The following is a 144,179-nucleotide window of genomic DNA, read 5'->3' on the forward strand; positions in this document are numbered from 1 at the left end:
AAACTGAGAGAGGAAGGGACCCAAGACACAGTGATCAGCCAACTCCAGACCAGTGTGGAGGAGTGGTCCAGTGGGGTGGAGTACTCGTGCTCTGCCCAACAACCTTCTTCACCCTCATCAGTGTCAGCGCGGACAAAAAGTACCAAAGGTGGACAAGAGACCAGCGATTAAATGGCCAACGTTTGTTACCCGGGTAAAACTGTTTGACATTTCCATTGTTTGCTCGTCTATTCCAGTGGAGACAAAAAGTCCCAAGGTCAGACTGCTGCCTCCACCACACGAAGGGACCAAGAGTAGGAACACGGCCACCCTCGAGTGTGTGGTCTCTGGATTCTACCTGGACCTCATAAATGCCACCTGGGAGAAAGACGGCTCCCTGATCTCCTCCAACACCAGTGCTATACCGACTGCTCTGGAGCAGGGGGGTACTTTCAGTGCCAACCACTTCCTGACTGTGAGTACAGAGGAGTGGAAGAAAGGCTCAGTCTTCAGCTGTACAGTGTCTCATCCCCCCTCCAACACCAGTGTCAGCCGGGAGGTGAAAAGCATTCAAGGTACGGTGCTGGGATTCACTCCGATGTTGACATCCTCGGTCACTGCCACTAACTAGAGCCAAGGAAGTTCTTCAGTGAATGACAGGTGTGGCATTGTTGTGCTTGTGTGAGTGAATTAATAACCCAGAGGAATTGGGTTCTGAAACAATTATATTTCCTTCACGGCTTCACAGGTTCTTCCAAAACACGAACACAAGATCTGTCCGTCCATTGTTGAAGGCTCTCAGGGCCTCTCCGGACCATCTCAGATTGATGGCATGTGTGAGAGTGCAGCACTCCTTCAGTACTAGCACCAGGAACTATCACTTCACTTTGTTCCCAAGCCTCTCGAGAATGGCTTGAATACACAAGCTTTTGTGACAGTGCGGGATTTTAATTTTAGATTAAAAGTAAAAACAGGAAAAAAGTTGTTGTTATCAGTAGAAGTGATAATGAAACTGAAAATCAAATAAAAACTAACAGATTCACTGATGTCCTTTTCTGAAGCACACCCAACTTCCTCCCTTTTTACCCTAATTCTTCAGTCCCACACCAAACTCTTCACTGCCCTCTGATGGACCTGGTGATTCACTCAGTGGAACAGAGCAAGAAATGCTGGCCTTGTCAGTGAGGGAACGATGAATCACTATTTGGACACCAGCATCTCAGAAAGTTGAAGCAAGTCTGCCTGTCAGCCGAACTGGAGGAACAGGATGATGACCACCTTATGTGAGCAGCTTCTCAGTGATTTCAGGGTCACCCGGGAGATGGACGGAAGTGAAGGAGAGGATGGGTGAAGACTCGGGACTCATGAGGAGCAGGGATAAAGACATCTTCAGATGACGAAAGGTCCTGGGGCAGATTTGGAGAGTGGGGTTGAGTACTTGTGTTTGTAAAAATGTTTGCCAACACTGGAGAAGAGGTCCATCAGGAAGTCCCAGGGTAAGTCAGGATGGAGCTTGGTAGAAGCCTGTGAGCAATGGGGTGATGTGCAACCATCTGCTGGCAAGTTATCCAACATTCTGCAGAACTGCTTATGCACCATTTGTGCTCAAGTGACTGCAGCCGTGACACCAGTTCTGATCCAATTTGCAGTGTTTCATGTTTTTCACTGAAGATCAAACACAAGCAGCTTTATTGTTGGGTCGGAGATTAGATGTTATTTCCGGAAGGGTGATTCTCTGCACATTTTCCTCCTCACATCTCTGTGTCGTTTGTCACACTGGGTGTCTGGAGGACTATAATCACTAGACTTTCTTTTTTTCAGATATTCGTTCAAGGAATGTGGGCTTTGCAGGCTGAGCCAACATTTAATTGCCCATTCCTTGTTGCCCTTGACAAGGTGGTGGTGAGCTGCCTTCATGAAGCATGGCAATCCTTGAGGTGTGGGCATCCTTCTGGCTTTCCAGTCGTTTATTACAACTGAATGGCTTATTGGGACTTTTCAGAGTCAACCACATCGCTGTGTCTGGAATCACGTGCTGGCCAGGCCAGATAAGGATGGCAGATTTCTTCCTTGACAGAAGGAAGATTTCCTCCCCTTCCAACAATCGATAATGGTTTTCATGGTCATCCTTTAATTCCAGAATTGGAATTTGAATTTATCACCATCTGCCATGGTGGGATTCAAACCCACTTCCCCAGTACTGTGCCCCGGGTATCTAGATTGTTAATCCAGTGATAATACCACTGCGCTACCCTCTCCCTGATGGAGATATCCCAGTTCCACTGGAGCAGGCATTGAGGAATGTAACTGGACACCAGACAGTTGTTGAGTTCTGGCAACCCAGAGAGCTACACGGTACTCAGCCAGGGAGAGAACCAGTGTTAAAGCAGCGGTGCAGAGTACACCTGTGATGCCACCTCAAATGTTATCACTTTCTCTCTCCGCAATTGTTCTCAGACCTGCTGATCACTTTCTGCAATTTCTCTTTTATTTCTGAAAGAGAAAAGCCTTTATTTTTAGATGTGATAGTGATATAAAAGTTGCTGAGGTCTGTGCAAGAGCAGAGTATTCAAGGTAAACATCAGATGAATAAAAGAGTCTATTCCCAGTAGACTCGTGCTCAAGGCTACCCTCCCCACCGGATGAGATGGAGATGTGTCAGTCACTGGGTTCTCTGCAGCAGAGATTTCCACGGACAGGGTGGCCAACAACACCACTGGCCAACCACCAATTGATGGTTGAACCTATAACAGTGTGGTTTACCTCACCATGACATCACCCTCACTTCAACAATCAAAATTAAGTCCAATATCATCAACTGAGAATGAAAATATATTCCATGATCAAATCCATATCAAATATCATTGACCAGCATTTCTGAGATCCTGTATTCCTGTTAAAACTTGCTTGTGTCGGGTCTGATCCTGTTTGAAATCTGTGTGGGCTCCATGAGAAGTTAAATGTGTGTATACGTCAGTGTAACCAATGAAAGTTCAATAAAGAAGATGCAGAAAGGTTTCGGCTGTCAGTGTTCCTTGCCGGTATGTTTGGGCAGACAGTAAATGAGTGACTTGCACAAGGGGTGGGAGGTGTTGCCTGGTTGGAAGGAACAGGTGACCTTGGAACAATGGTTTCTGGTCTGTCTCTCACTGTATACATTTATAAACATTTATGCACATACAGTATGTGTGTGTTATAGTTTCCACTGTCCAAATGATAGAACATTCCTGATCAACCTAACTGGTCAATGGTTAAAAAAATTCAAAGTTAATGGACAGGGAAAAGTATTTTGATCAACTTTGTGAAAGTATTTGGTGACGTCCTTCAGAAAGTGGAGAGATACAGAAAGAAGGGGCAATGGGTGGGCAGTTGCCTTCATGTTATTGGGGTGTTGTTGACCTTCATGAAACATCTGCAGGAAACTAACAGTCTGACTCTCTCTATTGTTTCAGAATCCTGCACAGACTTGACAGGGGAGGAGGGGAAGGAAGAACTGGGAGACTTGGATGGAGATGACAATGTGCTGGCAGTTGCTGCCTTTGCCATTCTGTTCGTTATCAGTTTCCTCTACAGCACCTTCGTCACCATTGTCAAGGTAACCAAATGACCAACAACAGGGATATCCCATGAAGCCCACACTTTCACCTTCCATTTCTCACTACATTGTGTCCTCGGACTCTGGGATCCCAACTACAGCACAATCAACAGACGATGCAGTCTGGGGCCCTGGGACTTTGAACCTTTCCTCTTTACTCCTGTCCTCTGGGCCTTGATACAGCAAAAGGTTTCAGAATGTGACTGGGTATCTGGGGCAAGGAAATCAAACAAGAGTTGTATTTAGTGAACAACAGGGTACTCAGGACCCAAAACAGGAGCCCAACTGCAGGATCTCTCTGAGGCCACAAGTGGTATCCACACTGTCCTTTAGGGGTGACCTCAGAGGATAATGACAGACCACCTGTCCATGGGGGTCCATCTCCCAGAACGAGGACAGACTGCATGTTATTTGGTTTCCCTGTCCTTACAGGTTATAGTCTGTGCTGCACCTCGGCACATGCAATATCCTACTCTCCTGTCTATACTTCAGGTTCAGCAGTGACCAGCAGATACACGGCCCACATTTAGTCAAGAAATCCCCGTGTGGCCTGCTGATGTTTGGAAATGGATTCTGTCTCTCACTCACTCAGCAATCCCAGGCTACTGCACTGCAACTGCTCATTTCAGGAGATAAACCTCCAAATGCACTGGGGATGCTGGAGGGGAAATAGGGGGACAGAGGGGGGTAGGTGGGAGGGAGGGACAGGAGAGGACGTCACAGTGGGAACATGTCAGGGTTTGTGACACTGGAGGGAGGGGGATTCAGGAGGGGGAGAGGAAGGCAGGGGTAATGTTTGGGAATGGGGAGCAGGGGATGGCAGTGTGGTCAGTGAAGGAGGAGAGGGGAGTGAGGATGGGGGTATTGATATTGCGGAGCATGAAGGTTACCTGGGGAGGGGGAGTGTGAGGAGGGTGGGCTCGGGGTCTTGCTGTGTCATATTTTGTAAATCAGATGTTGTGGAAATCATTGCCTGTAGCTTATTTTTCAGTTTTCCGCTGGAGTGTATGTCTTGATTTGAAGTTAGATGCAATAAAACCAAAGAAAAGAAGGAAATGAAATGATTTGAGTTGATAAGACTGAGGAAGCCATTCAGCCCATCTTAGTTCTCTCACCACTGCAGCAACCTCACCTGCCTCAAAATCCAACAAGTTGGTAATGCATCCCAGGACAAATATTGGAGAGATTTCCAGCCTGTAATGTGCGAGTGCAGCCCCACCCTTACTGCTCATGGTCATAAGAGATTCCCACAGTGGGAATACAAGGGGCGATGCTCCCCAAGAAAGATATCGAGGAAAACATGGAGGCTCATTGCAGGAGTTTCTCAGAAGCCTGTTCTACATCCTGGAGCCAGATATTGGTGGAATGTTACACAATGTGTGTCTCAATCCCATATTTAAAGGTATTATCCTGCTCTCCACACTCCACATCCCATAAAGCTGTGGGGAAAATACACCCGATACTGGGTAAAACACACCAAGAGTAGAATACATGGACAGGTACTGGGTTAATGCAAACCAAGAATAGAATAGGATACAACAGATATTTGGGTGATACTCTGCTCGTATCAGGTGCTTGTGTGTAAGTCCAAGGGGCAGACATTGGAGGAAGACACACCAGGAATGGACATTTGGGGAAAACTCTGAAGGTCGAGACAGTGGGAAATACCCCCAGAATCAGATGTTGCGCTTAATTATCAACCTCATGCATGAGAGAACACTACAGAGCTCAGGAACGCATGATCAATCTTAGGGAAGGTTCTGATTCCCATGTACGAGAAGCAAGTTATACAAGAAACAAAGTTATTTGGGAGAACCCCAGGATCAGATTCCCAAACCCACCTCTGAGGGAATGCCCCAAGTTCAGATATTTGGCAAAGTATACCTGGATAAGATTTGAGAGACTGCACCCAAAATTACATAGTGGGGGAGATTCCCAGTGCCCATAACCCAGAATGCAGAGCAGGTAGTGAGGAACATGGCCCTGGTTCAGATACTGGGGGAATGTATCGTAGGAACCAGTGATGGGTGAATATGACTTGGGTCCAGATCTTGGGGAGATTACCTGTCCCACGTATAAGCAGGCCTGACCAGTAAAATTTTTTGCAGAGTGATTCCCAATGCCATATCTGAGGGAATTCTACCCACATCCAGTTATACAAAGGAAACAACTTGTCAATAGAATTTCCTTGGAAACAAGTCAATACAATATCATGACATAAGTCAAATAAAACATATTGTGAATCTGTCGTGAAGTATTATAACATTGAATCAATTACATTTCAGTTTAGTTAAAACTCACACCCAATCCTGTGGGATCCATCTATAAAAACAATGTAGTGGTAGATCAGTCATAACACAACATGACAGTGGGTGACATTTAGTTATTCATTCATGGGATGTGGATCAGACCAGCATTTCTTTCCCATCCCCAACTGCTCTTGAACCAGGTGGATTACTGGGCCATTTCACAGTGCAGTTAAGGATCAGCTACATTACTGTGGGCCTGGACTCCAGCTACATTACTGTGGCCAGACCAGGTAAAGTCACCAGATTTCCTTCCCTCTGTCAGTCATGTGTTTAGACACCAATCCATTTCTCAAACTCACAACTACTGACACAGGCCTTTAATTCCACAGACTTCATGAACTGACTTTAAACTCCCCAGCTGCCGTGCTGCTGTGATTTGAACTCACATATCCAGATCATGAACCCAGCTTCACACTTCCATCCAGCAACTCAAACATTGTACCAGTGTATCCCAACTGAATCATCAGGCAGAGAGACCAACAACACAGTCCAGTGTTTATATCCAGCAAAGAATACCCGTCCCACTCACATTGTCTGCCATTCTACAACACCTTCATTCAATCTCCTTCCTCGTGCTCCCTCTTTCTCTCTCCTGCTCCATACACTCAGCTTCCTTCTGATTCCTCTGCCTTCCACTTCATGACACACTTCTCCCTTCTGTACCATTAGTCCTTTCCTTTCTCCTGCTTGATAACACATCTCTCCCCTTGTACTCTCTCTCTCTCTCTCTCTCACGACACCATGACAACTTCCTTCCATCTTTCACAGCAGCGTGGTGACAGCAGCCAACAAACAACGTGTGTCACTCAGCAACCAGTCTCCCTCCCACCCTCCTGTTTCAGCCATCTCCAAACCCAGGATGTACAATAAATGAGGACCTTACCTTGCTACTGGCCTCTGCTCCCCGCCAGAAATGTCGGCTCCCCACACTGGCCTGCCATCTCCTTCTTTCCCTCCGTGAGTAAGTGCCGCCAGTCCTCCAGTATATTTTACACACTTCACTGCTCACAGATAACAGCTTTGACTTCTGCTTCCTGTTTGTGTCTCTGCTTCTCTCCTCTCAGCCAATGGCTCAGACAGTCTGTTTGTACAAAGTGCAGCCAGCTGGTCAGAGGCAGCTTCTGACCCTGTGCCCTGTGGGGTGGGAGGGAGAAAGGAGGCAGCAAATTGAAGGGTTTGAAAAGTCTGGAAAGGAGGTTGGAGAAGGTGGGAGGAGAGAGAGAGAACTGGTAGGGATAAAGCAAGGAAGGGCATTTGCGGGGAGGAGAAAGGGGAGGGGAAGGAGGGAGGGAGCACGGAGTGAGAGGGAGAGAAGGGGAAAGGAAGCAGCGTAGCAGGATGAGTCTCTGCCACCCCAAAGGCCAAGGTACCGACCCAATATCTGAATCCAGGCCACACTCCTCACCACCTGCTCTGCACTCTGTGTTATGGGCACTGGGAACCTCCCCCCGCATGTGAGCATGTGATCCAGGTATACAAAGACTGAAGCAGGGGGCATTCCCTCAGAGATGGACTGAGAATTGTCCCTTTGAATCTTATCCTGGGGGTTTGCCCAAATGACTGATCATACCCGGATGGAGGAGTTCTCTCACACATGGGAATCGATCCCATATTCCCGAGTATTTCATGACAGATGACACGAACACAGCCGGTATCACAGGCAGTGAAGAAATATATCAACAATTTCAGTGGGATCTTGAACAGCTGGGGAAGTGGGCCGAGGAATGGCAAATGCAGTTTAATTCAGACTAGGATGTCTCTGAGCAGTTGCACAACATTCTCAAGGGGGAGGGGGAGCAGCCAGAAGTGGTTGTGCACATTGGCACAAATGACACAGGTAGAGGATCAAATATGCAGGGAGATTGCAGAAAGTAGCAAGAATAATTGTCCTCCAACCAATGGTGGCAAGCAGGAGGGGCGGGGTGGTGCAGATCTCCAATCAATAGTGGCAGGCGGACGGTGTGTTCCTCCAACCAATGGTGAAAGGCGGGCGGGAGGACCCCGTGGTCCTCCAACCAGTGACAGCAGGTGTTGGTTCATTGTGTCTGCCAGCCCTTTTCTCTGGTGGTTCCCCTTCTCCCCCTGCCTTCTACTGAGAGCCGGTGGTGGAAAGAGCCTTTGCATGTTTGACATCCCTGAACTCTAGGAAGTGCCACATTGCTGCATGAAGGACAATTTCCATTCCAGGTGCACTATATTCCCGTCACATCAATAGGCTCGCAAATTCAGCCAGTTTCTTTCCTTCAGAATGCTTCAGTCAGTCGCAGTGTAATGTTAAATTGTACTGAATGCTGTGCCCAGCAATTGCGATTGTAGATATTTATTTCTTAAAACAGTACAGCACAGGAACAGGCCCTTCGGCCCAACCTGTTGTGTCCAGTTAAGCTCATGACACCACATTTCTTCTGCCTGCAAATGGTCCAAATCCCTCCATTCTCTGCATATTGATATGCCTGTCGAAGATCCTCTTAAACAACTCTGTCGGATCTGCATCCACCACCACCCCTGGCAGTGCATTCCAGGCACCCACCACTCCATGTAAATAAAACTTGCTCCCACCCCCACATTTCCTTTGAATTTTTCCCCTCTCACCTTAAATGCATTCCCGCTGAACATGTCGATGTTGTCAAGTTTAAAACAGTAAAATATTATTCCACCTGTAGCCAAAAGAGCAAAGTGCAGCCTGATCAGGTTCCCTGAAATGTAAATAAAGTAGTTTTAACCTTCTGTGCATTTCAGAGTTGTTCTGTGGAGGGCCAGAGGGGAAGGTCCACAGCCGGGAGGGTGGAGGGAGGACGGGAGTCAGCTGCCTTGGAGTGGGGATGGATGACGGGGGACTACAGACACTGAGCCCACTGTGTGCAGATGAAGCTTCAAACTGCCTGAAGATCTGTCCAGTCCAAGCTCAGGAAAACGAAGCTACAGCGGATCTTCATCTTTCCTCGGGAGGTTCAGGCTGGCCTGGGGCAACAACCTCGCAGCCCCTCAGCGCAGTGTCCTTCAGAGCAGCTGCCATTCATCACAGATTGACAATTCGGGCAGGTCATTTAAGATGACAGACGGGACTCACAGCAAATTACTCGATGGACTGTGATTCCTGAAAGGTGATGAGGAGACGCTCCGCAGACGCCTCACTGACAAATGTGCCTGTCATCTGTTATCTTTGATTGATATTTATCGACAGTACTGTGCATGGTTTTAGTTCCCCCTCCACCCATTCAATGGCATTACCATCACTGAATGCTCCACTGTCAATATCCTGGGTGTTATCATTGACCAGAAACTGAACGGGAGTTGCCTTGTACACAATGAGCAAGACACAACAGCAGGTCAGAGGCTGGGAATCTGCGAGGAGTAACTCACCTCCCAACTCCCAAAAGCCTGCCCACCATCTACAGAGTTCAAGTCAGCAGTCTGATCGAGAACTCTCCACAGGCCTGGAAAAGTGCAGCTTCAACAACACTCGAGAAGCTCGACACCATCCAGGACGCAGCAGCTCGCTTGACGGGCACCCCATCCACAACTGTTCACTCACTCCACCACTGATGCACAGCAGCAGCAGTTTGTACCATCCACAGGATGCACTGCAACAACTCACCAAGACTCCTTAGACAGCACCTTCCAAACCTTGCTTCTATAACCGCTCCCTCTCCGTCTTCTGCCCAAGCCGTGCTCCCTGTCTCTCACTGTACAGACTGGGGGAATGGTGCTGGGGCCAGTTGTGGAGGAGCTGCTGTGGGACTGTGGGGAGCTCAGTTCTCAGGATGAACTGGGCTGGTCATCTCTGAAGTGGGGTCCTGGGGAAGGGAGTCACACACAGAGACAAACCCTCAGTGGGGAAGGGGAGAGTTGGCCTCACTCGTCAGCCAGTGCTGAGGCCCTGATATCCCCATCAAGTTCCAAGGAGACATTAAACCCAGGCACTGGAGGGACACAGGAGACTTACATGAAGCAAACGGCCTTTATTACTTTGTGAAACCTGGTGTTACAGCCTCTTCTGATGGACGGTCTCGTAGTCCATACCCCAGTGCACGCACGCCGTCTCCCTGACCCCTGAACTCGGCAACAGCCCCCCGCCCACCTTCCCCAACCTCAGCTTGAAGATGTGGCCACTGAACCCTGAAGTTTCACATTACTAGACCCCTTGACCTCAGCCCACCAGGTGTTACAGGGTGGTCCACAGATCGGGGAAGCAGTGCTTTAACCACTGTCCCAACCCACTGACCCCCGCCGTGAGGTCAGGACACGACGTCCCTCAGGGCAGCCCGCAGCTCGGGGAGAGGAAATGATAGCAGCTGTCCAGGGTCCACTGGGGTACCACCCACTTCCCCTCCAGCAGCATCACCCAGTAGGACCTGGACCAGAGCACCAGGCACAGGGAGGGAAGATGGTTGCCCCAGGACATCCGCCAGCACCCCCACAGACTTCCCATTGATGCTGCGGCCAGGGGACACCCCGTTCAGTGCCCCACGCACTCAGTCACCCTCCAGAACATGCAGCAGGATCACAGTCAGGTCATCAATGTGGATCCACAGGACCTCCCAGGCCCAGCCAGAAGTGCCATAGCATCTGCTTCAGTCCTCCTCCATCCTTCCCCAGGACCACCCGTGGGAAACAGAGAAAGGGGGTTAGAGGGGGAATGTACAGACACACCTTGGGGGACAGAGTGAGGGGGTTAGAGGGGTCATAGAGCAATGCAGCACAGATACAGGCCCTGCGGCAAAATGAGTCATGCCCACCACATTATCCACCTGGCTAGTCCCAATTTCCTGCATTCAGCCCACATCCCTCCAGGTTCATCCCATCCATGTATTTTTCAAATAAAATTAAAATAAAATTTAAAAAATCCAAAATAACATTTTGCCTGTAGCACCTTCTACGATTGTTTTTCCCAGCCTTCTATGATAATTCTCCCTTATTATCCACCATAGAAAGCATCCTATCTGGATGTATCACGGCTTGGTACAGCAACTGCTCTGCCCAGGACCACAAGAACTGCAGAGAGTTGTGGACACAGCCCAGAGCATCACGGGCACCAGCCTCCCCTCTTTGGACTCTGTCTTTACCTCTGGTTGTCTTGGTGTAGCAGCCAGCTTATTCAAAGACCCCACCCACCTGGGACATTCTCTCTTCTCTCCTCTTCCATCTGGTGGAAGATACAGGAGCCTGAGGGAACGTACCACCAGGCTCGAGAACAGTTTCTACCCCACTGCGATAAGACTACTGAACCGTTCCCTCATAAAATGAGATGAACTCTTACCTGCCAATCTACCTTGTTGTGACCTTGCACCTTACTGCACTGCACTTTCTCTGTAGCTGTGACGCTTTACTCTGTACTGTTATTGTTTTTACCTGTACTACATCAATGCACTTTGTACTAACTCAATAGAATGGTCTGCAGCACCGGCTGCCCAAGCTCTTTCCAACCACCTGGAACGTCACCATGTGTTCGAACCCAACGGCCGGAGCGCGGGCGGGAAGAGCGGCAGCTGTGATTGGACGATCGGCCAGCACGTGGGGGCAGCCGTTGGAGCCGCGCGTTCGAAATGCAACAGTCGGAGCTCGAGGGAGGGGCCGAGCGCGCGGCAACGGCTGAAAGATCGGGAGGGGAGCGGGAGAAAGCGGGGCTCCGATTGGTGGACGGGTGAGCATGTGAGCGGAGGAGGCATCGGCAGGAGGAAGGAGGCGCCGGCCCTGAGCTGTGGTGTCCGGGAGCCCGCGGTTGGCGACTGGAGGAGGCCGAGGGACGGGGTCCCTGGGCCGGGGGAACCTCAAAGGCCAACGGGACAAGACGCTGCAGGGTAAGGGGAGAGGCAGGGCCGGGGAACCTGTCAGTTTGCTGGTGTGTGGAACCAGCACAGACTGCGGGCCGAACTGGAGCGGGGAAAGAGGAAACCCACAAGATGAGGGTGAGCCGGAGACACGGGGGCTGCAGATGCGGGAATGTGGAGCAATAGACAACCTGCTGGAGAAACTCAGCGGGTCAGGCAGCGTGTGTGGGGAGAGAGAAACTGGGTTAATGTTGCATGTTGGTGAATGTTCTTCATCGGGGCTGGACAGTTCTGTCACAAACTGGAATGGCTGGTTATCTGAGATTGTTGAGGACGTCTCTGAGCCCCAGGGCTGTAATGTGCCTCATTGGGAGATGTGATGTCCTCCCTTAGGCTTCATTGGAACACATTGGGATGTCAGAGTGAGAACGGTCAGAGTGGGGCGGTGAATTCAGGTGAGAGGAAAGTGGAATCTGTAGAAAAGGAGGAGTTCTTGAAAGCAGCCACTGGGTCTGTGGTTTCCCCGGTGTGGGAGAGTCCAAGTCCTGAGCAGGGGACCAAGTACAGTAAATGGAAGATGCACAAATGAATCACTGCTTCACCTGAAAGGAGCCCTTGGATCTCTCAGAGTTGGGATGTTTGATCTCCTGCAGTGAGAAGGGCAGCGGATGTTGTACGGTCACAGTTGATCAATGCAGAAGATTGAAATGGGGAGTTGTGGAGGAACTGAGCCTTTGGAAGGTTACATGGGAGGGGAGGGAAGATTTGTCTGGTAATGACATTGCATTGAAGGTGGTGGAAATTACAGAGAATTGCATTGAATGTGGGTGCTTGTGGGTTTGATGATGAGTGGGAGGGAACAGTGGAGTGAGAGCGGGAGTGCTGTAAATGGAAGAGATGTGGTTGAGAGTTTGGTCAACTGTGGTGGAGGAGAAGCCACGATTAAGGGGAAAAGGACACCTTGAAAGCACTGATGTGAAGGTAATATCAGAGGAGATGCGAGATCCAAGAAAACAATGTAAGAGAGTCCTTTCAGCAAGTGGATCAGAAACATGTGAATCTGATTCAATGGTTGAGTGGACACTAGGTTGTTTATTCTGTGTGTGTCACTAGGACAAAGGTTGGGCTCTGAATGAATGGTGGTTAACTTTAAGGGTTCTAGACAGATAGACGGAGCCACGCTGTGATTGAACGAATGGTGGGACTTTGATGTCATTGGTGGGGGTGAGTTTCTTGATAATGATGGGATAGTGTCATAGAGCGTGTGGTGTGCATGGTCGGTGGTGAGTCTGTTTGGATGGTGCGTGAAGTGGGGGTGAGGCATTGGGTAGTCAGTGTGGTGCAGGGAGGACTCTGGAGGGTGGTGTTGGGAGAGGTTCTGATTGTTTGACACATGGACTAGGGGTGCAAATCTTGGTGGGCAGGGTTGGGAGAGGTGATTGTATGACTGTAGAGGTGGACTAGTGTGGCCTGTGAATAGCTGGTAAGGCTGGTGATGGGGCTCTGATTAGATGGTGGGTGGCCAGACATCAAGAGAGTTCATCTGATGATTTGTGATGTTACTGTGAGCATCTGTGAATTGGCAGCCTGAAGCCTTCGCCAAGGCAGCCCACAACCAGCCCACCAAAGCCAATCACTAACAACACACATTTGTTCCCAGTGTGGTGTCCATTCATTTCAAACTCTTGGTGGAAAGTTAACTCCAGGTGAGGGTCTCAACTGTCAATCCCCAATCCCAGTTCATCCCCCACCTTGTTTCCAACCAGAATTCCTCTTGTTTTTCTTTCCAGTTCTGTTAACTCAGTCCATACAATGTGATATTGCCTGACTGTTTCTGTAATTCACCCATCAGTTCTTTAGATTTTCAGGACATTGGTAATAGAAACTTCTTTCTCTTCCTCTAACTAAATGAGTCTGTCAGGCTATTCATCAGTGGCACTGCAGGATAATTTGTCACATGTCTTTGACCATCAGGCTGTGGAAATAACCAGCTTGGTCAAACCACTGCTTTCTCAGGATTGCAAACGGACTTTGGACCTCCATTGCCTGTCAGCTCTGGAGTTCATGGACTTCCTCTTCAGGACTCTCTCCATCAGGACAGGAGAGGGGGTTCTCTCCTGATTACCAGGACACCTTCACTGATGTTCACAGTGTAGCTGGACCTGTCCTCAGTGGGTGTCTTTGTACGTTGTATGTCTGTGTTCCTTTGGCTGAACTCTGGACAAAATGACAGTTGAATGCCCCATGTTTTCCCAGTTAATATTATTCACAATAATTTAAAATAATTTGAAGCACTGTAGTTGTGATATTGCACCAGTAGCAGAGACACTGATTCAGAGCCCACCATAACCGAGGAGAATTTGCTTTAGTTCGTTAAAGTAACCTGGAATTCAAACACTGCTAGTTGAGAAGATCAGTGATGTGCTACCACTGGATTGTTGTAATCTATCAGGTTCACTGCCCTTTAGGGAGGGAAAATTGCCATTCCTTCCTGCTCTGGTCCTACACAAGACTTCAGAAACAAAGCTGTATGTTTGACTGTGAACTACTCTAGTTGTCCTGAGGTTGAGAAAGATGTTGTAAAAATACAAGTTCATTCTTTTTACTGCAACTGTTCTCCTCTATTCAGACCTCTTGTCCATTCCTGGGTCTTCTACACCCCTCCAATGGCAGCCATACCTTCAGCCTTCCAAGCTGTCAGCATTGGAGTCCTCACCCAGAATCCTTCTGTGTCTCTGTTTCTCCCACCTCTGAAAAGCTGTTCCATAAAACACACATCTTTAACCAAGATTGGGATCAGCTGAACAAACACCTGGATATGGTGAGAGACAGATGTTGCCTCCATTCGTCTGCATTTACAATCCCACTGCTGAGAGCTGCTTCAGTTAGTCAGGAATGATGGCACCAATTGGCCTGTCAGTGTGAAGGCTTTGGAGGTCGTTTGTGGAGGAAGACAAATCGTACAGAGAGAGAGATAAACAGAGAATAGATGCAGAATGTGGATATGAAAAGAGTGATAAACATAGAACAATTACAGCACAATTCAGGCCCTTCGGCCCACAAAGCTATGCCGAACATGTCCCTACCCTAGAAATTACTGGGCTTACCCATAGCCCTCTATTTTACTCAGCTCCACATGCCTGTCTAACAATCTCTTGAAAGACCCTATCGTATCAGCCTCCACCACCATTTCTGGCAGCCCATTCCACACACTCACCACTCTCTGAGTGAAAAACTTACCCCTGACATCTCCCCTATATCTACTCCCCAGCACCTTAAACTTGTCCTCTTGTGGCCACAAATTCAGCCCTGGGGAAAAGCCTCTTTCTACCTACCCTATCAATACCTCTCATCATCTTGTACACCTCTATCAGGTCCCCCCTCATCCGCCGTCTCTCCAAGGAGAAAGGGCTGAGTTCCCTCAACCTACTTTCATAAGGCATGCTCCGCATTCCAGGCAGCATCCTTGTAAATCTCCTCTGCACCCTCTCTATGGCTTCCACATCCTTCCTGTAGTGAGGCGACCAGAACTGAGCACAATACTCCAAGTGGGGTCTGACCAGGGTCCTATATAGCTGCAACAATACCTCTCGGCTCCTAAATTCAATTCCCTGATTGATGAAGGACAATACACCATATGCCTTCTTAACCAGAGTCAACCTGCGCAGCCGCTTTGAGCGTCCTATGGACTCTGACCCCAAGATCCCTCTGATCCTCCACACTGCCAAGAGTCCTACCATTAAGGCTATATTCCGCCAACATTTTTGACCTACCAAAATGAACCACTTCACACTTATCTGGGTTGAACTGCATCTGCCACTTCTCAGCCCAACTCTGCATCGTTTCTATATCCCTCTGTAACCTCTGGCAGCCCTCCAAACTATCCACAACACCCCCAACCTTCGTGTCATCCGCAAACTTACTAACCCTCCCCTCCACTTCCTCATCCAGGTCATTTATAAAAATCACAAATAGTAAGGGTCCCAGTACAGATCCCTGAGGTACACCACAGGTCACCGACCTCCACTCAGAATATGACCCCTCAACAACCACTCTTTGCCTTCTGTGGGCCAGCCAGTTCTGGATCCACACTGCAATGTCCCCTTGGATCCCATGTCTCCTCACCTTCTCCATAAGCCTCGCATGGGGTACCTTATCAAACGCCTTGCTGAAATCCATATACACTACATCTACTGCTCTCCCTTCATCGATGTGCTTAGTCACATCCTCAAAAAATTCAATCAGGCTCGTAAAGCAGGACCTGCCCTTAACAAAGCCATGCTGACTATTCCTAATCATATTATACCTCTTCAAATGTTCATAAATCCTGCCTGTCAGGATCTTCTCCATCAGCTTACCAACCACTGAGGTAAGACTCACCGGTCTATAATTTCCTGGGCTATCCCTACTCCCCTTCTTGAATAAGGGAACAACATCCACAACCCTCCAATCTTCCAGAACCTCTCCCGTCTCCATGGACGATGCAAAGATCATCGTCAGAGGCTCCGCAATCTCCTCCCCCGCCTCCCAGAGCAACCTGGGGTACATCTCATCCGGTCCCTGCAACTTATCTAACTTGATGCTTTCCAAAAGGTTCAGCACCACCTCTTTTCTAATATCTATATGCTCAAGCTTTTCAGGCCGCTGCAAGTCCCCACTACAATCCCCCAGATCTTTTTCCGTGGTGAATACTGACATAAAGTATTCATTAAGTACCTCCGCTATTTCTTCCGGATCCGTACACACTTTCCCACTGCTGCACTTGATAGGCCCTATCCTTTCACATCTCATCCTCTTACTCACCAGATGCCTCACCAGAAGATTTACCAGATCCTGATCCCACCCACCCTCTTCAGCTGACTGTCAGTCATCAGTAAAGCAATGGCGGCTGCCATCTGTGGTGCTATAAAATGGGACCTGCTCATAAATGAACTGCTCACCGATGCTCAGCTTGAGTTTCCTCAGGACCACTCAGTTCCAGTTCTCAATGGGGCTTTGTTCCCAGCATGGACGATAAAGGCAGAAATGTAGAGATGAGACGAGACCCAGCACAGTCTGTACATCGGTGAGACCAAGTGCAGACTCAGTGACCGCTTTGCCGAGCAGCTACGCTCCATCCTCCGATGGCCATTTCGAAGTCCCTGATGCAAGCCATTTTTATTCCCCTCGCCATTCCCACTTGTCTGTCCTCAGTCTCCTCCACTGCCAGAGGCCCAATGCAAGCGAGAGGAACAGCAGCTCATATTCTGCCAGCATAGTCTACAACCTGACAGCATGAACACTGAATTCTCCAAATTCAGGTAACCTGCTCTCCTTCTCTCTCCACCTGGTCTACCCAGTTCCTCCTAAACACATCCAACCAGCACCCCCGCACCCCCAGCCCCTAATCACCCTGTAATCACCCCTCCTTCCGCTACTCCAACTGCCCATTGTCTGCACACTCTTCTCACTGGGTCCCCCGACCCCACCGTTCCCATCTGCCCACCCACCTCCCTTATTTGGCTCCACCTTCCTTTCGTACTGGATTCCATCATCTGCGGCCTGCTGTTGCTTCCACCTATCACCTCCCGGCCCCTGTTGCTGTCTTCACTCTGCCCTCCTCCATCTGCTGATCACCACTCCTTCCCTGGATCCACTTGTTGATGACCAATTCTTGCTGCACCCCTTACCCTTGCCTCTTTATCCTGGCTGTCTCCCCTCGACTCTTATAATCCTATCCCCAAGAATCTTCTCCCATAATTTCCCTGCCACTGATGTGAGGCTCACCTGCCTGTAATTTGCTGAATAATCCCAATGCCCTTCTTAAACCAAGGAACAACATTGGCTATTCTCCAGTCCTCTGGGACCCCACCTGTCATTAAAGAGGATAAAAAGATCATCTGTTCTCGCCCACCCATCCCCCTCACCTCTTTATACTGGCAATCTCCCCTCTACTCTTTTAGTCCAGATGAAGGACTCGACCAAAAATGTCAACTGCCCATTTCCCTCCACAACGTCAAACTTGGACCATTTCCAACACCTCTCTCTCCTTTCTTGATGTCTCTGTCTCTATCTCAAGAGACAGTTATGACAAACCCACTGACTCCCACAGCTACCAAGACTGCACATCCTCCCATCCTGTCTCTTGTCAGGATGCAATTCATTTCTCTCAGTTTCTCCACCTCTGCAGCGTCAGTTCTCGAGATGTCTTCCTTTTTGAGAAAAAAGGGCTTCCTCCCCATTGCCACACGGTGGTTGGTGGAGCCCTTACCCACATCTCCTCCATTTCCCACACCTGCTCTCACTCCAGCTCCCCCCAGACAGAGCAGGGAGAGAGTTCCCTTGGTCCTTTGGATTTCACCTCACTTGCCTCCACATCCAGCAATTCATTCTTCGACATGTTGAACAGTTACAACAGGATCCCACCACTAGTAACATCTTCCCCTCCCCACCCCTGTTTGCTTTCCGGAGGGACCACTCCCTCCGCGATTCCCCGGTTTGCTTCTACCTCCCCCTCCCAGGCATTTTCCCTGCAATCGGAGATGGCATCACATCTGTCCTTCCATCTCCTCCCTCACCACCATCCAAAGACATAAACAGCCTTTCCAGATGAGGCAGAGATTTACACGCACCTCCTCCAGTGTTGTCCATTGCATTCAGTGCTCTAAATGTGGCATCCTCTACGTCAGTGAGACCAAATGCCGACTCAGTGACCGGTTTAACAAACACCTGCACTTCATCTGCCGTGGCCATCTGGAGCTCCCACTTGCAAGTTATTTTAATTCCCCTCCCCGTTCCCACTCCAACCCGTCTGTGCTTGGCCTCATTCACTGCCAGTGTGAGGCCAAACGCAAACTGGAGGATCAGCGCCTCATATTCCACCTGGGTAATCTGCAACCCAATGGTAGGAATGCTGAAATCTCCAATTTCAGGTAAGCTTCTCCCACTCTGTCCCTCCTATCTCCTCCTGATCTACCCAGGTCCTCTCTCTCATTCTTCTTTCAAACACCGCACCTCACCCCCCCCCCCCAACCCACCAGCCCCCTATCATCAAGTTTCTTCCCCTCCCCCACCTGCTCCATTTGCCCAACACCCTCATACTGTTCCCACTGGGTCCCCCCACCCCTTCCCCCACCACCCAACTGTTCCCATCTGCCCACTCCACCTCCCTTATTTGGTTCCATGCTCCACCTTCCTTTCCATTATCTACAGCCCTTCATTGCCTCCATCCATCACCTCTCAGCCTCTGTTGCTATTTCCACCCTTCCCTCTCCCATCTGCCAATCAACCACTGCTCACCTGGATCCACCCACCACTTGCCAGCTCATGCACCATCTCTCCAGCTCTCGCTCTCTGCTCTTTATACTAGCTATCTCTCTTTCAGTCCAGATGAAGGTTCTCAACCTAAAACATTTGACTGTCCATTTCTCTCATAAGATGCTGCTCGACCTGTTGAGTTCCTCCAGCAGCTCATTTTTTTGCTCCAGATTCTGGCATCTGCAGCCACATGTGTCTCCGTACAAAGATCATTGATGGGGTGTGGGTGTCACAGACAAAGTTGGCAAAGATTGCCCACCCCCTTGACCCAGCAACCTGCTCTGTTCAAGGTCATTTCAGAGACACAGTAAACAGAGAAGCCATATTGCTGTAGATGTGGGGTCACATAGCGATCAGGCTGGGTAAGGGCATCTTTCTCCCAAAACTTGATGCTCATATTTCTCGGACAAGCTCTTCATTCCAGGATTATTTAATTTACTGAATTTGAATTCCCGGCTGCCTTGGATGGATTCAACATTTGCCTCTGGATCACTGGTCCAGGAACAGATCCACAAACCAGTCCAACTCACTCAACCCATCTCATTATCCTATTCCCTCCCACCCCCAACATTTCAGCACCTTTTACCATTTCCCTCCCCCACCATCTGAGCCTCTCTCATTGACCGAGCCCTGACCATTTAACCTCATTACACCATCATACTTCCAAACATTTCACCCTTCCCTGCATCGGACCCCCTGCTATTCAACCTCATCTTGATTTCTTAACCAACTGCCAGCCTTCAGCTCCATCTTAGCTGCTTCCTCCCCTGCCATTTTACCTCTTGGTGTCTCTGGAGGCTGATCTGTGATATAATTTCAAAGTGAATTGAGGGAAGATGCAGTGGGAATCCTCACGCTCTGCAATAGGTGGGGCACGAGCTGCTTTATGGAACAGCAGGTGGTTAGTTTGAGAGCTGGTGCACTCCTTTCACCATTTACAATGAGCTTCTTCGTACTTCTGAGAAAAGCTCTCCTCGTTCTCTCCCAAATATGAGTGACCAAGGACCAGAGATTCCCATGTTGAGGGAATATTCCACATTTTTAAAAGGCTTTGAGAACGTTCTTGAATTGCTTCCTCTGTCCACTTTCGAACCACTTGCAGTGAAGGAGCTGAGAGTGACTGCGAGTCTGGTATCAGGAAAGTAAATAATGTGGTCGGCTATTGCAGCCCTCTGAGTGTAATTAGAACCTCAGTGCTATCATGAAATTTGGTTGTTGTCCTGGGGAGGTGATGCTGAGGTTGGTTCACTTACCCTGTCTGTGAACTTGAAGGCTTTTGCAGGGACAGCATTGGTGGTATCTGTCCAATAAGATGCCTGCTGAAGGAAGTCAGTGTCTCAGGAATGTACAGGAGGGGGCAGATCACTGCTGACTGGTAAACCATGAGCTTTGAGCTGGGTTTGGAAGGTCGAGATGTTCAAACACTGATTTGGAGTTTCATCATCAATTCTCTGAGGAAGCTCCTAAGGTTTGGGAAGTGGTCCATGTTTTCCAGAGTCTCGTCATGGACCTCCATTGCTAAGTGCTATAATTGTGCAGCAAGGCAAGTTGGGAGAGGACCTATGTTTTGGGAATGGTTGTTGCAAGACCATTCATACATTTCAGTGATGCTGACTTGGAGCTTGGCCCCTGAACCTGCATATACAGAAGCATTGTCTGTGTACAGTAGCTCACTGGATGAGGTTAGTGTGGACATTCGCTCTGTTGTGAAGGTGATGTGCATTACGGAATTTCCCTGTTGTTGTGCGGATCAGCTCCACTGCAGCAGGATACTCCAGTGTTCAGAAGAATTATATGGATAACCAGTTGCCATGGGTCACTAACCAGGATCCTCGTGACTTGAAGGTTTTATCCTGCACCAGATGTTGGCATTGCCACCAAGGCCGGCAATTTCCTTGTCCATTTGTAATTGTCTTTGAGCCAATTGGATGGAAAGACTTTGGTATCTTGCAATAATAACCTGCAACCAGCAGGGATCAGAGGAACCTCCAACAACTGAGGCTTCAGTCAAACTGGCTGCTGTAAGAGTAACCGACAGCCACTGGGTGTCAGTGTAACAGTGCCATGCGCTTGAAAGTCTGACCTGATTTGATTTTCCAAAATGCAACATCTCTCACTTATCTAAATTAAACTCCATTTACTGTTCCTCACTGCACTTACTCAGCTAATCAAGATCCCCCTGTAATTTTTGATAACCACCTTCACTGTACACTATACCACTTATTTTACTGGTCTCGTGCACAGTGTCATCAGCAAACTTAATAACCATGCCTTGTACTTTCTTATTGCAATTGTTGATATAGATGGCAAACTACAAAGGGCCCAGCACTGACCCCTAAGGAACATCACTTGTCACGGGCTTCCACTCTGAGAAACAACCTTCCACCGTCACTCTCTGCTTTCTACAGTCAAGCCAATTCTGTATCCAATTCACCAGCTGTCCCTAGATTCCATGCAATCGTACCTTCCTGAGCAGATTACATTGTGGAACCTTATCAAAGGTCTTACCGAAGTCCATACAGACCATGTCCACTGCCCTGCCCTCATCGACCTTCTAGGTCAAGTCATCAAAAAATTCAATTACATTCGTAAGACATAATTTCACACACAAAGCCATGTGGACTACCCCTAATCAATCCTTGTCTTTCCAGATGCATGTACGTCTTGCATTGAGCATCGAACTTTACAGCACAGTCCAGGCCCTTCGCCCTTGATGTTGTGCCGACATTTTATCCTGCTCTAAGATCTATCTAACCCTTCCCTCCCACATGGCTCTCCATTTTTCTATCATTGATGTGGCTATCTAACAGTCTCTTAAATGTCCCTGATGCATCTACTCCCACAATCTCTGTCGGCAGTGCATTCCATTCACCTACCACTCTGTGTCTAAGAAGAAAAAAAAATTGCCTCTGACATCCCCCTTATACATTCCTCCAATCACCTTAAAATTATGCCACCTCGTATTAGCCATTTTCACCCTGGGAAAAAGTCTCTGACTGTCCACTTGATCCATGTCTCCTACCATCTTGTACACCTCGATCAAGTCACCTCTCTTCCTCCTCTCCAAAGAGAAATGCCCTAGCTCACTGAACCTATCCTCATAAAACGTGCTCTCCAATCCAGGCGGCATCCTGATAAATCTCCTCTGCACCCTCTCTTAAGCTTCCACATCCATCCTACAATGAGGCAACCAGAACTGGACACAATACTCCACGTGTGGTCTAGCCAGAGTTCTATAGAGTTGCAGTATTACCTCCTGGCTCTTGAACTCAATACCCCAACTAATGAAGGCCAACACACCATACGTCTTCTTAAGAACCCTATTGACCTGCGTGGCAACCTTGAGGGATCTATGGTCATGGACCACAAGATCCCTCTGTTCCTCCACACTGCTAGGAGTCCTGCCATGAACCTTGTATTCTGCCGTCAAATCCGATCTTCCAATGTGTATCACTTCACACTTTTCCAGGTTGAACTCCATCTGCCACTTCTCAGCCCAGGTCTGCATCCTATCAATGTCCTGTTGCAACCTACAGCAACCTTCATGTCATCAGCAAACTTACGAAGCCACCCTTCCACATCCTCATCCAAGTCATTTATAAAAATCACAAAGGGCAGGGGTCCCAGAACAGATCCCTGCGGAACACCACTGGTCACGGACCTCCAGGCAGAATACACTCCATCTACCACCACACTCTGTCTTCTATGGCATGCTATGTCATCGCCGGAAGCACGGCGACACTTGCGGGCTGCCCCCAGAACACTACGCAGAAAGATGTATTTCACTGTGTGTTTCATGTGACTATCTTATCCATGGGTGAGCCGATTCTGATCCCTCAGAATCCTCGCCAGCAACTTGCCTCCCATTTACTGATCTATAGTTCCCAGGTTTTTCTTTGCAGCCCTTCTGAAATAAAGGCCCAAAATTTGCTGCCCTCCAGTCTACCGGCACCTTATCTGTGGCTAACGATGATGCAAATATCAGTGTAAGTGAGGAGTAGAATCTTAGGGGGGAGTCAGGTGGAGACAATTAATGAAAATGTGGGGAGAATTAAAATAATGGGATGAACGTAGTTAATGGTTGGTGCAGGCTCACTGGGCTGAAGGGCCTGTTTCTGTCCTCTGTCACTTAGGGAACAGTGCAGACAGGGAAGAGAAGCCCTTGTAAGTGTTCCTGCGGCTAACTATGGAAAGAGGTTAGTGTGACCCCACTCAGCTAAACAGAACAGGAGAGAAGGCAGCAGAGACTGGGATGGACAAATATTTAAAACCCTTTTGACGACTCAAGTAGACTCGGATAAACTTTGTCACCGTCACATAAAATGTAATGGTGTCTTTTTTCAGGGGAATTGTTTATTTCTGCAAAGCAAATGTTATGGGGCAACAGGGCCTGTATGAATTTATTCACATGGGCTCCTGGTCAGGGTGGAGAGTCAACGTAATAGTGAGATGGGATGTCTTCCTGCTACTGGATTTGTTCAGTAAATCTCTAACTTCCTCAGCTCTGGTGAACGGCACTGACTTGAAATATTAGTTTGTTTCTCTCTGCACAGACACTGCCTGTTCTGTATTTCCATGAGGTTTGATTTCTGACTTGCAACATGTGCAGTTATGTTTGTATCGGTGGTGATTTCATTCTACCTGTTGGAGCCCAGGTGCCAATTTGGACTGAAGCTAATTTGACAGAAAGGATTTGTTACCTTGCAATAATAACCTGCAACCACTGGGGATCAGAGGAACCTCCAAATATTGAGGCTTCAGTCAAACTGGCTGCTGTATTAGTCACTGACACCACTGGGTGTCAGTGTAACAGCCAGAGAGAGAGGGGCTGCTGGAGGGTGTGGGTGAGGCAGTGCACAGGAGGATTCCACTGCACCAGGAGGTCCTGAGACTGCAGGAGCTCTTCAGATAAATATGTCGCATTGGAAGTGACAGACAGGGAAAGGGCAGGGTATTAACTCACCAGTTAGTAACTCACTGACAGGGCAGAGCTTTACAACAGGATGTAACGGACATTTTCTACTCTTCTTGTTTCCTCTCGTTGTGTTTTTCTGACAGTGCATCATTATTTTTCCCACTCTTTCTCTCTCCTTTTCTCTTTCTGTTTCTCCTTCAGTTCTTCCAATTCCATCTCCATTCTTCTCTTGGTCAGGCACTTTCTTGGTCTCTGTTTCTCTCTTTCTCTCACTTTCTCTCTCTCTTTCTTGGTCTCTCTTTCCTTCAGTCTCTCTTCTGCTTTACCTTCTCCCTTTCAGGCTCACTATATCTGACCCATTCTCTCTCTCCATCTTGTTCTTTCTCCTCTCCCCATCACTTTCTCCAACCCAGCCTGACTCTCTCTCCTTCTCCCCTCCCTCTGTGCTGTGTTCCCCTGTTTAAAGCTGTCAGGGATTGAAAACCTGCCCTTCTCCCTTGCCTGTCATGTCATTTTATTTCATACCCTTTGGATGTGATTTCCTTCAAATCTGAGGGGGAATGCAGACCTGAATCACAGTGATTTCTGTTCTTCCCACACACTGCTGCCTCGCTGTGCTCTGATTTTGTTTTCTGCTCTCTTGCATATTGTAATACTGAAAGAGACTTTCTTGTGACTCAGCCCTTGTTCATCATCAAGGACTATTGTGGCTCATTTGTGTCCATGGTTGGCCTGCAGTGCAAAATAATTGGACAGTTTCACCTGACAGCAACTTCTTGCATTTACAGATGGGCTTTAATATAGCAAATCATCACAAGGTGTTTCACAGCATAAATCAAATGCCAGGACACAGAAGGAGATGGAGTGGCAGGTGAGCAACAATCTGGTCAAAAAGGAGTCTGGAGGCAATACCATAATCTAACAGGATGAAATGCTGAAATGGTTTGGACCACAACTTACTGACTCATTGAGAAGTCTGACTCAGTGATGAAAGAGTGAAGGGCACGGAAATGATGTCTGTAATATGGATTTCAAGGGGAAGAGCAAGATACAGTTTAAAGTTAATGAGAATGAATCTTTAGACTGTTGAGGAAGTTCCTCAAAACAGTAATTGACAGTAGACTGGATTCCCATATGGAGCAGGGTGAGAGGAAAGTCAGGACTCGTTTTAGAATGAATTCATGGCAAAAGTCAGGAAAGTTCAAGGTCTTGCATCTATGGATTTAAGAGTGAATGTCAAATATACCCTCAGCTCTATCACCAGTCCTACACTGCAACTGAGTTTGTGTTGATTTTTCCAGCTTGTCTGTTGGATAAGTAGATCAGCACTTAAACCTGAGAATATAAAATTTCTCAAACAACAAGTCAGTACCCTTTCTGCACCTTCCTGGGAACAGTTAATTGCAGGTTCTGTGCGATCTATCCATTTCACCTTCCCAGAGTTGACCCAGAATTTAAAGAGACTCAAATCCAGTTACAGTGAAATTATTTTATTCAAGATGAACCCAAAAATCTAAAAGCAAGTTACTGACACAAGGCTGTTACAGGAATAAAATTATACACATTTCACTGTCCAGATGCCAGAAAGAAAGGTTTTGCAGATGTCTATCCTCGCAGACCTCATCAGCAGACAACCTTTCATCTTCCCTTGGATTACATTTTATTGATTCTCTTCGAATACCCAAGCTTGTAATCCCTTAATCTGCAGGGCCTGTGAACTTCCAGGCCAATCATAACCCCCAGCTCCCACAGTGATCCACAGCTGATTGTGGTCTGTGATTCTGCTTCAGTCTTAACCTTGATTCACCAAGCAACCTTGGTTCTCATCAGCAAACATTAGCTTGACCATGTTATACAGGGATCCTGCTCATTGCCTTTTGTAATGTTGACAAGGCAGTCCTTGCAACTTTTTGTTTGTCCTTATTTTCTGCTTTAATGCTGCCAATTTCCAACTATCTGATCACCTTAACTGCAGTCATCAGGGTGCAGTTCTGCGATCAGTTTGAGCAGACACACAATAAGCTGTTGGTGGGAGACTCACAACTGCTTCAGAACCTAAAATGCAGGTGTACTTGCATGTGAACTGCTCACTCCCACTACATAATCAATCAATCAGTAACAGTCAATCATCATCACTGTGAGCCTGTTTCTTACACGTGGTTAATGTTCTGAAATGAGAAGAGGATCTTGCTATCTGTGGATCATTTGCCCATTGGTTTCGATTTCTTCTGTCCCATTTGGTTTGGTAAACGTGAACCTGTTGGTTGGTGCAAAGCACAACATTAGAATTGTATTTCCATACGTAAAGAAGTGTTTATTCTATTTAGTAACAGGGCTCCACTGGGAGGGCCCCCTGCTCAAATTAAACCTGCCTGTGAAACCTGAGAGGAAGTGTAAGGAGAAGGACTGAGTCTTAATGTTATCGCAGAGTTTCAGACATCTGTCAGATATCAATAACAAATGGTTACTGAGCTTCAAGTGAACATAGAACAGTGCAGCACATGAACAAGCCCTTCAGTCCATGATGTCTGTGCCAACTATGATGACAAGTTAATCTAAACCTATCTGCCTGCACACGATCCGTGTCCCTCCATCACCGGAATGTTCATGTCCCTGTCTAAGTGCCTCTAAAATGCCACCATTGTGTCTGCTTCCACCAGGACCCATGGCAGTGTGTTCCAGGCACCAACCACTCTCTGTGAAAATAAAACATACCCCACATATTTCCTTTAAACTTTCCACCTCTCACTTTAAAACTCTCTCTTCTACCATCTTACATTTCTGCCCTGGGATAAAGACTCTGCCTGTCTGTCCTATCTGTGCCTCTCATCATTTTATAAACTTCTATCACGTGACCCCTCAGCCTCCGACACTCCAGAAAAACAATCCAAGTTTGTCCAACCTCTCCTTGTAGCTAATACTCTCTAATCCAGGCAACGCACTGGTGAACCTCTTCTGGACCCTCTCCAAGGCCTCCACCTCTTTCTTGTAATGGGGCAACCAGAACTGAGAGATCATGAAGTTCCACCCAGGTTAATGCAAATGTGAAAACCTGTGTTTTCCTTTGGACAAAAAGCAATCTCTGCACTCCTCCTACTCAGTCCCATGACATTCTCTTGGCAGGGTCACTGTCTCCTTGATGCTGTAATGTACTGGATGCAACATTGGGGCTCTTTTCTGTGGAAACAGAAGGAAATTTTGACTTCATTAGTGACAGAAGTGGAAGGTTTAGATGCTCAAATTAACCCTGTATAAAAGGTTCATGAGAAGGTTGAAGGGGAAGGCATATTTCCACCTCCAAGATGATGAAAATATTTGATAGGGTGGAGGAAAAAGATGTTTCAGTCTGCAGGGGGACTAAAACCAGTGTAAATAATCACCAATAATCCCATCTGGATAATTCTTTATCCAGAGAGTGGGGAGAATGTGGAACTCTGCCACAGAAGTGAATGTGGGGAAAGGGAACAGAAGGAGACGTTAACCCAGTTGGACGATGATGGAGCGGCTGCAGGCTCCTGTGGACAATAAACACTGGAATGAAATAGCTGCTCTGAATCTGCTCCTGTGCCGTATGTTCAATGTAAGTCTGTGTAGTGCCAGAGTCACAGGGAGGAACAACATCAGTTCCCGTCTTCCTCTCCCACCCTCCTCCATCTTTTCCCGTCTTTCTCTCTCCTCCCTTCACCAGCTCTTTGCACATCCATGTTGTTTCTCTCTCATTTCCTCTTCCCCCCCATCACCACCTCCTCTCTTCCTCCCCCTTTCCATTCCCTCCCACTTCATGTCTCTTGTGCTCTGACTCCTTCACTCTCTCTGCATGTTCCCTCTCTTTATTTTTCCTTCATTTTTCTCTCCATCACCCACTCCCAAACTCTCTCTCAGGAGCTGCTGTTTCCCAGCGGCAGCAGTTGGCTCCCAGACCTGTGACCTGCGGTCTGGTATGTCAGATCATCAGGCTCGGGTAACTTCTGCCTTATGTCTCAGCTCAGAATGGGAGACAGAGCTGGAAAGGGACAGTCAGCTGTGAGATTTTTATCTGACAGCCATAAACCCAGATAGTTTTAGAACCATAGAACCATAAAACAATACAGCACAGTACAGGCCCTTCGGTCCACCATGTTGTGCCGACCATCTAACCACACCTAAGCCTATCTAACCTCTTCCTCCCACATATCCCTCTGTTTGAAGTTCCTCCATATGCTTATCTAACAATCTTTTGAACTTGACCAATGTATCAGCCTCCACCACCACCCCAGGCAGTGCATTCCATGCACCAACTACTCTCTGGGTAAAAAAAACCTCCCTCTGACATCTCCTTTGAACTTCCCACCCATTATCTTATAGCCATGCCCTCTTGTAAGAGACACTGGCTGTCCACTCTATCTATTCCTTTTAATATTTTGTATACCTCTATCAAGTCTCCTCTCGTCCTCCTCCTCTCCAGTGAGTAAAGTCCTAGCTCCTTTAGTCTCTCCACATAATCCATACTCTCCAATCCAGGCAGCATCCTGGTAAATCTCCTCTGCACCCTCTCCAACGCCTCCACTTCCTTCCTATAATGAATAATGAGGCGACCAGAACTGGACACAGTACTCTAAGGGTGGTCTAACCAGAGTTTTGTAAAGCTGCATCATCACTTTGCGGCTCTTAAACTCGATCCCACGACTTATGAAAGCTAACATCCCATAAGCTTTCTTAACTACCCTATCCACCTGTGAGGCAACTTTCAGTGATCTGTGGGATGAACCCCCAGATCCTTCTGCTCCTCCACACTGCCCAGAATCTTGCCATTAACCTTGTACTCTGCCTCTGGAGTTAGTCCTTCCAAAGTGTCCCACCTCACACTTCTCCAGATTGAACTCCATCTGCCACTTGTCAGCCCAGCTCTGCATCCTCTCAATATCCCTCTGTAAGCTTTGACAGCCCTCCACACTGTCCACAACACCACCTATCTTTGTTGTCTGCAAACTTGCTAAACCACCCACCCACCCCCTCATCTAAGTCATTAATAAATATCACAAAAAGTAGAGGTCCTAGAACTGATCCTTGTGGGACACCACTAGTCACAGCCCTCCAATCCGAATGCACTCCCTCCACCACAACCCTCTGCTTCCTACAGGCAAGCCAATTCTGAATCAACATGGCCAAGTCCCCCTGGATCCCTTGGCCTCTGACCTTCTGAAGAAGCCTACCATGTGGAACCTTGTCAAATGCCTTACTAAAATCCATGTAGACCACATCTACTGCACTACCCTCATCAATCTTCCTGGTCACCTTCTCAAAGAACCCTATCAAGGCTCATGAGGCAAAATCTTCCCTTCACAAAGCCATGCTGGCTGTCCCTAATTAGTCCATGTTTCTCCAAATGCTCATAGATCCTATCTCTTAGAATCCTTTCTAACAGCTTACCCACCACAGATGTAAGGCTCACTGGCTGGTAATTCTCTGGACTATCCCTACTACCTTTTTTGAATAAGGGGACAACATTTGCCACCCTCCAATCCTCCGGTACCATTCCTGTGGAAAACGAGGACTTAAAGATCCTAGCTAATGGTTCAGCAATCTCCTCCCTCACCTCACGCAGCAGCCTGGGGAATAATCCATCAGGCCCCGGGGACTTATCGGTCCTAATATTTTCTAACAGCTCCAACACATCCTCTCTCTTGATATCTACATGCCCTACAACATTACCCTTACCAACATTGTCCTCAGTTTCATCAAGAACCCTCTCCTTGGTGAATACTGAAGAGAAGTATTCATTGAGAACCTCACCCACTTCCATAGCTTCCAGGCACATCTTCCCACCTTTAATCGGACCTACCTTTACTCTAGCCATCAGTTTTAAACAAACTTTAATGAATACGGGCAACTGGTAGGTGTAGGCATGTTTGTCTGAAAGGTTTCAGCTGTGACGACAAGCATAAGGAGGGAAACTGCCCAGAGTAACAGAGGTTGTTGTTTGGTGAGCTCTTGTTTCAATTGAGCTGTTGTTTCAACTGTGACAAAGGACTGACACAGATTCCATAAGGGAAAGACCAATCCTATTGGACAGAGAGGAAAGGTGGAAAGTTTGCTTTGTGTTCAGAGACCACTGGCAGGTTTGGCATTTGATCCTATGGATGAATTTGAACCAAAGGTCCCAATGTTCATCAGTTACTGGGGAACACAGGGATACAAAGTGGTGGACATTATGCTGCTATGCAATAGAGCTCTGAATACATCACATCTGGGGCACTTGCTGTTATTCTGGGCATCACCACTCAGGACGACGTACTGTCCTCGTGGGGGGTGGCCCAGGGCCAGCAGAGTGGTGCTGGGAATGGAGACACAAGAAATTCTGTAGATGCTGGAATCTGGAGCAATATACAGAAAGTGCTGGAGGAACTCAGCAGGTCAGGCAGCATCTATGGAGGGAAATAAACAGTTGATGTTACAGGCCGAGACCCTTCGTCAGGACTGGAAAGGACGAGAGCAGACCCCAGAATAAGAAGGTGGGAAGGGGAGGACCACACGTAAGCAGGGGTAGGTGTGTTCAGGTGATAGGCGAGTCCAAGTGAGAGGGGAAGGTAGGTGGGTGGGGGAGGGGGGAAGATGTAATAAGCTGAGAGGTGATGGGTAGAAGAGGCAAAGGGCTGAAGAAAAAGGAATCTGGTAGGAGAGGGCAGTGGACCATGGAATAAAGGAATTTGGGGGGGGGGGGTGGTTGGGTGGGAGGGAGAACAAGAAAGAGTGGGGTTACCGGAAGTTAGAGAAATCGATGTTGAGGCCATCAGGTTGGAGACTCCCAAGGCGGAACATGAGGTGTTGTTCCTCCAACCTCTGTCTGGCCTCAATATGGCAGTAGAGGAGGCCATGGATCGACGTCAGTCTGGGAGTGGGATGTGGAATTGAGGTGGGTGGCCACCGGGAGGTCCTGGCTGTTGTGGCAGACAGAGCAAGGGTGCTCGACTGGGACTGGTACGGTTAGAACATTAGGTCTGGTCTTGTGTTCCCTGAAGTGTGGAAAATTAAAGGCTGGTGTAATTGGGGAGTTTAAAATCATTGAAGAGCGCAGAAGAGTAACAGAGAGAATCTGTTATCTCTCCTGTGGATTTCAGAGCCAGGATATTCAGGGCACTGGAAATCAGGAACTCTCTTGGAAAACTGCCAAGGCTGGAGTCAGTTGAAAATTTCTACATTGATAGTATTTTGTTAGATTTATTCAAGGATGTGGAGCCAAGGTGGGTAAATGGAGCTCAGATGCAGGTCTGCATCAGTGGGAATAGACTGGAGGGCTGAACAACCTCCTGACACTCGATGCATGGGACAGATTTGAACAGAATCTCTGTGAGCAGCTGCTGATTTACCAAAAGCACATTTCATATTTTCATTGTTGACGGGTGTGTGAAACTGTGCCGTGATCTGGGGTCTATTTTCTTCTCAGACTTCCTGAGATGGCAGCTTGACTTAATCTGAACAGGGGGCCTCCCAGAGGGAACAGACTTACTATAAAGAATAAGCAGCAACTTGAGGTATGGAAATGTGTTTCTGATTTCAGGACCAACACCAAGAAACAATTCTTGTGTTACCGAAAAGGGGACTGACTATTGGGACTAGAAGTCTGAAGGGAGAAGGGGGTAAAGACACATGCGCCATTCAAACATGGAGAACATCTGTCTTTGAGGGAGATAAAGTGCTGCCTTGAACTGAATCAAATTATTAGGTTCAACTGGGAAGAAAACAGATGTGTCTCAGATTTATGGTGTTGCGTAATTATGCTGAAAACAGGAAAATTTGTGTTCTGACCTGATCCCACTGAACTGGGCATACCAGCTGAACTGTTCCAGTACAGATACAACACTGACACCTACACAATAATCTGAAACATTGCCCAAGTATGCCCCATTCTCAAAGAACCAGACAATTCTAATCAGTTAATTAGTGCCCAACCAGTCCACTCAATCTTCTGTAAAGTAATGGAAGCCATAATCAACAGTATTGACAATTGGCACTGACTCACCAAATAACCTAATCACCAGTGACCAGTTTAGATTTTGCTGGGACCACTTGGTTCGTCACCTTGTCACAGCCTTGCTCCAAGCATGGATCAAAGAGCTGAATTCCAGAGATGAGGTCACACTGTCCGCCTTTGACAACAAAGCAGCATTTGAATGAGTTTGGCATCAAGGTGCCCTGGTAAACTGCTCATTGGGTATCAATGGGTAAACACTCCAATGGTTGGAGTCATGCCTCACACAAAGGAAGATAGTTTGGTTGCAGGGTCTATCATCCCAACCCCAGGATATCACAGGACAACACAGATCACTGTAGCCCAATAGACAAAGAGTTTTGTGTTAGATTTTAAAATCCTGCTTTTCCGTGATGAATTGAACTTTGTGCTGGTGCATTGAAGACGATGGGGAATTTCATCACTGACCTCTGGCTCTGCTGAGAGGTGAGTCCTGAGTTATGGAAAACAGCTCACATTTTCTAGGTTCATGTTTTTACTGCCTTCTTATCAGAAAGTTTCACAGCAAGACCCAGGAAAATCTCCTTCCACAGCCTGTGGGCTTTCTACACTGTCCCAGTCTCAACCCAGCCATTTAATTTCCTTCCACATTCCATGTGCACTCTCCCTTACTGTGGAATCTCTCCTTTTATGTTATCTGCTCGGCCTTAGAGGGAACATAGAACAGTACAGCACAGGCATGAGACCTTAGGCCCACCGTGTCTGAACCGACCATGATGCCAATTTAAACCAACACCATCTTCCTGCACATGGTCCCATCGCTCTATTTGCTGCCTGTTTACAGACCTCCATTCAGAATGAAACCCCTCCACCATTACCCTCTGTCTTCTATGATCAAGTAAGTTTGAATATAACCTACCAAGTCATTCTGGATCCCAAGATCTCTGAGAGCAGCCAAACATATCTGTACAGTGATATCTGTGCACTGACTGGTGTCTCACAGTCCCTCTCCCTCAGTGGGGATATCTGTGCATTGACCGGTGTCCCTCAGTCCCTCTCTCTCTCAGGGGGATATCTGTACACTGACTGGTGCCTCTCAGTCCCTCTCTGGGTGTTTCCGTTTACACAGGCGGTTCAACAGTGAAGTTCCTGAATGGAGCAGAATGTGACAGATCTTTAGTCCAGATCTGATCACTGCCGCTGACCTGCCCCCTTGTTGTGGAGACAAACATCTTTTGGAGAATTGAAATCGCTGCTGGGGGAGGGGACAGGAAGCTGCGCCTCGGGTTTCAGTGGGTGGCGGCCTGTTCAAGCCGCGGCTCCTCTCTCACCCACAGCCCACGTCCCTACAGCGCTCACTGCGGCTCCCGACAAAGCCGGCCCGAGCTGAAGCCGCCGATTTCTGGAGTGTCCGAGTCTGGCTCAGTGCACAGGGCGATGGGGGTCGCTCCTTATCTCTGTCTCCTTCTGTCCTGTCTGGCAGGTGGGTGTCCCCGCCGCTTGTGCCCCACCCGGGGCCCGGCTGCTTCTCGAAGGCTCTGTGACCCTCTGCCCGTGGAACTGTTTATTAAAGTCCGCTCTTTTTTATTGACAGGTGTGCGGTCCGACGTCGTGCTGACACAGCCCGCCTCAGCGGTGGTAAAGCCCGGGGCGTCCCACAGACTGACCTGTGAGGTCAGTGGGTTCGATCTCAGCAGCTACTACATGCATTGGGTGAAGCAGGTCTCCGGGAGAGGGCTGGAGTGGCTGGTGCAGTATTACTCCGAAAGTAGCAACAATTACGCGCCTGGAGTCCAAGACCGGTTCACCGCTTCCAAGGACCGCAGCAACTTTTATTTGCAAATGAACGACCTGAGACTGGACGACACGGCCACCTATTACTGTGCGAGAGATATTGCTGGGAGGGGGTATGGAGCACGGCGGTGGGGAGCTGAACACAAACTGGTGCCGACAAGTGAGCGTCTGCAGCGCAGCCTGTCTCCAGCGACTCCGCATTGCTGCTTCCCAGAGTCAAACACCTGAGGCCTGACTCGGACGGCTGGGGGCAAATGTCCATTTCTGGGCAATGAAAAGCCCAAAAAGAGGCGATTGTGTTTCTGGGCGACGGCGGGGGCCGGTGTCCGCAGACAGGACAACGGCAAAAATGCCTCTTTATTCCCACTGCCGGAAGAGAGCAGCGCGGAGTTTGGGAGGGAAACACAGGGAGCGGCTGCTCCCGGTCCGGACACGGTTCATGTTGACACTTTGCTGGGATTGTTGGATGTGACGGACAAGTGAAGTTACTGCATTGGGACAGTGGGGAGACGCAGCAGTGTGACTATCTTGAATACTGGGGGAAAGGAACGTCGCTGACGGTGACTTCAGGTAAAACCAATTCTCAATGCCATCCTCACCCATTTGTATTTCATTAATTTACGGTATTGGCGAATTCGGTGATTCGCCTGAAATCGGTGAGATATTTGGAGCAATGACATGAATCTCCCCGAGACGGGCGCTTTCTCCAGAGTCAGAACGTCCCCAGGAACAGTCCAACGGTACATCCCCCACCCCACCAGTGACCCGTCCACAGCCCGGGAACAGGCTGCAGGGGAATGGGGTTGGATCTTGTCCTCAGGTTTTGGCTGTGCCTCGACACCAGCCGATGAACCCTGTGTGGTGAGTGAGCTCAGTGTTTGGTTCATGTCTGGGTTCTGATACTCAGCGCCAACTGAACCCACGTTCAGGGGGCTAAGCGTTTCAGTGCAGTTTAACGTGTTTCCTGTCAATGACAACAATGGATCTTTTCAGGGTCAAGTTACTGGGTCAGGTTTTACTGTCCGCTGCTTCATGTTGAAGGTAATTGGATAAGACATAGTCTGAGGGAATGGTCTGCAAATGTATGATCTGTTTGATGGCTCAATATCCGCAGGGTACAGGTGGGTGTCAGTCCCGTCCTGGAATGTCTGGGGTGAGGCCCGTCCCAGGATACAGCACAGTATCAGGCAGCACTGAGTGCACATTGAGAATATCCCAGGATTAATTGATGGGATTAAGCGTTTCGTTTTATTCCCTGGTGGGTGGTGGGGAGGTGGGGTTCAGTGAGAGAAGTTTGGATTTGAGAAGGCAGCGGGGGGAGTGGTGCCGGAAAGGTAAGGCAGGGAATTGAAGGCACAATTACTTCATACATTGCAGGCAGCCTTGCATTGGTGGGTGGGGTGGGGAGGGAAACATTCAGAGTCAATAATGGGGAATAGGGGAGCATTGAAGGGAACGTTTGTTGATGCAGCAGCTGTGATCTGGAACACACTGCCTGAATGATGGTGGTAGCCGACTGAAGACTGACTGCAGAGAGAGAACAGGAGGAGATCCTGCTTTTCTGGGGATACAGGGAAAGAGCAGAGGGAGCGATGGGTTCATTGGGTTTGCTCAACTAAAGGGAAGCACAGATACAATTGGATGAATGGCCTCGTTCTGTGCTCTGTCATTCAATGGAATATTATTGATTTCGTAAATCTGGCAAATGCTTCCTCAAAGAGATCCCATCAAGTACCCCAGAGCACACAGAGCACGAGTTAAATGCAGAATAAAGCTCCCCCTACTGTCCTGTCAGCTATGGATTTGATACAAAGTTCCTTCTGCACTGTCCCATCACAAGTTACTCACAGAGTGAGGCTCCCTCGACACTATCCTGTGACACACTCCCAGGGCATGGGTTAGACAGAGTGAAGTTTCTGCTCCACTGTCCTGTTACATCCTCCCAGGGCAGGGACAGTGTGTCAGACACAGAGTAAAGTTCTCTCTACATTGCTCTGTCAAACACTCCCAGGCTAAATGCTTCAGAACACAGGAGATTGTTTAGATTGGAAAACAACTTGATGCCATTTAATTCAAAGACAAAAGTTCAATACAATGATTCATTTGAACAAAGGAATATGTTACATGTGGTCCAAACTGTGGGTTTGGCACAACAGTTTTTCTTTGTTTTCTGTTGCATTTCAACACTTGGATCCTTAGTAACTCAATATTTTATCCATCATTATGAATTCACTGACAGCTCGTAGTTTAGCTTCCAAGTCAAGTTGCTTGATATTTCTGTTGTTAGCTTTACTGTTCAAAAGAACTGCTTATTCTCAGTTCACAGATGGAGCAACTGCTCTAATTTCTTGCTCTCCTCCGTCACCCGACTGTATGTTTAACAGGCATTTTCCTACATTAACCAGTGTTGCTTGTGGTTCAGTGAAGGGAGCTGTGAGAATCTCTGTGAAGTACTCAGGGACACCATGAAATGTGCCCTGTAAATGTCAGCACAATGAAGTACTTTCACAGTACAGCCCTGTTGTAGAGAAGGGAACACAGAACATTACAGCACAGTACAAGCCCTTCGGCCCACAATGTTGCGCTGACCATTTAGCCTACTCTAAGATCAATCTAACCATTCCCTCCCACATGCCCCTCCATTTTTCTATCATCCACCTGACTATCTAAGAGTCTCTTAAATGTCCCTGATGTATCTGCCTTCAACAGCACCCCCGGCAGCACATTCCATGCACCCACCACACTCTGTGTAAGGAAAAAAAACTTGCCTCTGATATCCCCACTGTACTTTCCTCCAGTCACCTTAAAATTATGCCCCCCCCCCCCCCCCCCATGTTGGCCATTTCTGCCCTGGGGAAAAGTCTCTGGCTGTCCATTCGCTCTATGCCTCTCATCATCTTGTACACCTCTCAGGTCACCTCTCACCCTCCTTTGCTCCAAAGAGAAAAGCCTGAGCTCACTCAACCTATCCTTGTAAGACATGCTCTCCAATGCAGGCAGCATCCTGTTAAATCCCCTCTGCACCTTTTCCAAAGCTTCTGAATCCTTGCGATAGTGAGGTGACCAGAACTGAACACAATACTCAAAGTGTTGTCTAACCAGGGTTTTATGGAGCTGCAATGTTACCTCACGGCTCTTGAACTGAATCCCCTGACTAATGAAGGCCAACACACCATACGCCTCCTGAACAAACCTATCAACGTGTGACAACTTTGAGGGATCTATGGACTTGGACCCCAAGTTCCCTCTGTTCCTCAACACTGCAAAGAATCCTGCCATTCACCTTATATTCTGCCTTCAAATTCAACCTTTCAAAGTGAATCACTACACACGTTTCTGGCTTGAACTCCATCTGCCACTTCTCAGCCCAGCTTTGCATCCTATCAATGTCCTGTTGTAACCCTGGACAACCTTTTACACAATCCACAACACAACTGACCTTTGTGTTATCTGAAAAATTCCTAACCCACCCTTCTACTCCCTCATCCAAGTCATTTATGAAAATCACAAAGAGCGGGGGTCCCAGAACAGATCCCTGTGGAACACCACTGGTCACCAACATCCAGGCAGAATACACTTCATCTACAACCACACTCTGCCTTCTATGGGCAAGACAGTTCCAAATCCACACGGCCAAGTTTCCGTGGATCCCATGCCTCTGAACCTTCTGAATGAGCCTCTCATTGGGAACCTAATCATGCGCCTTACTAAAGTCCCTATACACCACATCCACTGCTGTATCCTCATCAATGTGTTTTCTCAGATCCTCAAATAATTCCATCAGGCTGGTGAGGCACGAATCACCCCTCAAAGGCATGCTGACTATCCCGAATCAGACGATGCTTCTCCAAATGCTCATAAATCCTGTCCCGAAGAATCTTTTCCAATAATTTGCCCACCACTGAGGTAAGACTCACTGGTCTATAATTCCCAGGGTTATTATTACTCCCTTTCTTGAATAATGGAATAACATTTGTCACCCTCCCACCATGTGGCACTACTCCTGTGGCTAGTGAGGATGCAAAGATAATCGCCATGGGCTCAGAAGTCTCTTCCCTCACTTCCCGTAGTATCCTGGGATATATCCCGTCCAGCCCCAGGGACATATCTCTCCAAGTGTTTTTCAAAGCTTCCAGCTCATCCCCCTTCTTAACATTGACCTGTTTTAGCTCATCAGCCTGTTTCACTGCTGCCCCTTGGGGAAGGAGATCTGCCATCCTTACCCAGTCGAGCCTATTTAAGACTCCTGACCCACCGATGTGGTTGACTCCAAATGCCCTCTGAATGGCAGCTCTGACAGATAATACATGCTGACTTTACTGGCAATGCCCAGATCCCAAAAGATGAATAAATAAACATCACCCACCTGTGGTACACTTATGACGGCCTGATTTTACTCTGTACTGAGTCTAACCTGAGCTGCTGATTCACCAGTGAGCATTTTGTACAAATACCCAAGTGTAATTTCATCCCCAGGTTCTTCTTTCAGAAAATCCAGCTCCCTGCCGACCCACCCAGCTCCCTGCCGACCCACCCAGCTCCCTGCCGACCCACCCAGCTCCTGTTCCCCCTTCACCCCAGCTCCCTGCTGACACTTTGGGTGTTTTCCAAAGACCCTGATCCACCTCCTGCCCACCATTGGGAACACTGATCCAGATGGAACTGTACTTACCACCTGCTGGCCCCAGGATGTAAACTATCCTCAGCTGCAGATCTCACTGACCGACATTAATGTGCCTCAGCAGCTCAGGGAACATCTGTGAGGAGAGAAAGAGAGTTAAAGTTTCACGTCCATGACCTTTCATCAAATACTTTCAGTCAGTTTTCTGGCAACCACACTGTTTCTAGTTTTATTTTGCTGGATTTGTTTTGTAAAAAATCTGCTTTTCATTTGACTTCCACACCCCATAACATCCCAAAGCCTTTCCCTGCCCAGCAAGTACTTCTGTAGTGCAGTCACTTTGTACACAGGGGGACTCAACATCCAACTTGTCTGCATCTTGGTCCCACAAACTGAACCAGAAAATGAACAGATGGTCTGTTTGGGTGATGTTGGGAGGGAATGGTCACTCTGGGTCTGCAGTTCCCAAAGCTCTCCACCACTGGGGACCCCTCATCTGAATTCTGACTCTGCGGTAGATGGGTAGATAGACATTGGTTGGTTGAAGGCCGTCCAGATGGTCCCAGGTCTTTGGTCCAGCAATTCCCCTGTTGTCAGGGGTTAATGTTGATGAAGAGCAGCAAAGTTCCTCAGACCACTGCTGACCATCCCTTTCCTGAGCAGCTGAGTACCCAGGACGCTGAGGATATTGTGGGACGAATGGTGCTGGCTGTGGCTGGCAGTTCCAAAGGGAACCACCAGTGTTCAGCCACTTACACTGGAGTCAGTCCTGGACCTCCACAGACCCACTGTACCCCGGAATTTACTGAACGGCAGATGCCGCCGGGCCTGTCACCACACTCCACCACATGGAGCCAGGTCCTGCTGGACTTCCCAGGATTACACTGGGGAATCCACCTCAATGATTCCCTCCCAGGCCGGACCTGGCAAAGGATCACAGTCCCCATTCATGTGACTGGGGACTGTGGGCCTGCAGAGTCGGGAAGACAATTAGTTCTGAATGACTTCTGGGCAACTATTGTGTTTTTAGTGCACTACAGATTTTTTATTTTAAACAAAACACACTAAAATATTATTTGTTGCAGGAATTTAAATCAAATATGTTTAAGACATTTAAAACCTGTTAAACTGCATGACAGCTTTGACACAAGACAACCTCCACCCCAGGTTTACCTTGTGTCAAGGTGTTCTGAGCTCAGAGATCCTGCCTGAGGCTACTCAGTGCTGAGGCCTCGATACACCTTGCCGCAGGCCTCCAGCATCCAGAAGCCCAGTGAGGTCCCACCTTTCCCTGTGCAGCAGTGTGGGAAGAGTCCCAGCAGCAGGTTGGAACCAGCACCATTCAGCCCGGTGTGTGGATATGGTCCAGCTGGCACCGTGCCCTGTGCTTCCTGTCCTGTGACACTTCACCCACAGCACAGGTCGGTTTGTCCCGCTGTTTGACAGAAGTTGTCTTCCCAACGGGCAGTCTGAGATCAGCATTTCACTGGTTGTTTCAGGCATAGTCTGAAAGGAATTAGAAAGGGACAATTTCTCTGCTCTGCCTGACCTTCTGTTAGCCTGAATCACCTGTGTTTACTCAGGAATGCAAATGTTCTGAGTGAACAATCCTGACAGTGTCACCTGGAAGAGGTTCTTAAACATGTAGCTGTAATTATTGACCAGTTCAATCATGCCCATTGCTATTTGCTTGTTTTATATCTTCTACTTGAAACCAAGATTTCAACATTTTATCTCCTTCCTCCCATGGAAGTTGTTGTGAAGTAAATATTTCATTATTTTGTTCTATTGCTGATTGAAATCCTGACCTTCCCACCACTTTTTCTCCAAATTTTGAATTTGCTGCCCTTCCAAAAGCAGAATATATCTCAGTGTGTGTGTGGCTGCTGACCATCTGACTGTTGGACAACAGAGCCCTCACCTACTACAATTCAAACTGTCTGATGTCTACTTTCCTGCCAGTCTCCTGCTCCCAGGGTCCCTGCATGTTCTTGTCTGTCCACACATTCTGATTGGGTGATTTAACCTCATCCATGATCAACAAGCTGCCATCGGCAGAGTCTATCACAAGGTAAATGACATCACGTCAGTGGGCCAGAACAAGCTGCGCACACAACACTGCTCAAGGTAATTCTGACAACTGGTGAAACCACATCCCCTTGACTTATCCACCTGTCCAAGCTGTCAATATACTGAACAGTCAAAAACTATTCAAATCTATCGAACTATTAAGATTAAAATTATGTAAACAAAAGCACTTCAACATTTAGAAATATCTGAAGTAATTTAATTGAACTTGATACTTGCTAAGTCAACAGTCCTTCATTTCCAGTGAAATGAATTGAGAAGCAGCTCTTTCGAGTAGATTTTGCACCTTCAGTGGTTGGGAATTGCCGTAACCTGCATTTCCTCTCCGGGCTCATCAGTCAGTGAAAATATCATCTAAATCTAACCGCATTTTGAGATTTCTGCATCTGCTCAGGAATCTCATCCTTACTGTCAGTTGTGTCGGCCAACACTTTCCCACATAGTCTGGGCTCCTGTATTTCCACAGTTCCTCTGTCCGTTCTTACCCACGTTACCATTCCCTCCTGGTTGGCCTGTAATTTACACAGGCTCTGTGGGGTTGAAATTCTTCCTCAGTTACACACGTTAAACGTGTGATGCAGTGTCAGCTGCATAGTGTGGTCAGTTCAGTTGGATTTCAGAAGCAGAGTCCATTACACAGACACCACTATATCACACATGTGGTCCAGGAGACAAGGTACAGGTATCCACAGCAGTTTTACTTCAGCGTTCTAACCAACATCACCACCGAACTGATCATAATTATTTGAATAAGTTTACTGCTAAATTCTTCCTTTTTCTGTAAACTCCACTGATCTGATACGAACAGTCCATTTCTTTGTCTAATTTCAGAAGCCTCTCCACCACCCACCACCCCTGAACACCTCCCTCCAGATCAGCTCCCGGACACAGAATCACACAGAGACCGCAGGCCCATCGTGCCCCTGCCAGCGGGACGACAATTTAAACTTTACCCCACTCCTCCTGCACTTCCCCCTCCACCCTGCAGCTGTCCCCTCTCCAAGTAAAATCCAATTCCCTTCTGAATGTGACGAAAGAATCTGCTTCCACTGCTCCCTAACCATCGTCTTCCAGATCTGAACAAACCTTTGCAGATAAAACAAAATAATTTCCTCCTGTCCATCTGTTCTTCCTTCCCATTTATTCTAGAATTGTGGTTCCCAAACCTCGTGCCAGTGGAACCAGTTCCAGCCCATCCACTCCTGCTGACGGGAAGTGGTGTCGGCCATTCTGTTCCCTGTGCCTGCTTCACCAAACAATTAGATCACGGATGGTCTGCACATCAGCCCCACTGACCCAGCTCTCTGCCTTATCACTGCAGAATGTGGCACACTGCTTGGCAGGCCAGGGTTACACATCCAGCCCTACCACTCACAGATCCCTCCACTATGGGGTCCTCCATGTCAACAGTAAATCAACAACATTGTGGAGAGGGCTGGTATTGGGGGACTTGCCCTGGATGTTGGGGGAATGGAGTCCACCGACACTGTGGCCAGTCATGTAATCAGAGATATCGTCATATGTTACATACAGCTCGACCTCCAAAGCTCATCCCCGTTGTTCCATCCCCGGAGGTTCTCCACAGTCAAACAACTGCTGTCCTGGGCTGTGCGATATCTGGATTCTATCCTGACAACATTAAGGTTTCCTGGGAAAAAGCTGGATCTACTCGAGCAGGCATCGTTCTCGCTTCCACTTCAACAACTGATGGCGGATTTCAAACAGTCACTTACCTGACCGTCCCTGTGCAGGAATGGATCAGCAAACAGGAATATACTTGTGAAGTGACCCACACACCTTCTGGTTTCAGAGAGAAGGTCAACATGAGGTATCAAGAGGGTGAGTGGTTTCTGAAGGAACGTTAATTTACTTACAGTGTTAAACTACCTCACTGCTAGTCCCACCCAATTCCTGTCCCTAATGTCAGTTCCTGTTGAGTATTTTCTGAGATCGCATTTTATTGACAGCACAGTGGGTAAATGTCGCACAGCCTTGCAACTATCTTGAAGTCCCACTGGTTCCCCACGAAATAAGTTACCTAATAGTTGATTTTGCTTTCCCAGTCAAAGGTTGTAAGCAGAGAGGAACAACCCACCCTTTAAACAACCCTGATTTCATTCCAATGTACAGTTTGTACAGAGTGAGATTCAGTGCAAGTCTATGCTGAAGTTGTGAAGCCAGCTGACACCAGAGCTTGTCTGGTTTGTAAGTTTTCTATTTCTCATCTGCAGAATTGTCTGTCTTTATCCAAAATCCCTCCACTGAAGAGATTTGGATCAACAAGACGGCTACTCTGGTGTGCATGGTTGTGGGTGCTGATCTGAGCCAGGTCCAAATCTACTGGCAGGTGAGCAAGAGGGAGAAAATTAAAGGAGATGTGACCAAAAAACTGAGAGAGGAAGGGACCCAAGACACAGTGATCAGCCAACTCCAGACCAGTGTGGAGGAGTGGTCCAGTGGTGTGGAGTACATGTGCTCTGCCCAACAACCTTCTTCATCCTCAGCAGTGTCAGCGCGGACAAAAAGTACCAAAGGTGGGCAAGAGACCAGCGATTAAATGGCCAATGTTAGTTACCTGGGTAAAACTGTTTTACATTTCCATTGTTTGCTCATCTGTTCCAGTGGAGACAAAAAGTCCCAAGGTCAGACTGCTGCCTCCACCACACGAAGGGACCAAGAGTAGGAACATGGCCACCCTCGAGTGTGTGGTCTCTGGATTCTACCCGGACCACATAAGCGTCACCTGGGAGAAAGACGGCTCCCTGATCTCCTCCAACACCAGTGCTACACCGACTGCTCTGGAGCAGGGGGGCACTTTCAGTGCCAGCCACTTCCTGACTGTGAGTACAGAGGAGTGGAAGAAAGGCTCAGTCTTCAGCTGTACAGTGTCTCATCCCCCCTCCAACACCAGAGTCAGCCAGGAGGTGAAAAGCATTCAAGGTACGGTGCTGGGATTCACTCCAATGTTGACATCCTGTGCAAACTAGGGCCAAGCAAGTTCAACACTGAATGACAGGCGTGGCATTGTTGTGCTTGTGTGAGTGCATTTATAACCCAGAGGCTCAGAATAGGAAACAATTATATTGACTTAGGTGCTTTCACAACTTTAGGTTCATCCAAAGCACCTGAATAACCAGGTCACAGAGGAGGCCAACACTAAAACTTCGTGGTGACAGAATGGATCAGTTCACTGTTTGGGCATCTGTGCAGCATGTCAGACAGACAGCATGTCTGAGGGTGCAGCAGTCCCTCAGTAGGAGCATCAGGAATGTTGGCCTTGACTCTAAATTGTGCTTGTCAAAAAAAATGTTAGAGAATACGAGAGGCAGGGTCATGGGAGATTGGAAAGTCAACATCAGGATGTCCAAACTGGAGGGATCCCAGGCTCAGTCCGATCACAGATGAGAGACCTCAATGATTCAGCAGGCCCAATGTCACAAATGGATCGACAGTCCCAAACAGGCACCGAGACAAGAAGAATTCAGGAAATGTTTTCTTTGGTCAGAAACTGCATCTCTCATTGCATTTCACAGCTCTGAGATCGCATTTTATTGACAGCACAGCAGCTAAATGTCGCACAGCCTTGCAACTATCTTGAAGTCCCACTGGTTCCCCACGAAATGAGTTACCTGATGTTTGATTTTCCTTTTCCAGTCAAAGGTTGTAAGCAGAGAGGAACAACCCACCCTTTAAACAACCCTGATTTCATTTCAATGTACAGTTTTGTACAGAGTGAGATTCAGTGCAAGTCTATGCTGAAGTTGTGAAGCCAGCTGAAACCAGATATTGTCCGCTTTGTAAGTTTTCTATTTCTCATCTGCAGAATTGTCTGTCTTTATCCAAAATCCCTCCACTGAAGAGATTTGGATCAACAAGACGGCTACTCTGGTGTGCATGGTTGTTGGTGCTGATCTGAGCCAGGTCCAAATCTACTGGCAGGTGAGTGAGAGGGAGAAAATTAAAGGAGATGTGACCAAAAAACTGAGAGAGGAAGGGACCCAAGACACAGTGATCAGCCAACTCCAGACCAGTGTGGAGGAGTGGTCCAGTGGTGTGGAGTACGTGTGCTCTGCCCAACAACCTTCTTCATCCTCAGCAGTGTCAGCGCGGACAAAAAGTACCAAAGGTGGGCATGAGACCAGCGATTAAATGGCCAACGTTAGTTACCTGGGTAAAACTGTTTTACATTTCCATTGTTTGCTCATCTATTCCAGTGGAGACAAAAAGTCCCAAGGTCAGACTGCTGCCTCCACCACACGAAGGGACCAAGAGTAGGAACATGGCCACCCTCGAGTGTGTGGTCTCTGGATTCTACCCGGACCACATAAGTGTCACCTGGGAGAAAGATGGCTCCCTGATCTCCTCCAACACCAGTGCTACACCGACTGCTCTGGAGCAGGGAGGCACTTTCAGTGCCAGCCACTTCCTGACTGTGAGTACAGAGGAGTGGAAGAAAGGCTCAGTCTTCAGCTGTACAGTGTCTCATCCCCCCTCCAACGCCAGAGTCAGCCAGAAGGTGAAAATCATTCAAGGTACGGTGCTGGGATTCACTCCAATGTTGATATCCTGTGCAAACTAGGGCCAAGCAAGTTCAACACTGAATGACAGGTGTGGCATTGTTGTGCTTGTGTGAGTGAATTAATCACCCAGAGGCTCAGACTAGGAAACAATTATATTGACTCAGGTGCTTTCACAGCTTCAGGGTCTTCCAAAACACCTGAATGACCAGGTCACAGAGGAAGCCAACACTAAAGCTTCGTGGTCACATGATGGATTAATTCACTGTTTGGGCATCTGTGCATCATGTCAGGTGCAGCAATCCCTCAGTAGGAGCATCAGGAATGTTGGCCTTGACTCTAAATTGTGCTTGTCAGAAGAAATGTCAGAGATTGCGAGAGGCAGGATCATGGGAGATTGGAAAGTCAACATCAGGATTTTCAAACTGGAAGAATCCCAGGCTCAGTCTGATCAGAGATGAGAGACCTCAATGATTCAGCAGGCCCAATGTCACAAATGGATCTACAGTCCCAAACAGGCACCGAGACAAGAAGAATTCAGGAAATATTTTCTTTGGTCAGAAACTGCATCTCTCATTGCATTTTACAGCTCTGAGATCGCATTTTATTGACAGTACAGCAGCTAAATGTCACACAGTCACATTTCAGTCTTCTGCTTTTGCACTTTGAATCAACTCTTTCCATCAGTAACTCCAACACCATCTACTGGACAGGGAAGGTGCACGATTGGGTCTCCTATCTGTTCACTCACACAGTTTTAGTTCTATCTGTGAGCAGTGACAAGAAAAATGAGACGGTGAGCAAAACACACGTCCCATCCTTCACACCATCTGGAGAAAATCTCCCTTTTCACTGTCTTCTCAATGTTCATTACTTAAAAAGCATCTCTGCAATTTCCTATTTGATTGCTTCTCCACAGTCTGTTTCCTGAGAGCCTGTTCTGTAGGTTGTCCACTCATGAAACATAGCTGCCCTGGATTATTTTTGAACTGACCCCCAACCCTTGCGTGAATGTTGTGATTTTGTGTTCTGATCCTGGACCAGGTGAAGTAGTTTATCATGGTTTGCATAACCTCATCCTTCTAGGATGCCAGATACAGAGGACAGAGATTGGGAATATGTGGGGCTCCCATTTTCCCAGCACAGGAGGGGAGGTGAAAGTGTCTAACACTCAAATCTATGTATCTTCCATTTCCAGGTCGAAAATGTCCCAGCTCTTGTTCAGAGTGTGTGCCAATGTTCTTGCAACAGACTAATCTCAATGCGACATTTTCAGATGGTTCTACCCGACAGTATCATTGTTGGGCAGGAAAGTGTGAAATAAAGTGATTGGCTGTGGATGGAATTCGTCATAGAGTTTTATTACAATCCATTTACTGGATTCCAGTCCAACCTCTGGTATCCATTGGGATTGAAGTGTAACAGAGAGAGAAGAAAACACCTGATTCAAACTGCCTCCCTCTCCCCTCCACACCTCATCTACACACTCATTCATTTGTGGACATTGCTGCTTCAGTGTGACTCAGATCTCAGTTCCAGTTCCCTTGGTCAGCAAGAACTGGAACTTATTTCTCACTAAGTGCCTGTGAGGCAGGAGGTTATGAAGGTGAACGGGGCTGAATTGACAAATTGGCTCAGTGAAAGGATGGGTGACCCTTTGATAAAGATTGGGCTACAACAAATTGGTGAGACAAGACACGGGGTCTAACCCGTGTCCTGTCCACTCCGACAAGTTTTGGCAGTAAAATCTGGATCTCACAAAGTGCAAAAATTCCATTAACCTACCTCCCAGACACTGACTTCAGTCCAAGAGAGAATGTCAGTGATCACAAGGAATGTCACTAAGGAGACTGCTTTGTTAGAATCACCCAAGGATTAACAGAATAATAGGCTTCTAGTGGAATAATATCAGCGTTTTGTAATAAGGAGAGCTCTCCTGACTCTGTCAGGTTTTGAGGGGGTTCGCCTCACCAGGGACTGTTGAACATCACGACTATTGTCACTGATATGGAACGGGACTAAGCACTTTGCGAAAGGCAAATGTTTAACATGACAATGCTGATCAAACCAAGATTGACAAAAGCAAGAGCCTACAGTGCAGACCTAGGTTTACACATTACACACTGCAACAATGATCATCCAGACTAGTTCCATGCACTTTCTATTTTTAAAAGGAAATTGCTCACGATCTTGTATCAAGAAAGAGGGGTTAAGAAATATACAACATCACACGTTGTCAAATGATACATCCCCTGTCAGACAGGCACAGTGTGCATTACATCTGCTCTAAATTCAATCAAAGGCATTGACTCACAGTCACATTAAAGATTTCAACACTGACACAAACACAATCACCATCCACAATAAGTGTCAGAGAGCAAAAATACCCATGTGGCCCAAAGTGACCAAGTGTGTAAGTGGGGTACACAATGTGCTGAGAGCTGCGATGTAACTGAGCGGATGGTGGTGCTGCAGGAGACAAGAGACAGTGCAGACCACATGCGATGAGTTAGTGAATCACTCTCCTCCTAGCCCAATGGTTCTGAAATAAAACAGGGGAAAGTGCATCGAATGCAGAAAATAATCCCAACCTGTGGCAAGAGGGAGACTTCTGTCACTTCTCTGGATTCCTGGTTTGCTCTGTTGTTGCTGGAGAACAAGTCACCTACTCCTTCCTTTTAAATGGTTCCTTTCAAATGCTCAGACACTTCAGCAACTTCATTGGAGCACAATCACACGAAACTGACACAAACCCAGGGGACAGGTGCCCCAAAGCTTGGACAGAGAGATGTTTTATTCATTCATCATCTCATGTCCATCACCGATTGCTCTGGAATTGAGGGGCTTGCTGGGCCATTTCTGATGGCGGTTCAGATTCAGCCGTATTGCTGCAGGTCTGGAGTCACATATCAGCCAGACCAGATGTGGATGACAGATTTCCTCCCCTGAAGAACAACAGTGAACTGCATGGGTTTTATGACAGTACAAAATCTTCCACAGTCCCCACCACCAATGTGAGCTTTTTACTCCAGAATGCATTTATTAATTGAATTTAAATTTTCAGCTGTCAGGTGGGATTTGAACTCCATCACCAGATCATCAGCCCAGCAACTTATGGATACACTCTTACCAGAGCTGCTCATTGCAAGCAGGAGAGACTGGGGTCTGCTGTGGAAGTTTACCGAGTGAGCTTCAGTGTTTGTAAGCAAGACTGCTAAATACACAGCCACCAACAGAAGGAGTGCAGATATATGAGTGACCAGAGTTGGAAGGATGCAAACTTTACTGAAGGTTGTGTGGGAGGTGAAGGTTGCAGAGATGGGGAAGGCCACGGTCAGAGTAAGACTGGAACGTCGGGATGTGAGTTTTTAAAGTGTGTGAATCCCAGGCTCAGCCCAGATAGAGAAAAGGATTCTCATTGATTCACAGTGCTCAGTGTTACTCATCAATGCTACAGGGGCTCCAAGCAGTGTCTCTGCTAAGGAACCTTCATGCTTCTCTCTCTCACAGGAACTAAACGTTGCTCAGCCTTACTGTAAACTTATTGGTCACAGTCATTGGAAAGGGATTCAAAACCTTGTTGGCACGTCTTTTGTTCTGATTTTATTTTCACAGTCAAAACTTGCAGCAATATGTGAAACCCTGGGTGTTTCTGTCATTCTGTTTCCAGTAAATACAGCTGTAAAGTACTGATGATCCGTCCTGACCAAAGATAAGCAATAGGAAAGTCTGCAGTAAGATTCTGAGCTTTTCCATTTTCAATCCACAGAATTGTCTGTCTTTATTCAAAACCCTGGCATTGAAGAGATGTGGCTCAACAACACCGCTGTCCTGAAGTGCACGATTATCTGTACTGATCCGAGCAAGGTCCACATCTCTTGGGAGGTGAGCGGGAAGGACAGAACTAAAGAAGCTGTGACCCGACCACCGGAGAGGGAAGGGATCCGAAACACAGTGATCAGTGAACTCCAGACTAGTGTGGAGGAGTGGTTCAGTGGGGTGGAGTATGTGTGCTCCGCCCAACGACCTTCTTCACCCTCAGCAGTGTCAGCGCGGACAAAAAGTACCAAAGGTGGGCAAAAGATCAATGATTAAATGGCCAACGTTACTTACTTGAGTAAAAGTGTTTTACTAGTCTGTTGTTTGTTTGCTCGTCTATTCCAGTGGAGACAAAGGGTCCTGAGGTCAGACTGCTGCCTCCACCACAGGAAGAGACCAAGAATCGGAGCACGGCCACCCTCGAGTGTGTGGTCTCTGGATTCTACCCCGACCGCGTCAGCGTCACCTGGGAGAAAGGCAACTCCTTGATCACCTCCAACACCAGCGCTACACTGACTGCTCTGGAGCAGGGGGGCACTTTTAGTGCCAGCTACTTCCTGACCGTGAGCTTACAGGAGTGGAAGTCAGACTCAGTCTTCAGCTGCACAGTGACACATCCCCCCTCCAACACCCGTATCAAGAAGCAAGTGAAGAACATCCAAGGTAGGGACTGGGACTCACCCCATAATTGAAATTGTTTGCTTTGCACTATAAACTCTGCCAGACAAGGTCAACACTGAAACATGGTGCAGCCCTGTTGTGGTTATGTGAGTGAAATGTTAATCTAGAAGCCTGGCCAGAGAAATAATTGCATCTCTGAAAATATTTTCATAATTTCAGGACAGTCCAAACCGTTTCACTGGACAGGCGCCCTGGAGAGCCCTGAATTTTAAAATATAAAGCAAATGTGCTGGAATATTTTTCACCCAAAACGCTAACTCTGTTCGCTGAAACTCTAGTCAGCTGCATCTGGAGTTTTGCATTCAGTTCTGGTTGCCCCATTACAGGAAGGATGTGGAGGCTGTGGAGAGGGCGCAAAAGAGGTTTACCAGGATGCTGTCTGGATTAGAGGGCATGTGCTATAAGGAAAGGTTGGACAAACTTGGGTTGTTCTCCCAGTGTCGGAGGCTGAGGGGAGACCTGATAGAAGTTTATAAGATTATGAGAGGCATAGATAGAGTAGACAGCTGGTATATTTTTCTCAAGGTCAAAATGCCTAATACCAGATAGAGGGCATGCATTTAAGGTGAGAGGGGGTAAGTTCAAAGGAAATGTGCAGGGCAGGTTTTATACACAATGAGTGGTGGGTGCCGGGAATGCACGGGCAGGGGTCGTAGTGGAGGCAAATACGATCGAGGTGTTCAAGAGGCTCTTCGACAGGCACATGAATGTACAGAGAATAGAGGGATGTGGACATTGTGTAGGCAGAAGGGATTAGTTTATTTAGGCATTTAATTACTACTTTAATTAGTTCAGCACAGCATTGTGGGCCGAAGGGCCTGTTCCTGTGCTGTGCTGTTCCATGTTCTAATCGAGAATGAATGCATTTAAACGTCAGTGACAAAAACTAAATATTTCTGATGTTTAAATTTTGAAATATTGAGGAAAAGTGCTGGAATAGTTTTCACCTGAAACATTAGTTGTGTATCCCTCTCCACAGACACAGACTGAAATGCTGGGAAATTTCTGTATTTGTATTAATAGCTGTTTAAGTGTAAACACTGGAAAAATAATGTAAGAGCCAAACTTGTTCATGTACATTCCTTCGGGGTGTTTACCCTGTCTGCTCAATAGGGGAGCTTCATTCCTTCACCAATGTAGATAACTCTCAGCTGATCTTGATGGGACCGGCAAAGCATTCACTGGAAGCTGAGCAAGAAATGTCGGTCCTGTCAGTGACGCACTCGTCCACTGGGAAATGGTGAAATAATAATTGTGACGTTTCTCCCAGATGAATGTTCAGATACCCGCCCCTCAGTCACTTTAAGCAAACCTTCCTTCGAAGAGATCTGGACGAACAGGACGGCAACCATTCTGTGTAAGGTGGTTCACACTGATTTACAGGGATTCAGGGTAACCTGGCAGGTGGACGGAAGGAGGAGAGAAGATGGGGTGAGGACTCAGGGTCCACACAGCGACAGAGGTGAAGACACGATCACCAGCAGACTGACAGTCCCTGCTGCAGAGTGGGACAGTGGGGCTGAGTACTTGTGTCGGGTGGAGGACAAGAGTTTGCCAACGCCGGAGAAGAGATCCATCAAGAAGGACACAGGTACGTGTGGACAGAGCTCGGTGTGAGTCTGATCTTCACAAATGGACAGATTTATCACCTTCCAGCACTGTGATAGACCGACAGAAAATGAGCAGCAGTGGGTCACTGGGCCCCTCCATCCTCCTCAGCCATTCAAATATCGTCTTGGCTGATCATCCAAATTCAGTCCCCTGTTCCTGTTTTCTCTCCATATCCTTTGATCCCTTCACCCGAAGAAATATATACAACTCACTCTTGAATATATTTAATGATGAGGCTTCAACTGCTTTCTGTGGGAGAGAATTCCACAGGTTCTCACTCCCTCTCACACCGACACAGCTCAGACTGCCAGCCCTGGTCCTGGATTCCCCCACCATCCCCCAACATTCTTCCTCCATCCAGTCTGTCCAATCCTGGTAAGAATTTGACAGGTTTCTATGGGATTCCCTCTCATTCTTCTAAACTCCAGTGAATGCCCAGTACAGTTTGTCAGAGAGTGTGAGGGACCAAAAGAAGATTGAACCCCCCTGATTAACCACATCAGTAAAATCCAAATCCTCACAGCAGCCTCACCCAAAACCACACTGGCTCCTGTGTGGTGAGTTCCTGTGATGGGGTAGAAGGAGAGGGATTTGCAGCTTTCACGGGATGAGGTTGAGACTGGGTCAAGTCAGCGACTGGAAGGGCAGGGAGGTTGAGGCACAGACTGAAGGGGAGATAGAACAGACAGCACAGGATGACACAAGTCCAGGGGCTGAGTTCCACTTTCTGTCGAGTCTCTGTGTTCAGTGGCTCCCGTTGATTCAACTGAATAGACTAACCTCACTGGAAACTATAAAATGCACCAGATTCAAGATTTCCACTCCGCCAATCCCAACAATGAGCAGAAAGGGAAAAGCCTTTAGTTTCAGCTAAAGCGAAGTCCCTCAAAATGCAGACGTTGAGCATGTTGGTATAAGAGCAGAATGTGTTGCATTGGGAATTATTGAAACATTCAGTCTAACTGAGGTTCTCTCTGTTTCCCAGGTGGTGTTGTGACTCATCCTCACATCTACCTCCTCCCCCCTTCATCGGATGAGGTAGAGACAGATCAGACGGTAACCTTGATGTGCCTGGTCACCAACTTCTCTCCTGCAGAGATCTACGTGGCCTGGATGGCCAATGACACCCTTCTGAAGACAGGGTTCGTGAACCAGCCGGTGACCAAGGACACCAGAAACGGCTGGAACACAATGACCAGTCAGTTGAAGGTTTCTCCAAAGGACTGGAATAGTGGCACCACTTTCTCCTGTGTGGTGGGACATGAGTCGATCACAACCAGTCTGTTCCGAAGTATCAATAAATCTCACAGCAAACCCTCCCTGGTCAATCTCTCACTTGTTCTGACTGATAGTTTTAAATCTTGTGTATAAGACCGCATGATTCAATCAATAAAACTCTTGTTAGTTTTATGATTATTAACTGTCACGGAGGATAGTTTAACTCATTAAAGCATGATCAAAATCTGGACCTTTGAAAATAATTAAGAACAAAATTTGAATCAAGAATCAAATTAAGCTACAAACATGATTCACCACAAATCTCAGAGCTTCTGGGTCCCGTTTCAGACCTTTCCCTGCCATGTTCAAATGGATTTCAACACTGTGTGGGATTGCACGAGGTATTAAATCTTTGTATGTGTCAATGTACTGATCCAAGTTCAATAAATGTGACATGAAAACGTTTGGTTTGTGAGTGTCCCTTGTTGGTGTGGGTTTAGGAGACAGGAAATGAGTAACTTTGGACATGAGGTGTGCTAGGTGATGCACACTCAGGGAGAAATAAGTGTGTTTTGATCAATGGTGTCCCAAACCTTCCGACATTGGGTGTTTTCACACCATCACTGGATCTGTTGTCGACTGATGGACAGAGATTGTTTGTGATCATTAGCCAACAACCCCATTATCACTGCATCACGTGACAGAAGGTGAACGGATTGCACCATGGTCTTTCCGAGTCTAACTGTCACAATGTACTCCAAGCAAGCTCCCACATAGCAAATCGGATCTGGTCAGATCTTCCGTGTTTAGCTGCTCGTTGCATGATAAATATTGGCTGAGAACTCCGAGGAGAACTCTCATATCCCTCTTCCAGTTGTGTCAGGGTTTGACTGAGATCTACTTGATAAGCCCTTGCTTAAACCCTCATCTCAATGACAGCACCTCAAATGGTGGATCTGACCTCTGGAGTGTTGGTCTTGATTATCGGTGCAAGGCCCTGGAGAGAAATTCGAACCCACAACCTCTGACCAAGAGGTGACATTGCGAACCACTGAGCCACACATGACATCTGTGTCAAACAAGGGGGATCACTGTCCTCGGTCAGCTTGCTGCTGCTCACCAGGTCCGCACGTGTGAGGCTGAATAAAAGAAATGTCTCAGTGTTGGGAACTGTTCTAATCCAGTGGCACAGTTAAACCTTTGTCTCTCAGGACTGTCAGACAGTGACAGAGGCTGGACAGTCTGGGTCTGTATTCCTTGGAGTTTAGAAAAATGAGGGATGTCTTTACTCAAACATACAAGATCGTAAAGGGGCATGAGAGGGTAGATGTTGAGATGTTTTCACCAGTGAGAGAGTCACAAACAAGGACACATAGTTACAAAGTCAGGGGCCGGTCATTTGAAACTGAGGTGTGGAGAAATTTCTTCCCTCAGAGGGGGTGAATCTCTGCAATTCTCAGCCTCAGAGAATGGTGGAGGCCAGATCATTCCATATATTTAAGGTGGAGAAAGATAAACATTTGAATTCAGGGCTTTGGAGAAGAGGCACAGAAGAGAAGTTGAGGCCAGCACAGATCAGCCATGATCATACTGAATGGCAGGGCAGGTTTGAGCTACCTGGTGATCTGCTCCTGCTCCCATTTTCTTTTGTTCTTGTCAGACGAGTGGAGACAGAGACGGAGAGAATTGCAAACGGAGACAAAAGATGAAATGGGAAAGAAACAGACAGAGAGAGAAATAGTGTGTGAATGGATCAAACAGGGAAGGCAGTAGGACAAACTGAGAGGCTAAAGCAGGGAGAGACAGAGACAGAGGGAGGCCTTCTAATGATTTACTGGCCTCAGTGCTCCTCCACTGGGACCTCAGCCCTCACTGTATCTCCAGAATGTCACTGATACTCGGTGCAGAGTGCAGAATGCTGTTACGTGGTTCACAATCTAAACAGGGTTGTGACGAACATTCGGCTGAAATCCTAATGCGCTGTTTGTGCTCAAGTGACTGCAGCTGCGACACCAGTTCTGATCCAGTTCACTGAAGGTCCAACACAAGCAGCTTTATTGTTGGGTCAGAGATTAGATGTTATATCTGGAGGGGTGATTGAGGACACACTTTCCTCCAGCTTTCCACTTAACATCTCTCCTTGGCATTGATCACGTGGAATATCCAGAGGACTATATCAGCCAGCCTTTATATTGGTGAGTTCCATTGGAGCAAGCATTGTGGAATGTGACTGGAGAGCACACACAAAATTTGTCCAGTCCCAATGAGAGGTTAAATGTATGTCAGTGTCACCAATCAAAGAAAATATGAAACGGTCAGGGTTGTGAGTGTTCCACAATGCCGGTGTGTTTTGGGAGACTTTAAATGAGTACCTTGGGACATGAGGTGTGGTAGGTGATGCAGACTCAGGAGAAATAGGTGGCTTTGGATCTACGGTGGCCAACACCTTCCACCAGTGGGTGTCCCCACACCGTGCCTGGATCTGCTGTAGACTAATGTACAGAGATGATTTGCAATCATTCGTCGACAACTCCATTATCACTGTGTCGTCTGACAGTCAGGGTGACAGAAGGTGAACGGATTGGACCTCGGTCTTTCCGAGTCCACCTGTCACAATGTACTTGAAGTAACTCCCACTAAGCCAACCAGAAATGGCCACATCTTGTGTGTTCAGCTAGATTGGGAATTGGCAGAATGACAGGAGACAGACAGAAGAGATGATGGGTGGGTACTGAATCCAGCAGGATGTGATGATGAACAGTATCCTGCAACGATCTTTGTTGACATTATAACTATTAACTGACCTTATTATCGACATAGATCATGGGATGCAAAGCTATTTCTCTGAGCTTCCAGCAACAGTAAAGCAGGTGCCATTGTAAGAAGTGTGGCAGGAAGGTTTAAAGTGTCAGGGTGGCAATAGATGAAGTGAACGGGACAACTGCAGCAAAGTGAGATCATTGATGGGGGCAGGTCCGAGGGGCCAGGAGGTCTCCTCCAGCTCCTGTTGTCTTCTGCATAAAACAAAACGCTGGAGGAACTCAGCAGGTCAGGCGTCATCGGTGGAGGGCACTGGACAGTCGATTTTTCAGGTCAAGACCCATCACCTGGACCGAAAGGTGGAGGGGATGTAGCCAGTATAAAGAGGTGAGGGGAAGGGGGGCAGCAAGAGCTGGCAAGTGATAGGGGGATCCAGGTGATGAGGGCTGATCAGCAAATGGAGGAGGAAGAGTGGAAATAGCGACAGAGGCTTGGAGGTGAGAGGTGGAGGTGACAAAGGGCTGTTGATGATGGAATCTGATGGGAAAGGAAGGTGGGACATGGAACAAAATGAGGGAGGTGGGGAGGGCAGGTGGGAACAGTAGGGGGAGTGTGTGGGTGATGGGCAGATGGATTGGGTGGAGAGGGGAAAGGAGCAGGGTGATGGGGGCTGGGGGTGTGATGGGTGCAGGAGGAGGGAGAGAAGGGACAGGGGACGAGCAGGTTGCATGGAATTAGAGACGTCAGTGTTTGATGTTCAATACTGAAATCTCCAATTTCAGGTAACCTGATCCTCCTCTGTCCCTTTTCCCTCTCCTCCTGATCTCCCCAGTTCCTGCTAAACCCATCCCAGCCACCCCATCATCCTGTTTCTTCCCCCTCCTCCACCCCTCATCTGCCCATCACCCACACACTCCCCCTACTGTTCCCACCTGCCCTCCCCACCTCCCTCATTTTGTTCCATGTCCCACCTTCCTTTCCCATCGGATTCCATCATCAACAGCCCTTTGTCACCTCCACCTCTCACCTCCAAGCCTCTGTCGCTATTTCCAATCTTCCTCCTCCATTTGCCGATCAGCCCTCATCACCTGGATCTACCTTTCACTTGCCAGCTCTTGCTGCCCCCCTTCCCCTCACCTCGATCTCCCCTCTATCAGACCAGATGAAGGGCTCGACCCCACCCACCGACTGTCCATTACCCTCCACAGATGCTGCCTGACCTGCTGAGTTCCTCCAGCATCTTGATCTTGCTTCAGATTCCAGCCTCTGCAGTCTCTTGTGTCCCTATTTTCCTGTGTTCTTGTTTTCTTATGACCCGCAGATTAGGGTTTGCATCAGGAGCAAAACCTATAACGGTTCCATTTTCCTGCCTCCCAATCACTGAGTTCAGTCAATGATAGAAATTTGGTATTCTCAAGTTCAGGTCGGTGTTTGGATAAATTCCACCCTAAGGTTTACAAAATTAAACACTGCTTTTGGATTAGCACTGCAGCACAGGGCTGAACTCTTGGCAATCTTCAACATCAGGGCACTGCTGACTGAACCCAAATTCACAAATCATTGCCCAAACTCTGATCAAACTTTACCAATCTATGACTGCAGAATGTTGCTGTGCTCTGTTTCCCCAGTATGTTTGAAAGACATTGGCCACAAATTTGTTCAGATGTCAGTGGAAAGAAATAGAGAACACTGTAAGTTTATTGAAGAAAGGGACCTGTCAACAGGCCCTCAGCTCAACCTGTAGCCGAAGCAGTTCACTCCTGTTACCTTTGTACGATTCAGTCTTAAAACGAAGACAGGCACCCTCTCCACACAAGTCTTGGAGAGTGAGATCAGTCAATGTGGACCAGAGTGAATGTGTGTGTGGATGGTGCACAGAACATGCAGTGAGCTGAGGGGTATCTGAAGTGACGATGGTGCTTTACAAGGCAGGTGACAGTGTAAAATACATGTGATAATTGATCAAACCTTCTGTTCCTCATCCAACGATGGCATGTGCTATGAGGAGAGGTTGGATAACTTGGTTGTTCTCTCTGGAGCGGCGGAGGCTGAGGGGAGATCAGAGGATTATGAGAGACATAGAGAGAGTAGACAGCCAGTATCTTCTCCCCAGGGTTGAAATGTCTAATACCAGAGGGCATGTATTTAAGGTGATAGGGGGTCAGTTCAAAGGAGATGTGCAGGGCAAGGTTTTCACACAGAGAGTGGTGGGGGCCTGGAATGCGCTGCCTGGGGTGGTGGTGGAGGCAGATTTCAATAGGGGCATTCAAGAAGCTCTCAGATAGGCACATGAATGTGAGGGAAGTGATAGGATATGGACATTGTGTAGGCAGAAGGGATTAGTTTAGTTGGACATTTTATTACAAATGTAATTGCTTTGGCACAACATTGTGGGCTGAAGGGCCTGTTCCTGTACTGTACTGTTCTATGCTCCATGATTCAGGTTTGAAAGTTGGGGGAAAATGCCTCTCTGCAGAAGTAATTGCAACCTTGAGAAAATGGTTGTGACAACCTTCAGATAATATTCTACGTCCTGTGTTTTGCGCGGCCATTGCAAATGACCTTTCCTTGCCTGGTGATCAGCAACAAGTTCCTATCAATTAGTTCCTTCGCAAAAATTAAACACACCGAGTACTTCACTGGAACATTGACAGACAAAGCTGTCAACAAGCCAGGGGACAGGTGCTCACAAACCTGGTCAAAGATATTTGATTCATTCAAAGTGTTTGGACCTCAGTGGCAAGGCCAGCATTACATGCCCATCCCAAAATGTACTTGAGGTCAGGGCTTGCTGGGCCATTTCTGAGAGCAGTCACAAGTGGGTGTGGAGTCACATATGGACCAGAGCAGGGATGGATGGCAGATTTCCTTCTATCAAGGACGTCAGTGATCCAGTTGGTTTGAACAATGTAGTCTTCTTGTTGTCAGTGTTATTGACACTGGATTTATTGCAGAATTGGTTTCACTGAATTTGAATTCTCAGCTGCCTTGTTAGGATGTAAACTCGTGTCTCCAGGCCAGTCGCTGAACCAATATGCTACCTTACCACATGTGATTGTTTCAGGGAGCAGCTTGAAGGAGAACAGAGGGGATTTACCACTGAGGTTTAGTGAGTGACTTCCAGTGCTTGTGACCGACGTTACAGAGAAGGCACAGTCACCGGTCACAGGAGTCCTGTTCACTGAGGGACAACAGCGGGAGGAGTGTAATATTCTCTGAATATTCTTGTTTTGTTGGTGGAAGTTACAAAGATGAAGAGAGGCAGGGTCATGGGAGATTGGAAATTCTGCATCAGGATGTTCAAATGGGAGGAATCCCAGGCTCAGTCTGAACAGAGATGAGATCCCTCAATGATTCAGCAGGCCAAATGTCACAAATGGATCGACAGTCCCACACAGGCACCCAGACAAGAAGAATTCAGGAAATGTTTTCTTTCGTCAGCAACTGCATCTCTGATTACATTTCACAGCTCTGAGATCGCATTTTATTGACAGCACAGCAGCTAAATGTCACACAGCCTTGCAACTATCTTGAAGTACCACTGGTTCCCCACGAAATGAGTTACCTGATGTTTGATTTTACTTTCCCAGTCAAAGGCTGTAAGCAGACAGGAACAACCCACACTTTAAACAATCCTGATTTCATTCCAATGTACAGTTTGTACAGAGTGAGATTCAGTGCAAGTCTATGCTGGTTGTGAAGCCAGCTGACACCAGAGCTTGTCCGCTTTGTAAGTTTTCTATTTCTCATCTGCAGAATTGGCTGCCTTTGTCCAAAATCCCTCCACTGAAGAGATTTGGATCAACAAGACGGCTACTCTGGTGTGCATGGTTGTGGGTGCTGATCTGAGCCAGATCCAAATCTACTGGCAGGTGAGCGAGAGGGAGAAAATTAAAGGAAATGTGACCAAAAAACTGAGAGAGGAAGGGACCCAAGACACAGTGATCAGCCAACTCCAGATCAGTGTGGAGGAGTGGTCCAGTGGGGTGGAGTACGTGTGCTCTGCCCAACAACCTTCTTCATCCTCAGCAGTGTCAGCGCGGACAAAAAGTACCAAAGGTGGGCAAGTGACCAGCGATTAAATGGCCAACGTTAGTTACCTGGGTAAAACTGTTTATATTTCCATTGTTTGCTCGTCTATTCCAGTGGAGACAAGAAGTCCCAAGGTCAGACTGCTGCCTCCACCACATGAAGGGACCGAGAGTAGGAACATGGCCACCCTCGAGTGTGTGGTCTCTGGATTCTACCCGGACCTCATAAACGTCACCTGGGAGAAAGACGGCTCCCTGATCTCCTCCAACACCAGTGCTACACCGACTGCTCTGGAGCAGGGGGGCACTTTCATTGCCAGCCACTTCCTGACTGTGAGTACAGAGGAGTGGAAGAAAGGCTCAATCTTCAGCTGTACAGTGTCTCATCCCCCCTCCAACACCAGTATCAGCCGGGAGGTGAAAAGCATTCAAGGTACGGTGCTGGGATTCACTCCAATTTTGACATCCTGTGCAAACTAGGGCCAAGCAAGTTCAACACTGAATGACAGTTGTGGCATTGTTGTGCTTGTTTGAGTGAATTAATCACCCAGAGGCTCAGACTAGGAAACAATTATATTGACTTAGGTGCTTTCACAACTTCAGGTTCTTCCAAAACACCTGAATGACCAGGTCACAGAGGAGGCCAACACTAAAACTTCGTGGTGACAGAATGGATCAGTTCACTGTTTGGGCATCTGTGCAGCATGTCACATAGGCAACATGTCTGAGAGTGCAGCAGTCCCTCAGGAGGAGCATCAGGAATGTTGGCTTGACTCTAAAATTCTGCTTGTCAGAAGAAATGTCAGAGATTGCGAGAGGCAGGATCATGGGAGATTTGAAGTCAGCACCAGGATGTTCAAACTGGAGGAATCCCAGGCTCAGTCCGATCAGAGATGAGAGACCTCAATGATCCAGCAGGCCCAATGTCACAAATGGATAGACAGTCCCACACAGGCACCCAGACCAGAAGAATTCAGGTAATGTTTTCTTTGGTCAGAAACTGCATCTCTCATTGCATTTCACTGCTCTGAGATCGCAATTTGTTGACAACACAGCAGCTAAATGTCGCACAGCCTTGCAACTATCTTGAAGTCCCACGAAATAAGTTACCTGATGTTTGATTTTGCTTTCCCAGTCAAAGGTTGTAAGCAGAGAGGAACAACCCACCCTTTAAACAACCCTGATTTCATTCCAATGTTCAATTTGTACAGAGTGAGATTCAGTGCAAGTCTATGCTGAAGTTGTGAAGCCAGTTGACACCAGAGCTTGTCCGCTTTGTAAGTTTTCTATTTCTCATCTGCAGAATTGTCTGTCTTTATCCAAAATCCCTCCACTGAAGAGATTTGGATCAACAAGACAGCTACTCTGGTGTGCATGGTTGTGGGTGCTGATCTGAGCCAGGTACAAATCTACTGGCAGGTGAGCGAGAGGGAGAAAATTAAAGGAAATGTGACCAAAAAACTGAGAGAGGAAGGGACCCAAGACACAGTGATCAGCCAACTCCAGACCAGTGTGGAGGAGTGGTCCAGTGGGGTGGAGTACGTGTGCTCTGCCCAACAACCTTCTTCATCCTCAGCAGTGTCAGCGCGGACAAAAAGTACCAAAGGTGGGCAAGAGACCAGCGATTAAATGGCCAACGTTAGTTACCCGGGTAAAACTGTTTGACATTTCCATTGTTTGCTCATCTGTTCCAGTGGAGACAAAAAGTCCCAAGGTCAGACTGCTGCCTCCACCACATGAAGGGACCAAGAGTAGGAACATGGCCACCCTCGAGTGTGTGGTCTCTGGATTCTACCCAGACCACATAAGCGTCACCTGGGAGAAAGACGGCTCCCTGATCTCCTCCAACACCCGTGCTACACCGACTGCTCTGGAGCAGGGGGGCACTTTCAGTGCCAGCCACTTCCTAACTGTGAGTACAGAGGAGTGGAAGAAAGGCTCAGTCTTCAGCTGTACAGTGTCTCATCCCCCCTCAAACACCAGTGTCAGCCAGGAGGTGAAAAGCATTCAAGGTACGGTGCTGGGATTCACTCCAATGTTGACATCTTGTGCAAACTGGGGCCAAGCAAGTTCTTCAGTGAAAGACAGGTGTGGCATTGTTGTGCTCGTGTGAGTGAATTAATCACCCAGAGGCTCAGACTAGGAAACAATTATATTGATTTAGGTGCTTTCACAACTTCAGGTTCTTCTGAAACACCTGAATAACCAGGTCACAGAGGAGGCAACAATAAAACTTCGTGGTGACAGGATGGATCAGTTCACTGTTTGGGCATCTGTGCAGCATTTCAGACAAACAGCATGTCTGGGGGTGCAGCACTCCCTCAGTAGGAGCATCAGGAATGTTGGCCATGACTCGAAAATTGTGCTTGTCAGAAGAAATGTCAGAGATTGCGAGAGGCAGGTTCATGGGAGATTTGAAAGTCAGCATCAGGATGTTCAAAATGGAGGAATCCCAGGTTCATTCCGATCAGAGATGAGAGACCTCAATGAGCCAGCAGGCCCAATGTCACAAGTGGATCGACAGTCCCACACAGGCACCCAGACCAGAAGAATTCAGGAAATGTTTTCTTTGGTCAGAAACTGCATCTCTCATTGCATTTCACAGCTTTGAGATCGCAATTTGTTAACAACACAGCTGCTAAATGTCGCACAGCTTTCCAATATTCTTGAAGTTCCACGAAATAAGTTACCTGATGTTTGATTTTGCTTTCCCAGTCAATGGTTGTAAGCAGAGAGGAACAACCCACCCTTTAAACAACCCTGATTTCAATCCAATGTTTAGTTTGTCCAGAGTGAGATTCAGTGCAAGTCTATGCTGAAGTTGTGAAGCCAGCTGACACCAGAGCTTGTCCACTTTGTAAGTTTTCTATTTCTCATCTGCAGAATTGGCTGTCTTTATCCAAAATCCCTCCACTGAAGAGATTTGGATCAAAAAGACCGCTCCTCTGGTGTGCATGGTTGTGGGTGCTGATCTGAACCAGGTCCAAATCTACTGGCAGGTGAGTGAGAGGGAGAAAATTAAAGGAAATGTGACCAAAAAACTGAGAGAGGAAGGGACCCAAGACACAGTGATCAGCCAACTCCAGACCAGTGTGGAGGAGTGGTCCAGTGGGGTGGAGTACACGTGCTCTGCCCAACAACCTTCTTCATCCTCAGCAGTGACAGCACGGACAAAAAGTACCAAAGGTGGGCAAGGGACCAGCGATTAAATGGCCAACGTTAGTTACCTGGGTAAAACTGTTTTACATTTCCATTGTTTGCTCGTCTATTCCAGTGGGGACAAAAAGTCCCAAGGTCAGACTGCTGCCTCCACCACACGAAGGGACCCAGAGTAGGAACACGGCCACCCTCGAGTGTGTGGTCTTTGGATTCTACCCGGACCTCATAAACATCACCTGGGAGAAAGACAGCTCCCTGATCTCCTCCAACACCAGTGCTACACCGACTGCTCTGGAGCAGGGGGGCACTTTCAGTGCCAGCCACTACCTGACTGTGAGTACAGAAGAGTGGAAGAAAGGCTCAGTCTTCAGCTGTACAGTGTCTCATCCCCCCTCAAACACCAGTGTCAGCCGGGAGGTGAAAAGCATTCAAGGTACGGTGCTGGGATTCACTCCAATGTTGACATCCTGTGCAAACTAGGGCCAAGCAAGTTCAACACTGGATGAGAGGTGTGGAATTGTTGTGCTTGTGTGAGTGAATTAATAACTCAGAGGCATCGGGTTCTGAAACAATTAGATTTCCTTCACAGCTTCAGGTTCTTCCAAAACATGAACACAAGGTCTGTCCGTCCATTGTTAAAGGCTCTCAGGGCCTCTGTGTACCATCTCAGATTGATGGCATGTGTGAGAGTGCAGCACTCCCTCAGTACAAGCACCAGGAACTGTGACTTCACTCTGTTCCCAAGCTTCTGATGTGACAGTGCGGAATTTTAATTTTAGATTACAAAATAAAAACAGGTTAAAAGTTGTTGTTATCAGTAGAAGTGATAATGAAACTGATAATCACATAAAACCTAACTGGTTCACTGATGTCCTTTTGTGAAGCACACCCACCTTCCAAACTCTTCACTGCCCTCTGATGGACCTGACGATTCATTCAGTGCAGCAGAGCCAGAAATGCCGGCCTTGTCAGTGAGGGAACGATGAATCAATGTTTGGACACCAGCATCTCAGAAACTTGAAGCAAGTCTGCCTGTCAGCAGAACTGGAGGAACAGGATGATGACCACCTTATGTGAGCAGCTTCTCAGTGATTTAGAGCAGTTCAGGGTCACCCGCGAGTTGGACAGAAGTGAAGGAGAGGATGGGTGAAGACTCGGAACTCACGAGGAACACGGATAAAGACATCTTCAGATGACGAAAGGTCCTGGGGCAGATTTGGAGAGTGGGGTTGAGTACTTGTGTATGTACATTTGTTTTCCAACACAGGAGAAGAGGTCCATCAGGAAGTCCCAGGGTAAGTCAGAATGCAGCTTGGTGCAAGCCTGTGAGCAATGGGGTGATGTGTAACCATCTGGTGGCAAGTTATCCAACATTCTGCAGAACTGCTTATGCACCAGGTGTGCTCAATTGACTGCAGCCGTGACACCAGTTCTGATCCAATTTGCAGTGTTTCCTCCTAAAATCTCTCTGTGTCGTTTGTCACACTGAGTGTCTGGAGGCCTATATTCACCAGACTTTATATTTTTTAGATATTCATTCAAGGAATGTGGGCTTCGCAGGCTGAGCCAGCATTTAATTGCCCATTACTAGTTGCCAAGTTCTCACCAACTTTTACTGATGCACCATAGACAGCATCCTATCTGGATGTATCACAGCTTGGTACAGCAACTGCTCTGCCCAGGACCGCAAGAAGTTGAAGAGAGTTGTGGAAACAGCCCAACGCATCATGGACACCAGCCTCCCCTCCTTGGACTCTGTCTTTACCTCTCATTGTCTTGGCAAAGCAGCCAGCATAATCAAAGACCCCACCCACCCGGGACATTCTCTCTTCTCTCTTCCATCAGGTGGAAGATACAGCAGCATGAGAGCACGTACCACCAGGCTCAAGAACAGCTTCTACCCCACTGTGATAAGACTATTGAACAGTTCCTTTATACAATGAGATGGACTATGACCTCACGATCTACCTTGTTGTGACCTTACACCTTATTGCACTGCACTTTCTCTGTAGCTGTGACACTTTACTCTGTACTGTTACTGTTTTTTCCTGTCCTACATCAATGCACTTTGTATTAACTTAGTGTAACTGCGCTGTGTAATGAATTGACCTCTCGGATCGGTTCGTAAGACAAGCTTTTCACTGTACCTCGGTACAAGTGACAATAATAAACCAATACCAATACCTTGACAAGGTGGTAGTGAGCTGCCTTCTTGAACCACTGCAATCCTTGAGGTGTGGGCATCCTTCTGGCTTTCCAGTCGTTTATTACAACTGAATGGCTTATTGGTCCATTTCAGAGGGCAGTTCAGAGTCAACCACGTTGCTGTGTGTCTGGAGTCAGGTGATGGCCAGACCAGGTAAGGATGGCGGATTTCTTCCCCGACAGGAGGAAGATTTCCTCCCCTTCCAACAATCGACAATGGTTTTCATGCTCATCCGTTAATTCCAGAATTGGAATTTGAATTTATCGCCACCCGCCATGGTGGGATTCGAACCCACTTCCCCAGGACTTTTCCCTGGGTATCCAGATTGTTAATCCAGTGATAATATCACTGCGCCACCCTCTCCCCAATGGAGATATCTGAGTTCCATTGGAGCAGGCACTGAGGAATGTAACTGGACACCAGACAGTTGTTGAGTTCCAGCAACCCAGACAGGTGCACAGTTCTCAGCCAGGGAGAGAACCAGTGCTAAAGCAGAGGTGCAGAGTACACCTGTGATGCCACCTCAAATGTTATCTCTTTCTCACTCCGCAATTGTTCTCAGACCTGCTGATCACTTTCCGCAATTTCTCTTTTATTACCAAAAGAGAAAAGCCTTTATTTTCAGATGCAGAGAGGTCACCAGTGATATAAAAGTTGCTGAGTTTGGTGTAAGAGCAGAATATTCAAGGTAAACATCAGATGAATAAAAGAGTCTATTCCCAGTAGATTCGTGCTCAAGGCTACACTCCCTACCAGATGAGATGGAGATGTGTCGGCTCACTGGGTTCTCTGCAGCAGACATTTCAATGGACAGGGTGGCCAACAACACCACTGGCCAACCACCAATTGATGGTTGAACCTATAACAGTGTGGTTTACCTCACCATGGCATCATCCTCACTTAAACAATCAAAATTAAGTCCTATATCATCAACTGAGAATGAAAATATATTCCATGGTCAAATCCATATCAAATATCATTGACCAACATTTCTGAGATCCTGCATTCCCGTTAAAACCTGTCTGTGTCGGGTCTGATCCTGTTTGAAATCTGTGTGGGCTCCATTAGAAGTTAAATGTGTGTACGTGTCAGTGTAACCAATGAAAGTTCAATAAAGAAGATGCGGAAAGGTTTCGGCTGTCAGTGTTCCTTGTCGGTATGTTTGGGCAGACAGTAAATGAGTGACTTGCACAGGGGGTGGGAGGTGTTGCCTGTTTGGGGGGGACAGGTGACCTTGGATCGATTCCGGCCTGTCTCTCACTGTATACATTTATAAATATTTATGTATGTACAGTGTGTGTGTTATAGTCTCCACTGTCCAAAGGATAGAACATTCCTGATCAACCTGATAGGTCAACGGTTTAAAATATTCAAAGTTAGTGGACAGGGAAAAGTATTTTGATCAACTTTGTGAAAGTATTTGGTGATGTCCTTCTGAAAGTGGAGAGATACAGAAAGAAGGGGCAATGGGTGGGCAGTTGTCTTCATGTTATTGGGGTGTTGTTCACCTTCATGAAACATCTGCAGGAAACTAACAGTCTGACTCTCTCTATTGTTTCAGAATCCTGCACAGACTTGACAGGAGAGGAGGGGAAGGAAGAACTGGGAGACTTGGATGGAGATGACAATGTGCTGGCAGTTGCTGCCTTTGCCATTCTGTTCGTTATCAGTTTCCTCTACAGCACCTTCGTCACCGTCGTCAAGGTAACCAAATGACCAACAACAGGGATATCCCATGAAGCCCACACTTCCACCTTCCATTTCTCACTACATTGTGTCCTCGGACTCTGGGATCCCAACTACAGCACAATCAACAGACGATGCAGTCTGGGGCCCTGGGACTTTGAACCTTTCCTCTTTACTCCTGTCCTCTGGGCCTTGATACAGCAAAAGGTGACAGAATGTGACTGGGTATCTGGGGCAAGGAAATCAAACAAGAGTTGTATTTAGTGAACAACAGGGGACTCAGGACCCAAAACAGGAGCCCAACTGCAGGATCTCTCTGAGGCCACAAGTGGTATCCACACTGTCTTTTAGGGGTGACCTCAGAGGATAATGACAGACCACCTGTCCATGGGGGTCCATCTCCCAGAACGAGGACAGACTGCATGTTATTTGGTTTCCCTGTCCTTACAGGTTATAGTCTGTGCTGCACCTTGGCACACGCAATATCTTACTCTCCTGTCTATATTTCAGGTTCAGCAGTGACCATCAGATACACGACTCACCCCCCCGTGTGGCCTGCTGATGTTTGGAAATGGAGTCTCCCTCTCGCTCACTCAGCAATCCCAGGCTACTGCACTGGAACTGCTCATTTCAGGAGATAAACCTCCAAATGCACTGGGGATGCTGGAGGGGAAATAGGGGGACAGAGAGGGGTAGGTGGGAGGGAGGGACAGGAGAGGACGTCACAGTGGGAACATGTCAGGGTTTGTGACACTGGAGGGAGGGGGATTCAGGAGGGGGAGAGGAAGGCAGGGGTAATGTTTGGGAATGGGGAGCAGGGGATGGCAGTGTGGTCAGTGAAGGAGGAGAGGGGAGTGAGGATGGGGGTGTTGATATTGTGGAGCATGAAGGTGACCTGGGGAGGGGGGGTGTGAGGAGGGTGGGCTCGGGGTCTTGCTCTGTCGTATTTTGTAAATCAGATGTTGTGGAAATCATTGCCTGTAGCTTATTTTTCAGTTTTCCGCTGGAGTGTACGTCTTGATTTGAAATTAGATGAATTAAAACCAAAGAAAAGGAGGAAATGAAATGATTGTTGATCAGACTGAGGGAAGCCATTCAGCCCATCTTAGTTCTCTCACCACTGCAGCAACCTCACCTGCCTCAAAATCCAACAAGAGGGGAATGCATCCCAGGACACATATCGGAGAGATTTCCAGCCTGTAATGTGTGAGTGTAGCCCCACCCTTACTGCTCATGGTCATAAGGGATTCCCACAGTGGGAATACTGGGGCGATGCACCCCGAGAAAGATATTGAGGAAAACATGGAGACTCATTGGAGGAGCTTCTCAGAAGCCTGTTATACATCCCAGAGTCAGATATTGGTGGAATATCATAATATGTTTCATATTGGTGGAATGTTTACAGTCAGCATGGCTTTGTGAACAGCAGGTCGTGCTTCACGAGCCTAATTGAATTTTTTGAGTATGTGACAAAGCTCATTGATGAATGTAGAGCAGTAGATGTGGTGTACATGGATTTTAGCAAGGTGTTTGATAAGGTTCCTTGGGGAAGGCTCATTCAGAAAGTCAGGAGGTGTGGGATCCAGGGAAACCTGACTGTGTGGATTCAGAATTAGCTCACACATAGAAGACTGAGGGTGATGGTAGATGGAGCGTATTCTGCCTGGAGGTCAGTGACCAGTGGTGTTCCGCAGGGATCTGTTCTGGGACCCTTGCTCTTCGTGATTTTTTTTTAAGTGACTTGGATGAGGATGTGGAAGGGTGGGTTTGTAAGTTTGCTGATGATACAAAGGTTCATGGTGCTGTGGATGGTGTAGAAGGTTGCTGTAGATTACAACGGGACATGGATATGATGCAGACCTGGACTGAGAAGTGGCAGATGGAGTTCAACCCAGAAAAGTGTGAAGTGATCCACTTTGGAAGATCGAATTTGAAGGCAGAATACAAGGTTCATGGCAGGACTCTTAGCAGTGTGGAGGAACAGAGGGATCTTGGGATCCACGTCCATTGATCCCTCAAGCTTGCCGTGCAGGTCAATAGGGTGGTTAAGAAGGCATATGGTGTGTGGCCTTCATTAGTCGGGGTACTGAGTTCAAGAGCCACGAGGTAATGTTGCAGCTCTATAGAACTCTGGTTAGATCACACTTGGAGCATTGTGTTCAGTTCTGGTCGCCTCAGTAGCAGAAGGATGTGGAAGCTTTAGAAAGGGTGCAGAGGAGATTTTTCCAGGCTGCTGCATGATTTGGACAGTTTGTCTTATGAGCATAGGTTGAGTGAGCTGGGGCTTTTCTTTTTGGAGAGAAGGAGGATGAGAGGTGAATTGACAGAGGTGTACAAGATGATAAGAGGTATAGATCGAGTGGACAGTCAGACATTTTCCCATGGCGAAAATGGCTAATACATGGGGGCATAATTGTAAGGTGATTGGAGAAGGGTATAAGGGGGATGTCAGAGGTAATTTTATTACACACAGAGAGTGGTGGGTGCGTGGAACACACTGCCAGCAGAGGTTGTGGGGCAGATACATTAGGGACTTTATTAGGCTCTTAGATAGCCACATGACTGATAGAAAAATGGAGGACTATGTGGGAGGGAAGGGTTAGATAGGTATTAGAGCAGGATTGTATGTCGGCACAATATCATGGGCTGAAGGGCCTGTACTGTGCTGTACTGTTCGATGTTCCAATGAGTGTCTCAATCCTATATTTAAAGCTATTATCCTGCTCGCCACACTCCACATCCCATAAAGATGTGGGGAAGGGAACTTCTCCACTGCACTCACAGTCTCACTTCAATGTCTCAGCTGAAAGGAGGCAACTCTCTCCCTCACTTCTACAATGAACAGTCAGCCTGAAGTTTTGTTCTCAGGTCACTTGAGAGGGACTTAGCTCAACAGAATCAGTGCCCTGGAAACAGAATTCACTGCGGGGACCAAAGTTAACCTCTTTGGTCTTCCCAGTATTTAGATAAAGGAAACTCTGTGCATCCTGCAGGGTCCCAAATCAGAGGCAATGGAGGGGTTGATACAAGTGCAGGTGACACAGAGCTGGATGTGGACCATGAACATGTTTTAATGTGATGTCAGCAACAGAGAACATCATGAAAAAATATGCCAGTGCAGGAAAATACACCAGACACTGGGGTAAAACACACCAAGAGTAGAATACATGGACAGGTACTGGGTTAATGCAAACCAAGAATAGAATAGGATACAAAAGGTATTTGGGTGAGACACACCAGCACCTGATATGAGCAGAGTAAGTCCAAGGGGCAGACAATGGGGGAAGGCACCCAGGACCAGACATTGGGGGAATACACCCCAGGAATGAACATTGGGGAAAACTCTGAAGGTCCAGACAGTGGTAAATACCCCCAGAACGAGATGTTGTGGTTAATTCTCAACCTCATGCATGAGGGAACACTACAGAGCTCAGGAATACATGATCGGTCTTGGGGAAGGTTCTGATTCCCATGCATGAGAAGCAAGTTATACGAGAAACTCAGTTATTTAGGAGAACCCCAGGATCAGATTCCCAAACCCACCTCTGAGGGAATGCCCCAAGTTCAGACACTTGGGAAAATATACCTGGATCAGATTTGAGAGACTGCACCCAAAATCACACAGTGGGTGAGATTCCCAGTGCCCATAACCCGGAATGCAGAGCAGGTAGTGAGGAACATGGCCCTGGTTCAGATACTGGGGGAATATATCATAGGAACCAGTGATGGGTGAATATGACTTGGGACCAGATCTTGGGGAGATTACCTGTCCCATGTACAAGCAGGCCTGACCAGTACAATTTTTTGCAGAGTGATTCCCAATGCCATATCTGAGGGAATTCTACCCACATCCAGTTGTACAAAGGAAACAACTTGTCAATGGAGTTTAGTTGGAAACAAGTCAATACAATATCATGACATAACAATCAAAAAATAACATATTGTGTATCAGTCATGAAGCATTGTAACATTGAATTCATTACATTGCAATTTAGTTAAAACTTACACCCAATCCTGTGGGATCCATCTATAAAAACAATCTAGTGGTGGATCAGTCATAACACAACATGACAGTGGGTGACATTTAGTTATTCATTCATGGGATGTGGATCAGACCAGCATTTCTTTCCCATCCCCAACTGCTCTTGAACCAGGTGGATTACTGGGCCATTTCACAGTGCAGTTAAGGATCAGCTACATTACTGTGGGCCTGGACTCACGTACAGGCAAGACCAGGTAAAGTCACCAGATTTCCTTCCCTCTGTCAGTCATGTGTTTGGACACCAACTACTGACACAGGCCTTTAATTCCACAGACTTCATGAACTGACCTTAAACTCCCCAGCTGCCGTGCTGCTGTGATTTGAACTCACATATCCAGATCATGAACCCAGCTTCTCACTTCCATCCAGCAACTTAAACATTGTCCCAGTGTATCCCTACTGAATCATGAGACAGGGAGGCCAACAACACAGTCCAGTGTTTATATACAGCAAAGAATACCCATCCCACTCACATTGTCTGCCATTCAATCTCCTTCCTTGTGCTCCATCTTTCTCTCTCCTGCTCCATACACTCAGCTTCCTTCTGATTCCTCTGCCTTCCACTTCATTACACACTTCTCCCTTCTGTCCCATTATTCCTTTCCTTTCTCCTGCTTGATAACACATCTCTCCCCTATGGACTCTCTCTCTCTCTCTCTCTCTCTCACGACACGACAACTTCCTTCCACATTTCACAGCAGCGTGGTGACAGCAGCCAACAAACAACGTGTGTCAATCAGCAACCAGTCTCCCTCCCACCCTCCTGTTTCAGCCATCTTCAAACCCAGGATGTACAATAAATGAGGACCTTACCTTGCCACTGGCCTCTGCTCCTCTCCAGAAATGTCGGCTTCCCACACTGGCCTGCCATCTCCTTCTTTCCCTCCGTGAGAAAGTGCCGCCAGTCCTCCAGTATATTTTACACACTTCACTGCTCACAGATAACGGCTTTGACTTCTGCTTCCTGTTTGTGTCTCTGCTTCTCTCCTCTCAGCCAATGGCTCAGACAGTCTGTTTGTACAAAGTGCAGCCAGCTGGTCAGAGGCAGCTTCAGACCCTGTGCCCTGTAGGGTGGGAGGGAGAAAGGAGGCAGCAAATTGAAGGGTTTGAAAAGTCTGGAAAGGAGGTTGGAGAAGGTGGAAGGAGAGAGAGAGGACAGGTAGGGAGAAAAGCAAGGAAGGGCATTTGAGGGGAGGGGAAAGGGGAGGGGAAGGAGGGAGGGAGCACGGAGTGAGAGGGAGAGAAGGGGAAAGGAAGGAGTGTTGCAGGATGAGTCTCTGCCACCCCAAAGGCCAAGGTACCGACCCAATATCTGAATCCGGGCCACACTCCTCACCACCTGCTCGGCACTCATTTGTTATGGGCACTGGGAACCTCCCCCCGTATGTGAGCATGTGTCTCTAAAACCTGATCCAGGTATACAAAGACTGAAGCAGGGGCATTCCCTCCGAGATGGGACTGAGAATTGTCCCATAGAACCAGAGAACAGTACAGCACAATACAGGCCCTTTGGCCCACCGTGCTGTGCCTCCCTTCAAACCACACCTAATCCTATCTAACCCCTTCCTCCCACATATCCCTCTATCTTGAATTTCTCCATATGCTTATCTAACAATATCTTGAACTTGACCAATGTATCAGCCTCCACCACCACCCCAGGCAGCGCATTCCATGCACCAACCACAGAGATGCAGCTGGTCAGGACACTCTCAATGGGACCCCTATAGAATGTGGTGAGGGTGGGGGAGGGCAGGTTTGCTCTCTTCAGCCGCCGTAGGAAGTGGAGATGCTGCTGTGCCTTCTTGGCGAGGGAGGAGGTGTTGGTTGACGAGGACAAGTCGTCTGCGATATGTATTCCCAAGAACTTATAGCAGCTGACTCTCTGTACAACGGTGCCATTGATGCACAGGGGTGAGTGGTCAGCCTGGGCCTTTCTAAAATCCACAATCATCTCCCTTGTTTTGTCTATGTTCAAGGAGAGACTGTTGACTGAGCACCAGTCCACCAGCCTCGCCACCTCCTCTGTCAGCTGTTTCATCGTTCCTGCTGATGAGGCCCACCACTGTTGTATCATCAGCAAACTTGATGATATGGTTGGAGCTTGAGTTGGCAAAGCAGTCAAGTTTCAGGTAAGAAGGGAACCTGAGAGGCAACTTTTCCACCCAGAGAGTTGTCAACATATGGAACGAGCTGCCAGAGGAAGTGCTTGAGGCAGGTACAAGAACACCCTTCAAAAGGCACTTGGACAGGTACATGGGTTGGAAAGGTTGAGAGGGATATTGGCCAAACACGGGCAAATGGGATTTGCTGAGCTGGGAACCTTGGTCGGCATGGACCAGTAGGGCCAAAGGTCCTGTTTCCGTGTTCTATAACTCTGTGAGAGGTGTTGCAGTCAAACCAGGGTAAGTCTTTCACAGTGACCAGCAGGGCCCTGGGGAGTGTTCATCTTCCGCCCGGGTCGGCTACAAAATGGTAGCACCAACATGGAATTCTCCAACTTGCAGGAACTGCTCCCCCTCTGTCCCTTTTCACTCTCCTCCTGATCTACCTGCTCCCCATCACCATGTCTCTTTCCCCTCTTCCACCCTCTCCGTCTGCCCATCACCCACACACCGGTTCCCCTCCCTCACTGCTCCCCTCTGCCCTCCCCACCTCCCTCTCTCTATTCCATACTCCTCCCATCACCTCCCAGCTTCTGGCACTTTTACCACTCTTCCCTCCCCCATTTACTCATCACCCCCCTCACCTGGATCCACCCATCACCTGACAGCTCTTGCCCCACCCCTTCCCCCACCTCCTTCTCCTGTCCATCTCCCCTCTATCTTTCAGTCCAATGAAGGGCCTCGACGCAAAACATCGACTCTCCATTTCCACTCAAGATGGAGCTTATTCCCGGTGCAGTGGCGTTTGGGTAAGGGAAGCCTCCATTCATTCCCATTGGCAGAAGATTATAACTTGCATTAATTATCTTTTTTAAAATCACAACCAGTGACTGTCAGGTGTTAAATTCACTCCCACGAGTTCCCTGACGTGTCTGATCCGCATGTGGAGTGGAAAGAATAATTTCAACAGGAATCCCCAAAAAATGTAACCCTCCGGCACAGATGCAAACCTGCAGCGCTTTTTGTTACCATAGAACCATAGAACATGACAGCACAGAAAACAGGCCATTCAGTCCTTCTAGTCTGTGCCAACACGGTATTCCGCTAGTCCCATTTACCTGCACCCAGTCCATAACCCTCCAGACCTCTCCTGTCCATGTATCTGTCCAATTTATTCTTAAAGCTTAAGAGTGAGCCCGTATTCACTACATCAGATGGCAGTCTTTGAGTGAAGAAGTTCCCCCTAATGTTCCCCCTAAACTTTTCCCCTTTCACCCTAAAGCCATGTCCTCTCGTACTTATCTCTCCTAATCTAGGTGGAAAGAGCCTGCTCGCATTAACTCTGTCTATACCCCTCATAATTTTGTAAACCTCTAACAAATCTCCCCTCATTCTTCTGCGCTCCAAGGAATAAAGTCCTAACCTGTTCAGTCTTTCCCTGTAACTCAACTCCTGAAGACCCAGCAACATTCAAGTAAATCTCCTCTGCACTCTTTCAATCTTACTGATATCCTTCCCATCGTTAGGTGACCTGAATTGCACACAATACTCCACATCTGGCCTCACCAATGTCGTATACAACCTCACCATAACATCCCAACTCCTATACTGAATACTTTGATTTATGAATGCCAGGATGCCAAAAGCTTTTTTTACAACCCTGTCTACCTGCGATGCCACTTTCTGGGAATTATGTATCTGAACTCCCAGATCCCTTTGTTCCTCTGCACTCCACCACTTACTGTCTATGTCCTACCTTGATTTGTCCTTCCAAAATGCAACACCTCACACTTGTCTGCATTCAATTCCATCTGCCATTTTCTGGCCCATTTTTCCATTTGGTCCAGATCCCTCTGCAAGCTTTGAAAGCCTTCCTCGTTGTCCACAACACCTCCAATCTTAGTGTCATCAGCAAACTTGCTGATCCAATTTACCACATTATCATCTAGATCATTGATCTGGACATCAAACAACAATGGCCCCAGCACAGATCCCTGAGGCACACCACTAGTCACAGGCCTCCAGTCTGAGAAACAATCATCCACCACCACTCTGTCTTCTCCCACACAACCAATTTCAAATCCAGTTTACAACCTTTCCATGGATACCTAGTGCCTGAACCTTATGAACTAACCTCCCATGTGGGACCTTGTCAAAGGCCTTACTAAAGTCCATGTAGACAACATCCACAGCCTTTCCTTCATCTACTTTCTTGGTAACCTCCTCAAAAAACTCTACAAGATTCGTTAAACACGATCTACCATGCACAAAGCCACACTGACTATCCCTAATCAGCCCTTGGCTATCCAAATACTTGTATATCCAATCTCTCAGAACACCTTCCAATAATTTACCCACTACTGATGTCAGGCTCACCGGCCTGTAATTACCTAGTTTACTTCTAGATCCTTTTTTAAACAACAGAACTACGAGCTACCCTCCAGTCCTCCGGCACCACACCCGTGGCTAAGGACATTTTAAATATATATGCCAGGGCCCCTGCAATTTTTACACTAGTCTCTCTTAATGTCTGAGGAAATATCTTATCAGGCCCGGGGGATTTATCCACGTTTATTCATTGTAAAGCAGCAAGCACCTCCTCCTCTTTATCTCGATATGTTCCATGACACTATTGTCTGTTTCCCTTCCTTCCATATCCACTATGCCAGTTTCCTGAGTAAATACTGATGCAAAAAAACTGTTTAAGATCTCCCCCATCTCCTGAGGCTCCACACATACACGACCATTCTGATCTTCTAGGGGACCAATTTTGTCCCTTACTATCCTTTTACTCTTCATATACTTGGAGAAAAACTTCGAGTTTACCTTCACATTATCTGCCAAAGCAACCTCATGTCTTCTTTTTGCCTTCCTGATTTCCTTTTTTAGTATTTTCTTACTTTTTCTATTCTCTTCAAGTACCTCATTTGTTCCTAATTGCCTATACCTGCTATACACCTCTCTCTTTTTCTTAACCAGATCACCAATATGCTTGTTAACTTTGCCTTTAATCCTGGCAGAAACATGCAAACTCTGCACTCTCAAAGTGAAGTTTAAATGATGTTTTCTGTGTTTAAACATAAAACCTCTCTCCTTTCCTATTTTGCAACTTTGATCAAACATCCACTTTTATCTTGTGAGCCGACTGTGCCTTTCTGTGACATTCTCTTGCCGTTCAACCCTGCCATGACTGGAATATCGTGACCAATGGTAGGTCAAGCTGCATGACGGCATTGTCCTCCAACCAATGGTGGCAAGCAGGAGGGGTGCGATGGTGCGGATCTCCAACCAATAGGGGCAGGCGGACTGCGTGTTCCTCCAACCAGTGACAGCAGGTGTTGGTTCATTGTGTCTGCCAGCCCTTTTCTCTGGTGGTTCCCCTTCTCCCCCTGCCTTCTACTGAGAGCCGGTGGTGAAAGAAGCCTTTGCATGTTTGACATCCCTGAACTCTAGGAAGTGCCACATTGCTGCATGAAGGACAATTTCCATTCCAGGTGCATTTTACTTTCCTGCTACAGGGATAAGTTCGTGAATCCAGCAAGTTGCTTTGCTTCAGAATGTTTCAGTCGCAGTGTAATGTTAAATTGTACTGAATGCTGTGCCCAGAGATTGGGATTTGTAAATATTTATTTCATAAAACAGTACAGCACAGGAACAGGCCCTTCGGCCCAACCTGTTGTGTCCAGTTAAGCTCATGACACCACATTCCTTCTGCCTGCAAATGGTCCAAATCCCTCCATTCTCTGCATATTGATATGCCTGTCGAAGATCCTCTTAAACAACTCTGTCGGATCTGCATCCACCACCACCCCTGGCAGTGCATTCCAGGCACCCACCACTCCATGTAAATAAAACTTGCTCCCACCCCCACATTTCCTTTGAACTTTTCCCCTCTCACCTTAAATGCATTCCCGCTGAACATGTCGATGTTGTCAAGTTTAAAACGGTAAAATGTGATTCCACCTGTAGCCAAATGAGCTAAGTGCAGCCTGATCAGCTTCCCAGTGATGTAAATAAAGTAGTTATTACCCTCTGTGCATTTCAGTGTTGTTCTGTGGAGGGCCAGAGGGGAAGGTCCACAGCCGGGAGGGTGGAGGGAGGACGGGAGTCAGCTGCCTTGGAGTGGGGATGGATGACGGGGGACTACAGACACTGAGCCCACTGTGTGCAGATCAAGCTTCAAACTGCCTGAAGATCTGTCCAGTCCAAGCTCAGGAAAATGAAGCTACAGCAGATCTTCATCTTTCCTCGGGAGGTTCAGGCTGGCCTGGGGCAACAGGCTCACAGCCCCTCAGCCCCTCAGTGCAGTGTCCTTCAGAGCAGCGGCCATTCACAGTTTGACAATTCGGGCAGGTCATTTAAGATGACAGACGGGACTCACAGCAAATCACTCGATGGGCTGTCATTCCCGAAAGGCGATGAGGAGACGCTCCGCGGACGCCTCACTGACAAACGAGCCTGTCATCTGTTATCTTTGATCGTTATTTATCTACAGTATTGTGCGTGGTTTTAGTTCCCCCTCCACCCATTCAATGGCATTACCATTACTGAATGCTCCACTGTCAATATCCTGGGTGTTATCATTGACCAGAAACTGAACGGCAGTTGCCATGTACACAATGAGCAAGACACAACAGCAGGTCAGAGGCTCGGAATCTGAGACGAGTAACACCTCCCAACTCCCGAAAGCCTGCCCACCATCTACAGAGTTCAAGTCAGCAGTCTGATCGAGAACTCTCCACAGGCCTGGAAAAGTGCAGCTTCTACAACACTCGAGAAGCTCGACACCATCCAGGCCACAGCAGCCTGCTTGACGGGCACCCCATCCACAACTGTTCACTCACTCCACCACTGATGCACAGCAGCAGCAGTTTGTTCCATCCGCAGGATGCACTGCAGCAACTCACCAGACTCCTTAGACAGCACCTTCCAACCCCTTCCTCTATAACCTGCCCCTCTCCCTCCACTGCCCAGGCCATGCTCCGTGTACAGACTGGGGGAATGGTGCTGGGGCTAGTTGTGGAGGAGCTGCTGTGGGACTGTGGGGAGGTCAGTTCTCGGGATGAACTGGGCTGGTCGTCCCTGAAGTGGGGTCCTGGGGAAGGGAGTCACACACAGAGACAAACCCTCGACGGGACAGGGGAGAATTGGCCTCACTCGTCAGCCAGTGCTGAAGCCCCGATATCCCCGTCAGATACCAAGGACACGTCAAACCCGGGCACTGGAGGGACACAGGAGCCTCACGTGAAGCAAACTTTGTGAAACCTGGTGTTACAGCCTCGTCTGATGGATGGTCTCATAGTCCATACCCCAGTGCACACACGCCGTCTCCCTAAGCCCCTAAAACACTGACCGCTGACCCCGGCCCTCAGCAGCAGCCCCCGGCCCACCTCACCTTGGCTGCTGACCCCTGAACTTTCACAAGACTTGACCTCCTGACTCCGGCCGTGAGGTCAGGACACCAGGTCCCTGAGGGCAGCCCACAGCTCAGGGAAGCGGAGGCGGTAGCCATTCTCCAGGGTCCGCTTGGGGACCACCCACTGCCCCTCCAGCAGCATTATCAAAAGCTCAGCACCTAGCAGCACCAAGACCAGAGCTCCAAGCACGGGGAGGGCGGACAGTAGCCCCAGGACGTCTGCCAGCGCCCCCACGAACTCCCCGTTGGTGCTGTGGCCAGAGGACACCCCGTTCAGGGCCCCGCACACCCAGTCACACTCCAGAGAGTGCAGCAGGATGCCAATCAGGTCATCGACATGGATCCACGGGAACGGCTGTCAACCGGATCCCATGGGACCTCTCAGGCCCAACCATAAGGGCCACAGCATCTGCTTCAGTGCTCCTCTGTCCTACCCCAGGACCACCCCTGGGGGGGGAGAGAGAGGGAGTTAGAGGGAGAATGTACAGACACACCCGGGGGAACAGAGAGAGGGGGGTTAGAGGGGGAATGTACAGACGTATGCGGGGAAACAGAGAGAGGGAGTTAGATGGGCAATGTACAACACACCCGGGGGAACAGAGAGAGGGGGTTAGAGGGGGAATGTACAGACACACCCGGGGGAACAGTGAGAGGGAGTGAGGGGGGAATGTACAGACACACCCCAGAGAACAGCATCTGCTTCATAGATCTATCCAAGGTCATAACATGGTAGATTGTGAAGTCAAGAGTCCACCTTGTTGTACTAGGGGACCGTTCAGATAGATAGATCTATCTAAGGATATCTTTATTGGTCATATGTACATCGAAACACACACTGAAATGCATCTTTTGCATAGAGTGTTCTGGGGCAGCCTGCAAGTGTCGCCACGATTCCAGCGCCAACATCGCATGCCCACAGCTTCTTAACCTCTACTTCTTTGGAACGTGGGTGAAAACGGAGCACCTGGAGGAAACCCACGCAGACACAGGGACAACGTACAAACTCCTCAGAGTCAGCGGGCGAAATTGAAACCTGGTCGCTGGCAGTGTAACCGCGTTGCGCTAACCGCAACACTACCGCGCCTGTGCAGCTTATTGTCTACCGGCACTGCAGTCCTTCTGTACCTGTGACACCTTATTCTGTATTCTGTTGTTGTTTTACCCCGTACTACCTCAATGCACTGTGTAATGAATTGATCCGTATGAACCATATGCAAGACAAGTGTTTCACTGTACAAGTGATGATAATAAACCAAAACACCAATACTTGCCGCGTTCGCGCCATCGATCCACTGGGCGATCGACCGACAGGCATGCGCATTCGACCCATTTCCTGCATTCTCCGTGCGGTTCGTAGGTTTGGTTCACTGTTCATAAAATGTCATCCATTTTATCTAAAGGAATTCACCTCTTCTTGGTGGTCTACATCCCACCTCAAGCCAACTTCATGGATTATACTAGCCCATCAACTCTCTTGAAACAGCAAACCCTGATGCCCTATTCATCATTGCCGGTGACTTCCACCAAACAAACAGCAGGAATGTACTCCCCAAACACCGTCAGCATGTCTCTTGCGCCATGTGGGGGTTAACATTCCAGACCAATGCCACACTACATTCAAACATGTATATCACTCCATCCCTCACCCTCATTTCAGCCAGTCGGATCATCTGTCAGCACTGCTGCTGCCGGCTCACAGACAAAGATTGAAGCATGAGGAACCAACGAAGAGTGTAATACAGCGGTTGTCCGAGGAGGCTGAGGGTCTACTTCAGGACTGCCTTAGGTCAATGGACTGGAACACTTCATCCAGCCTACCTCAATCATCATTACTTTCATCAAGAAATGAGTTGACGAACCAGAAACCTTGGATGAACAGGGAGATCCACTCTCTGCCAAAGTCCAGATCCAATGCTTTCAGGATGGATAACCCTGTAAAAGAAGCCCAGTGAAGCTATTGGAGATGACAAGAGAAAATTCCAGGACAAGCCAGAGGCTTGATGGATGCCAAGTGACTGAGGCAGGGCCTGAATACCATCATGGGCTATAAGCCAAAATCAGGAATGATCTCTGGCACTGACACATTTCTTGCAAATGAAATCAATTCCTTCTTAAGCCCATTTTGAGCAGACAAACCAATTCCCACCAAGGCGCATCCCCTGCTGGCTCTGTCCCATGCATCTCAGTGGCAGAAATCAGATCTGCTTTCATGAGCGCAATTTCTCGGAAAGCAGTCGGCCCAGATGCAGTCCCATGATGGTTTCTGAGATCACGTGCTTGTCAACCCACCACCCTCTTCGCTGACATCTTCAACCTCTCAGTTCAACAATCTACTATCCCCATCTGCTTCAAGGAAACCTCCATCATTCCAGTCCCTGAGAAAAGTAAAGTGGTCTGTCTCAATGACCACTGACCAGTAGCTCTGACATCGACCATAATGAAGTGCTTTGAAATACTGGAAATGGCCCACATCAGTGCCAGTTTCCCAGACAATCTGGACCCCGTGAAATTTGTGTACAGGAAAAATAAGTCTGCAGAGGACACCAGCTGCCTTGCACTAAGTTCAGCTCTGGATCACCCCGACAACAAGATTATCTATGTCAGGATGCTATTCACTGACTACAGCTCAGCCTTCAATTCCACAATATCAAATAAGCTCATCTCTGAACTCCTGGACCTTGACCTTGGAACCTCCATCTGCAACTGGCTTCTAGACTTCCTGACTGGCAGGGACCAGTTGGTTAGAATTGGTCATAACATTTCATCCAGCCTGACCCTCAACACTGGTGCTCCTCAGGGTTGTGTGCTCAGTCCCTGCTCTACTCCCTGTACACTCATAACTGTGTGGCCAAGTACAGCGCCAACTGGATCTTTAAGTTCGCTGATGAAACCACTGCTGTCAGCTGGATCAACAACAATGATGAGACAAATTACACGAAAGAGATCACAAACCTTGTATCACAGTGTTAGAACTATAGCCTAGTCTTTAATGTTAGCAAGACAAACAATTTGGCTGTTGATCTTAGGAAGCGAGAGGGTGAATACAACCCTGCCCTCATCAATGGAGCTGCTGTAGAACGCCAATGGAGCTGTTCAACATCCAGTTCCTTGACACCAACATCACCAGCAACCTCACTTGGTCCCCTCACACTGATGCAATGACCAAGAAAGCCAACCAGCATATTCACTTTCGCAGGTGTCTGAGAAGATATGGCATGTCCACTAGGATTCTCTCGAACCTCTGGCACGAAGGAGGACAAGTGCACTCAGGGTATTGGAAATGTCACTGCCTGCATGTCATGCACCACCTGCACTTGGAAACAAATCTCTGATCCTACAGTGTCGGTTTATCTATGTCACACAATAAACACTGTCTATGGTGTGAGCACCATCCTTAAAGAACGAACAGCATGGGTATGCAAATATCACATCACTGACACCATCTGATCATTAACATTATTTCTGTATCACTAACAGCCACAGGTATGTGAGCATCACACTAGTGACACAGTCTATAGTATTAACACCACGTCCACAACAAGAACAAGCAAGTATCAAGCTAATAACATCACCTCAATTGTTAGTAATCCCTCTGCAGCACAAACAATAGAAATGTGGGAGACAAGGAAACCATGATGTATATTCAATAAAACTGATTCTGCCACAACAGAGTATTATGCCTAATTCTCAACACAGTATCAGAGGAATGATGTGGAAACCTCAGAGAGAATATAGGAATGATTCCAGGGATGATGGACTTCAGTTCTGCGGAAAATGGGGCAGCAGGTACTGTTTCCTTTGGAAAGGAGCAGATTGAGAGGACATCTGTAAAAGTATTTATAATCATGAAGGTGTCACATGAATGAAGAGAGAAATTGTTCTCATTGATGGAAGAGTCAAGAACCAGAGGATGCAGAATGAGGGGGATTGTCAGAAGAATCAGAGTCACATCAGGAAGGAATGATTTATGTAGTGAATGGCATGTGTCTGGAAAGCACTGGCAGCCCTGGTAGAAGACGCAAATTTAAATGTGTGGCGACTCACCGTCTAGTCGGGCGAACCGGCTCGGCAGTCGGGTCGCGCGGTGTCGGAGCGACGAGGCCCAAGATGGCGGCGGGCCTCGTCTTTCTGAGCGACGGGGAGAACCCGCGCGCGGGAAAGTCCTGATGATGTAGGACTTACGTCATTGCCGGTTTTTTGGGCGGGAGTTTTCTCCCTTAAAGGGCCCGCACAAGGCGGGAAAATAAACCAGTTCTGTTTGGCAATCCTCCGAGTGAGTCTTGTTTTATTCCGCGGTAGCAACCGCGACATTGGTGACCCCGACGGTCCAAACGGCTTTTGGACCCGCGAAATGGACGACAGCGCAGCAGCCAATGCAGTGGCCCTCAAGCTGCCCACCTTTTGGACACTTCGGCCCAGCGTCTGGTTTGACCAGGCCGAAGCGCAATTCCACCTTCGGCAGATCACCTCCAACTCCACGAAGTACTACCATGTGGTTAGCTCTCTGGACCAGGAGACAGCCACCCAGGTTGGAGACTTCATCCAGTCGCCTCTGGAGGAAGATAAGTACCCGGCTTTCAAAGACCTTTTGATCCGGACCTTCGGCCTCTCCCGTCGTGAGCGCGCCGCCCGCCTGCTTCATCTGGATGGCCTGGGGGACAGATCCCCATCCGCCCTAATGAATGAGATGCTGGCATTGGCCGAGGGTCACAAGCCATGCCTGATGTTCGAACAGGCCTTCCTCGAACAGCTCCCCGATGACATCCACTTGTTGTTAGCTGACGCTGACTTCAGCAACCCCCGTGAGGTGGCCGCCCGGGCAGATGTCCTGTGGAGGGCCAAGCGCGAGAGCGGTTCGTCCGTCAGTCAAATCACCAGGCCGCGAGCCCAACGCCCGCCTCGCCCGGCCCCAGCAACCGAGCAGCCACGCCCCAGGAACGCAGACGACGACACGGGTGACCAGCTGTGCTTCTACCATCAGAGGTGGGGTGCGGAGGCCCATCGATGCCGCCCACCCTGCAAGTTTCAGGGAAACGCCAGGGCCAGCCGCCGCTGATGGCTACGGCGGCTGGCCGCCGACAGAGCCTCCTCTTCATTCAGAACAAGAAATCTGGACGGCGTTTCCTCGTTGATACTGGAGCGGAGGTCAGTATTTTGCCCCCGACAGGCCGCGACACTCGTGACAGGCCACCAGGTCCTCTACTCAATGCCGCCAACGGTACAACGATATGGTCTTTCGGCACCCGTACCCTTCAATTACACTTTGGCGGCAGCCGTTTTACCTGGACCTTTACCCTTGCCACCGTCGCCCGACCACTCCTAGGAGCCGATTTCCTTCGGGCCCACAACCTGTTAGTCGACCTGCGAAGGAAGCGGTTAGTTCACTCTAGCACTCTCCGGACCTATCCCCTGGGAGAAATCAGCCCACCAGCCCCACACCTGGACTCCATTTCCCTTTCTGGCGACTATTTCGCCAAGCTCCTAGCTGAATTCCCATTGATTTTGGCACCTTCGTTTACAAATTATAGGCCCACACATGGGGTACGACACCACATCATTACCACAGGGCCACCCCTTCATGCCCGAGCACGGCGATTACCTCCAGACAAGCTCCGCCTGGCAAAGGAAGAGTTCCGTCACATGGAGGAGCTGGGGATTGTTCGCAGGTCAGACAGCCCCTGGGCCTCCCCCCCTGCACATGGTCCCCAAAGCCACTGGAGGGTGGAGGCCCTGCGGCGACTACCGCAGGCTGAATGACGCCACCACCCCGGACCACTATCCCATCCCTCACATCCAGGACTTCACAGCAAACTTACATGGGGCCCGCATCTTTTCCAAAGTGGACCTCGTTAGGGGATACCACCAAATCCCGGTCCATCCGGATGACATCCCCAAAACTGCGATTATCACCCCATTTGGCCTGTTCGAATTCCTTCGGATGCCGTTCGGCCTTAAGAACGCCGCGCAGACCTTCCAGCGGCTGATGGACGCGGTAGGCCGAGACCTGGACTTCGTGTTCATTTACTTGGACGACATACTGATCGCCAGCCGTAACCGCCAGGAACACCTTTCCCACCTCCGCCAGCTGTATTCCCGCCTCCGCGATTTCGGCCTCACGATTAACCCATCCAAGTGCCAATTCGGACTTGACTCTATCGATTTCCTCGGCCACAAAATCACCAGCGACGGGGCAACACCCCTACCCGCCAAGGTGGATGCTATCTGCCATTTTGCCCGCCCCGACACAGTCAAAGGCCTACAGGAATTCCTTGGGATGGTCAATTTTTACCATCGTTTCATCCCTGCAGCAGCCCGTATCGTGCGCCCTCTGTTCTCGCTGCTGGCTGGTAAGGGCAAGGACATCATCTGGACTGACGAGGCTGCGGCTGCTTTTGTTAAGGCCAAAGACGCCCTGGCAGACGCCACGATGCTGGTACACCCCAGGACTGACGTCCCGACTGCCCTCACGGTAGACGCGTCCAACACCGCGGTGGGTGGGGTACTGGAACAGCTACTCGAAGGCCGCTGGCAACCCTTGGCATTTTTCAGCAAACACCTTAGACCGCCCGAACTGAAGTACAGCGCTTTTGATCGGGAACTTCTAGCGCTGTATCTGGCGGTCTGGCATTTCCGATACTTTCTAGAAGGCAGGCCTTTCACCGCTTTCACCGATCATAAGCCTCTGTCCTTTGCCTTCTCCAAAGTCTCCGATCCCTGGTCAGCTCGTCAGCAGAGACAATTATCCTACATTTCCGAGTTCACAACTGACATCCAACATGTCTCCGGAAAGGATAATGTTGTTGCTGATGCACTTTCCAGACCAACCATCCACAACCTATCCTTGGGTGTTGACTACACGGCCCTGGCTGACGCACATCAAGCCAACGACGAACTGCCCAGCTACAGAACTGCAGTCTTGGGTCTACAGCTCCGAGATTTCTTGGTTGGTCCAGGTCAGCGGACCCTACTTTGCGACGTTGCGACTGGTCAGCCCCGCCCTATAGTCCCTGCAGCCTGGCGGAGACGCGTTTTTGACTTGGTACATGGGTTGGCGCACCCGTCCATCAGATCTACTGTCCGACTGGTCGCCAGCAAGTTTGTCTGGCATGGCCTGCGCAAACAGGTCAGTGAGTGGGCCAGGACTTGTCCGCACTGCCAGACGTCAAAAATCCAGCGACACACCAAGGTCCCACCACAGCAGTTCGAGCCTACCCGTAGGAGGTTTGACCACATACACGTCGACCTCGTGGGCCCTCTGCCGGTTTCAAGAGGAGCCCGATACCTCCTTACTATCGTGGACCGGTTCACGAGGTGGCCTGAGGCAACCCCCCTGACTGACATCACAACTGATTCCTGCGCCCGAGCGCTGCTCACAACTTGGGTCTCACGTTTTGGCGTTCCGGCCCACATCACTTCAGACAGAGGCACCCAATTCACTTCCAGTCTCTGGGCTGCATTAGCGAACCTGCCAGGGACGCAGCTGCACACCACCACGGCCTACCATCCTCAATCAAACGGGTTGGTGGAACGTTTTCACCGCCATCCAAAATCGGCCTTGATGGCCCGCCTGAAGGGTCCTAACTGGGTTGACGAGCTGCCTTGGGTCCTGCTCAGCATACGCACTGCCCCCAAAGAAGACCTCCGCACTTCGTCAGCTGAGCTTCTATACGGGGCGCCACTAGTTGTCCCCGGGGATTTCATACCTGCCCTTCGGGACCAAGGGGAACAACCCCCAGCAGTCCTACAAAGACTGCGCGAGAAGCTTGGCGCCTTGGCCCCGATTCCCACCTCATGGCACGGTCAAGCCCCATCCTGCCAGCCCAAGGAACTACGGGACTGTAAGTTTGTTTTCGTTCGCAGGGGCACACCTCGGGCGCCATTGCAACGACCATATGAGGGACCGTTCTGAGTCATACGGAATAACGGATCCACTTTTATTTTGGACATTGGAGGCAGGGAACAGGTTTTCACGGCGGACCGCCTCAAACCGGCCCATTTGGATCTGCAACAGCCTGTCGAGGTTGCCACGCCGCGATGCAGAGGCCGCCCCCCTAAGCGGCAGCTGGCACAGCCCACGGACCTTGGGGACTGTCTCGCTGGTTCTGGGGGGGGTTGTGTGGCGACTCACCGTCTAGTCAGGCGAACCGGCTCGGCAGTCGGGTCGCGCGGTGTCGGAGCGACGAGGCCCAAGATGGCGGCGGGCCTCATCTTTCCGAGCGACGGGGAGAACCCGCGCGTGGGAAAGTCCTGATGACGTAGGACTTACGTCATTGCCGGTTTTTTGGGCGGGAGTTTTCTCCCTTAAAGGGCCCGCTCAAGGCGGGAAAATAAACCAGTTCTGTTTGGCAATCCTCCGAGTGAGTCTTGTTTTATTCCGTGGTAGCAACCGCTACAAATGTAACATTCAAAAGGGAATTGGAAAATTGAAAGAAAAACAAACTGCAGGATGAGAGGAGAGGCAGGGCAGGGGGACCTGTTGGTTTGCTTTTGCATACAGCCAGCACAGACTTAATAGGCCAATTGACTTTCTTCCACACTGTAACGTGTCAGTGATTCTCTGTGATGAGGAAGTCAGCAGCTGTCATCTCCTGTCATTCCAACATCCTTCATGTCCTTTGCTTCAATGACAATGACGTCTATCGGGTGCCAGCACTTGAATAAAATGTGTTGCCATGAGGTCGTTCACTCGTCTCTCACAGTGCAGTGTGTGAGTGACGAACAGTCCCTGTTCTATACAGTTCATCAGGAGGAGGATTCTCTTGAAGACACAAGAGACTGTGATGCTGGAGTCTGGAGCATCAAACAAACTGTGGGAGGAACTCAGTGGGCCAGGCAACATCTGTGGAAGGAAAGGAAGGGGCGGCGTTTCAGGTGGAGACTCTGCATCGGGACGGTCACAGGATCCTTGTCGCACACGATTCTAATGAAGTTGCCTTTACTTCTCTTTACATGCCGACTGAACATTTCCAAAGGTTTCTGTCCTTTCTAATTCTTGCATCAAAATCACCAAAGAGAAACAATTTGTTTCCCATTTCAATTCAGGCCAGGATTTGGTGAGAGTTGCAGAAGAAACGCTCTCTGGCCCCACCTCCAACACCCAGAGCATAGACACCGGTGCCAGGAGTGTGCTGGTTCCATTTTACAGTCACCCACAGGGTCAGGAGACATTCATTTCTTCCAAAGCTGCCATTGGTAAAGTGACAACCAGCTCAATTTCCACAGCTAATCCAACCCCATGAAGACGAGGTTCTCCCTCCAGGTGACCCTTCCAGAATGTGTCCACGCCACCTGGTTCCTTCAGCTGACCTTCTCCTGAGCCCCTCACTCGGGGCGGCAACATCAACGTCCAACCTTCTGTGTTGGTGGCTAAAACAACATTGGGACACCCAGATCTGTCAGTGTTGGGGATGCCCGTGGGGGTTCTCACCTTCCAGCTGCTGAACCTCACTTCATGACTTCTTTATCAACGGCAGTGGGGAATGGTCTCAGTTGTTCCGGCAAAGCAATGGGAAAAGCTGTGGGTATCACCACCAGTGACACTGCCTGTCCTGTCAGCACCGTCCCCGGGGCACCAACAACCCTGGGTGTGCGAGTATCAGCCCAGTGACACGGTCTGTGGGGTCCGCACCACCTCTGCAGCACCGGCCGCCCGGGCTCTTTCCAACCGCCTGGAACGTGACCGTGCGTTCGAAACCCAACGGCCGGAGCGCGGGCGGGAAGAGCGGCAGCTGTGATTGGACGATCGGCCGGCACGTGGGGGCAGCCGTTGGAGCCGCGCGTTCGAAACCCAACGGTCGGAGCTCGAGGGCGGGGCCGAGCGCGCGGCAACGGCTGAAAGCTCGGGAGGGGAGCGGGAGAAAGCGGGGCTCCGATTGGTGGACGGGTGAGCACGTGAGTGGAGGAGGCGCCGGCCCTGAGCTGTGGTGTCCGGGAGCCCGCGGTCGGTGACTGGAGGAGGCTGAGGGACGGGGTCCCTGGACCGGGGGAACCCCAAAGGCCAACGGGACAAGACGCTGCAGGGTAAGGGGAGAGGCAGGGCCGGGGAACCTGTCGGTTTGCTGGTGTGTGGAACCAGCACAGACTGCGGGCCGAACTGGAGCGGGGAAAGAGGAAACCCACAAGATGAGGGTGAGCCGGAGACACGGGGGCTGCAGATGCCGGAATGTGGAGCAACAGACAACCTGCTGGAGAAACTCAGCGGGTCGGGCAGCGTGTGTGGGGAGAGAGAAACTGGGTTAATGTTGCAGGTTAGTGAATGTTCATCGGGGCTGGACAGTTCTGTCACAAACTGGAATGGCCGGTTATCTGAGATTGTTGAGGACGTCTCTGAGCCCCAGGGCTGTAATGTGCCTCGTTGGGAGATGTGATGTCCTCCCTCAGGCTTCACTGGAACACCTTGGGATGTCAGAGTGAGAACGGTCAGAGTGGGGCGGTGAATTCAGGTGAGAGGAAAGTGGAATCTGTAGAAAGGGGGGAGTTTTTGAAAGCAGTCACTGGGTCTGTGGTTTCCCCGGTGTGGGGGAGTCCACGTCCTGAGCAGGGCACCAAGTACAGGAATTGGAAGATGTACAAATGAATCACTGCTTCACCTGAAAGGAGCCCTTGGATCTCAGAGTTGGGATGTTTGATCTCCTGCAGTGAGAAGGGCAGCGGATGTTGTACGGTCACAGTTGATCAATGCAGAAGATTGAAATGGGGAGTTATGGAGTAACTGAGCCTTTGGAAGGTTACATGGGAGGGGAGGGAAGATTTGTCTGGCAATGACATTGCATTGAAGGTGGTGGAAATTACAGAGAATCACATTGAATGTGGGTGCTTGTGGGCTTGATGAGTGGGAGGGAACAGTGGAGTGAGAGCGGGAATGCTGTAAATGGAAGAGATGTGGCTGAGAGTTTGGTCAGCTGTGGTGGAGGAGAAGCCACGATGAAGGGGAAAGAAGACACCTTGGAAGCACTGATGTGAAGGTAATATCAGAGGAGATATAGTGGACCCAAGAAAACAGAATGTAAGAGAGTCCTTTCAGCAAGTGGATCAGAAGGATGTTAATCTGATTCAATGGTTGAATGGACACTAGGTTGGTTATTCTGTGTGTGTCACGAGGACAGGGGTTGGGCTCTGAATGAATGGTGGTTAACTTTAACAGATAAGCGGAGCCATGCTGTGATTGAACAAATGGTGGGACATTGATATCATTGGTGAGGGTGTATCTCTTGATAATGATGGGATAGTGTCATAGAGTGTGTGGTGTGCAAGGTAGGTGGTGAGTCTGTTTGGATGGTGAATGAAGTGGGGGCAAGGCACTGGGTAGTCGGTGTAGTGCAGAGAGGACTCTGGAGGGTGGTGTTGGGAGAGGTTCTGATTGCTTGACACATGGACTGGAGGTGATAATCTTGGTAGGTAGGGTTGGGAGAGGTGATTATATGACAGGTGGACTAGTGTGGACTCTGAATAGCTGGTAAGGCTGGTGATGAGGCTCTGATTAGATGGTGGGTGGCCAGATATCAAGTAGAGTTCATCTGATGATTTGTGATGTTACTATGAACATCTGTGAATTGGCATCCTGAATCCCTGGCCAAGGCAGCTCACAACCAGCCCACCAAAGCCAGTCACTAACAACGCACATTCGTTCCCTGTGTGGTGTCCGTTCATTTCAAACTCTTGGTGGAAAGGTAACTCCAGGTGAGGGTCTCAACTGTCAATCCCCAATCCAAATTTATCCCCCACCTTGTTTCCAACCATAATTCCTCTTGTTTTCCTTTCCAGTTCTGTTAACTCAGTCTACAAAATGTGATATTGCCTGACTGTTTCTGTAATTCACCCATCAGTTCTTTAGATTTTCAGGAAAATGGGGAATAGAAACTTCTTTCTCTTCCTCTAACTACATGAGTCTGTCATGCAGTTCATCTGTGGCACTACAGGATAATCTGTCATATGCCTATGTGGAAATAACCAGCTAGGTCAAACCACTGATTTCTCAGGATTGCAAATGGACTTTCGACCTCCATTGCCTGTCAGCTTTGGAGTTCATGGACTTCCTCTTCAGGACTCTCTCCATCAGGGCAGGAGAGGGGGTTCTGTCTAGCTTTCCAGGACACCTTCACTGATGTTCACAGTGTAGCTGGACCCGTCCTCAGTGTGGGGATGTTAAACTCTCACCAGTGAGTGTTTTTATTCATTGTTTATCTGTGTTCCTTTGGCTGAACTCTGGAGAAAATGGCAGTTGAATGTCCCATGTTTTCCCAGTTAATTTTATTCACAATAATTTAAAATAACTTGAAGCACTGTGGTTGTGACTTTGCACCAGTAGCAGAGACACTGATTCAGAGCCTACCATAACCAAGGAGAATTTGCTTCAGTTCATTAAAGTAACCTGGAATTCAAACACCGTTAGTTGGGAAGATCAATGATGTGAAACCACTGGATTGTTGTAATCGATCAGGTTCCCTGTCCTTTAGGGAGAGAAAATTGCCATTCCTTCCTGCTCTGGTCCTACCCGAGACTTCAGAAACAAAGCTGTGTGTTTGACTGTGAAGTACTTGAGCTGTCCTGAGGTTGAGAAAGATGCTGTAAAAATAAAAGTTCTATCATTTACTGCAACCGTTCTCCTCAGTTCAGACCTCTTGTCCATTCCTGGGTCTTCTTCACCCCTCCGATGGCAGCCATACCTTCAGCCTTCCAAGCCATCAGCATTGGAGTCCTCTCCTAGAATCCTTCTGTGTCTCTGTTTCTTCCACCTCTGAAAAGCTGTTCCATAAAACACACGTCTTTAACCAAGATTGAGATCAGCTGAACAAACACCTGGATATGGTGAGAGACAGAGGTTGCCTCCATTCGCCTGCATTTACAATCCCACTGCTGAGAGCTGCTTCAGTTAGTCAGGAATGATGGCACCAATTGGCCTGTCAGTGTGAAGGCTTTGGAGGTCGTTTGTGGAGGAAGACAAATCGTACAGAGAGAGAGATAAACAGAGAATAGATGCAGAATGTGGATATAAAAAGAGATTCCTCACCAGAAGATTTACCAGATCCTGATCCCACCCACCCTCTTCAGCTGACTGTCAGTCATCAGTAAAGCAATGGCAGTTGCCATCTGTGGTGCTATAAAATGGGACCTGCTCATAAATAAACTGCTCACTGATGCTCAGCTTGAGTTTCCTCAGGACCACTCAGTTCCAGTTCTCATTAGGCTTTGTTCCAAGCATGGACAAAAAAGGCAGAAATGTAGAGTTGAGTCGAGACCCAGCACAGTCTGTACATCGGTGAGACCAAGTGCAGACTCAGTGACTGCTTTGCTGAGCACCTACGCTCCATGCTCCAATGGCCATCTGGAGCTGCCTGATGCAAGCCATTTTGATTCCCCTCGTCATTCCCACTGGTCTGTCCTCAGTCTCCTCCACTGGCAGAGGCCCAATGCAAGCTAGAGGAACAGCAGCTCATATTCTGCCAGGGTAGTCTACAACCTGACAACATGAACACTGAATTCTCCAAATTCAGGTTACCTGTTCCCCTTCTCTCTCCACCTGGTCTACCCAGTTCCTCCTAAACACATCCAACCAGCACCCCTGCACCCCCAGCCCCTAATCACCCTGTAACCACCCCTCCTTCCGCTACTCCAACTGCCCATTGTCCACACACTCTTCTCACTGGTCCCCCGACCCCACTGTTCCCATCTGCCCACCCACCTCCCTTATTTGGTTCCACCTTCCTTTTGTACTGGATTCCATCATCTGCAGACTGCTGTTGCTTCCAGCTATCACCTCCCAGCCTCTGTTGCTGTCTTCACTCTGCCCTCCTCCATCTGCTGATCACCACTCCTTCCCTGGATCCACTTGTTGCTGACCAATTCTTGCTGCACCCCTTACCCTTGCCTCTTTATCCTGGCTGTCTTCCCTTGACTCTTATAATCCTATCCCCAAGAATCTTCTCCCATAATTTCTCTGTCACTGATGTGAGGCTCACCTGCCTGTAATTTGCTGAATAATCCTAATTGCCCTGAAACCAAGGAACAACATTGGCTATTCTCCAGTCCTCTGGGACCCCAACTGTCGTTAAAGAGGATAAACAGATCATCTGTTCTTGCCCACCCATCCCCCTCACCTATTTATACTGGCAATCTCCCCTCTACTCTCAGTCAAGACGAAGGTTCGACCTAAAACGTCTAATTGCCCATTTCTCTCCACAACATCAGACTTACTTGGACCATTTCCAACACCCCTCTCTCCTTTCTTGATGTCTCTTATGACAAACCCACTGACTCCCACAGCTACCAGTACTGCACCTCCTCCCATCCTGTCTCTTGTAAGGATGCAATTCTTTCATCTCAGTTTCTCCATCTCTGCAGCATCTGTCCTCGAGATGTGACCTTCCACTGCAGGACATCTGAGATGTCCTCCTCCTTGAGGGGGAGAAAAGGGCTTCCTCCTCATTCCCACACTGTGGTTGGTGGAGCCCTTACCCACATCTCCTCCATTTCCCACACCTGCTCTCACTCCAGCTCCCCCCAGACAGAGCAGGGAGAGAGTTCCCTTGGTCCTTTGGATTTCACCCCACTTGCCTCCACATCCAGCAATTCATTCTTCAACATTTTGAACAGTTACAACAGGATCCCACCGCCAGTCGCATCTTCCCCTCCCCACCCCAATCTGCTTTCCGGAGGGACCACTCTCTCCAGGATTCCCTGGTTTGCTTACACCTCCCCCTCCCAGGCATTTTTCCCTGCAATTGGAGATGGCATAACATCTGTTCTTCAATCTCCTCCCTCACCATCATCCAAAGACATAAATGGCCTTTCCAGACGAGGCAGAGATTTACACACACCTCCTCCAGTGTTGTCCATTGCATTCAGTGCTCTCATTGTGGCATCCTCTACGCTAGTGAGACCAAATGCCGACTCGATGCAAACTGGAGGATCAGTGCCTCGTATTCCACCTGGGTAGTCTGCAACCCAATGGTACAAATGTTGAATTCTTCAATTTCAGGTAAGCGTCTCCCACTCTGTCCCTCCTATCTCCTCCTGATCTACCCAGGTTTAAGATCTAACCTGCTCTGTTCAAGATCATTTCAGAGACGCAGTAAGCAGAGAAGCTATATTGCTGTAGATGTAGGGTCACATATAGATCAAGCTGGGTAAGGACGTCTTTCTTCCCAAAACTTGATACTCGTATTTCTCAGACAAGCACTTCATTCCAGGGTTATTTAATTTACTGAATTTGAATTCCCAGCTGCCTTGGATGGATTCAACATTTGCCTCTGCATCACTGGTCCAGGAGCAGATCCACAAACCAGTCTTGCTCACTCAACCCATCTCATTATCCTATTCCCTCTCACCCCCAATGCTTCAGCACCTTTTACCATTTTCCCCCTGTCCCCCTGCATCTAAGCCTCTCTAATTGACCGAGCCCTGACCATTTAACCTCATTACACCATCGTACTTCCAAACATTTCACTCTTCCCTGCATCGGACTCCCTGCTATTCAACCTCATCTTGATTTCTTAACCAACCCCCAGCCTTTAGCTCCATCTTAGCTGCTTCCTTGCCTGCCATTTTACCTCTGTATCTCTGGAGGCTGATCTGTGATATAATTTCAAAGTGAATTGAGAGAAGGTGCAGTGGGAACCCTCGCGCTCTGCAATGGGTGGGGCACGAGCTGCTTCATGGAACAGCAGGTGGTTAGTTTGAGAGCTGGTGCACTCCTTTCACCATTTACAATGAGCTTCTTCGTGCTTCTGAGAAAAGCTCTCTTCGTGCTCTCCCAAATGCTCCTTCTCCATTGAGTGACCAAGGACCAGAGATTCCCATGTTGAGGGAATATTCCACATTTTTAAAAGGCTTTGAGAACGTTCTTGAATTGCTTCCTCTGTCCACTTTCGAACCACTTGCAGTGAAGGAGCTGAGAGTGACTGCGAGTCTGGTATCAGGAAAGTAAATAATGTGGTCGGCTATTGCAGCCCTCTGAGTGTAATTAGAACCTCAGTGCTATCATGAAATTTGGTTGTTGTCCTGGGGAGGTGATGCTGAGGTTGGTTCACTTACCCTGTCTGTGAACTTGAAGGATTTTGCAGGGACAGCATTGGTACCTCTCCAATAAGATGCCTGCTGAAGGAACTCAGTGTCTCAGGAATGTACAGGAGGGGGCAGATAACTGCTGACTGGCAGACCATGAGCTTTGAGCTGGGTTTGGAAGGTCCAGATCTTCAAACACTGATTTGGAGTTTCATCATCAATTCTCTGAGGAGGCTCCTGAAGTTTGGGAAATTGTCCATGTTTTCCAGAGTTTCATCATGGACCGCCATTGCTAAGTGCTGTAATTGTGCAGCAGGGCAAGTTGGGTGAGGACCTATGTTTTGGGAACAGTTGTTGTAAGACTATTCATACATTTCAGTGATGCTGACTTGGAGCTTGGCCTCTGATCTTGTGTATACAGAAGCATTGTCTGTGTACAGTAGCTCACTGGATGATGTTAGTGTGGACATTGGTTCTGTTGTGAAGGTGATGTGGGTTATGGAATTTCCCTATTATTGTGCGGATCAGCTCCACTGCAGCAGGAAACTCCAGTATTCAGAAGAATTATATGGATAGCCAGTTGCCATGGGTCACTACAAGGATCCTCGTGACTTGAAGGTTTTATCCTGCTCCAGATGTTGGCATTGCCACCAAGGCCAGCAATTTCCTTGTCCATTTCTAATTGTCTTTGAGCCAATTAGACAAAGAATTTGGTATCTTGCAATAATAACCTGCACCAGTAGGGGTCAGAGGAACCTCCAAATATTGAGGTTTCAGTCAAACTGGCTGCTGTAAGAGTAACCGACAGCCACTGGGTGTCAGTGTAACAGTGCCATGCGCTTGAATGTCCAACGTTGATTTGACTTTCCAAAATGCAACACCTCTCACTTATCTGAATTAAACTCCATTTACTGTTCCTTGCCGCAATTACTCAGCTAATCAAGATCCCCTGTAATTTTTGATAACCACCTTCACTGCACTGTACCACTTAGTGGTATAGTGCACAGTGTCATAAGCAAACTTAATAACCATGCCTTGTACTTTCTTATTGCAATTGTTGATATAGGTGGCAAACAGCAATGGGCCCAGCACTGACCCCTGAGGAACATCACTTGTCACAGGCCTCCAGTCTGAGAAACGACCTTTCACCGTCACCCTCTCCTTTCTACAATCAAGCCAATTCTGTATCCAATTAGCTATCTATCCCTAGATTCCACGCGATCTAACCTTCCTGAGTGGATTACATTGTGCAACCTTATCAAAGGCCTTACCAAAGTCCATACATACCATGTCCAGTGCCCTGCCTTCATCCACATTCTTGGTCACATCATCAAAAAATTGAATTACATTCGAAAGACATCATTTTCACGCACAAAGCTATGTGGACTACCCCTAAACGATGCCTGTCTTTCCAGGTGCATGTACGTCTTGTATAGAACATCGAACATTACTGCACAGTCCAGGCCCTTCAGCCCATGATGTTGTGCCAACATTTTATCCTGCTCTAAGATCTATCCAACCTTTCCCTCCCACATAGCCCTCCATTTCTCTATCATTCATGTGGCTATCTAAGAGTCTCTTAAATATCCCTAATGTATCTACCCCCCACAACCTCTGTCGGCAGTGCATTCCATTCACCCACCACTCTGTGTGTAAGAAGGAAAAAAAAATTGCCTCTGACATCCCCCTTATACCTTCCTCCAATCACCTTAAAATTATGCCTCTTCATGTTAGCCAGTTTCGCCCCAGGAAAAAGTCTCTGGCTGTCCACTTGACCTATGCCTCTTATCATCTTGTACACCTCTATCGTCACCTCTCATCCTCCTCTCCAAAGGGAAAAGCCTTAGCTCACTCAACCTATCCTCATAAGACACGCTCTCCATTCCAGGCAGCATCCTGGTAAATCTCCTCTGCACCTTCTCTTACGCTTCCACATCCTTCCTACAATGAGGCAACCAGAACTGGACACAATACTCCACGTGTGGTGGAACCAGAGCTCTGTAGAGTTGCAATATTACCTCGCGGCTCTTGAACTCAATACCCCAACTAATGAAGGCCAACGTACCATACGCTACCTTAACAACCCTATCGACCTGCGCTACAAGCTTGAGGGATCTATGGATGTGGACCCCAAGATCCCCCTGTTCTTCCACACTGCTAAGAATCCTGCCATTAATCTTGTATTCTGCCTTCAAATGCAATCTTCCAATGTGTATCACTTCACACTTTTCTAGGTTGAACTCTATCTGCCACTTCTCAGCCCAGGTCTGCATCCTATCAATGTCCTGTTGCAACCTACAGCAACCTTCACTATCCACAACACCACCAACCTTTGTGTCATCAGCAAATTTACTAACCCACCCTTCCACCACCTCATCCAAGTCATTCATAAAAATCACAGAGCAGGGGTCCCAGAACAGATCCCTGTGGAACACCACTGGTCATCAACCTCCAGGCAGAATATGCTCCATCTACCACCACACTCTGTCTTCTATGGCATGCTATATTGTCGCCGGAAGCATGGCGACACTTGCGGGCTGCCCCCAGAACACTATGCAAGAAGATGTATTTCACTAAGTTTTGATGTACATGTGATTAATAAAGGTATCTTATCTATGGGTGAGCCAATTCTGATCCCTCAGAATCCTCGCCAGCAACTTACCTGCCATTTACTGATCTATAGTTCCCAGGTTTTTCTTTGCAGCTCTTCTTAAATAAAGGCCCAACATTTGCTACCCTCCAGTTTACCGGCACCTTTTCTGTGGCTAACGATGATGCAAATCATCGGGAGTGAGAGGCGAGCGAGCGGAATCGGCCAAGGAGTTCTGAACAGAAGTTTTTTTTCTCTAACAGTTTGGGGATAGCGGGGAGTAACTGCGCAGGCGCATGACATCAGTTGGTAGTATGCGAACAGTTTAAAAAGAAGACGGCCGTAACCAGTGGGCAGCGGAGTGATTGAGCTTTGGCTCAATGGGCTTAGGCGTAAAGGGGCGAGGCAGGTGAGTAGCTGGTAAGTAAAGGCAAGGTTTACCTGTTATTGTTATAAATCTTAAGTAGGAGAAAACTAGGTAGGGAAAGAATAGTTTAGTTGGAGGACATGGTGATGTGCTGCAGCTGCTTCATGTGGGAGCTAGTGGAGCCTGCTGGGGTGCACGGTGACCACTTCTGCAGTAAGTGCTGGAGGCTGGAGGAACTTTGGTTCAGAATTGATGAGCTGGAGTTGCAGCTTCAAACACTGTGAAGCATCAGAGAGGGAGAGAGTTATGTAGATACTATGCATTGGGAGACAGTCACTCACCACCACCACCACCCCCCCCCCCCCCGAGCAGGTACTTCTAGGGTCCAGGAAGCAGATAGCAGGGTGACTGTCAGGGGAGAGAAAAAGAAAGCGAACAGGCAAATAGTGCAGAGGACCCCGGGGGCTGTTCCCCTCAATAACAATCTCAGGATCGCTGCCAGTGCCACGTGATAGTGAAGGTAGGAATAGGAGGAGATGGCAGATGAACGCCTGGCTGAGGACTTGGTGCAGGAGGGAAGGTTTTAGATTTTCGGATCATTGGGATCTCTTCTGGGGAAGGTGGGACCAGTACAGAGAGGACAGGTCACCTGAACCAGTACAGAGGACACCTGAACCTGAGGGGGGCCAATATCCTTGCAGGCAGGTTTGCTAGGGTGGTTTGGGAGGGTTTAAACTAGTTTGCGAGGGGGATGCGAACCAGAGGAGTAGATCAGAGGAAGAAGTGGATGGGGAAAAGTCAGATCTAACGTAGAGAGGCTTTGAGGAAGGAGAAGCAGAATGCAGGGTATAAAAGTAGAAAGATGGATGGGCTGAAGTGTATTTACTTAAATGCAAGAAGTATCAGGAATAAGGGTGATGAACTAAGATCTTGGGTAAATACATGGGACTATTATATTGTGGCTCTTGCAGAGACTTGGCTGTCAGCAGGGCAGGAATGGATATTGAATATTCCTGGATTTCAGTGTTTTAAAAGGGATGGCGGGGGGGAGGAGAGAAGAGGAGGAGGAGGGGTGGCGTTACTGGTCAGGGATACTATTACAACTGCAGAAAGGGTGGATAATGTAGAAGGATCCTCTCTAGAATCAGTATGGGTGGAAGTTAGGAACAAGAAAGAAGCAGTTACTCTACTGCGAGTATTCTATAGCCCCGCCCCCCCCCCCCCCCCCCCCCCCCCCCCCGCCACCAGTAGCAGCAGGGATACTGGGGAGCAGATTGGGAGGCAGATTTTGGAAAGGTGTAAGAATAACAGGGTTGTTAACATGGGAGACTTCAACTTCCCAAATATTGATTGGCACCTGCTTAGTAGCAAAGGTTTAGATGGGGCAGAGTTTAAGTGTGTCCAGGACGGATTCCTGTCGCAGTATGTTGACAGACCAACTAGAGGGAATGCCATGTTAGATCTAGTATTAGGTAATGAACCAGGTCAGGTGACAGATCTCTTGGTGGGTGAGCATTTGGGGGACAGTGACCACTGCTCCATAACCTTTAGCATTGTCATGGATAGGGATAGGAGCAAAGAGGACAGGAAGATATTTAATTGGGTAAGGGCAAATTATGAGGCTATAAGGCTAGAACTTGCAAGTGTAAATTGGGATGACATTTTTGAAGGGAAATGTACTATGGAGATGTGGTTGTTGTTCAGGGATCTCTTGCAGGATGTCAGGGATAAATTTGTCCCGGTGAGGCAGAGGAAGAATGGCAGGGTGAGGGAACCATGGGTGACAAGAAAGGTGGAACAACTAGTTAGGAGGAAGAAGGCAGCATACATAAGGTGTAAGCAGCAAGGATTAGACAGGGCTTGTGAGGAATATAGAGAAGCAAGGAAGGAACAAGAAGGGGCTGAGGAGAGCAAGAAGCGGACATGAAAAGGCTTTGGCGAGAAGGTTTAAGGAGAATCCCAAGGCTTTTTTCATGTACTTGAAGAGCAGAAGGATGACGAGAGTAAAGGTAGGACCGATTGGAGACAAAGGTGGGAAGATGTACCTGGAAGCTCTGGAAGTGGGTGAGGTTCTCAATGAATACTTCTCTTCAGTATTCACCAAAGAGAGGGGCCTAGATGACGCTGAGGACAGTGTTGGTAAGGGTAATGTTCTAGAGCATGTAGATATCAAGAGATGATGTGTTGAGCTGTTAGAAAATATTAGAACAGATGTCCCTGGGGCCTGACAGAATATTCCCCAGGCTGCTCTGCGAGGCGAGGGAGGAGATTGCTGAACCATTGGCTCCTCGTTGTCCACGGGAATGGCACCAGAGGATTGGAGGGTGACAAATGTTCCCCTTATTCAAAAAAGGTAGTAGGGATAGTCCAGGTAGTTACAGACCAGTGAGCCTTACATCTGTGGTGGGCAAGCTTTTGGAAAGGATTCTTAGAGATAGGATCGATGAGCATTTAGAGAATCGTGGACTGATTAGGGACAGCCAGCCTGGCTTTGTGAAGGGAAGATCATGTCTCACAAGCCTGATAGGGTTCTTTGAGGAGGTGACCAGGAAGATTGAGGGTAGTGCAGTAGATGTGGTCTACATGGATTTTAGTAAGGTGTTTGTCAAGGTTCCACATTGTAGGCTTCTTCAGAAGGCCAATGGGTATGGGATCCAGGGAGGCTTGGCCATGTGGATTCAGAATTGGCTTGCCTGTAGAAAGAAGAGGGTTGTGGTGGAGGGAGTGCATTCAGATTGGAGGGCTGTGACTAGTGGTGTCCCACAAGGATCAGTCCTGGGACCTCTACTTTTCATGATATTAATTAATGACTTGAATGAGGGGGTAGAAGGATGGATTGGCAAGTTTTCAGGTGACGCAAAGGTCAGTGGTGTTGTGGATAGTGTGGAGGACTGTCAAAGCTTACAGAGGGATATTGATAGGATGCAGAGCTGGGCTGAGAAGTGTCAGATGGAGTTCAATCCAGAGAAGTGTGAGGTGGTACACTTTGGAAGGACAAACTCCAAGGCAGAGTACAAGGTTAATGGCAGGGTTCTGGATAGTGTGGAGGAGCAGATGGATCTGAGGGTTCATATCCACAGATCCCTGAAAGTTGCCTCACAGGTGGATAAGGTAGTTATGAAAGCTTATGGGATGTTAGCTTTCATAAGTCATAGGATCGAGTTTAAGAGCCGCAAGGTAATGATGCAGCTTTACAAAACTCTGGTTAGACCACACTTGGAGTACTGTGTCCAGTTCTGGTCACCTCATTATAGGAAGGATGTGGAAGTGTTGGAAAGGGTGCAGAGGAGATTTACCAGGATGCTGCCTGGATTGGAGAGTATGGATTATGAGGAGAGAATAAGGGAGCTAGGGCTTGACTCAATGGAGAGAAGGAGGATGAGGGGAGACATGATTGAGGTGCACAAAATATTAAGAGGAATAGATAGAGTAGACAGCCAGTGCCTATTTCCCAGGGCACTAATGCTCAATACAAGTGGGCATGGCTTTAAAGTAATGGGTGGGAACTTCAAGGGAAATATTGGAGGGAAGTTTTTCAGCCAGAGAGTGGTTGGTGTGTGGAATGCACTGCCTGGGGTGGTGGTGGAGGCAGATATGTTGGTCAAGTTAAAGAGATTGTTAGATAAGCATATGGATGAATTTAAAATAGGGGGATATGTGGGAGGAAGGGGTTAGATATTCTTAGGCATCGTTTAAAGGTTGGCACAACATGGTGGGCCAAAGGGCCTGTATTGTGCTGTACTGTTCTATGGTTCTAAATATCAGTGTAAGTGAGGAGTAGAATCTTAGGGGGGAGTGGGGTGGAGACAATGAAAATGTGGGGAGAATTAAAATAATGGGATTAATGTAGGATGAACGTAGTTAATGGTTGGTGCGGACTCACGGGGCTGAAGGGCCTGTTTTTGTCCTCTCTTAGTCGATCTGTGCAGGGAACAGTGCAGACAGGGAAGAGAAGCCCTTGTAAGTGTTCCTGTGGCTAACTATGGAAAGAGATTAGTGTGACCCCACTCAGCTGAACAAAACAGGAGAGAAGGCAGAAGAAACTGGGATGGATTAACGTTTAAAACCCTGTTGACTAATCAAGTAGACTCGGATAAACTTTGCCACCGTCACATGAAATGTAATGGTGTCTTTTTTCAGGGGAATTGTTCATTTCTACAAAGCAAATGTTATGGGGCAACAGGGCCTGTATGAATTTATTCACATGGGCTCCTGGTCAGGGTGGAGAGTCAAGGTACCAGTCAGATGGGATGTTTTCCTGCTACTGGACTTGTTCAGTAAATCTCTAACTTCCTCAGCTCTGGTGAAATGCACTGACTTGAGATATTAGTTTGTTTCTCTCTGCACAGACACTGCCTGTTCCATATTTCCATGAGGTTTGATTTCTGAATTGCAACATGTGCAGTTATGTTTGTATCGGTGGTGATTTCATTCTACCTGTTGGAGCCCAGGTGCCAATTTGGACTGAAGCTAATTTGACAGAAAGGATTTGTTACCTTGCAATAATAACCTACAACCACCGGGGATCAGAGGAACCTCCAAATTTTGAGGCGCAAGTCAAACTTGCTGCTGTAATAGTCACTGACACTACTGGGTGTCAGCGTAACAGCCAGACGGAGAGGGGCTGCTAGAGGTGTAGGTGACGCAGTGCACAGGAGGATTCCATTGCACCAGGAGGTCCTGAGACTGCAGGAGCTCTTCAGATGAATATGTCGCATTGGAAGTGACAGACAGGGAAAGGGCAGGGTATTAACTCACTGACAGGGCAGAGCTTTCCAACAGGATGGAAAGGACATTTTCTACACTTCTTGTTTCCTCTCGTTGTGTTTTTCTGACAGTGCATCATTATTTTTCCCACTCTTTCTCTCTCCTTTTCTCTTTCTGTTTCTCCTCCAGTTCTTCCAATTCCATCTCCATTCTTCTCTTGGTCAGGCACTTTCTTGGTCTCTGTCTCTCTCTCTTATTTCTCTCACTTTCTCTCTCTCTCTTTCTTGGGCTCTCTCTTTCCATCAGTCTCTCTTTAGCTTTATCTTCTCCCTTTCAAGCTCACTATATCTGACCAATTCTCTCTCTCTCCATCATGTTCTTTCTCTTCTCTCCCCATCACTCTTTCTCCAACCCAGCCTGACTCTCCTTCCTTCTCCCCTCCCTGTGCTGTGTTCCCCTGTTTAAAGCTGTCAGGGATTGAAAACCTGCCCTTCTCCCTTGCCTGCCATGTCATTTTATTTCATACCCTTTGGATGTGATTTCCTTCAAATCTGAGGGGAAATGCAGACCTGAATCACAGATTTCTGTTCTTCCCACACACTGCTGCCTCGCTGTTTTCTGATTTTTGTTTTCTGCTTTCTTGCATATTTTAATACTGAAAGAGACTTTCTTGTGACTCAGCCCCTGTTCATCATCAAAGACTATTGTGGCTCATTTGTGTCCATGGTTGGCCTGCAGTGCAAATAATTGGACAGTTTCACCTGACAGCAACTACTTGCATTACAGATGGGCTTTAATATAGCAAATCATCACAAGGTGCTTCACAGCATAAATCCAATGCCAGGACACAGAAGGAGATGGAGTGGCAGGTGAGTTACAGTGACATTATTTTATTCAAGATGAACCCAAAAATCTGAAAGCAAGGCACTGACACAAGGCTGTTACAGGAATAAAATTATACACATTTTACTGTCCAGATGCCAGAAAGAGAGGTTTTGCAGATGTCTATCCTCGCAGACCTCATCAGCAGACAACCCCCAGCTCCCACAGTGATCCACAGCTGATTGTGTCAATGATTCTGCTTCAGTCTTAAACATGATTCACCAGACAGCCTTGGTTCTCATCAGCAAACATTAGCTCAACCATGTTCTACAGGGGTCCTGCCGATGGCCTTCTGTAATGTTGACAAGGCAGTCCTTGGCAACTTTTTGTTTGTCCTTATTTTCTGCTTTAATGCTGCCAATTTCCAACTATCTGATCAGCTTAACTACAGTCATCAGGGTGGACTTCTATGATCAGTTTGAGCAGACACACAACAAGTTGTTGGTGGGAGTCTCCCTACTGCTTCAGAACCTAAAATGCAGGTGTACTTGCATCTGAACTACTCATTCCCACTACATAATCGATCAGTAACAGTCAATCATCACTGTGAGCCTGTTTCTTACATGTGGTAAATGTTCTGAAATGAGAAGAGGGTTTTGCTATCTCTGGATCTTTTGCCCGTTGGTCTCAATTTCTTCTGTCCCATTTGGTTTGGCAAATGAGAACCTGTTGGTTGCTGCAAAGGACAACATTAGAATTGTATTTCCATATGTAAAGCAGTGTTTATTCTATTTAGTAACAGGGCTCCACCGGGAGGGCCCCCTGCTCAAATTAAACCTGCCTGTGAAATCTGAGAGGAAGTGTAAGGAGAAGGACTGAGTCTCAATGTTATGGCAGAGTTTCAGACATCTGTCAGCTATCAATAACAAATGGTTACTGAGTTTCAAGTAAACATAGAACAGTACAGCACAGGAAAAGGCCCTTCTGTCCATGATGTCTGTGCGAACTATAATGCCAAATTAATCTAAACCTATCTCCCTGCACATGATCCATATCCCTCCATCCCCTGAATGTTCATGTCCCTGTCTAAATGCCTCTAAAATGCCAGCATTGTGTCTGCTTCCACCAGGACCCATAACAGTGTGTTCCAGATACCAACCACTCTCTGTGAAAATAAAACTTGCCCCACATATCTCCTTTAAACTTTCCACCTCTCACCTTAAAATGATTTCTTCTACCATCTTACATTTCTGCCCTGGGATAAAGACTCTGTCTGTCCTATCTGTGCCTCTCATCATTTTATAAACCTCTATCAGGTTGTCCCTCAGCCTCCGACACTCCAGAAAAAAAATCCAAGTTTGTCCAACCTCTCCTTGTAGCTAATACTCTCTAATCCAGGCAACATGCTGGTGAACCTCTTCTGCACTCTCTCCAAAGCCTCCATATCTTTCCTGTAATGGGGCAACCAGAACCGAATTTATGAAGTTCCACCCAGGTTAATGCAAATGTGAAACCCTGTGTTTTCCTTTGGACAAAAGGCAATCTCTGCTCTCCTTCTACTCAGTCCCATGAAATTCTCTCAGCAGGGCCACTGTCTCCTTGATTCAACATTGGGGCTCTTTACTATGGAAACAGAAGGAAATTTTGACTTCATTAGTGACAAGGGGAAGGTTCAGACACTCAAATTAACCCTGCATGAAATGTTCATGAGAAGGTTGATGGGTCAGGCATATTTCCACCTCTAAGATGATGAAAATATTTGACAGGGCGGAGGAAAAAGATGTTTCAGTCTGCAGGGGGACTAAAAGTAGTGTAAATAATCAATAATCCTATCTGGATTATTCTTTATCCAGAGAGTGGGGAGAATGTGGAACTCTGCCACAGAAGTGAATGTGGGGAAAGGGAACAGAAGGACACGTTAACCCAGTTGGACGACGATGGAGTGGCTGCAGGCTCGTGTGGACAATAAACACTGGAATGAAATAGCTGCTCTGAATCTGCTCCTGTGCCGTATGTTCAGTGTAAGTCTGTGTAGTGCCAGAGTCACAGGGAGGAACAACACCTGTAGGTAGCAAGTAAAGCTCCCGCTGCACTGTTGTCACATACAGGAACAACACCAGTAACACATTACACATTACCGTGTCCAGTAACTCACCATCCACACTGGTCTAACTTGACAATTGGCAGTGTCAGTATCTCAGCCAGAGCATGTGAATGTCAGGTCAAGTGACAGGGTGCCTCCTTCATCTCTGTCTTCTGATGTATCAGAAAGGGGTTGGTAAACACTGCACTGATTGTAGGGGTTGAGGGTGCAGCAGTGCTTTTGAATGAGGTTACTTACAGCAAGGCAGGGACCGGTTGGAGCGTGACCATAAGGAACATAAACCCTGCTATGGAACAAGTCTGTGGAGGAGCCAGTTTCTGTGCTGTAAACGTTGTTACATCAAACAGTTACTGGTCAGGAATAGCAGGATAGATACAGACTGAAACTTCCTCTCTCTTGACACATGAAACACTTCAAGAGCATGGGTTAGACCAGAGAATGCTAACAAATGAATTAGAAGTGGGAGTAGGCCACTTGGAGTTCCAAACACTCACAAACCTCGATCAAAAGGTTCACGTAATTTCCAGTTTTAATGCCTGATTTTTTTTTAAATTGGTGATCCCCAGTTCTAGATTCTCCCAGTGGAGCAAACATCCACTCCACATCCACCTTGTTCAGACCCCTCACGATTCTCTGATAATGAGTGACTCTTCCTCTGTACTCTCACCTTCAAAACTTCCCAGGGCAATGACAACACTGACAAATACAGAGTAAAGTTTCCTGTATACTTCCCCCATCAGTACCCCCACAACAGGTGCAGCACAGATTAAATACATGGTATAGTTTCTACAATATTATAAAATAATACAGCTCCTGGAAATTTAAAGTCTTGGTTAAACTCGTTTGAGACCCATGAATCACCCACCAATAAGGCACGAGATTATCCAGACAACCACATACATGCAGAGGTTTCGATATCACAGTGTCAAGGGAACCCATTCTGATTTTTGTATTTGTGAGAACTCCTCAGTTGTAGATTAACTATTCATCAGAGCAGGACTACTCATCCCAACAACAAAACCCTCAATTAGTGAAGCAATTCTTGACAGAAAAACTGCTGCTAGTGATGGGTGCACAAGAGATCAGAACTGGTAGAACACAGAATTGTTATAGGGCTGCAGGTAGTTCCAGAGCCAGCATTGATGTCATGGATGGAAAAGTTAGGTCTAAATATGAGGATTCCAATTATGGGAAGAGTCGTTGGTTCTTTTGCAGCCAAAATAAAATCAATAGAAAGTAAGGGGCAGACTGAGAATCTATTGGAATAGTTGGGTCTGAAGGCAACCTAAGGATGGGGAATGGTATAATTACCATGTAAGAAGAGAAAGGAGCAGAGATGTGCAGTGTTGTGGAGGTGAAGATCGGTCACTGTGATGGAGTGAGATTGTGGTGGAAGGTCAGCTGCATTTGAGGTGGGAGGCTGAGATTGTGAGCAATCTGGTGCAGCCAGAGATAACGGGAATGGAGATGGAATTAGTGCCTGGGGAACAGATTTGTGGTGGGTCTGAAGACAATGGAATTGGGGATGATGGATGTGATGTATGTGGAGAGGCTGAGATTATTTCCCTCACTGCAGAGAGTGTGAAGGAAGTCTCTGGACTATTCAGTCATCTGAGGCATTTTGAGGCTGAACCTGTAACTCTGGCAGAAGGTGCTGTGACCAGAGGACTGGTCATCAGCTTTCGACCAAAGGGATCTGTCTCCTTCTCTACATCCCTACTTTGAGATGCTCCTGAAAACTGTCAGCTGGACAAGCTGAAAGAAATGGTGTTAACAGATGACGATGAGGTGGATTTGGATATTGACAATGGAAGTTAGAATCTGATGTAATGTCTTCAAATTATTTCATTGAGAGGATGCTTGTGGATGAAAAATGGATGGGAGGCAAGAACAGAGCGTTGGGGGCTCCAGAGGGAACCATGTAGAGGTGGGAGGGGAAGCCACGGCAGCAGAACCCTGGCTATGACTGTATAGGTAAGAAGGGAGCGAGGCAAGGAGTGACCCGCACCAGGGGACACTGGATAAGGATGGTGTGGTCAATCATATGAACATACCTGTCCACCCTTTTGATCCTAATACGTATACAAGAGCTTTCAAACCAGTGAGGGATGTTTAACAGTCTTAAGAAATGTATCTGTCAGTTGAAAGGCAAATTTCAAGAACAGTTAATGTAAATTTATGGTGCGGAAATGAAAACATATTCAGAACCTTGTTCATAAAATGAAACCTGCAAAGCATTTAATCAGTTGCTGTATTAATTGTTAACATTATATCAATACAACATAGAACAATCAACATGCTTCACTAATAACGTAATTTGTGTTGTTGAATAATTGAAATCATTAATTGTGACATGGAATTAATTAAAAGGATTATTGCAAGAATTGCAGTTTTAATTGCATTGTGAAACAATAATGGAATACGGTACTGGGAACTTTTTTAAAGCGTTTAAGAGGAAAACAATTTCCTTTTGAAGGATCGGGAAGAGTCTGAGGGACCATGGAAAGGAGAGTGGGAGTGGAAGAGAGAAAATGGGGTGAAATCTGAGGGGAGGAGAGGAGAGAGTAGGGAGAAAAGAGAGGCAGAGAAAAAGAGGAGTCATTTTGCCAGAGAGTGTGCAGAGAATCAAACAGACCAAGCTTTGCATCAAAGGAGCTCAGTCTGGACTGTTTGGCTCAGAGATGTCATGCTGCTTTATCACCGACTTCCATTGTACCTCCCACTTTCAGACTCTCCCCCTCTCCCCCCCCCCCACCCTGTCACCACTTTCCTTCTCGTCTTTCTCCTTTCTTTCCCTCTCTTCCCTTCCCTCTTCCACCCTCGTCTCTATATTTTCCCGAGTCTTTCTCTCTCGCACCTTTCACAGGTCTTCGTGTATCCACCTCATTTTTCTCTCATTTCCTCTTTCCCCTCTGTCACCCCTCCTCTCTTCCTCCCCCTTTACATTCTCTCCCACTTCACATCTCTTGTGCTCTTCCTCCTTCACTCTCTCTGCATGTTCCCTCTCTTTATTTTTCCTTCATTTTTCTCTCCATCACCCACTCCCAAACTCGCTCTCAGGAGCTGCTGTTTTCCAGCGGCAGCAGTTGGCTCCCAGACCTGTGACCTGCGGTCTGGTATGTCAGATCGTCAGGCTCGGGTAACTTCTGCCTTCACCCTCATGTCTCAGTTCAGAATGGGAGACAGAGGCAGTGGGAGCTGGAAAGGGGCAGCCAGCTGTGAGATTTTTATCTGACAGCCATCATCCAGATATATTTGAACAACCTGCAATGAATACGGGCAACTGGTAGGTGTAGACAGGTTTATCTGAAAGGTTTCAGCTGTGACGAGAAGCATAAGGAGGGAAACTGCCCACAGTCACAGTAACAGAGGTAGTTGTTTGGTAAGTCACTCAACTGACTGACAGATTCCATAAGGGAATGACCAATCCCATTGGACACGAGGAAAGGTGAAAGGTTTGCTTTGTGTTGCGCGACCACTGGCAGGTTTGGAAATTGATTAATCCTATGGATAAATTTAAACCAAAGGTCCCAATGTGCATCAGTTAGCGGGGAACACAGGTAAACCGAGGGGTGGACATTACACAGCGATGGTGTAGAGCTCTGATTAGACCACATCTGGAGCACTGGCTATGATTCTGGACATCACCCCTCAGGACAATGTGCTGTCCTTGGAGAGGGATGTGGCCCAGGGCCAGTGAAGTGGCACTGGGACTCGAACAGTGAGAATATTAGGTCTGGTCTTATGTTCCCTGAAGTGTGGAAAATCGAAGGATGGTGTAATCAGGGAGTATAAAATTATTGAAGAGTGCAGAAGACTCTGGATTCCAGAGCCAGGATGTTCAGGACACTGGAAATCTGGAACTCTCCCTGGAAAACTGTCAAGGCCGGAGTCAGTTGAAAATTTCTACATGGATAGAATTTTGTTGGATTTAAGTTATTCAAGGATGTGGAGCCAAGGTGGGTAAATGGAGGTCAGATGCAGGTCAGCATCAGTGGGAACAGACTAGAGGGCTGAACAACTTCCTTCTGACACTCGATGCATGGGACACATTTGAACAGAATCTCTGTGTGCAGCTGTTGATTTACCAGAAACACGTTTCATATTTTCATTGTTGACAGGTGTGTGAATCTGTGCCATGATCTGGGGGCTATTTTCTTCTCAGACTTCCGTAAGAGATGGCAGCTTGACTTAATCTGAACAGGGGGCCTCACAGAGGGAACAGACTTACTGAAAAGAATAAGCAGTTACTTGAGGTATGGAAATACGTTTCTGATTTCGGGACCAACACCAAGAAGCAATTCTTGAATTACGAAAAGAGGACTGACTAACAGGACTGGAAGTCTGAAGGGAGAACAGGATGAAGACACATGCTCCATGCAAGCATGGAGAACATCTGTCCTTTGGAGAGAAACAGCACAAAGCTGCCTTCAACCAAACCAAAATATTGGATTCAGTTGGGAAGAAAACAGAGATTGGCTCAGATGAAAGGTGGTGCTGAATTATGCTGCAAAGAGGAACTTTGTGTTCTGACCTGATCCCATTGATCTGTATATTCCAGCTAACCTGTCCCAGTACATCTAAGCAATAATGTGAAAAATTGCCCAAATGTGCTTCATTCTCTAAACAACAGGACAAATTTAATCAGCTAATTAGTGTCCAACCAGTCTACTCCATCTTTGGTAAAGTGTTGGCAAGTGGCCCTTGCTCACCAAATAACCTAATCACCAGTGACCAGTTCAGCCTTTGCCAGGATCACTTGGTTCTTCACCTTGTCACAGCCTTGGTCCAAGCATGGATCAAAGAGCTGAATTCCAGAGCTGAGGTCAGACTGAGCCTTTGACAAGAAGGCAGCGTTTGAATGAGTTGCCCTGCATGCACCAAGATCTGGACAACATTCAGGATGAGCAATTAGCAAGCAACATTCACACCACAGAACTGCCAAGCAATGGGCCTCTTCAACAGGAGACAGCTGAATCAGCAAGGAGAAAGGTGCATGGGAACATCACCACCTCCAAGTCATACACAAACCAGTCTTGGAAATGTATTATCAGTGCTTCATCACCACTGGGTCTAAATCCTGGAATTCCCTGCCCAACAGCACTGTGAGAGAGCCTTCACCAGAAGGACTGCATTAGTTCAATAAGACACTTCACCACCACCTCCAGTACATCTATGGATGGACAGTTAATGCGGCCTTCCCAGCAATGCCCAGATCCCAAACTTGAACAAAAACTCAGTGCGTGATGAAGGTAGTTCAGATCTCAGAAACATACAGGAGGGCAGAGATCACTCCAGCCCAATGGACCAAGAGTTTTGTGTTAGATTTTAAAATCCCTCTTTTCCTTGATGAATCCAGCTCTCTGCTGGTGCATTGAAGACGATGGTGAATTTCATCATTGGCCTCTGGCTGTGCTGAGAGGTGACTCCTGAGTTATGGAAAATAGCCCACACGTTCCAGATCAACATTTTAACTGCCTTCTTATCAGAAATCTTCACAGTAAGACCCTGGAAAATCTCCTTACACAGCCTGTGGGCTTTCTACACTGTCCCAGTCTCAACCCAGCCACTTAATTTCCTTCCACATTCCATGTGCACTCTCCCTTACTGTGGAATCTGTCCTTTCATGTTGTCTGCTCAGCCTTAGAGGGAACATAGAGCAGTGCAGCACAGGCACGAGACCTTAGGTCCACCATGTCTACACCGACCATGATGCCAATTTAAACCAACACCATCTTCCTGCACATGGTCCCATCTCTCCATTCACTGCCTGTTCACAGACCTCCATTCAGAATAAACCCCTCCACCACTACCCTCTGTCTTCTATGAACAAACCTATTTTGAATTCAATCTACCAAGTCACTGGGGATCTGAATGCTCCTTAACTGTTGCTGTCATATCTGCTTCTGTCAATTCCCCTGGCAGCACGTTCCAGGCACCTACCACAATCTTGCCTCGAAAAGCTCCTTTAAACTCTTCTGCACCCTCTCCAAAGCCTCCACATCCTTCCTGTAATGCAGCAACCAGAACAGCGGGCAAATGACTTGCAGCCCAGGACCCCACTGTATCTCAATGCCCCAAAGGGGCTGCTGCCATTTACAACGTACTTTCCTCTTGCATTTGATCTCCCAAAATGAACCACCTCACACTGGTCCGGGTTAAACTCCATCTGTCATTTCTCCGCCCAGATTTCCAACTGATCTCTATCCTGCTGTATCCTTTGACAACCTTCCTCACTATTCCACCATTGTTTCTGTTCTCTGTGAAGTTAGTAATCAGACTGCTGAGAGTTTTCACCAACTCATTCATACATATTCCAAATATCAACGGACCCAGCACTGGTCCTTGCAGAACACCACTAGTCACAGACCTCCAATGGGAATAAAACCCCTCCACCATTACCCTCTGTCTTCTATGACCAAGCCAAGTTTGAATTTAATCTTCCAAGGCACGGTGGATCCCATGATCTTTGAGATCAGCCTACCATGAGGGATCTTGTCAAATGCCACGCGGACAACATCCACTGCCCTCCCTATTCCATAATCTTCATTACCTCCTCAAACAACATTGATGCTGGTCGAGGGACCAATGACACAGAATGTCTGCTCTCTTTATTTCATTGCTGTTTCAGGGAGTTTGCTCTGTGTCCCACCTTCCCTCTGTGACAACAGTGACTCCACTTCAACAAGTACTTCATTGTCTGCAAAAACCACTCTGTGTTTGTCCTGAAGGCATGAAAGCTGCTGAGGGACTGCCAGTAACCGTGAGAGGGGGAGCTTTGGTTTGATCTGTAATTCAAACAGTGCAGTTTATATCTGAGTGAGGATACAAGATTTGGCACACACGGTGCTGCCATCACCAGGTTGGGGAATTTTGACACAAACAGACTACCTGCTCCACAGACGCTCTCTCCCTGGAGTTTCCAGTCCTTACTGACCCGCCCACAGCACTTGGCTGCCCAACTGACTGAGCAGCCTCCCGTTTCCAGGCACAACTCTTTCCCCTGGTGTTCGGCTCCTGTTCCTGAACTCCTTGCATCCAAGGTCCTGCTCCTCTCACCGGCTGACACAGATCAAAGACTTTTCTAACAGTGGTGAGGGGAGACCTGCCCAGTACTGAGAGCTGAAACTCCTGTTGTCAGGTCTCTGAGAGAGAATATTCCTGGCTCGGTTTCATCCACCTCCCACCCGGGAATCTCTGCTTCACATTGATTCTCGTGATATTGGTGCAGCAAGATTGTGTGGTGATTCATTTTGTCATTTCCGTCTCTTTTGCTCACTAACTGTGGGTATCAGTCCTGCTCCCTCAGGGGGATATCTGTACACTGACCGTTGTCACTCAATCCCTCTCTCTCTCAGGGGGATATCTGTACACTGACCGGTGTCTCTCAGTCCCTCTCCTTCGGGGATATCTGTACACTGACCGGTGTCTCTCAGTCCCTCTCTGGGTGTTTCCGTTTACACAAACGGTTCAACAGTGAAGTTCATGAACGGAGCAGAGTGTGACAGATCTTTCATCCGGATCTGATCACTGCCGCTGACCTGCCCCCTGTTGTGGAGACAAACATCTTTTGGGGAATTGAAATCGCTGCTGGGGGCGGGGACAGGAAGCTGCGCCTCTGGTTTCAGTGGGTGGCAGCCTGTTCAACCCACGTCCCTATTTAAACAGCGCTCACTGCGGCTCCCGACAAAGCCGGCCGGAGCTGAAGCCGCCGATTTCTGGAGTGTCCGAGTCTGGCTCAGTGCACAGGGCGATGGGGGTCGCTTCTTATCTCTGTCTCCTTCTGTCCTGTCTGGCAGGTGGGTGTCCCCGCCGCTTGTGCCCCACCCGGGGCCCGGCTGCTTCTCGGAGGCTCTGTGACCCTCTGCCCGTGGAACTGTTTATTAAAGTCCGCTCTTTTCTCTTTTATTGACAGGCGTGCGGTCGGACGTTGTGCTGACACAGCCCGCGTCAGCGGTGGTGAAGCCCGGGGAGTCCCACAGATTGACCTGTGGAGTCAGTGGGTTTAGCCTCAGCGACTATAGCATGAGCTGGGTGAAACAGGTCTCCGGGAAAGGACTGGAGTGGGTGTCAGCGATATCGGGTGGCGGTAGCAAATATTACGCGCCTGGAGTCAAGGGCCGATTCGAGGTTTCCAAGGACAGCAGCACCGTCTATCTGCAAGTGAACAACCTGAGACCGGACGACACGGCCACCTATTACTGTGCGAGAGACACAGTGTGAGAGATGGGGTCTCCCACCACACACAAACCTGCCGCAACAAAACTCCTTCAATTGGGCTCTTCGGGCGCTGCCACCGGCCTTTACCCCGGGACCCGTGGATATAAATCAGATCCCGAGTGGATAATCTGGGAGTGGGAACAAGTTCCACTGAAGGTGTGTCTGGAAGGGACCGGAACCACCGAGGAGCAGCAGTCGGAAGCAGAGTGAAAGGTCCCGGTGGGTTGCACCCTGTCCACTTCAGGACTGGGATGGCCGAGACTGAGTCCTGCTGTGCGGGACACCCGGACACAGACGGGGGGGTTAATAAAGCCGCTGGCCGGCTCTGGGCTCCGCTGGATTTCGGGCTGGATGGAGGCGGTTTGTGACCTGCGCTGAACACTGTGATATGGATATACCACGGCGGTGGGGAGCTGAACACAAACTGGTGCCGACAAGTGAGCGTCTGCAGCGCAGCCTGTCTCCAGCGACTCCGCATTGCTGCTTCCCAGAGTCAAACACCTGAGGCCTGACTCGGACGGCTGGGGGCAAATGTCCATTTCTGGGCAATTAAAAGCCCAAAAAGAGGCGATTGTGTTTCTGGGCGACGGCGGGGGCCGGTGTCCGCAGACAGGACAACGGCAAAGATGCCTCTTTATTCCCACTGCCGGAAGAGAGCAGCGTGGAGTTTGGGAGGGAAACACAGGGAGCGGCTGCTCCCGGTCCGGACACGGTTCATGTTGACACTTTGCTGGGATTGTTGGATGTGACGGACAAGTGAAGTTACTGCATTGGGACAGTGGGGAGACGCAGCAGTGTGACTATCTTTACTACTGGGGGAAAGGAACGTCGCTGACGGTGACTTCAGGTAAGACCAATTCTCAATGCCATCCTCACCCATTTGTATTTCATTAATTTACGGTATTGGCGAATTCGGTGATTCGCCTGAAATCGGTGAGATATTTGGAGCAATGACATGAATCTCCCCGAGACGGGCGGGTTTCTCCAGAGTCAGAACATCCCCAGGAACAGTCCAACGGTACATCCCCCCACACCAACAGTGAACCGTCCACAGCCCGGGAACAGGCTGCAGGGGAATGGGATTGGATCTTGTCCTCAGGTTTTGGCTGTGCCTCGGCACCAGCCGATGAACCCTGTGTGGTGAGTGAGCTCAGTGTTTGGTTCATGTCTGGGTTCTGATACTCAGTGCCAACTGAACCCACGTTCAGGGGCTGAGCGTTTCAGTGCAGTTTAACGTGTTCCCTGTCAATGACAACAATGGATCTGTTCAGGGTCAAGTTACTGGGTCAGGTTTTACTGTCCGCTGCTTTTATGTTGAAGGTAATTGGATTAAGACATAGTCTGAGGGAACGGTCTGCAAATGTATGATGTGGTTGATAGCTCAAAATCCGTAGGGTACAGGTGGGTGTCAGTCCCGTCCTGGAATGTCGGGGGTGAGGCCCGTCCCAGGATACAGCACAGTGTCGGGCAGCACTGAGGGTACATTGACAATATCGTCGGATTAAATGACGGGATTAAGGGTTTCGTTTTATTCCCTGGTGGGTGGTGGGGAGGTGGGGTTTGGTGGGAGAAGAAGTTTGGATTTGAGAAGGCAGCGGGGGGAGTGGTGCAGGAAAGGTAAGGCAGGGTATTGAAGGCACAATTACTTCATACATTGCAGGCAGCCTTGCATTGGTGGGTGGGGTGGGGAGGGAAACATTCAGAGTCAATAATGGGGAATAGGGGAGCATTGAAGGGAACGTTTGTTGATGCAGCAGCTGTGATCTGGAACACACTGCCTGAATGATGGTGGTAGCCGACTGAAGACTGACTGCAGAGAGAGAACAGGAGGAGATCCTCCTTTTCTAGGGATACAGGGAAAGAGCAGAGGGAGCGATGGGTTTATTGGGTTAGCTCAGCTAAAGGGAAACACAGACACAATCAGATGAATGGCCTCGTTCTGTGCTCTGTCATTCAATGGAATATTATTTATTTTGTAAATCTGGCAAATGCTTCCTCAAAGAGATCCCGTCAAGTACCCCAGAGCACACAGAGCACGATTTAGATGCAGAATAAAGCTCCCACCTACTGTCCTGTCAGCTATGGATTTGATACAAAGTTCCTTCTGCACTGTCCCATCACAAGTTAGACTCAGAGTGAGGCTCCCCCCAACCTGTCCTGTCACACATTCCCAGGGCATGGGTTAGACAGAGTGACGTTCCTGCTGCACTATCCTGTTACACACTCCCAGGGCAGAGACAGAGTGTGAGACACAGAGTAAAGCTCTATCTGCATTGCTGTCAAACACTCCCAGGCTAAATGCTTCAGAACACAGGAAGTTGTTAAGATTGGAAAACAACTTGATGCCGTTTAATTCAAAAACAAACGTTCAAAACAATGATTAATTTGAACAAAGAGATAATGTTACATGTGGTCCTAAATGTGGGTTTGGCACAACAGCTTTCCTTTGTGTTTTCTGTTTAATTTCAACATTTAGAGATCCTCAGTAACTCAATATATTTTATCCATCATTGTGAATTCACTGACAGCTCGTAGTTTAGCTTCCAAGTCAAATTGCTTGATATTTCTGAGCTTTACTGCTCAAAAGAACTGCTTATTCTCAGTTCACAGACGGAGCAACTGCTCTAATTTCTTGCCCTCCTCCATCACCCGACTGTATGTTTAACAAGTGCTTTCCTACATTAACCAGTGTTGTTTGTGGTTCAGTGAAGGGAGCTGTGAGATAATGTGCTGATATTTACAGGGCACATTTCATGGTGTCCCCGAGCACTTCACAGATAATGAAGTACTTTCAAAGTACAGCCCTGTCGTAGAGTAGGGAACATAGAACATTACAGCACGGTACAGGCCCTTGGGCCCACGATGTTGTGCCGACCTTTTAACCTACTCTCAGATCAATCTAACCATTCCCTCCCACATGCCCCTCCATTTCTATCATCCTTGTGTCAATCTAGGAGTCTCTTAAATATCTCTGATGTATCTGCCTCCAACAGCACCCCCCGGCAGCACATTCCATGCTAATCCTAACCTTATCACACTGTGTGTGTGTGTGTGTGTCCTGTCACCTTAAAATTATGCCCCCTCATGTTGGCCATTTCTGCCCTGGGAAAAAAGTCTCTGGCTGTCCATTTGATCTATGCCTCTCATCTTGTACACCTCTCAGGTCGCCTCTTATCTTGTACACCTCTCAAGTCACCTCTCACCCTCCTTCGCTCCAAAGGGAAAAGCCCTAGCTCATTCAACCTATCCTCATAAGATATGCTCTCGAATCCAGGCAGCATCCTGGTAAATCTCCTCTGCATCCTTTTCAAAGCCTCCACATCCTTCCTGTAGTGAGGTGACCACAACTGAACACTAAGTGTGGTCTAACCAGGGCTTTATGGAGGTGCAACGTTACTTCGCAGCTCTTGAACTGAATTCCCCGACTAATGAAGGGCAAGGCACCATACGCCTCCTGAACAACCTTATCAATGCGCAACAACTTTGAGGGATCTATGGACTTGGACCCCAAGATCTCTCTGTTCCTCCAGACTGCTAAGAATCCTACCATTAACCTTGTATTCTGCCTTCAAATTCTACCTTCCAAAGTGAATCACTTCACACTTTTCTGGCTTGAACTCCATCTGCCACTTCTCAGCCCAGCTTTGCATCCTATCAATGTCCCATTGTAACACTCGACAACTTTCTACACTATCCACAAAATCACCAACCTTCCTGTTAGCTGCAAATTTACTGACCCACCCTTCCACTTCCTCATCCAAATTATTTATAAAAATCATAAGGAGCAGGGGTCCCAGAATGGATCCCTGTGGAACACCGCTGGTCACCAACCTCCAGGCAGAATACGCTTCATCTACAACTGCACTCTGCCTTCTATGTGCAAGCCAGTTCTGAATCCACATGGCCAAGTTTCCCTGGATCCCATGCCTCCCGACCTTCTGAATGAGCCTCTCATGGAAACCTCATCAAACGCCTTACTAAAGTCCATATACACCACATCCACTGCTCTATCCTCATCAATGTATTTTGTCAAATCCTCAAAGAATTCAATCAGGCTCATGAGGCATGACCTGCCCCTCACAAAACCATGCTGACTATCCCAAATCAGACTGTGCTTCTCCAAATGCTCATAAATCCTGTCCCAAAGAATCTTTTCCAATAATTTGCCAACCACTGAAGTAAGACTCACTGGTCTATAATTCCCAGGGTTATCCCTGCTCCCTTTCTTGAACAATGGAATAATATTTGTCACCCTCCCACCATGTGGTGCTACTCCTGTGGCTTGTGAGGATGCAGAGATAATCGCCATGGGCTCAGAAGTCTCTTCCCTCACTTCCCGTAGTATTCTGGGATATATCCCGTCCAGCCCGGGGACCTATCTATCCAAATGTCTTTCAAAAGTTCCAGCTCATCCCCCTTCTTAACATCAACATGTTTTAGCTCATCAGCCTGTTTCACTGCTGCCCCTTGGGGAAGGAGATCTGCCATCCTTACCCAGTCGAACCTATTTATGACTCCTGACCCACCGATGTGGTTGACTCCAAATGCCCTCTGAATGGCAGCTCTGATGGGTAATTCATGCTGACGTTACTGGCAATGCCGTCACGACAGTACAGAGTAAAATCAGGCCGAGTCTAACCCGAGCTGCTGATTCACCAGTGAGCATTTTGTACAAATACCCAAGTGTAATTTCATCCCCAGGTTCTTCTTTCAGAAAAGCCGGCTCCTTGCTGACCCACCCAGCTCCCTGCCGACCCACCCAGCTCCTGTTCCCCCTTCACCCCAGCTCCCTGCTGACAGCTTGGGTGTTTTCCAAAGACCCTGATCCACCTCCTGCCCACCATTGGGAACACTGATCTAGATGGAACTGTACTTACCACCTGCTGGTCCCAGGATGTAAACGATCCTCGGCTGCAGATCTCACCGACTGACATTAATGTGCCTCCAGCACTGAAACACTCAGCAGCTCAGGGAACATCTGTGAGGAAAGAAAGAGTTAAGATTTCACATCCATGACCTTTCATCAAATACTCTCAGTCAGTTTTCTGGCAACCACACTGTTAATATTTTTATTTTGCTGGATTTGTTTTGTTGAAAACAATTAGTTTTTCATTGACTTCCACACCCCAGAACATCCCAAAGCCTTTCCCTGCCCAGCAAGTACTTTTGCAGTGCAGTCACTTTGTGCACAGGGGGCTCAACATCCAACTTGTCTGCATCTTGGTCCCACAAACTGAACCAGAAAATGATCAGATGGTCTGTTTGGGTGATGTTGGGAGGGAATGGTCAGTTTGGGCCTGCAGTTCCCAAAGCTCTCCACCACTGGGGACCCCTCATCTGAAGTCTGACTCTGCAGTAGATGGGTAGATAGACATTGGTTGGTTAAAGGCTGTCCAGATGGTCCCAGGTGTTTGGTCCAGCAATTCCCCTGTTCTTGGGGTTAATGTCGATGAAGAGCAGCAAAGTTCCTCAGGCCACAGCTGACCATCCCTTTCCTGAGTTGCTGAGTACTCGGGAAGCTGAGGATACTGTGGGACGAATGGTGCTGGCTGTGGCTGGCAGTTCCAAAGGGAACCACCAGTGTTCAGCCACTTACACTGGTGTCAGTCCTGGACTTCCACAGACCCACTGTACCCTGGAATTTACTGAACGGCAGATGCTACCAGGTCTGTCACCACACTCCACCACATGGAGCCGGGCCCTGCTGGACTTCCCAGGATTACACTGGGGAATCCACCTCAACTATTCCCTCCCAGGCCGGACCTGGCAAAGGATCACAGTCCCCATTCATCTGACTGGGGACTCTGGGCCTGCAGAGTCAGGAAGACAGGTAGTTCTGAATGACTTCTGGGCAATTATTGTGTTTTTAATGCATGACAGGTTTATTTTAAACAAAACACACTAAAATATTATTTATTGCAGGAATTTAAATCAACTTTAATGTCTCTGAGACATTTAAAACCTGTTAAGTTACATGACAGCTTTGACACCCCAGGTTTACCTTGTGTCAAGGTGTTCTGGGCCCAGTGACCCAGCAGTGTGCTGCCTGAGGCTACTCAATGCTGAGGCCTTGATACACCTCGCCGCAGGCCTCCGGCATCCAGAAGCCCAGCAAGGTCCCACCTTTCCCTGTGCAGCAGCGTGGGGAGAGTCCCAGCAGCAGATTGGAACCAGCACCATTCAGCCCGGTGTGTGGATGTGGTCCAGCTGGCGCCGTGCCCTGTGCTTCCTGTCCTGTGACACTTCACCCACAGCACAGGTCGGTTTGTCCCGCTGTTTGACAGAAGTTGTCTCCCCAACGGGCAGTCTGAGATCAGCATTTCACTGGTTGTTTCAGGCACAGTCTGAAAGGAATTAGAAGGGGACAATTTCTCTGCTCTGCCTGTCCTTCTGTCAGCCTGAATCACCTGTGTTTACTCAGGAATGCAAACGTTCTGAGTTAACAATCCTGACAGTGTCGCCTGGAAAAGGTTGTTAAACATGTAGCTGTAATTATTGACCAGTTCAATCATGCCCATTGCTATTTGCTTGTTTTATATCTTCTATTTGAAACCAAGATTTCAACATTTTAACTCCTTCCTCCCATGGAAGTTCTTATGAAGTAAATATTTAGAACCACAGAAACATAGAACACTACAGGACAGAAAACAGGCCATTTGGCCCTTCTAGTCTTGAGCCAAAACTTTATTCCAGTAGTCCCATCAACCTGCACCCAGTCCATAACCCTCCAGACCTCTCCCATCCATGTATCTATCCAATTTATTCTTAAAACTTACAAGTGAGCCCGCATTTACCACGTCAGATGGCAGCTCGTTCCACACTCCCACCACTCTCTGAGTGAAGAAGTTCCCCCTAAATCTTTCCCCTTTCACCCTAAAGCCATGTCCCCTTGTACTTATCACTCCTAATCTAGGTGGAAAGAGCCTACTCACATTAACTCTGTCTATGCCCCTCACAATTTTGTAAACCTCTATCAAATCTCCCCTCATTCTTCTACGCTCCAAGGAATAAAGTCCTAACCTGTTCAATCTTTCCCTGTAACTCAACTCCTGGAAACCTGACAACATTCTGGTAAATCTTCTCTGCACTCTTTCAATGTTACTGATATCCTTCCTATAATTAGGTGACCAGAACTGCACACAATACTCCAAATTCACCAATGTCTTATACAACCTCACCATAACATCCCAACTCCTGTACTCAATACTTTGATTTATGAATGCCAGGATGCCAAAAGCCTTCTTTACAACCCTGTCTACCTGTGACGCCACTTTCAGGGAATTATGTATCTGAACTCCCAGATCCCTTTGTTCCTCCGCACTTCTCAGTGCCCTACCATTTACTGTGTATGTCCTACCTTGATTTGTCCTTCCAAAATACAACACCTCACACTTGTCTGCATTAAATTCCATCTGCCACTTTCTGACCCATTTTTCCAGCTGGTCCAGATCCCTCTGCAAGCTTTGAAAGCCTTCCTCGCTGTCCACGGGGTTGGTGCCAGAGGATTGGAGGGTTGCGAATGTTGTCCCCTTGTTCAAAAAAGGTAATAGGGATAGGCCAGGGAATTATAGACCGGTGAGTCTCACATCTGTAGTGGGTAAGCTGTTAGAAAGGATTCTAAGGGATAGGATTTATGAACACCTAGAGAATCATGGACTGATTAGGGACAGCCAGCATGGCTTTGTGAAGGGAAGATCTTGCCTCACAAGCCTGACAGAGTTCTTTGAGGAGGTGACCAGGAAGATTGATGAGGGCGGTGTGGTGGATGTGGTTTACATGGATTTTAGTAAGGCGTTTGATAAGGTTCCTCATGGTAGGCTTCTTCAGAAGGTCAGAGGCCAAGGGATCCAAGGAAGCTCGGCTGTGTGGATTAGGAATTGGCTTGCATGTAGAAAGCAGAGGGTTGTGGTGGAAGGAATGCCCTTGGATTGGAAGGCAGTGACTAGTGGTGTCCCACAGGGATCGGTTCTGGGACCTCTACTTTTTATGATATTTATAGATGACTTAGATGAGGGGGTGGAGGGCTGGGTTAGTAAGTTTGCGGACGACACTAAGATAGGCGGTGTTGTGGATAGTGTGGAGGGCTGTCGGAGCTTACAGAGGGATATTGATAGGATGCAGAGCTGGGCTGACAAGTGGCAGATGGAGTTCAATCCGGAGAAGTGTGAGGTGGTACACTTTGGAAGTACAAACTCCAGGGCAGAGTACTGGCTGAATGGCAAGGCACTTGGCAGTGTGGAGGAGCAGAGGGATCTGGGGGTTCATATTCACAGTTCATTGAAAGTTGCCTCACAGGTGGAAAGAGCAGTTAAGAAAGCCAATGGGATGTTGGCTTTCATAAGTCACGGGATTTAGTTTAAGAGCCGCGACATGATGGTGCAGCTTTACAAAACTCTAGTTAGGCCACACGTAGAGTACTGTGTTCAGTTCTGGTCGCCTCATTGTAGGAAGGATATGGAGGCGTTGAAGAGGGTGCAGAGGAGATTTACCAGGATGCTGCCTGGATTAGAGAGTATTGAATATGAGGAGAGGCTTAAGGTGCTAGGGCTTTATTCACTGGAAAGGAGGAGGATGAGAGGAGACATGATAGAGGTATATAAAATATTTAGAGGAATAGATAGAGTAGACAGTCAATGCCTCCTTCCCAGGGCACCAATGCTCAAGACAAGAGGGCATGGCTTTAGGGTTACGGGTGGGAGGTTCAGGGGAGATGTCAGGGGGAGGTTTTTCACCCAGAGAGTGGTTGGTGCATGGAATGCACTGCCTGGGGTGGTGGTGGAGGCAGATACATTGGACAGGTTCAAGAGCTTGTTGAATAGGCATATGGAGGAATGTGAGATAGAGGGATATGCAGGAGGAAAGGGTTAGGTAGTGTGAGGGTGGTTTGATGGACGGCACAACATGGTGGGCTAAAGGGCCTGTTTTGTGCTATATGGTTCTATGGTTTTTCTCCAAATTTTGAATTTGCTGCCCTTCCAAAAGCAGAATATATCTCAGTGTGTGTGTGGCTGTTGACCATCTGACTGTTGGACAACAGAGCCCTCACCTACTACAATTCAAACTATCTGATGTCTACTTTCCTGCCAGTCTCCTGCTCCCAGGGTCCCTGCATGTTCTTGTCTGTCCACACATTCTGATTGGGTGATTTAACCTCATCGATGATCAACAAGCTGCCATCGGCAGAGTCTATCACAAGGTAAATGACATCACGTCAGTGGGCCAGAACAAGCTGCGCCCACAACACTGCTCAAGGTAATTCTGACAACTGGTGAAACCACATCCCCGATTTATCCACCTGTCCAAGCTGTCAATATACTGAGCAGTCAAAAACTATTCAAATCTATCGAACTATTAAGAAGATTAAAATTATGTAAACAAAAGCACTTTCAACATTGAGAAATATGTGAAGTAATTTAATTGAACTTTATACTTATCTTGGTAAGTCAACAGTTCTTCATTTCCAGTGAAATGAATTGAGAATCAGCTCTTTCGAGTGGATTTTGCACCTTCAGTGGTTGGGAATTGCTGGAACCTGCACTTCCTCACTGGACTCTCTGGGCTGGTCAGTCAGTGAAAATATCATCTACATCTAACCACATTTTGAGATTTCTGCATCTGCTCAGGAATCTCATCCTTACTGTCAGGTGTGTCGGCTGACACTTTCCCACATAGTCTGGGCTCCTGTATTTCCACAGTTCCTCTGTCCATTCTTACCCACGTTACCATTCCCTCCTGGTTGGTCTGCCCGAAACTTGTTGGTCTCCCAGCACTGTGAGATGTCCGTAGGGGAATGCTGCTGACTGGCACATTCCAGGCTGCGGGAGTACGTGCTGAGGGACGCACTGAAGCTGGGTGCAGCCAGTGCGAGGGCTCGGTGGGGAAGGATGACAGTTTAGGGTTCTTCTGCCACAGGAGAAGGAGGGGCGGGGTCAGGTGAGGAAGCCGCTCAAATGTTGTAAATATGGGATTGGGGTATCACCCCAGGGAGCCACACGTGTGGCATCGGTGCTGTGTTTTTTATATATGAAAAGGTAACACTAAGAATTGAACTGTAGACGAATGTAAAGGTTTGAACAGTTTTATTATTGTATATAGTTTCTTTTATTATGAATAAAGTTTATTTTATAATAAAAAAAATTCCCTCCTGGTTGGCCTGTAACTTGCACAGGCTCTGTGGGGTTGAAATTCTTCCTCAGTTACACACGTTAAACGTGTGATGCAGTGTCAGCTGCATCGTGTGGTCAGTTCAGTTGGATTTCAGAAGCAGAGTCCATTACACAGACACCACTATAATCACACGTGGTGCTGGAGACAAGGTACAAGTATCCACACCAGTTTTACTTCAGTGTTCTAACCAACATCACCACTGAACTCATCATAATTATTTGAATAAGTTTACTGCTAAATTCTTCCTTTTTCTGTAAACTCCACTGATCTGATGCGAACAGTCTCATCAGAATCAATAATTGTATTTGGGGGAGAGATATTTTGACTGAAATCCAACACATCAGACATTGGATCACTGCCTCAGTACTGCACTTGAGTGTTGGCCCAGACTGTCTGCCCAAGTCTCTGCTGTGGAATTGATCCACACCCTTCTACCTCAGAGACACAGATACCCAGCTGAGAGTTGAAGTGGTGAGCCCTTTGTGTAACAGGGTAAATGATTTTGGAAATTACTGGTTTTATATGCAACACCATGTCTCCTGCTTCGTCTGCCAGTAATACATTTATTTACAGAACCATCTGTGAATTTATTTACATTTCAGTGGCCAAGTCCTTGCCGTCAGTCTACATCACCCCTTCCTGCAACACGGAATCTGGCCAAGAGATCAGCCTCCTCTGTCTGGTCAAGGACTATCAGCCTGAGAGCATCAGTCAGACATGGTCCACCAAGAGTGGGGAAATCACCACTGGAATCAAGAAGTACCCGGCAGTCTTGGGGCAAAGTTCAACGTACACAATGAGCAGCTTGCTCCGAGTCCCTGCGGCGGATTGGAACAGGAATAAAGTCTACTTCTGCAAGGCAGGGTACGAGGGAGGCAAGTTTATGACAGCGGAGTTCCGGAAACCTCAACGTTAGTATGAGATATTATTTTCTCTTTAAAGCTGCATTGGTGTCAGGGGATAAACCCAGAGTAGGAACCTTTGTCAAACAATGTAGGAGGATGGCAATTAACTCTCTTGCTCATTTATTCTATTCCTACAAGCCAGCAGCGCTGCTGCTCACAAACAAAAGGCTGTGGGAAACTGTGTGGAAGTCAGTAAGAGGGGAAACTTCATCCTGAAGTCAGTGAAACTCTGTATCAGTGGAGGGTGGAGGAAGCAACTTGTGCTGATCTGTCCCCATTGCATTCACTCCTTTGTCTAATTTTGGAAGCCTCTCCACCACCCCCACCCCCGAGCACCTCCCTCCAGATCAGCTCCCGGACACAGAATCACACAGAGACCGCAGGCCCATCGTGCCCCTGCCATCGGGATGACAATTTAAACTTTACCCCACTCCTCCTGCACTTCCCCCTCCACCCTGCAGCTGTCCCCTCTCCAAGTAAAATCCAATTCCCTTGTGAATGTGACAAAAGAATCTGCTTCCACTGCTCTCTAACCATCGTCTTCCAGATCTGAACAAACCCTTGCAGACAAAACAAAATGTTTTCCTCCTGTCCATCTGTTCTTCTTTCCCATTTATGCCAGAATTGTGGTTCCCAAACCTCCTGCCAGTGGAACCAGTTCCAGCCCATCCACTCCTGCTGACGGGAAGTGGTGTCGGCCATTCCGTTCCCTGTGCCCGCTTCACCAAACAATTAGATCACGGATGGTCTGCACATCAGCCCCACTGACCCAGCTCTCTGCCTTATCACTGCAGAATGTGGCACACTGCTTGGCAGGCCAGGGTTACACATCCAGCCCTACCACTCACAGCTCCCTCCACCGTCTCACTGTGGGGTTCTCCGTGTGAACAGGTTAACAGCAAATCAACAACATTGTGGAGAGGGCTGGTATTGGGGGACTTGCTCTGGATGTTGGGGGAATGGAGTCCACCGACACTCTGGCCAGTCATTTAATCAGAGATATTGTAATATGTTACAGCTCCAAAGCTCATCCCCCTTGTTCCATCCCCGGAGGTTATCTACAATCAAACAACTGCTGTCCTGGGCTGTGTGATATCTGGATTCTCTCCTGACAGTATTACTGTTTCCTGGGAAAAAGCTGGATCTGCTCGAGTGGGCATCATTCTGCCTTCCACTTCAACAACGGATGGTGTATTTGAAACAGTCACTTACCTGACCGTCCCTGTGCAGGAATGGATCAGCAAACAGGAATATACTTGTGAAGTGACCCACACACTTTCTGGTTTCAGGGAGAAGGTCAACATGAGGTATCAAGAGGGTGAGTGGTTTCTGAAGGAACGTTAATTTATTTACAGTGTTTAAACTACCTCACTGATCGTCCCACCCAATTCCTGTCCCTAATGTCAGTCCTGTTGAGTATTTTCTGAGATTGCATTTTATTGACAGCACAGCAGCTAAATGTCGCACAGCCTTGCAACTATCTTGAAGTCCCACTGGTTCCCCACGAAATGAGTTACCTGATGTTTGATTTTGCTTTCCCAGTCAAAGGTTGTAAGCAGAGAGGAACAACCCACCCTTTAAACAACCCTGATTTCATTCCAATGTACAGTTTGTACAGAGTGAGATTCAGTGCAAGTCTATGCTGAAGTTGTGAAGCCAGCTGACACCAGAGCTTGTCCGCATTGTGAGTTTTCTATTTCTCATCTGCAGAATTGTCTGTCTTTATCCAAAATCCCTCCACTGAAGAGATTTGGATCAACAAGACCGCTACTCTGGTGTGCATGGTTGTAGGTGCTGATCTGAGCCAGGTCCAAATCTACTGGCAGGTGAGCGAGAGGGAGAAAATTAAAGGAGATATGACCAAAAAACTGAGAGAGGAAGGGACCCAAGACACAGTGATCAGCCAACTCCAGACCAGTGTGGAGGAGTGGTCCAGTGGGGTGGAGTACACGTGCTCTGCCCAACAACCTTCTTCATCCTCAGCAGTGTCAGCGCGGACAAAAAGTACCAAAGGTGGGCAAGAGACCAGCGATTAAATGGCCAACGTTAGTTACCTGGGTAAAACTGTTTGACATTTCCATTGTTTGCTCGTCTATTCCAGTGGAGACAAAAAGTCCCAAGGTCAGACTGCTGCCTCCACCACACGAAGGGACCAAGAGTAGGAACACGGCCACCCTCGAGTGTGTGGTCTCTGGATTCTACCCGGACCTTATAAGCGTCACCTGGGAGAAAGACGGCTCCCTGATCTCCTCCAACACCAGTGCATCACCGACTGCTCTGGAGCAGCGGGGTGCGTTCAGTGCCAGCCATTTCCTGACTGTGAGTACAGAGGAGTGGAAGAAAGGCTCAGTCTTCAGCTGTACAGTGTCTCATCCCCCGTCCAACACCAGAGTCAGCCAGAAGGTGAAAAGCATTCAAGGTACAGTGCTGGGATTCACTCCAAAGTTGACATCCTGTGCAAACTAGGGCCAAGCAAGTTCGACACTGAAAGACAGGTGTGACATTGTTGTGCTTGTGTGAGTGAATTAATAATCCAGAGGCTCAGACTAGGAAATAATTATATTGACTTAGGTGCTTTCACAACTTCAGGGTCTTCCAAAACACCTGAATAACCAGGTCACAGAGGAGGCCAACACTAAAGCTTTGTGATGAAACGATCAATCTGTTCACTGTTTGGGCATCTCTGCAGCATGTCAGACAGACAGCATGTCTGAGGGTGCAGCACTCCCTCAGTCGGACCACCAGGAATGTTGGCCTTGACTCGAAATTGTGCTTGTCAGAAGAAATGTCAGAGAATGCAAGAGGCAGGATCATGGGAGATTTGAAAGTCAGCATCAGGATGTTCAAATTGGATGAATCCCAGGCTCACTCTGACCAGAGATGAGAGGCCTCAATGATTCAGCAGGCCCAATGTCACAAATGGATCGACAGTCCCACACAGGCACCCAGACAAGATGAATTCAGGAAATGTTTTCTTTGGTCAGAAACTGCATCTCTCATTGCATTTCACAGCTCTGTGATGGCATTTTATTGACAGCACAGCAGCTAAATGTCGCACAGCCTTGCAACTATCTTGAAGTCCCGCTGGTTTCCTACGAAATAAGTTACCTGATGTTTGATTTTCCTTTCCCAGTCAAAGGTTGAAAGCAGAGAGGAACAACCCACCCTTTAAACAACCCTGATTTCATTCCAGTGTACAGTTTGTACAGAGTGAGATTCAGTGCAAGTCTATGCTGAAGTTGTGAAGCCAGCTGACACGAGAGCTTCTCCGGTTTGTAAGTTTTCTATTTTTCATCTGCAGAATTGTCTGTCTTTATCCAAAATCCCTCCACTGAAGAGACTTGGATCAACAAGACGGCTACTCTGGTGTGCATGGTTGTGGGTGCTGATCTGAGCCAGGTCCAAATCTACTGGCAGGTGAGCAAGAGGGAGAAAATTAAAGGAGATGTGACCAAAAAACTGAGAGAGGAAGGGACCCAAGACACAGTGATCAGCCAACTCCAGACCAGTGTGGAGGAGTGGTCCAGTGGGGTGGAGTACGTGTGCTCTGCCCAGCAACCTTCTTCATCCTCAGCAGTGTCAGCGCGGACAAAAAGTACCAAAGGTGGGCAAGAGACCAGTGATTAAATGGCCAACGTTAGTTACCTGGGTAAAACTGTTTGACATTTCCATCGTTTGCTCATCTCTTCCAGTGGAGACAAAAAGTCCCAAGGTCAGACTGCTGCCTCCACCACACGAAGGGACCAAGAGTAGGAACACGGCCACCCTCGAGTGTGTGGTCTCTGGATTCTACCCGGACCTTATAAGCGTCACCTGGGAGAAAGACGGCTCCCTGATAACCTCCAACACCAGTGCTACACCGACTGCTCTGGAGCAGGGGGGCACTTTCAGCGCCAGCCACTTCCTGACTGTGAGTACAGAGGAGTGGAAGAAAGGCTCAGTCTTCAGCTGTACAGTGTCTCATCCCCCATCCAACACCAGAGTCAGCCAGAAGGTGAAAAGCATTCAAGGTATGGTGCTGGGATTCACTCCAATGTTGACATCCTGTGCAAACTAGGGCCAAGCAAGTTTGACACTGAAAGACAGGTGTGACATTGTTGTGCTTGTGTGAGTGAATTAATCACCCAGAGGCTCAGACTAGGAAACAATTATATTGATTTAGGTGCTTTCACAACTTCAGGGTCTTTTAAAACACCTGAATAACCAGGTCACAGAGGAGGCCAACATTAAAACTTTGTGGTCACACGATGTATCTGTTCACTGTTTGGTCATCTCTGCAGCATGTCAGACAGACAGCATGTCTGAGGGTGCAGCAGTTTTTCAGTAGGTCCACTAGGAATGTTGGCCTTGACTCGAAATTGTGCTTGTCAGAAAAAATGTCAGACAATGCGAGAGGCAGGGTCATGGAAGATTTGAAAGTCAGCATCGGGATGTCCAAGCTGGGTGAATCCCAGGCTCAGTAAGATCAGAGATGAGATACCTCAGTGATTCAGCAGGCCCGAGACAAGAAGAATTCAGGAAATGTTTTCTTTGGTCAGTAATTGCATCTCTCATTGCATTTCACAGCTCTGAGATCGCATTTTATTGACAACACAGCAGCTAAATTTCACACAGTCACATTTCAGTATTTTGCTTTTGCACTTTGAATCAACTCTTTCTATCAGTAACCCTAACACCATCTACTGGACAGAGAAGGTGCAAGATTGGGTCTCCTGTCCATTCACTCTCACACAATTTTAGTTGTCTCTGTGTGCAGTGACAAGTAAAATGAGATGGTGAGCAAAACACACGTCCCATCCTTCACACCATCTGCAGAAAACCTCCCTTTTCACCGTCTTCTCAATGTTCGTTCCTTAAAAAGCATCTCTGCAATTTCCTATTTGATTGCTTCTCCACAGTCTGTTTTCTGAGAGCCTGTTCTGTAGATTGTCCACTCACTGAACTGTAGCTGCCCTGGATTATTTTTGAATTGACCCCCAACCTTTAAAGTGAATGTTGTGACTTTGTGTTCTCTGATCCTGGGCCAGGTGAAGCAGTTTATCATGGTTGGCATAACCTCATCCTTCTAGGATGCCAGATGCAGAGGACAGAGATTGGGAATATGTGGGGCTCCCACTTTCCCAGCACAGGAGGGGAGGTGAAAGTGTCTTACACTCAAATCTATGAATCTTCCATTTCCAGGTGGAAAATGCCCCAGCTGTTGTTCAGAGTGTGTGCCAATGTTCCTGCAACAGACTAATCTCAATGCGACATTCTCAGATGGTTCTACACGACAGTATCATTGTTGGGCAGGAAGGTGTAAAATAAAGTGATTGGCTGTGGATGGAATTTGTCATAGAGTTTTATTACAATCCATTTACTGGATTCCAGTCCAACCTCTGGTATCCAGTGGGATTGAAGTGTAACAGAGAGAGGAGAAAATATTTGATTCAGACTGCCTCCCTCTGCCCTCTACACCTCATCTACTCACTCATTCATTTGTGGACATTGATGCTTCAGTGTGACTCAGATCCCAGTTCCATTTCCCTTGGCCAGATTTCTTCCTGGTCCAACTCCAGTCAGCAAGAACTGGAACTTATTTCTCACCCAGTGGCTGTGAGGCAGGAGGTGATGAAGGTGAACGGGGCTGAAATGACAAATTGGCTCAGTAAAAGCAGGGGTGAACCTTTCATAACGATGGCCCTCCACTCTGACATGTTTTGGGAGTAAAATCTGGATCACACAAATTGCAAAAATTCCATTAACCCACCTCTCAAACACTGACTTCAGTCCAAGAGAGAAACTCAGTGATCACAAGGAATGTCACTTAGGAGAGTGCTTTGTTAGCATCACCCAAGGATTAACAGAATAATATGCTTGTAGTGGAATAACATCAGCATTTTGCAATAAGGAGAGCTCTCCTGACTCTGTCAGGGTTGATGAGGGGGATTGCCCTTACCAGGGACTGTTGAACATCACGACTTTGTCACTGATTTGGGACAGGACTGAGCACCTTGCATAAAACAAATGTTTACCATCACAATGCTGATCAAACCAAGATTCACCAAAGCAAGGAGCCTACAGTTTAGACCTAGATTTACACAGGACACACTGCAATAATGATCATCCAGACTAGTTCCATGCATTTTCTATTTTTCAAAGGAAATTGCTCATGATCTTGTTTCAATAAAGAGGGGTTAAGAAATATACAACATCACACATTGTCAAATGATACGTTCCCTGTCAGACAGGCACAGTGTGCATCACATCTGCTCTAAATTCAAACAAAGGCATTGACTCACAGTCACATTGAAGGTTTCAACACTGACACAAACACAATCACCCTCCACAATAAGTGTCAGAGAGCAAAAATGCCCATGTGGCCCAAAGTGACCGAGTGTGTAAGTGGTGTACACAACGTACAGAGAGCTGCAATGTAATTAAGCGGACGATGGTGCTGCAGGAGACGAGCAACAGTGCAGACAACGTGCGATGAGTTAGTGAATCATTCCCCTCCTAGCCCAATGGTTCTGAAATGAAACAGGGGAAAGTCCATCGAATGCAGAAAATAATCCCAACCTGTAGCAAGAGGGAGACTTCTGTCACTTCTCTGGATTCCTGGTTTGCTCTGTTGTTGCTGGAGAACGAGTCCCCCATTCCTTCCTTTTACATGGTTCCTTTCAAATGCTCAGACACCTCAGCAACTTCACTAGAGCAGAATCACACAAAACTGACACAAACCCAGGGGACAGGTGCCCCAAAGCTTGGTCAGAGAGATGTTTTATTCACTTATCATCTCATGTCCATCACTGATTGCTCTGGAACTGAGGGGCTTGCTGGGCCATTTCTGATGGCGGTTCAGATTCAGCCGTATTGTTGCAGGTCTGGAGTCACCTACCAGCCAGACCAGATGTGGATGACAGATTTCCTCCCCTGAAGAACAGCAGTGAACTGCATGGGTTTTATGACAGTACAAAGCCTTCCACAGTCCCCACCACCAGTGCCAGCTTTTTACTCCAGAATGCATTTATTAATTGAATTTAAATTACCAGCCGTCAGGTGGGATTTGAACTCCATCACCAGATCATCAGCCCAGCAACTTATGGATACACTCTTACCAGAGCTGCTTATTTCAAGGAGGAGAGACTGGGGTCTGCTGTGGAAGTTTACCAAGTGAGCTTCAGTGTTTGAAAGCAAGACTGCTAAAGACACAGCCACCAACAGAAGGAGTGCAGGTGTATGAGTGACCAGAGTTGGAAGGATGCAACCTTTACTGAAGGTTGTGTGGGAGGTGAAGGTTGCAGAGATGGGGAAGGACACGGTCACAGTATGACTGGAACGTCGGGATGTGAAGTTTTTAAAGTGAGTGAATCCCAGGCTCAGCCCAGACAGAGAAAAGGATTCTCATTGATTCACAGTGCTCAGTGTTACTCATCAATGCCACAGGGGCTCCAAGCAGAGAAAATACTGAACTGTGTCTCTGCTGAGGAACCTGCCTGCTTCTCTCTCTCACAGTAACAAACGCTGCTCAGCCTCACTGTAAATGAATTCGTTACAGTCATTGGAAAGGGATTCAAAACCTTGTTGGCATGTTGCTGTTTTGATTTTATTTTCCACAGTCAAAACTTGCAGCAATATGTGAAACCCTGGGTGTTTCTGTCATTCTGTTTCCTGTAAATACAGCTGTAAAGTACTGATGATCCGTCCTGACCGAAGATAAGCAATAGGAAAGTCTCCAGTAAGATTCTGAGCTTTTCCATTTTCAATCCACAGAATTGTCTGTCTTTATTCAAAATCCTGGCATTGCAGAGATCTGGATCAACAACACCGCTATCCTGAAGTGCACGATTACCTGTACTGATCCGAGCAAGGTCCACATCTCTTGGGAGGTGAGCGGGAAGGACAGAACTAAAGAAGCTGTGACCCGACCAGCGGAGAGGGAAGGGATCCGAAACACAGTGATCAGTGAACTCCGGACCAGTGTGGAGGAGTGGTTCAGTGGGGTGGAGTACGTGTGCTCTGCCCAACAACCTTCTTCACCCTCAGCAGTGTCAGCACGGACAAAAAGTACCAAAGGTGGGCAAGAGATCAAATACTAAATGGCCAACATTAGTTACCTGAGTGAAAGTGTTTTACTAGTCTATTGTTTGTTTGGTCGTCTATTCCAGTGGAGACAAAGGGTCCCGAGGTCAGACTGCTGCCTCCACCACAGGAAGAGACCAAGAATAGGAGCACGGCCACCCTCGAGTGTGTGGTCTCTGGATTCTACCCCGACCGCATCAGCGTCACCTGGGATAAAGGCAGCTCCGTGATCACCTCCAACACCAGCGCTACAGCGACTGCTCTGGAGCAGGGGGGCACTTTTAGTGCCAGCTACTTCCTGACTGTCGGCTTACAGGAGTGGAAGTCAGACTCAGTCTTCAGCTGCACAGTGACACATCCCCCCTCCAACACCCGTATCAAGAAGCAAGTGAAGAACATCCAAGGTAGGGACTGGGACTCACCCCACGATTGAAATTGTTTGCTTTGCACTATAAACTCTGCCAGACAAGGTCAACACTGAAACACGGTGCAGCCCTGTTGTGGTTATGTGAGTGAAATGATAATCTAGAAGCCTGGCCAGAGAAATAATTGCATCTCTGAAAATATTTTCATAATTTGAGGACAATCCAAACCGTTTCACTGGACAGGCACCCTGGAGAGCCCTGAATTTTAAAATATAAAGCAAATGTGCTGGAATATTTTTCAACCGAAACGCTAACTCTGCTCGCTGAAACTCTAGTCAGCTGCATCTGGAGTATTGCATCCAGTTCTGGTTGCCCCATTACAGGAAGGATGTGGAGAGGGCGCAGAAGAGGTTTACCAGGATGCTGTCTGGATTCGAGGGCATGTGCTATAAGGAAAGGTTGTACAAACTTGGTTGTTCTCCCAAGTGTCGGAGGCTGGGGGGAGACCTGATAGAAGTTTATAAGATTATGAGAGGCATAGATAGAGTAGACAGCTGGTATATTTTTGTCGAGGTCGAAATGCCTAGTACCAGATAGAGGGCGTGCATTTAAGGTGAGAGGGGGTAAGTTCTAAGGAAATGTGCAGGGCAGGTTTTATACACGATGAGTGGTGGGTGCCGGGAATGCACGGGCAGGGGTGGTAGTGGAGGCAAATACGATCGAGGTGTTTAAGAGGCTCTTCGACAGGCACATGAATGTACAGAGAATAGAGGGATGTGGACATTGTGTAGGCAGAAGGGATTAGTTTAGTTAGACATTTAATTACTACTTTAATTAGTTCAGCACATCGTGGGCCAAAGGGCCTGTTCCTGTGCTGTGCTGTTCCATGTTCTAATCGAGAATGAAGGCATTTAAGCTTTAGTGAGAAAAACTAAATATTTCTGATGCTTAAATTTTAAAACATAAAGGAAAAGTGCTGGAATAGTTTTCACCTGAAACGTTAGCTGTGTTTCCCTCTCCACAGACACAGCCTGAAATGCTGGGTAATTTCTGTATTTGTTTCAATAACAGTTTAAGTGAAACAGCAAAAATAATGTAAGAGTCAAACTTGTTCATGTCCAATCCTTCAGGCTGTTTAGCCTGTCTGCTCAATAGGGGAGCTTCATTCCTTCACCAATGTAGATAAGTCTCAACTGATCTTGATGGGACCGGCAAAGCATTCACCGGAGCTGAGCAAGAAATGTCGGTCCTGTCAGTGACGCACTCATCCACTGGGAAACGATGAAATAATAATTGTGACGTTTCTCCCAGATGAATGTCCAGATGCCCGCCCCTCAGTCACTTTAAGCAAACCTTCCTTCGAAGAGATCTGGACGAACAGGACGGCAACCATTCTGTGTAAGGTGGTTCACAGTGATTTACAGGGATTCAGGGTAACCTGGCAGGTGGACGGAAGGAGGAGAGAAGATGGGGTGAGGACTCAGGGTCCACACAGTGACAGAGGTGAAGACACGATCACCAGCAGACTGACAGTCCCTGCTGCAGAGTGGGACAGTGGGGCTGAGTACTTGTGTCGGGTGGAAGACAAGAGTTTGCCAACACCGGAGAAGAGATCCATCAAGAAGGACACAGGTACGTGTGGACAGAGTTCGGTGTGAGTCTGATCTTCACAAATGGACAGAGTTATCACCTTCCAGCACTGTGACAGACCGACAGAAAATGTGCAGCAGTGGGTCACTGGTCCCCTCCATCATCCTCAGCCATTCAATATGGTCTTGGCTGATCATCCAAATTCAGTCCCCTGTTCCTGTTTTCTCTCCATATCCTTTGATCCCTCCACCCGAAGAAATATATACAACTCACTCTTGAATATATTTAATGATGAGGCTTCAACTGCTTTCTGTGGGAGAGAATTCCACAGGTTCTCACTCCCTCTCACACCAACACAGCTCAGACTGCCAGCCCTGGTCCTGGATTCCCCCACCATCCCCCAACATTCTTCCTACATCCAGTCTGTCCAATCCTGGTAAGAATTTGACAGGTTTCTATGGGATTCCCTCTCATTCGTCTAAACTCCAGTGAATGCCCAGTACAGTTTGTCAGAGAGTGTGAGGGGCCAAAAAGAAGATTTAACCCCCCTGATTAACCACATCAGTAAAATCCCAAATCCCCACAGCAGCCTCACCCAAAACCACACTGGCTCCTGTGTGGTGAGTTCCTGTGATGGGGTAGAGGGAGAGGGATTTGCACCTTTCTGAGGATGAGGTTGAGACTGGGTCAAGTCAGCGACTGGAAGGGCAGGGAGGTTGAGGCACAGACTGAAGGGGAGATAGAACAGACAGCACAGGATGACACAAGTCCAGGGGCTGAGTTCCACTTTCTGTCGAGTCCCTGTGTTCAGTGGCTCCTGTTGATTAAACTGAATAGACTAACCTCACTGGAAGCCATAAAATGCACCAGATTCAACATTTCCACTCCACAAATCCCAACAATGAGCAGAAAGGGAAAAGCCTTTAGTTTCAGATAAAGTGAAGTCCCTCAAAATGTATACATTGTCCATGTTCATATAAGTGCAGAATGTGTTGCATTGGAAATTATTGAAAGATTCAGTCTAACTGAGCTTCTCTCTGTTTCCCAGGTGGTGTTGTGACTCGTCCTCACATCTACCTCCTCCCCCCTTCATCGGATGAGGTAGAGACAGATCAGACGGTGACCTTGATGTGCCTGATCACCAACTTCTCTCCTGCAGAGATCTACGTGGCCTGGATGGCCAACGACACCCTTCTGAAGACAGGGTTCTTGAACCAGCCAGTGACCAAGGACCCCAGAAACGGCTGGAACACAATGACCAGTCAGTTGAAGGTTTCTCCGGAGGACTGGAATAGCGGCACCACTTTCTCCTGTGTGGTTGGACATGAGTCGATCACAACCAGTCTGTTCCGAAGCATCAATAAATCTCAGAGCAAACCCACCCTGGTCAATCTCTCACTTGTTCTGACTGATAGTTTTAAATCTTGTGTATAAGACCGCATGATTCAATCAATAAAACCCCTGTTTTGTTAATTTTATGATTATTAACTGTCACGGAGGATAGTTTAACTCATTAAAACATGATCAAAATCTGGACCTTTTAAAAATAATTAAGAACAAAATTAGAATCAAGAATCAAATTAAGCTACAAACATGATTCACCACAAATCTCAGAGCTTCTGGGTCCCGTTTCAGACCTTTTTCTGCCCTGTTCAAATGGATTTCAACACTGTTTGGGATTGCACGAGGTATTAAATCTTTGTATGTGTCCATGTACTGATCCAAGTTCAATAAATGTGACTTGAAAATGTTTGGTTTGTGAGTGTCCCTTGTTGGTGTGGGTTTAGGAGGCAGAAAATGAGTAACTTTGGACATGAGGTGTGGTAGGTGATGTACACTCAGGGAGAAATGGGTGTGTTTTGATCAATGGTGTCCCAAACCTTCCCGCATTGGGTGTCCTCACACCATCCCTGGATCTGTTGTCGACTGACGGACAGAGATTGTTTGCGATCATTAGCCAACAACTCCATTATCACTGCGTCATGTGACAGAAGGTGAACGGATTGCACCACGGTCTTTCCGAGTCTAACTGTCACAATGTAGTCCAAGCAAGCTCCCACATAGCAAATCGGATCTGGTCAGATTTTCCGTGCTTAGCTGCTCATTGCATGATAAATATTGGCTAAGAACTCCGAGGAGAACTCTCGTATTCCTCTTCCAGTTGTGTCAGGGGATGACTGAGATATACTTGATAAGCCTCTGCTTAGAGCCTCATCTCAATGACACCACCTCAAATGGTGGATCTGACCTCTGGAGTGTTGGTCTTGATTATGGGTGCAAGGCCCTGGAGAGAAATTCAAACCCACAACCTCTTACCAAGAGGAGACATTGCGAACCACTGAGCCACACATGACATCTGTGTCAAACAAGAGGGATCACTGTCCTCGGTCACCTTGCTGCTGCTCACCAGCTCTGCAAGTGTGAGGCTGAATAAAAGAAATGTCTCAGTGTTGGGAACTGTTCTATTCCAATGGTGCAGTTAAACATTTGTCTCTCAGGACTGTCAGACAGTGACAGAGGCGGGACAGTCTGGGTCTGTATTCCTTGGAGCTTAGAAGAATGAGGGATGCCTTTACTCAAACATACAAGATCGTAAAGGGACATGAGAGGGGAGATGTTGAGATGTTTTCACCAATGAGAGAGTCACAAACAAGGGGACATAGTTACAACATCAGGGGCGAGTCATTTAAAACTGAGGTGTGCAGAAATTTCTTCCCTCAGAGGGGGTGAATCTCTGCAATCCTCAGCCCCAGAGAATGGTGGAGGCCAGATCATTCCATATATTTAAGGTGGAGAAGGATAAACATTTGAATTCAGGGCTTTGGAGAAGTGGCACAGAAGAGGAGTTGAGGCCAGCACAGATCAGCCATGATCACACTGAATGGCAGGGCAGGTTGGAGCTACCTGGTGATCTGCTCCTGCACCCATTTTCTTTTGTTCTTGTGAGACGAGTGGAGACAGAGACGGAGAGAATTGCAAACAGAGACAAAAGATGAAATGGGAAAGAAACAGACAGAGAGAGAAATAGTGTGTGAAAGAATCAAAGAGGGAAGGCAGTAGGACAAGCTGAGAGGCTAAAGCAGGGAGAGACAGAGACAGAGGGAGGCCCTCTAATGATTTACTGGCCTCAGTGCTCCTCCACTGGGACCTCACTCCTCACTGTATCTCCAGAATGTCACTGATACTCTGTGCAGAGTGCAGAATGCTGTTATGTGGTTCACAATCTAAACAGGGTTGTGACGAACATTCTGCTGAAATCCTAATACACTGCTTGTGCTCAAGTGACTGCAGCTGTGACACCAGTTCTGATCCAGTTCACTGAAGGTCCAACACAAGCAGCTTTATTGTTGGGTCAGAGATTAGGTGTTATATTAGGAGGGGTGATTGAGGACACACTTTCCTCCGGCTTTCCTCTTAACATCTCTCCTTGTCATTGATCACACTGAATGTCCGGAGGACTATATCAGCCAGCCTTTATATTGGTGGAGATCTCGGAGTTCCATTGGAGCAGGCATTGTGGAATGTGACTGGAGATCACACATGAAATTTGTGTGGTCCCAATGAGAGGTTAAATGTATGTCAGTGTCACCAATCAAAGAAAATATGAAAAGGTCTGTGTGGTGAGTGTTCCACAATGCAGGTGTGTTTTGGGAGACATTAAACGAGTACCTTGGGACATGAGGTGTGGTAGGTGATGCAGACTCACGAGAAATAGGTGGCTTTGGATCTACGGTGGCCAACGCCTTCCACCAGTGGGTGTCCCCACACCGTGCCTGGATCTGCCATAGACTCATGGACAGAGATTGTTTACAATCATTCATCCACAACTCCATTATCACTGCGTCCTGTGACAGTCAGGGTGACAGAAGGTGAACGGATTGGACCTCGGTCTTTCCGAGTCCACCTGTCACAATGTACATGAAGCAACTCCCACTTAGCCAATGGGAAATGGCCACATCTTGTGTGTTCAGCTGGGTTGGGAATTGGCAGAATGACAGGAGACAGACAGAAGAGACGATGGGTGGGTGATGAACCCAGCAGGATGTGATGGTGAGCAGTATCCTGCAACGATCTTTGTTGACATTATAACTATTAACTGACCTTATTAATGACGTAGATCATGGGATGCAAAGCCATTTCTCTGAGCTTCCAGCAACAGTAAAGCAGGTGCCATTGTAAGAAGTGTGGCAGGAAGGTTTAAAGTGTCAAGGTGCCAATAGATGAAGTGAACGGGACAACTGCAGCAAAGTGAGATCATTGACGGGGGCAGGTCCGAGGGGCCAGGAGGTCTCCTCCAGCTCCTGTTGTCTTCTGCATAAAACAAAATGCTGGAGGAACTCAGCAGGTCAGGCATCATCGGTGGAGGGCACTGGACAGTCGATGTTTCAGGTCAAGACCCATCACCTGGACTGAAAGGTGGAGGGGATGTAGCCAGTATAAAGAGGTGAGGGGAAGGGAGGCAGCAAGAGCTGACAAGTGATAGGGGGATCCAGGTGAGGAGGGGTGACCGGCAGATGGAGGAAGGAAGAGCAGAAGTAGCGACAGAGGCTGGGGGGTGATCGGTGGAGGCGACAAATGGTTGCAGGGAATGGAATCTGATAGGAAAGGAAGATGGAGCAGGGAACCAACCCAGTGAGGTGGGGAGGGCAGGTGGGAACAGGTGGGGCAGGGGACCCAGTGGGAGGAGTGTGTGGGCGATGGGCAGATGGATTGGGTGGAGGGGGGAAAGGAGCAGGGTGATGGGGGCTGGGGGTGTGATGGGTGCAGGAGGAGGGAGAGAAGGGACAGGGGACGAGCAGGTTGCATGGAATTGGAGACGTCAGTGTTTGATGTTCAATACTGAAATCTCCAATTTCAGGTAACCTGATCCTCCTCTGTCCCTTTTCCCTCTCCTCCTGATCTCCCCAGTTCCTGCTAAACCCATCCCAGCCACCCCATCATCCTGTTTCTTCCCCCTCCTCCACCCCTCATCTGCCCATCACCCACACACTCCCCCTACTGTTCCCACCTGCCCTCCCCACCTCCCTCATTTTGTTCCATGTCCCACCTTCCTTTCCCGTCAGATTCCATCATCAACAGCCCTTTGTCACCTCCACCTCTCACCCCCAAGCCTCTGTCGCTATTTCCACTCTTCCTCCTCCATTTGCTGATCAGCCCTCATCACCTGGATCCACCTATCCCTTGCCAGCTCTTGCTGCAACCCTTCCCCTCACCTCAATCTCCCCTCCATCAGACCAGATGAAGGGCTCGACCCAAACCACCGACTGTCCATTACCCTCCACAGATGCTGCCTGACCTGCTGAGTTCCTCCAGCATCTTGATTTTGCTTCAGATTCCAGCCTCTGCAGTCTCTTGTGTCCCTATTTTCTTGTGTTCTTGTTTTCTTATGACCCGCAGATTAGAGTTTGCATCAGGACCAAAACCTATAACAGTTCTATTTTCCTGCCTCCCAATCACTGAATTCAGTCAATGATAGAAATTTGGTATTCTCAAGTTCAGGTCGGTGTTTGGTTAAATTCCACCCTAAGGTTTACAAAATTAAACACTGCTTTCCGATTAGCACTGCAGCACAGGGCTGAACACTTGGCAATCTTCAACTTCAGGGCACTGCTGATTGAACCTAAATTCACAAATCATTGCCCAAACTCTGATCAAACTTTACCAATCTATGACTACAGAACGTTGCTGTGCTCTGTTTCCCCAGTATGTTTGAAAGACATTGGCCACAAACTTGTTCAGACATCAACGGAAAGATATAGAGAACACTGTAAGTTTATTGAAGAAAGGGCCCTGTCAACGGGCCCTCAGCTCAACCTGTAGCCAAAGCAGTTCACTCCTGTTACCTTTGTAGGATTCAGTGTTAACACAAAGGCAGGCACCCTCTCCACAGAAGTCTTGGAGAGTGAGAACAGTCAATGTGGACCAGAGTGAACGTGTGTGTGGATGGTGCACAGAACATGCAGTGAGCTGAGGGGTATCTGAAGTGACGATGGTGCTTTACAAGGCAAGTGACAGTGTAAAATACATGTGAGAATTGATCAAACCTTATGTTCCTCGTCCAACGACGGCATATGCTATGAGGAGAGGTTGGATAACTTGGTTGTTCTCTCTGGAGTGGCGGAGGCTGAGGGGAGATCTTATAGAGGTTCAGAGGATTATGAGAGGCATAGACAAAGTAGACAGTCAGTATCTTCTGCCCAGGGTTGAAATGTCTAATACCAGAGGGCATGTATTTAAGGTGCTAGGGGGTCAGTTCAAAGGAGATGTGCGGGGCAAGGTTTTCACACAGAGAGTGGTGGGTACCTTGAGAAGAAGGTTGTGACAATCTTCAGATAATATTCTACTTCCTGTGTTTTGCGCGGCCATTGCAAATGACCTTTCCTTGCCTGGTGATCAGCAACAAGTTCCTATCAAATAGTTCCTTCGCAAAAATTAAACACACCGAGTACTTCACTGGAACATTGACAGACAAAGCTGTCACCAAGCCAGGGGACAGGTGCTCAATAACCTGGTCAAAGGTATTTGATTCCTTCAAAGCGTTTGGACCTCAGTGGCAAGGCCAGCATTACATGCCCATCCTGAAATGTACTTGAGGTCAGGGCTTGCTGGGCCATTTCTGAGAGCAGTCACAAGTGGGTGTGGAGTCACATATGGACCAGAGCAGGGATGGATGGCAGATTTCCTTCTATCAAAGACGTCAGTGAACCAGTTGGTTTGAACAATGTAGTCATCTTGTTGTCGGTGTTATTGACACTGGATTCATTGCAGAATTGGTTTCACTGAATTTGAATTCTCAGCTGCCTTGTTAGGATGTGAACTCGTGTCTCCAGGACAGTTGCTGAACCAATATGCTACCTTACCACATGTGATTGTTTCAAACAGCAGCTTGAAGGAGAACAGAGGGGATTTACCACTGAGGTTTAGTGAGTGACTTCCAGTGCTTGTGACCGACATTACAGAGAAGGCACAGTCACCGGTCACAGGAGTCCTGTTCACTGAGAGACAACAGCGGGAGGAGTATAATATTCTCTGAATATTCTTGTTTTGTTGGTGGAAGTTACAGACATGGAGAGAGGCAGGGTCATGGAGATTTGAAATTCAACATCAGGATGTACAAACGGGAGGAATCCCAGGCTCAGTCTGAACAGAGATGAGAGACCTCAATGATTCAGCCCGCCCAACGTCACAAATGGATCGACAGTCCCACACAGGCACCCAGACAAGAAGAATTCAGGAAATGTTTTGTTTGGTCAGAAATTGCATCTCTCATTGCATTTCACAGCTCTGAGATCGCATCTTATTGACAGCAAAGCAGCTAAATGTCGCACTGCCATGCAACTATCTTGAAGTGCCACAAAATAAGCTCCCTGATGTTTGATTGTGCTTTCCCAGTCAAAGGTTGTAAGCAGAGAGGAACAAACCACCCTTTAAACAACCCTGAAGTCATTCCAATGTACAGTTTGTACAGAGTGAGATTCAGTGCAAGTCTATGCTGAAGTTGTGAAGCCAGCCGACACCAGAGCTTGTCCGCTTTGTAAGTTTTCTATTTCTCATCTGCAGAATTGTCCGTTTTCATCCAAAATCCCTCCACTGAAGAGATTTGGATCAACAAGACGGCTACTCTGGTGTGCGTAGTTGTGGGTGCCGATCTGAGCCAGGTCCATATCTACTGGCAGGTGAGCGAGAGGGAGAAAATTAAAGGAAATGTGACCAAAAAACTGAGAGAGGAAGGGACCCAAGACACAGTGATCAGCCAACTCCAGACCAGTGTGGAGGAGTGGTCCAGTGGGGTGGAGTACACGTGCTCTGCCCAGCAACCTTCTTCATCCTCAGCAGTGTCAGCGCGGACAAAAAGTACCAAAGGTGGGCAAGGGACCAGCGATTAAATGGCCAACGTTAGTTACCCAGGTAAAACTGTTTTACATTTCCATTGTTTGCTCATCTATTCCAGTGGAGACCAAACGTCCCAAGGTCAAACTGCTGCCTCCACCACACGAAGGGACCAAGAGTAGGAACACGGCCACCCTCGAGTGTGTGGTCTCTGGATTCTACCCGGACCTCATAAACGTCACCTGGGAGAAAGATGGCTCCCTGATCATCTCCAATACCAGTTCTGCACTGACTGCTCTGGAGCAGGGGGGCACTTTCAGTGCCAGCCACTTCCTGACTGTGAGTACAGAGGAGTGGAAGAAAGGCTCAGTCTTCAGCTGTACAGTGTCTCATCCCCCCTCCAACACCAGTGTCAGCCGGGAGGTGAAAAGCATTCAAGGTACGGTGCTGGGATTCACTCCAAAGTTGACATCCTGTGCAAACTAGGGCCAAGCAAGTTCTTCAGTGAAAGACAGGTGTGGCATTGTTGTGCTTGTGTGAGTGAATTAATCACCCAGAGGCTCAGACTAGGAAAATAATTATACTGATTTAGGTGCCTTCACAACTTCAGGATCTTCCAAAACACCTGAATAACCAGGTCACAGAGGATGCCAACACTAAAACTTCATGGTCTCAGAATGGATCAGTTCACTGTTTGGGCAACTGTGCAGCATATCAGATAGACAGCATGTCTGAGAGTGCAGCACTCCCTCAGTAGGAGCATCAGGAATGTTGGCTTTGACTCGAAAATTGTGCTTGTCAGAGATTGCGAGAGGCAGGATCATGGGAGATTTGAATGTCAGCATCAGGATGTTCAAACTGGAGGAATCCCAGTCTCAGTCCGATCAGAGATCAGAGATGAGAGACCTCAATGATTCAGCAGGCCCAATGTCACAAATGGATCAACAGTCCCACACAGGCACCCAGACAAGAATTCAGGAAATGTTTTCTTTGTTTAGAAACTGCATCTCTCATTGCATTTCACTGCTCTGAGATCGCAATTTGTTGACAACTCAGCAACTAAATGTCGCACAGCCTTACAACTATTTGGAGTCCCACGAAATATGTTACCTGATGTTTGAATTTGCTTTCCCAGTCAAAGGTTGTAAGCAGAGAGGAACAACCCACCCTTTAAACAACCCTGATTTCATTCCAATGTACAGTTTGTACAGAGTGAGATTCAGTGCAAGTCTATGTTGACGTTGTGCAGCCAGCTGACACCAGAGCTTGTCCACTTTGTAAGTTTTCTATTTCTCATCTGCAGAATTGTCTGTCTTTATCCAAAATCCCTCCACTGAAGAGATTTGGATCAACAAGACCGCTGCTCTGGTGTGCATGGTTGTGGGTGCTGATCTGAGCCAGGTCCAAATCTACTGGCAGGTGAGCAAGACGGAGAAAATTAAAGGAAATGTGACCAAAAAACTGAGAGAGGAAGGGACCCAAGACACAGTGATCAGCCAACTCCAGACCAGTGTGGAGGAGTGGTCCAGTGGGGTGGAGTACGTGTGCTCTGCCCAACAACCTTCTTCATCCTCAGCAGTGTCAGCGCGGACAAAAAGTACCAAAGGTGGGCAAGAGACCAGTGATTAAATGGCCAACGTTAGTTACCCGGGTAAAACTGTTTTACATTTCCATCGTTTGCTCATCTGTTCCAGTGGAGACAAAAAGTCCCAAGGTCAGACTGCTGCCTCCACCACACGAAGGGACCAAGAGTAGGAACACGGCCACTCTCGAGTGTGTGGTCTCTGGATTCTACCCGGACATCATAAACGTCACCTGGGAGAAAGACGGCTCCCTGATCTCCTCCAACACCAGTGCTACACCGACTGCTCTGGAGCAGGGGGGCACTTTCAGTGCCAGCCACTTCCTAACTGTGAGTACAGAGGAGTGGAAGAAAGACTCAGTCTTCAGCTGTACAGTGTCTCATCCCCCGTCCAACACCAGTGTCAGCCCGGAGGTGAAAAACGTTCAAGGTACGGTGCTGGGATTCACTCCAATGTTGACACACTCTGCCCCTGCCACCAACTCGGGCCAAGCAATTTCGACACTGAATGACAGGTGTGGCATTGTTGTGCTTGTGTCAGTGAATTAATCACCCAGAGGCATTGGGTTCTGAAACAATTAAATTTCCTTCACAGCTTCAGGTTCTTCCAAAACACTAACACAAGGTCTGTCCGTCCATTGTTAAAGGCCCTCAGGGCCTCTGTGTACCATCTCAGATAGATGTGTGAGAGTGCAGCACTCCCTCAGTACCAGCACCAGGAACTGTGACTTCAGTCTGTTCCCAAGCGTCTGATGTGACAGTGCAGGATTTTAATTTTAGATTACAAAGTAAAAACAGGTTAACAGTTCTTTTTGTCAGTAGAAGTGATAATGAAACTGAAAATCACATTAAACCTAACTAGTTCACTGATGTGCTTTTGTGAAGCACACCCACCTTCCTCCCCTGTTTACCCTTATCCTTCAGTCCCACACCAAACTCTTCACTGCCCTCTGATGGACCTGGTGATTCATTCAGTGGAGCAGAGCCAGAAATGCCGGCCTTGTCAGTGAGGGAACGATGAATCAATGTTTGGACACCAGCATCTCAGAAACTTGAAGCAAGTCTGCCTGTCAGCAGAACTGGAGGAACAGGATGATGACCACCTTATGTGAGCAGCTTCTCAGTGATTTCAGGGTCACCCGGGAGATGGACAGAAGTGAAGGAGAGGATGGGTGAAGACTTGGGACTCACGAGGAGCAGGGATAAAGACATCTTCAGATGACGAAAGGTCCTGGGGCAGATTTGGAGAGTGGGGTTGAGTACTTGTGTTTGTACAATTGTTTGCCAACACTGGAGAAGAGGT

At 47.9% G+C, this 144,179-nt stretch overlaps 2 protein-coding genes and 1 gene segment (V, D, J or C); all 3 read left to right on the forward strand.

The window, feature by feature from the left end:
* The first annotated feature begins 33,136 nt into the window (after positions 1 to 33,136).
* Positions 33,137 to 52,624, forward strand: LOC127576492 (uncharacterized). Its single transcript, XM_052026973.1, has 12 exons — positions 33,137 to 33,296; positions 33,408 to 33,826; positions 38,892 to 39,192; positions 41,850 to 42,155; positions 42,548 to 42,850; positions 42,939 to 43,256; positions 44,140 to 44,442; positions 44,531 to 44,848; positions 48,603 to 48,905; positions 48,998 to 49,315; positions 50,604 to 50,924; positions 51,930 to 52,624. The coding sequence occupies exons 1-12, from the start codon at positions 33,251 to 33,253 to the stop codon at positions 52,313 to 52,315; spliced, it is 3,642 nt and encodes a 1,213-aa protein (XP_051882933.1). The 5' UTR covers positions 33,137 to 33,250; the 3' UTR covers positions 52,316 to 52,624.
* Positions 52,625 to 59,133: 6,509 nt separating this feature from the next.
* LOC127576494 (immunoglobulin heavy constant gamma 2-like) lies at positions 59,134 to 77,410 on the forward strand. The segment is given in 7 exon segments: positions 59,134 to 59,386; positions 60,257 to 60,559; positions 60,648 to 60,965; positions 62,228 to 62,445; positions 63,380 to 63,407; positions 65,880 to 66,022; positions 77,123 to 77,410. Coding segments are annotated over 7 exon segments (1,551 nt in total).
* A 34,344-nt stretch (positions 77,411 to 111,754) lies between these two features.
* LOC127576521 (titin-like) overlaps positions 111,755 to 144,179 on the forward strand; it is a 380,637-nt gene continuing 348,212 nt past the window's right edge. Inside the window, exons 1-11 of the mRNA XM_052026998.1 lie at positions 111,755 to 111,955; positions 112,072 to 112,373; positions 113,172 to 113,223; positions 123,146 to 123,454; positions 124,467 to 124,766; positions 125,159 to 125,461; positions 125,550 to 125,867; positions 126,750 to 127,052; positions 127,141 to 127,458; positions 131,201 to 131,503; positions 142,989 to 143,008. Of these exons, the coding sequence (XP_051882958.1) occupies positions 111,910 to 111,955; positions 112,072 to 112,373; positions 113,172 to 113,223; positions 123,146 to 123,454; positions 124,467 to 124,766; positions 125,159 to 125,461; positions 125,550 to 125,867; positions 126,750 to 127,052; positions 127,141 to 127,458; positions 131,201 to 131,503; positions 142,989 to 143,008 (2,574 nt within the window). The 5' untranslated portion in view covers positions 111,755 to 111,909. The remainder of the gene's footprint in view (positions 111,956 to 112,071; positions 112,374 to 113,171; positions 113,224 to 123,145; positions 123,455 to 124,466; positions 124,767 to 125,158; positions 125,462 to 125,549; positions 125,868 to 126,749; positions 127,053 to 127,140; positions 127,459 to 131,200; positions 131,504 to 142,988; positions 143,009 to 144,179) is intronic.

The sequence above is a fragment of the Pristis pectinata genome, chromosome 12 (genome assembly GCF_009764475.1).
Source record: "Pristis pectinata isolate sPriPec2 chromosome 12, sPriPec2.1.pri, whole genome shotgun sequence".
Taxonomy (NCBI): Eukaryota; Metazoa; Chordata; class Chondrichthyes; order Rhinopristiformes; family Pristidae; genus Pristis; species Pristis pectinata.

Excerpts from the sequence above, each read along its gene's own strand:
- LOC127576492 (XM_052026973.1), top strand. The coding sequence starts at position 33,251 with ATGGGGGTCGCTCCTTATCTCTGTCTCCTTCTGTCCTGTCTGGCAG. Across the intron at positions 42,156-42,547 it reads CAACATGAGGTATCAAGAGG|AATTGTCTGTCTTTATCCAA; the intron begins GTGAGTGGTTTC and ends TCTCATCTGCAG. Across the intron at positions 50,925-51,929 it reads ATCCATCAAGAAGGACACAG|GTGGTGTTGTGACTCATCCT; the intron begins GTACGTGTGGAC and ends TCTGTTTCCCAG.